At 37.2% G+C, this 108,466-nt stretch overlaps 16 protein-coding genes across 26 annotated transcripts; 11 read left to right on the top strand and 5 right to left on the bottom strand.

The window, feature by feature from the left end:
- The first annotated feature begins 13,229 nt into the window (after positions 1-13,229).
- Positions 13,230-14,394, top strand: LOC110846221 (transcription factor MafAa). Its single transcript, XM_022092894.2, has 5 exons — positions 13,230-13,363; positions 13,454-13,729; positions 13,807-13,842; positions 13,935-14,070; positions 14,147-14,394. Exons 1-5 carry the CDS (start codon positions 13,310-13,312, stop codon positions 14,254-14,256), a joined length of 612 nt encoding a protein of 203 aa, XP_021948586.1. The 5' UTR covers positions 13,230-13,309; the 3' UTR covers positions 14,257-14,394.
- Positions 14,383-15,268, bottom strand: LOC110846220 (DNL-type zinc finger protein). 2 transcript variants are annotated; one of them, XM_022092893.2, is made up of 3 exons: positions 15,093-15,268; positions 14,733-14,840; positions 14,383-14,648 (listed from the first exon to the last, which is right to left on the bottom strand). In XM_022092893.2, exons 1-3 carry the CDS (start codon positions 15,152-15,154, stop codon positions 14,405-14,407), a joined length of 414 nt encoding a protein of 137 aa, XP_021948585.1. In that variant the 5' UTR covers positions 15,155-15,268; the 3' UTR covers positions 14,383-14,404. The 2 variants fall into 2 exon arrangements, with proteins under 2 accessions (XP_021948585.1, XP_021948584.1); XM_022092892.2 differs by having other exon boundaries at positions 14,733-15,266.
- Positions 15,269-15,422: 154 nt separating this feature from the next.
- LOC110845711 (60S ribosomal protein L15) lies at positions 15,423-16,778 on the bottom strand. The gene is made up of 5 exons (XM_022092187.2): positions 16,622-16,778; positions 16,193-16,378; positions 15,978-16,114; positions 15,777-15,887; positions 15,423-15,680 (listed from the first exon to the last, which is right to left on the bottom strand). Exons 2-5 carry the CDS (start codon positions 16,362-16,364, stop codon positions 15,486-15,488), a joined length of 615 nt encoding a protein of 204 aa, XP_021947879.1. The 5' UTR covers positions 16,365-16,378; positions 16,622-16,778; the 3' UTR covers positions 15,423-15,485.
- A 610-nt stretch (positions 16,779-17,388) lies between these two features.
- LOC110847146 lies at positions 17,389-20,356 on the top strand. Its single transcript, XM_022094011.2, has 9 exons — positions 17,389-17,869; positions 18,018-18,210; positions 18,354-18,877; positions 18,955-19,082; positions 19,178-19,335; positions 19,440-19,586; positions 19,685-19,750; positions 19,819-19,989; positions 20,066-20,356. The coding sequence occupies exons 3-9, from the start codon at positions 18,483-18,485 to the stop codon at positions 20,138-20,140; spliced, it is 1,140 nt and encodes a 379-aa protein (XP_021949703.1). The 5' UTR covers positions 17,389-17,869; positions 18,018-18,210; positions 18,354-18,482; the 3' UTR covers positions 20,141-20,356.
- Positions 20,357-24,031: 3,675 nt separating this feature from the next.
- On the top strand, positions 24,032-25,183 carry LOC118435002. Its single transcript, XM_035849964.1, has 6 exons — positions 24,032-24,157; positions 24,234-24,437; positions 24,529-24,564; positions 24,633-24,750; positions 24,810-24,886; positions 24,969-25,183. Exons 1-6 carry the CDS (start codon positions 24,092-24,094, stop codon positions 25,020-25,022), a joined length of 555 nt encoding a protein of 184 aa, XP_035705857.1. The 5' UTR covers positions 24,032-24,091; the 3' UTR covers positions 25,023-25,183.
- Positions 25,184-25,832: 649 nt separating this feature from the next.
- LOC118434916 lies at positions 25,833-26,983 on the top strand. The gene is made up of 6 exons (XM_035849569.1): positions 25,833-25,956; positions 26,024-26,224; positions 26,305-26,340; positions 26,419-26,536; positions 26,615-26,691; positions 26,756-26,983. The coding sequence occupies exons 1-6, from the start codon at positions 25,894-25,896 to the stop codon at positions 26,792-26,794; spliced, it is 534 nt and encodes a 177-aa protein (XP_035705462.1). The 5' UTR covers positions 25,833-25,893; the 3' UTR covers positions 26,795-26,983.
- A 527-nt stretch (positions 26,984-27,510) lies between these two features.
- On the top strand, positions 27,511-28,496 carry LOC110846516. Its single transcript, XM_022093295.2, has 4 exons — positions 27,511-27,638; positions 27,758-27,806; positions 27,888-28,012; positions 28,091-28,496. Exons 1-4 carry the CDS (start codon positions 27,558-27,560, stop codon positions 28,334-28,336), a joined length of 501 nt encoding a protein of 166 aa, XP_021948987.1. The 5' UTR covers positions 27,511-27,557; the 3' UTR covers positions 28,337-28,496.
- A 1,474-nt stretch (positions 28,497-29,970) lies between these two features.
- On the top strand, positions 29,971-32,611 carry LOC110846515 (histone-binding protein RBBP4). Of its 2 annotated transcripts, none has more exons than XM_022093294.2 (10): positions 29,971-30,160; positions 30,284-30,440; positions 30,508-30,611; positions 30,679-30,783; positions 30,867-31,032; positions 31,141-31,360; positions 31,450-31,582; positions 31,682-31,855; positions 31,919-32,061; positions 32,180-32,611. In XM_022093294.2, exons 1-10 carry the CDS (start codon positions 30,151-30,153, stop codon positions 32,300-32,302), a joined length of 1,335 nt encoding a protein of 444 aa, XP_021948986.1. In that variant the 5' UTR covers positions 29,971-30,150; the 3' UTR covers positions 32,303-32,611. The 2 variants fall into 2 exon arrangements, with proteins under 2 accessions (XP_021948986.1, XP_021948985.1); XM_022093293.2 differs by having other exon boundaries at positions 30,272-30,440.
- Positions 32,612-33,081: 470 nt separating this feature from the next.
- Positions 33,082-35,604, bottom strand: LOC118434915. Of its 3 annotated transcripts, none has more exons than XM_035849567.1 (7): positions 35,383-35,604; positions 35,234-35,274; positions 34,515-35,148; positions 34,388-34,451; positions 34,216-34,316; positions 34,066-34,137; positions 33,082-33,362 (listed from the first exon to the last, which is right to left on the bottom strand). In XM_035849567.1, the coding sequence occupies exons 3-7, from the start codon at positions 34,926-34,928 to the stop codon at positions 33,243-33,245; spliced, it is 771 nt and encodes a 256-aa protein (XP_035705460.1). In that variant the 5' UTR covers positions 34,929-35,148; positions 35,234-35,274; positions 35,383-35,604; the 3' UTR covers positions 33,082-33,242. The 3 variants fall into 3 exon arrangements, with proteins under 3 accessions (XP_035705460.1, XP_035705461.1, XP_035705459.1); XM_035849568.1 differs by having other exon boundaries at positions 34,388-34,660; positions 34,730-35,148; XM_035849566.1 differs by having other exon boundaries at positions 34,388-35,148.
- Positions 35,605-36,762: 1,158 nt separating this feature from the next.
- LOC118434842 lies at positions 36,763-42,828 on the top strand. The gene is made up of 5 exons (XM_035849226.1): positions 36,763-37,038; positions 40,469-40,618; positions 40,690-42,170; positions 42,261-42,380; positions 42,467-42,828. The coding sequence occupies exons 3-5, from the start codon at positions 42,077-42,079 to the stop codon at positions 42,826-42,828; spliced, it is 576 nt and encodes a 191-aa protein (XP_035705119.1). The 5' UTR covers positions 36,763-37,038; positions 40,469-40,618; positions 40,690-42,076.
- Positions 42,829-44,517: 1,689 nt separating this feature from the next.
- Positions 44,518-46,346, top strand: LOC118434841 (spindle pole body component 110-like). Its single transcript, XM_035849225.1, has 7 exons — positions 44,518-44,559; positions 44,631-44,826; positions 45,067-45,182; positions 45,268-45,351; positions 45,431-45,529; positions 45,624-45,844; positions 45,932-46,346. Exons 1-7 carry the CDS (start codon positions 44,518-44,520, stop codon positions 46,344-46,346), a joined length of 1,173 nt encoding a protein of 390 aa, XP_035705118.1.
- Positions 46,075-47,896, top strand: LOC118434892. 2 transcript variants are annotated; one of them, XM_035849457.1, is made up of 5 exons: positions 46,075-46,333; positions 46,418-46,754; positions 46,819-46,969; positions 47,055-47,074; positions 47,196-47,896. In XM_035849457.1, the coding sequence occupies exons 2-5, from the start codon at positions 46,516-46,518 to the stop codon at positions 47,617-47,619; spliced, it is 834 nt and encodes a 277-aa protein (XP_035705350.1). In that variant the 5' UTR covers positions 46,075-46,333; positions 46,418-46,515; the 3' UTR covers positions 47,620-47,896. The 2 variants fall into 2 exon arrangements, with proteins under 2 accessions (XP_035705350.1, XP_035705351.1); XM_035849458.1 differs by having other exon boundaries at positions 46,075-46,754.
- On the bottom strand, positions 47,731-53,396 carry LOC110845478 (succinate dehydrogenase [ubiquinone] flavoprotein subunit, mitochondrial). Its single transcript, XM_022091910.2, has 15 exons — positions 53,240-53,396; positions 53,018-53,106; positions 52,840-52,935; positions 52,424-52,742; positions 52,192-52,351; positions 51,964-52,107; positions 51,699-51,835; positions 51,504-51,612; positions 49,375-49,433; positions 49,186-49,243; positions 49,090-49,106; positions 48,832-49,002; positions 48,678-48,749; positions 48,320-48,573; positions 47,731-48,232 (listed from the first exon to the last, which is right to left on the bottom strand). The coding sequence occupies exons 2-15, from the start codon at positions 53,084-53,086 to the stop codon at positions 47,888-47,890; spliced, it is 2,010 nt and encodes a 669-aa protein (XP_021947602.1). The 5' UTR covers positions 53,087-53,106; positions 53,240-53,396; the 3' UTR covers positions 47,731-47,887.
- Positions 49,443-51,515, top strand: LOC110845480. Its single transcript, XM_022091911.2, has 5 exons — positions 49,443-49,613; positions 49,684-49,798; positions 49,878-50,259; positions 50,341-50,670; positions 50,735-51,515. The coding sequence occupies exons 3-5, from the start codon at positions 50,002-50,004 to the stop codon at positions 51,434-51,436; spliced, it is 1,290 nt and encodes a 429-aa protein (XP_021947603.1). The 5' UTR covers positions 49,443-49,613; positions 49,684-49,798; positions 49,878-50,001; the 3' UTR covers positions 51,437-51,515.
- A 4,364-nt stretch (positions 53,397-57,760) lies between the features above and the next one.
- Positions 57,761-93,041, top strand: LOC110847979 (insulin receptor substrate 1). 4 transcript variants are annotated; one of them, XM_022095055.2, is made up of 9 exons: positions 57,761-59,951; positions 67,682-68,051; positions 83,744-84,098; positions 85,024-85,175; positions 89,108-89,161; positions 89,242-89,768; positions 89,857-89,977; positions 90,052-90,155; positions 90,244-93,041. In XM_022095055.2, exons 2-9 carry the CDS (start codon positions 67,705-67,707, stop codon positions 91,821-91,823), a joined length of 3,240 nt encoding a protein of 1,079 aa, XP_021950747.1. In that variant the 5' UTR covers positions 57,761-59,951; positions 67,682-67,704; the 3' UTR covers positions 91,824-93,041. The 4 variants fall into 4 exon arrangements, with proteins under 4 accessions (XP_021950747.1, XP_035706021.1, XP_021950746.1 ...); XM_035850128.1 differs by lacking the exon at positions 57,761-59,951 and adding an exon at positions 61,481-61,541; XM_022095054.2 differs by lacking the exon at positions 57,761-59,951 and adding an exon at positions 64,172-65,138.
- Positions 93,042-93,287: 246 nt separating this feature from the next.
- On the bottom strand, positions 93,288-107,136 carry LOC110846518. 3 transcript variants are annotated; one of them, XM_022093298.2, is made up of 6 exons: positions 106,703-107,136; positions 99,717-100,257; positions 98,898-99,600; positions 96,778-97,665; positions 96,367-96,619; positions 93,288-94,482 (listed from the first exon to the last, which is right to left on the bottom strand). In XM_022093298.2, exons 2-6 carry the CDS (start codon positions 100,191-100,193, stop codon positions 94,095-94,097), a joined length of 2,709 nt encoding a protein of 902 aa, XP_021948990.1. In that variant the 5' UTR covers positions 100,194-100,257; positions 106,703-107,136; the 3' UTR covers positions 93,288-94,094. The 3 variants fall into 3 exon arrangements, with proteins under 3 accessions (XP_021948990.1, XP_035706023.1, XP_021948991.1); XM_035850130.1 differs by having other exon boundaries at positions 99,717-100,254; XM_022093299.2 differs by lacking the exon at positions 106,703-107,136 and adding an exon at positions 103,838-104,691.
- Between the last annotated feature and the right edge of the window lie 1,330 nt (positions 107,137-108,466).

The following is a 108,466-nucleotide window of genomic DNA, read 5'->3' as shown; positions in this document are numbered from 1 at the left end:
AACCATCGACGAATGGACTAACCAATGACCTACAATGCAATGTAAATAAATAATGACAAATTTGTATGTCTAATGTACGCTAATTATTACTACTCATGTTGTATGTGCGCTTCATTATTGTCTCATCATGAATCCATCAACATTGGCAGCTATTTCTCGGAAATCTGAAAGGGAAAGGGGTTTCCTGAGAGCTACACATATACCGTTAGTTATACATACAATGTATGCATAATGTTCAGAGGATGAGTAAACTGCATGACACAACACTGCTAATTAAATTAGCATAAGTAAAAGTGATACCTTCATTCACCAACATTCTCGTGCAAATGCATAGTTCGATGTACGCATATGTAGCTGGAATGACCTGCATCAAAGAGAAAAGCCGGTCTCTAGAATGGTTATGATGATTTGTAAAACCGAAGGGCCACAAAAGACGATTACGTAATGGTCATCTACTAATGAGTTTCAAATCATGTTTTTTATCTAGCATTAATTAAAGTATTCTGCCACAATGCGTATGTAATGCGAGGAGGTGACAGTGGACAGTCGCCACTACCACGATTTGCAACATCCATGTACATACATAAACTGCGTCCACTCATCCACTGCTAAAGTTGTATGCATGTGATGACCACTTGTGACCATTATAGTGACGACTGGTTAATATTCACTTGGCACACTTTTCCTTTTCACATGAATATCTATCAACGTGGCAACTTTTTAAGCGTCCACTAGAGTCGAGTCTAGAATCCGCCTGACTAACTAATTACTGACTAGATAACTGCAACTGCTTAATATATTTACATAATTTCTGTGGGACTTCCTTCACACATTTTCCAACTATCATTACCTTTTTTCTCCTGTCAAGCCAATTTCCAACTGCATCCTACGTACAAACAACACTTTACGTACATGCTGGCAATCATTGTAGGATGTTTTACAATTTTGGCGTCGTCGCATTATTAAAACGACAATCAAAATATGAAACACTGACGAAACCTATCTGTATCTACATATCCACATTAATTGAAAAATTGAAAATGTATGTTTGTATGGGAAATATCTTAAATTATGCATCTGTTGCCACCACCTTTGACAATCAGATCTAATAAGACCAGCATTACGTTATTTAGTAAAGTGGATGTCGTCCTGTGCCCTGTCCATCAGACAGTCTGATGATAATTATTTCTACGCACAACTCCTCAGTCTTGAGGGCAAATGTGAAAAATAGGCATTCAAATACAACTCACTCTGATCACTATGATTGTGAAGACAAATTAATATGATTAATGCGATACAAAAATCCAAATATGTATCAACTGGTAATAAATGATGGCACTAGACGTAGATCAACTTGTTATATAATTGATGTGCTTATATGTGTACACATGTGTATGCATATGATGGGTTGAGAAATGTGCCATGTGTCAGACAGACACCTATTGGCGATTCCCTAGTTTTCTTCAATTTTAACAACTTTGTGATGATCTTATTACGTATGATTGTGGAATTTGATAAGATATGTGAGATATCTGACAATGAAGTTTATTATTTTGTTCAAGTACCCCAAAATCTTGACAATTGATCATTCTTTTGAAGTCCAAAACCTTCAATTACTTGCGTTGCACATGCAGAATTACATACGAGTTGTAAGTACGTACGTATGTATGTCTGCATAGTACTTGTGTGAATATTTATTAATGCATGCTTATCGTAGATGCTCATATTACTTGAAATGGAATATTTTGTTTTTTTGATGTTACAAAACTGTGCCACACCACCAAACGTATACATGCTCGTGACAATTAGAGGCATTTTACTATTTGCATCAAAAATTGCGTCGTTCTCAACTTGATCGATGTCGAAAAACCAATGAGTCGTTCGGCCAGTCATTGTAGGAAATGTAATTAAGAAAATAAAATAAAAGTGTGTACTCTTGATTGTTAGTCGATCATTACTGTTTTCACTCAAAGCAGGTTTGTCAGTGTTATTCGTAGTGCTTGGGTCCAATAAATACGTTAAGATAAACACCAACCACTCGCACACACAAGAGGAACATCACAGAGGAATTACTCAATAATAATAACAACTGGTGCTGTTGGTAAAACAATGTTGACGTCCACTTACGTATTTGAATAAAGTGATTGGAGCTGACTTATTGGCTCAATCAAAATCAAGCTTTGTTGTGTGCATCGTGTAAAAATAAATGCGAGATGAGACAACGTCCAAACTCATTTTCTGTAATTCTATGCAATCTCCCCCTTGCCCCACACATGAATGGATTGTAATAAATTTGACATGTATACCAATTAGTTACTTAATTTTGCATAGTTTGTTTCTTTCAGCACTCTTGACTTTGGGCTGGGACGCAAATACATTACGTAGTTATTAATGCTGCTAATTATTCTCTGATCGTTGGTGTCCATCAACAAGTAATTGCAAACTACAACCTATGTATAACTGAGTACGTGTTAATGCATCTGTGTGTCAGCAGAATTACAATAAAAGATCTCCAAATGTCAAACAGTGGGATATTCCTGTTGAAACTATTATCGGGTTAAATTAGCCGATTACATTGACAATTTGTAAATGGCTTGCGATGATTATTATTAGTAGAGCTATAAAATCCTATATACATTATGTTACCTTGATCAAATATGCCCTTTGCTTTATGATCTTGAGTATATTTTTGTTGTTCATTTTCAACTTTGTACCATTGCGTCTTGCGAAAATTATAAAAAAACCTGTTGTAATATGCAATAATATTAATAATTATCTCTGATAAGTGTCACGTGCACGGAGCGAGAGACAATAATCAGTGTTGAGGTTAGCCCATAAAGTTTACTGCCAAGGAAAGACGCTCGATAGGCACATTTGTTGAAATGCAGACAGGAAATGGAGCCAGGTACAATGAAACCTTTGCGATTATATTGTGGGAAGCACTATAATTTACCTATTTGAGATATTTTTGGTGTTTCAGCAGTGTTTTACGGTGACATCGTCAGGCTTCATAATGCGACTGAAAGGTTTGCTGTAAGGTCGTTTGTAGTGTTTGAACTAGGCAGCCACTAAATTGTTATAAAAAATATGAATGCATCCCTACGACGAACGCGATTTGTTTAATTTTAGTTTTTATACACAGACCCTGCTAATTTTGCGTTCAAAAAGTAAAAGATGCTTGACAAAATCTTGTAAAATCTTGAAAAAAAATCCTGTGACAAATTTCTCATTTTTCTAGACATGTCTTGATAATGAGTTACAGATAGCGTTCGAAATATTAACAAAAGCAAACTTTTCCCTCGTTTTTCCACTAAAACTCCGTAGTTAAATTATTATTATGCTTAACAAGAGGATTAAATGAGCGATTGTACGCGAGTTCGATCAAATACTTGCAATATCTCTTTATCCTCGTGACATCTAAGAAAAAGACTTTTTATTAGGGGCCAAATATTGAAATCCTCGACCAGACTAAAATTGAATATCAAATGAATCACGAACACTTTGTCTAGGCTGATTTAAATAAGAAATTGCTTCAAACAATGCTCTGTCAACGCTGTATGCGCAATGACGATTCGATTGTTTTGCTGATTGAATTTTTGCCATTCGTTTGCTAATCGATGGCTTCATTAATTTTATTATCTTGTTTTGCTATAGGAGAGTCAGATAGAGTCGGCAAAACCATTGGATAAATCAGGATACAGCAACATGACAGCTATTGGCAGTAAATAGCAGTAAATCATCCAATGTCTGTCATCTTCTTGTCATTTCCTGCGTTATTGTCAAAATAAACTTTCATCTGAAACCACACCTCCTAGAAACAACTAGCAAAAACATCATGACATCATAAATACTTCAAATAGTCGTGCATTGTTGCTAAAGTCCCAGTTTCTCTCGTATAATAGCAAATTAAATCCAGACTTGAAATGAGAAAATCGGTAGATTATTCAGAATTATTAGAAACCTTTGTAAATCAGCAAATCTAAGCCATATAAAAGGACACAAATAGTCACATTTCTTAATTGTGAATGTCAAAAAATAAAATAAACTAGCAATCCAAAGTGGCAAATGGTGACAAAGTTTTGTTGATATTATGCTTTATGCATACATACGTAAAGTACATATATAATAAACTTAATGAATGAAGCGTTTCTGATATTATTCTTCCTAATTGTTAAAGAATTATTGTTGTAAATTAATGAGACTTCTATTTTATTTCAATAATGACAGCAGTTGGGCTGATGAACAAGTGCATTTTTCAAATTAATTACTGATTTCTAGCCAGATGGGCACTTTGTCTTACGAATAATATCAGTTTATAGTCCTAGCAATACATAACATACAACAGAGATCACAAAATTAATTTACTGCGTATGTACATATATGTACAATCCCCTAATTTCAAATTGATGTCCAAATTAACGGAGTCGAAATTAATGGAGACGTTTATTGCCACATGAAAGAAATTAGATCAGATTAAATTGACTGTCCCAATAATCAAAGTAATTAGTGTTTTGCCTTCGCTGCTGCAATCTAATAAATGTATAATACACATCTACGCATATGTAGCTTCAGATGAAGTACATATGGCAATTAAAACATGGCGTGACAAAACAAACATTATTGATGACATTTATAAGAAATTGCTTTGCACTTGTAATTACGAGATTCTTTTATTTCTGAAATTATTGCACAAAAAATGTGGTTTAATACTCCCATACAAAAAATAAAATGATGGATTAGCGCACAAAATATTAATAAATAGAGATGCGAGAAAAATTTGCTTCAAATGCATACTTAAATATCTGTATGTCAAATTCACGCACAGTTTGAAGAAACAATAGGAAAGTGGTTGTCGTAAATAAATGTATGCATGCATTATTAAGGGGTGAAAGCCCTTTATAAGATCGTTATGTCCGTCTGTCTGTCCGTCCGTCCGTCCGTCCGTCCGTCTGTCTGTCCGTAGCTCCGATAACTTTTGAACGAAAAGACATAGACACTTGAAATTTTGAACGTAAACTCCTAACGTCAATAGAGAGGACGAGTTCGAAGATGGGCACTGTAGGTCACACCCATCAAGGTCAAAAGGTCATGAAATGTCATTTAAAGGTCAAATTGCATACATGCATCAATTTGAATTGAAATACGGATAACACACTTCTTTCACCCCTTGGTTACATTCGTTGTGACGGTTTATTGGTTATGCATAAACTATTGCACTATTATTTCATATCCGTCTCAATTATTAAGTATTGTTATATTATCATTATTTCACTTCTAATTGTTTTCATTGTCAATTGATTTGACTGAATGTGAGTGAGCAACCCTTTTCATGATGTGTGAAACTGAAATTGGCGATAACGATGATGGGAAGTCGCATTGTGATCTCAATGCTTCTTATATAATTCACAAAATAAAATAGACACCCATGCATTTCATCAATAAGTAAAGTGACTTAATCACTGTTAATTATTTAAAAAGTAATTTCCTATGCGTGTAAAGCATGGTGTGAGAATTCAAAAATATTTAAAACCATAATTAACCAAACTATTAGCCTGGTAGGTACGTAGATATGTAGATAGTCACAGCATAACATAATTGCTTTTTGGCATATGCAGAGTATGATACATGAACGTAAATGAAAATGTGAAACTAAACCTCGGTAGAACAACAGCTAGAAGAAATGGACAGCATATAGTTAGATTTCACGACATTGGGGAATTGGCAATTTATTGTAAATGATGCAAAAAGTGTACGCCTGCCTCAATAATGTGTGTAAAGAAAGGTCGATTTATAACGTGTCAAATGTTTTTGCGTATAAAAGGCAGGCAGCACCTCGTCGCATTCCGTAGACGCACTTAGGAGGGGAGCTTGCGAGGTTGATAATAACATCTCCTGATGTCCTTTGGATATGTGGTAGGGTCCCATGAGTGTACTAAAACCCTGAAGTGGTTTGACTCCATGGCCACATTTGCGCCCGCCACACCCACTCAAAAATGCCCAAAAAACGCTTTCACACCAGTTTTCACTTACTCAAATCCACGCCAAAAATCCAATTTTACTCGGATTTTGAAATTTCTTTCACCATTACACTCCCAGATAGTTGCTTTCTTCAATCCAATATCAAACTCAATATTTTCGAAATTTTTAGTATTTTTAAAATTTAAAATTCTGAATGAGCATTGTTGTAGTAATCAACAACGCAAATTATCCCTGCGAAATAATCATCAGCAAAATTGAGTTTGATATTGGATTGAAGAAAGCAACTATCTGGGAGTGTAATGGTGAAAGAAATTTCAAAATCCGAGTAAAATTGGATTTTTGGCGTGGATTTGAGTAAGTGAAAACTGGTGTGAAAGCGTTTTTTGGGCATTTTTGAGTGGGTGTGGCGGGCGCAAATGTGGCCATGGAGTTAAACCACTTCAGGGTTTTAGTACACTCATAGGACCCTACCACATATCCAAAGGGCATCAGGATCTGTTATTATCAACCTCGCAAGCTCCCCTCCTTAGGATTAGCTTGTTGCATCAATTACAAATAATAAGTTTAGCAAATTGAGAGAAAGTATGCATGCTGATGCCTACGGCTTCTTCAAATGGATGAAACTTAATGGTAAAAAAATACATAACAAAATAGTCCTCGACTTGTGGCATATTTTCCGGTGAGACTCTCTCCCTCTCAAAAAACTACTAAATTAACACGCTGCTTAACAAGAAATAATTAAGTGATATGAATGTATATGAACGTATACGTGCTTATAGGTATGTATTTGTTTTACAGTAGATTTGTGAAAACCTCGAATAGAGCAAAAATGCATAGGAAACACGCTACAGGAATATGTCGATGTGAATTTACAGATACGAGAGATAATTTCGCACGTATCAGATGGTCGGATTGATAACTGACTTATCTCAGCTTCCAAATTAATCCGTCCACAAATTATTTAGGTGTCAGTCTTCAGTCTAGGCATGACGTCATGACTAGATGATATTCATCTAGTGGGCTTATGAGCAAGACCTACCTTATTCAAATTACGTAACGCTATATGCATATTGTTGTACAGTACAGTAAATATATTATACATACTTTATTAACATTGCGACATTGTGTATCAGTTTTTGCAACAATTAGAACCAGACTAAATACATAGATTAGTAATTTGACCTTTCCTACTGCAGCTAACTTTGGACAATATGATGTTGATCAAACTCTAGTTAAAGTCAGATAAATCATTTGAATTTGTTGGCTGGGCCGATCGTACTGCTGCCTTTGCCTTGACATTATTTTCTGCCAGATCGCTTCCATCTCCGTTGTGATCTAAAGTGTTGGGCAAGGTAAATAGGTACATGTCTTAAGCGTGATGCGTGTATACTGGTACTGGTAAAAGGTAGACATGGTTTAATCGTATAGTTAAGAATGTAGGATCTTTCGAATAATCATAAAATTAAAAAAAGCTCCTCAACAGACATTAGAAAGCTTATAATAATTGTCGCCCCAATGCGCAATAATAATTCTTACTGGAAAGTTGGGTTTATTATCTTACACACACGAGAGTTGTGAATCTATGCAAAATATTCACAATTTACACAATGTCTGAGCTCCTTTCGAATTATTTGACAATATTGCTACCGGCATCTCAAGTTATTGAAACTCGTCTTGTATCATGCAATTAACAAAAAAAGGATTGTCATACTATATCAAAAAACATATTCACAGCATGTTCATTTCGATGCATGTGTTACATAACGCATGAACAAATGATGTAAAGATTGAATTCAGTTCTAAGAAAATTTTGCACTCGACAACAAAAATAAAGAACCCCGTGATGCTTAGTTTTCAAAAGTATCTAATTTTCTCCTCGCTTCACGTGTGTAGCTTCGTATTACGGAAGACATTTAGATATATGCAAAAAATGGATAATAAAAGATAACACTTACAATACAGTGAACTGACCACCACTATTTCATGAAATTGACCCAATTCTTTAGTTCGCGACTTACCTCATCTCAACTCAATTGAGTTATTATGACACTTTGAATGGATTTGGAAGCATTGCTATGTGGTTGGTCTGACTTTATTGATTTATTTGGTATTGTTTCCTTCGTATTGACAACAAATCATGTGTGACCACATGTAAATACATTCTCGATCCAATCAATTTTTGTAAATATCAGTCTAAGCGATTTTTGGCTATAAAATGAAAGCGTTCGTCATCCCGGAAATTGAAATATCTTAAAATGGAAACAAACTAATTTCTTTTAATATATGAAAAATTGATTTTTGTAAATCTTTTCAAGATTAAAAATGTTGTACAAACAACCAACCAATAATACTGCAATAAATATACGTGTAGTAAAAGGAGTGTCTGTAGTAAACTGATTCAATGCAAATCTAGAATTATATAGAATACCATCATGAATAAAAACTGTCTGAAAAGAATGCAGTTTATGTAGTGTGATTCATATCATCAAACGTGACAGCACTTCGACACCTTATAAATATTAACTTTAAGCAATTGTTAATTACAATTTCAGAATTGTTTGTCGCAAACTAAAGGATTTATAGAGCTCTGTAATTAAGGACATTTGTCATTAATTAAGATGACGCCTCAGATGTCTGCATCAGTGAAAAGAGTTTAGTGTCGGCAATGAACGTGGTGGTTCAACCAAACAATAAATGATGTTGGCAGACATTGATCCATATAAACAAAGCCTTCAATGCACACAAATTTCATGCTCATTGTAAAGTCCGAAGGGTTGAAAGTGTGTGCAGAATAATCTCTCACAATGTACATAAGTACCGTATTTTTTTAAACGATTCCGATGGAAAAGTCAAACAACGACGGATTTGAAGAATTTATATCATCTCGCTCGATTTGAATGAAATAAAATTTACATTATATATATATATATTTGTAACAATTAAACCACTTTCTCTCTACTTTTTCATATGGTGGTAGAATCAGTTGGGAAGGAATATTGATACAGACTAAAAATTAAACTGACACTAAACTCATCGTTTTGACATGAGATTAACTTCCTCATGCAAGTTCGGCAGCATAAACCCCATAATTTGTGACCTTAGCACTTCCATAAGATTGAAAGAATTACAGTAGTAGTACAATTCTTAATTAGAGGCGGTTTGCTTTCCACCAAATACAGATCAGTAAAAGATTAGAAGGACTAACACTTTTAAACTTACTTATCCAGATTTACCTGCACAGTACGTATTTACCTTGTACATTATAGATGTTAAATTGCAGTTGCGATACTGTGATAATTTCTGTTTCAATCGCTGCATGTCTTGAATACTTGAATGACATGCAAATTTTACTAAATATAGATAATGGTTCCGGTGAACCTTGTAAAGCACAAGGCACACATCGTGATGATGAAAAGTCTTAGGAAATAAAATAAACACAATTGTGAATCTTTTTTTTTTGGCGCTGAGGTACGAAGATCAAAATTGTATCAGCAGCAAGCAGGAGCAGTGGCAGTCAGTGTCAGTAGCGTCTGCCGTCTAGCTGTCCTACTGACCTTCAGAAGTTGATTGAAAGTGACACCACGAATGATCTTCATTTTGTGGAGGATTTAAGTGCAACATCACATGTCTTATTTTGACGATTCTAAAACGTTAATACTGACCGCAGTACCGCACTACCAGATATGTATTGATGAACTGTGCGTTAGTGTAGTACAGCTTAAAAAAATCTCCCGTCATTCACCTGTCATATTTAACACCAGTTATATTATAGGTCGTCTCCTTGCTCCATTAAATCAATTTCATGATTCCTTTGTTATACATAATCACTACTTTTTAAGACATTTTCGGAATAAAGACTATTTGATCTAACGTAAATATCACTAATCTAAATATATATCATCCTTGTTGGAATCTACAATTGTAGACAATAGGGCCATGACATGACACATATGCATGTACACATACGCACATAAATGCAAAATGAAGTGTGGCATTGAACACCTCACGTTTCTTGATTTCCATGTTTGTATAAAGCAAATGCCCTTGATTTCCTGATTAATACCTATTTATCAAATAATTTTAAGATTCTAATGCATGCTTCACCATGTGGTAGTGTAGATACGTGTACGTTTATTGGTACCTACAATTATTACAACAATTAAAAGTAAGGCGTGTCAAAAAGAGTTGACAGAAAAGATCATGGGCAAAGTTCAAGAAAATATCCATCAACAATGTGAGTGATGAGAAAATACTTATTTTATTTTAAATTAGGGAAGATTTTAGACATTTATTTCATTAAAACAAGGCATCGCCATATACAAAAGTTTCATTAAACAAAATTAATGACTAATGTGCAGTATCATCGCCAAACTTTCATCTCGCAATCAATCCAGACAGGCAGACAGGCCAAGACCTTCTATCAGATCATGAATGAAAGTACAAACTAGTCAACTGAACTAATTCGTTCATTCTCATCCAACCTAAATATTTCGCACACAATTTCTAGTAAAAGAGTTCTTATCTCAACTACAAAAAATGATGTAAACCACAGAATATTTCACTGCGGGGACCCCGAGTGTTGTGCAGGGCCAAATATGTGTATTACACAATATTTCAAATAATTTGGCCAACGTTACAGATAAATTTTAATTTTAGTATGTCGACTCCAAGCCAAAGTTCAAAATAATTACAAAATCATGCCACAGAATAAAAGTTATGACCAAAATCCAACCTAAAAAATGATAGATGAGATGAGGCAGGTCGCGCACATCGTGACCACAACTTACATCACATCAATACTATAATTCATTTATTTTATTTTGACTCTCTTGCATGCACCCACCCAACATTATTGAGTGAAAAGTGAAATACGCACAATGCTTCGGTCGACTAAATATGACAATGGTGTGATCAAATCAAACTGAATAAAATATCACTCAAATAGAATTTTACAAAAAATAATTCAAATTCTGTCACGCGTCCAACAACAAAGCAGAACATGCCATTGCTGCCGACAGCATGTCACGATTTTAGGGATATTATAGATGGTTATTAAAACATCTGGGCGAAAATGACGAAATTTGGATGTCTTATGAGACTTATATAGCTATTGTAAATAATAAATATCATATATTGTATGCACGAAATCCTTTACAAGCCAACTTACTGATTACACCTATACAACAGTTCTTTTTAGTTGTGTACATTTTACATCATTTGGTGATAAATAAGACTCTCGAGAGCATTTCCCACTAATACTATATTGAAAGGAAAGGACGTAAATAATGCATACAAAATTCGAATTAGCATGGTCAATCATCACATTAGAAAAGTCGGAAGGAAACACGGTGTCGTTATACGTGCACCCAACACTTACTTAGGCATGTCTGAATGTCTGCCGAGAAACAACAAAAATGCAATTTGTTTGCACTCACTGTATGCAAAGAAACTTCCTCAACAATCGTGCACGCAAATTATATGCTTCTTAAACACGTAATCTAGTTATGTCGGGTTATAACCAGATATATATCTAGATATATCTGGTAATATCTAGTTTCGGATGTCCCAATTTAACTTTTTCAAAAGCGATAAATAAATTTTGAGTCTCATCGTCAGGAGCATCCCTTTGTAATTACCACATACTTATCCGTGACGACTGACTGGGTGCAACTCTTTCCTTTATTAGCCCATGCACACCGCGTCCTTTGCTGCAATTGCATTTTGTATATTGCACTTTGGTTTGCAAGATGATGAGCTATATATTTAAAACGATCGTAAACTCAGGGACTGTGTCAATTAAAAAACCTATCAGTACAGCTTTGCTTAGCCCGAACCAGGATTGATTAATAAACCCATGTTTGTCAGAATGTTGTACTATTTTTCACTAATTCTTGCATTAACTAGCGTAACTTGGTAGTATTGCTTGGCACCAAATACCACGTTCAGTGGAAAATGTTCGTATAAAAATTTCGAAATTCAACCCTCTTAAATTCGAATCTAAGTTATTTTTTGACTCCTCACTAAATTTTAGCTGAATATATAAACTCTTAGAAATCGGTATGGGCACCCCCTTGGTTTTGGTTACTTTTCGTTCATCTTTGACGCCATATAATTTCATGAGAAGCTATTCAGTATCACGATTCCGAATTTCAGCCTTTTGCGACAAGTTATAAAAACCGGTATGGGTCACCCCAACGGATCCCGGCATATGAAAATTTGACCAATTTCGCTTCATATTCTTCCATTAGGTGCCATTAACAACGTCTATACCAAATTTCAGCTCGATTGGATGATTTTGAAAAATCGGTATGGGTCACCCCCTCGGGCACCTCTTCTAGTTAAAAAATTTTTCAATTTCACTTCATATTGTTTCGTTAGGAGCCATTAGCAACCTCTATGCCAAATTTCAGCTTTCTAACACAATTTTGAAATTTTGGTGCATAATACCCTACCCACTCAGATGACCCCCACCGGTCAACCACTGGACCAATTTCTCCCATCTTCGAACTCGTTTCCTAACTTTGTCCAAGACACATATGGTAAAAATTTCAAGTCAATCGGTCAACTTGTTCGAGAGCTATCGAAAGACAGACGGACAGACAGACAGACAGACGGACATGACAATTACATAAGCCCTGATTCGGGCTAAAAAGGAATGACCAAGATTAAGATGATGAGTAAACTGGGGTTGACTGATTCGCAGGTATAACTTCAGCAATTAAGTTGAATTAAGTCCTATTCACGAATATGAATATTACGATACAACAGGTTGAAAATTCCTAAGAATGAATTCAGTACACAGCAGAACCACATTGATTTGACGTAATAAACGTAATAATTCAATTATGGACACACATGCATTAGTTTATCTATTTTTAACTCAATTGTATCTTAATCAAATAGAGGCACGCAGGTTTACAGAATGTATGAAATATGTAAGTACATAAGACATGCAAACTTATGAAACGCTATTATGCCAATTAATGAAAAACTAATATGAAATACAAAAATGTCACCAATAATAATTTAGTTTTTTATGAATGGCGTATGACGTGCACTGCAATACTCCTCCTCCCCTACATATATATCAATCAAGGAGATAAGCATATTATAATATGTATATGTACGATATTTGATTCGTATGTATGTCATGTTCCATGATGAATGAAATTCGTTCAAAAGATTCAAGATCAATGGAATGGTCATTTTTTGTTTAAAAAATTGCCTAGGATGGAATTAAAATTTTTGTATAAAATGAGGTCTAAAAGCTTGGGACATCGACATTAAGTATCAAAGGTTTTTGAAGTACTGTAATAATTTCTTTTTCGACATGAAGGGTTTCCTCATCCTCGCCTTGACGTTAGCCGCAGTGGCCATCATCTCCGTAAGTCAAATGTTTTCATCACTTTGCTATGCAGAAGGTACCTGTGCAATAATCTAAATTTCTCACCGACCTTTTTGTCGAAATTTGTAGGGGTTTGTGCACCACGACCACAGCAAAGGGCATGACCACGAGGTCGACGGGGAGGAGTCGTCAACCTCGTCGTCGGGGGAAAAGCATCATCATCATCACGGGAAGCACCACCATAAGAAGCATCACCACCACCATCACAAGCATCATCATCACTGGAAATGTAATGGAGAAGCCGTAAATTCTAACGCCGAGCTGATCAAGGCGAAAAAGGAATGTCACACGGAATTTAAAGAAGCCAAGGAAAATAATGTTGAAAACAGACAAAAGGGACGAACCGTAAGTTTTGTTTAAATATAATTCTATCATCATCATGATCCTCACGTTGACGGTTGAGTGCAATTATGTATTTCTAGTGCAAGAGCTTATGTGCGGGCAAGAAAATCGGATTCGTAAGTGGCTTAATTTCACTAATAATTATGTGCATAAGATAAGATGAGGTTCAGATTTTGTAAAAAAAAGAGACATTTTATGAACTTTACAGTTTGATGAAGAAGGTCAAGTTGTCCAAACCAAGGTAGATGAGCTTATCGAATCAATGATTGAAAGCACCGAAGCTCAAGCTGACATCAAAGAGAAAGCTGTTGCTTGTGCCACGAATACTACCGAAGTTTTTGCTGGTTAGCTAAACTACCAAATATTTTATCATTATTATTATTACTTATCACTCAAATACTTCATCTCGCTTAATTTCAGATGGACCATCTGACACTAAATGTTCCAATTACAAGCCATACCTTAAGTGTTTATGGATGTCTACAATGGAGGTGTGCGTCAAGAATTTCGACCCTGAAGATTGGGAATAAGTATTCAATTTTGATCTACCGTGCTGCTACTATTTTAATACACATATAATTCTATTTAATATGGAAAATTCATTGGTTTCAATTTGCGTGTACTTTGATTTGGTCAAAAAACTTAATAAAAACATGTTCTTTTTAACGTATAAAGACATTAGCATTTATTTTCCGATGGCAAAATTTCTTGAACACCGTTATCATCGATGCCTACGAACTTGCTGACTTTTTCGCCCTTCTCCGCCAGAATTTCTTCGATATTTGTTCCCCCAGAATTCGGGAACCAGTCCAAGTTGTCTGCAATCAGGTGGCGATTCGAACAGGTGTTGCAGGTCACAATGACCACTCCGCGAGTATATGCCTGTTTGGATATCATGTAGGAATTTGATCCATTGCAAACCCTGCGTGCACACGGACAATTTTTTATGCAAATACAACTGTCATTGACGTTTCTAGTCTAAACTTTGATAACCTTTAATACTTACGTGCATGTAAAACTAAGGAATAACTTTGCAGGAGACTTTTCATAATCAGACTTGACCTCTGAATCAGTGGAATGCGCATTGATATTCGCCAAAGGTACACTACTGCCACTACAATTAACAGAATCGTTCTTATTTAGTTTGCAGGACTGGGTTGAAAATCTATTGAAATTGTGCGTCTGTCGACTCCACGACTGATAGCAGTAACGTCCAATAGTACATTGTGGCGTTCTTTGCTGAATCACAGGTAATAGTGACGATGCAATTGAGTAATTAGAAATAGATCTCTTAATATCAAAATTGAAACTGGTAGATATTTGAATAAACCTATTTGAAATGCAAGGTGGATTGCTAATACCATACTGGCGATTTTTATTGTTCAACAGCAACCGACTAATTGATCTTAACGAGTTTCTTTGCAACATTTTTCAACTATACAATTATTGTTTTTTTTAATATAGTACAGACTGAGACTTTGACTAAAAACATGTGCTTGCATCAGACAGAAGCACGTGTGTTGTGTTGAGTGAAATGAGACTCACTTTTGCAGTTTCCACCACCACTGGAGGAAGTAAAAGTGGGATGAAATATGATGAGAAGGAGAAAGTCACGACAAAATGTATGCATTTCAAATGAATTATTAAGTATGATTATTCACGTGATGAATTATAAAGCCCAAAAGTAACACGATAGTAGTTTCGTAACAAATATTATTGTATTGACATCCGATTTAAAAGTACAATACAAATTAGAAAATTAACGCTTTCTGCGGAGTTCCAAGGTGTTACGGCGGCGCCATGCAGCACGACGACTTCCCCCAACAGTTTGGGAGTATCTGTGTCCTTTGCCAAGACCACGGGATTTTCGGTTAGCAGAAGTCTTTCCTCTCTGTTCACGATGTTTGTGAACAGAATTACAAATCCAGTTGATCTTGGGGTCTCTTCGGATTGCCTGATGAAAAAAGAAATACCATTCATAATTTTACGTGAACAATGGCCAACAACATATTTGATTGATTTGCTGAATAGAGGTATTAAAACAACGTACCTTGTGGGCAATGTCCACAAAAATTACTTCATAATATTTGTAAGATGAATCCTGAGCCACCCAGTACGAGTTCAATACTCTCATACCACCCAATCTCTTTCCAGCTCGAGACTACAAAATGAAAAACCTCGAATTTTATAACTGTCAACAACATGAATAACCACACAAACTAGTCTATTCTCTATTAAAACTTGTACACACCTCAGCAATTGCTTGAATGTTTCGAACGGGCTTGAGTTGGTTAATCCCGTGACCGGCTGGTTTACCGTAGGTGGCTCCCTTTGGAACTGGACGTTTACGACCACCTCGGCGGATACGAATCCGATAAATTACGAAACCTACGTACATACACATAATTAAATTATAAATTACCACCATCAGTACAAATCAGCATTACTGAATATATATGAACCCACCTTGCTTAGCCCGATAACCCAATCTCCTGGCCTTGTCCGGTCGCGATGAGTGGGGGCATCGAACCAATTTGTTAAGTTGACGATATTGCCAACAACGAATACGAAGCAGGTAGCGCATAACATCGCTCTGCTTTTTCCGGTACAACTCCTGGATATACTTGTACGCACCCATGGCGTGTCAGTTCTCTGAGGGAATAGAAATTAAACTTTTAAAATCTAATTAGTAACTGTGTCCGTTCAAGCACAAAGTAAAGTTTGAAGTTATTATCGGTCTTCTCAACGCGAAATTGAAATGTCAAAACAAAATAAGCAACTTCATTGACTCAAAAGCAGTGTAACGTTCGAAAATATGTAACCAAAACCTAACCAGCATAGTATAATTACCAAAAGGTTTTGATATTTGACGAAAATGTTCAGAAATTTACTTACCAGAAGCAACAGTGATGAAGAAGATGGTGAGTACAGGGCCGAGTGAATTCACGGTGAAGGCGTGCACGAGTGGGACCGGAGGCTCAAACTTTGCCGCACTGCTCTCCATCTCCTGCACCACAACCAGATGGCCACACAACCACTTTTCCTAAATCCCATCCTCCTTGTCAAACAAAGTGAGATGGTCAGTTTGGTTTTTGGACTGAAAAATTGAGATATTGGATGCTATTTTTGTATTCATAATTCGAAATGTCTCATGTAATATAGAGCTTGTGAACAGAATGTTTTTGCTGGATGCTTGGCTGATGATAATGACAAATTGATTTTATACAAAAATTTAATGAGTGATTGAGTTTGTATCATTATTTTATTTAATCTTTGCAATTTATTTAGTAACATCAGTCTTTGATTTTAATAATTTAATATTATACGAATAGTTGAGATTTGCCGTCTTAGTTTAATTTGGATGAATTTTGTGTACTACTTACCAATCTTCTAGACATCCTCTTAGTTGTGAATGTGATGGACTTTGAGTTATGCCATATAAAACAGAATTATCTGAAATTTCAAAATCAAATTGTTACTTTTATTAGTGCATACAAGAATTTCCTTGTCTAATTTTCAAATAGATAAACGAATAATGTCAGACATCCAAGGAAGGTTAAAGGTTTCACACGGTTTTTCAAACCTTTCGGGAATTTATCATCACGCCAATTTGATAAACTTTAAACAAGTTTATTCGCAGGGAATTAGAATAAAATTAGCGAGGAGAAGATGCTTACCACAATGTTTGTTGATATCTTTCAAAATAATCGATCCAGAAGAATAAAATAGTCGAAATATTAAAAAAATACTGAGGAAGAAAAACGGAGTGCACGCTTCACCTTCGAAATTCCACACTTCAACTCCTCTTCGTCCAATCCTTATACTGGCGGCACTTTCACCAGCCAGCGTGTCTAAAGTATAGAAAAATAGAGGACGGGGTTGCTGGCAGCTCAAATCAAACGTTCACGTTTTATTCTGTATGCAGGAAAGAACTGAAAAGAGGGCTGATTAGTGTTGATTAGTGCATATAAATAGTATTTATGTACTACTTGATAATATCTGTTAATGAGAGATTCGACAGTTAGTACATTTCTACTGACCAAATTCTCCTAATTTGTTTGTCAGAAAGATTATTTTTCTTCCACGGATCGTCACTGAACCCTATCCATTGTGCTATGATCAGTTGCTGGTAACTTACCAGTGGTAAGTAATGAAAATGAAACAAATATGGGTTGTTGCCATTTGTATGAAAATAGATAAGCAGCAGGATGAATGGGCTGACAATAATCTGTACAAATAGCAAGGCTATAAAATCCGGTTCTAGTTTTTAAATTTATTTTATTTTCGTCAGGCCTCAATGGCATCCGGTTTTGGTGGATAAGAAATAAGTCAAGACTGAAGATTAAGGGAGACGAGCCATTGAGCAAACAGCGACAATTAGAAGTCGAACCCTTTAAGTTGAAGCAACCTTTCAAGGGACTTTTAAGCAACCGAACGCAGCCTTGTTTGATATAGATAGATTCTGGCTGTCTATACTACACAAGGTAAGCTAGTGATGGCAGTTACTGAATGTACATTGTATTTATGCTTAAAATCAAATTGAGGTCCTTTAATCTTCGAATGTTACATCAATCTTTGAATAAAACCCCTATCTACTACTAATCTTCGAATGTTCATATTTTTACAGAGACTGATTGGTTAAAAACGAGGGAGGAGGAGGGAGGGAGGAACCGATACCTGATCTAACCTTATATAAATTGCAATATTTACTTGATTGATTTAGTAAATATTCAGTTTTATTAAATTATTTGTCAGTATGTTTAATGAAATAGACGAGATCACTCACTATCCAGACAGTGTTGTTAGTCTTTTTGCTGGGAAAAGTAAACTGGAAAAAAGGTTATCAGCAATAAGGACTCAGGCAAAACTCAAGAAAGAAATCTCCCAAGTGCTTGAATGTCCTGTCTGTTTAGAGCAGTGCCAAAACTGCTTGCCGTTCATATGCAGAAATGGACATCTAATATGCAGCCAATGCAAAACGAAAGGGAACATCAGCTTGTGCCCTACTTGCCGCAGTCAAAGCCTCAATGAATTTCTCGGTTTTAAAGATCTCGTTCAAAAGTACGACAATCTCCCTTGTCCTCACAGATGTGATCATATATCGGCGGATGATAATGAGCGAAAGGAACATCTCAAAACGTGCTTATCCGAGTTGGTGCAATTATTCATATAAATTAATATTTTGCTAATGATTTCCAAAGTTTGTAACTTACTGCTACATGTTTTAGTTGGAGAAAGTGTCCTCTACCTTTTTGTGACGATAAGAACCCGGGGCTGAACTACAGACAACATTTAATTAGTCAACATCCAGACCTCTGCTACTCGTTTGGGGGCCGAGTGGTAGTGGATCTGGGTGGTAATACTGATTTTACAAAGTTTCATCATACGTATTACGTATAGTTATTCTGGCTTCACACACATAAATATATCAAATATTTTTTATTGTAACAGGTGAAAATCCAAATTTGACGACTGTATTTTTCTTTGGTACCGACGACGACATCGTTATGGTCCATGTAGAGAGTAATTTTCGTTACTCTGCTAGTTATTTGAGTCAGCCAGCCAGTAAAAACTCTTCGTCTGTAAACTTGGTCGTTAAAAATGAAAAGGTATACCTTTCGGTAATTTAATTATGCGTTTACCAAAACTATTAATTTTGGCTCTCTATTAGTATATGCTTATGTCTCATATTAAATAATTAAACTAATTACAGACAGCCAAGCAGAAAACGTTTCAATTGTCCATTTCTAATGATGATGACCACGAAGGCGGATTAAATTTGTCATATCAAGATATAAGGGAATTAAAGCAAATTGGATTAGGAAAATGGACTATTGCTGTTCACATCAGTATCTCATCAGTAATATGTTCCAACAATTTTATTACTTTGCAGTACACTAAAGACGAATTTTATATCAAATATGAAATAATCGTATAATCATGTAAAAATTTCTGCAGGCGGACCTTTTAAAAAGCTTAAAGCATAAATCGTGCAGCCATGGTCGGGGACGATGTTTGCTCGTTGTAATACATTAAAAACTATTATTAACATTGAAATTGACTTTTTACAAAACTGTTTGATTTGATGTAAGTGCCCAGATCTGACCTGCAATAAACCATTTCCTTGCGATGCCTGTCATGATGAATGCAACCTGGATCACAAAATGAGCCTCGAAAGAGTTCGAGAGGTTATTTGTCTGAAATGTTGCTTCGTGCAGACTAAGCAACGAAAATGTGTGTCCTGCCATAGAGCGTTGGTTAAGGTATGACGAAAATATTAGTTAAAAAGTAAAAGGATATCATAGATTAAATTTAAAACAAAAATTTGAAAAAAAACAGACAAGCAAGGATGCTATTGGTGAATTGGGTCAAGAACTCCAGAAATTTCGCATCGGTGACAAACACATGTTATAAGATTTACAGTCCTTTGTATACTTTAATTTTAATACTTTAATTCCATTGATGAGACTGTCGTGTATGTACTCGACGTATCGTTCTAACATATCTATTGCCAAATTGTAACCCAATTCCATAAATTATTATGAAGTAGTATACTCTATGTAACTAAATAGGTCCCGACAAATAAATGTGCGTGAGAGTAACTACCTCACACTTTCTCCAACAAATCAACACGCACTTTATCATTCGCGTTGTTTTTTCTTTTTTGCGTCCTATTACAAGTCCCAACTAGGTCATACATTGATTATTACACAGGTTGTTGTAGTTTAACACGTGCAACCTTATTTCCACGTCTTTGAATGTCGACTGGCCAAACCTTATTTTACTATTTTTTCCCAAGTTCATAGACAAGCACTATTCATGCATCTCCTTCAGCGAGGATATCTAAATTCTGCATAGACGAAAATACAAATCAAGCTTTCTTTTTAAACATATTATCGATATACATATATATTCTGGAGTAATGTATATTATGAAATTTTATTGTTTTAGTCTGTTAATAATTTGTTGTTATCTGAGCAATTTGGCTTCGGGGTCAAATAAGACCACTTTCACTCCTACTCTATTCAACGATAGTTCACCTCAACATAATTTGTATGGGGTACTTTCTCTCGTGCTACTCAGATTACATGAAGTCCACGAGATTGGGACTGTGTTCCTCCCATGTGAGCTCAATTTGGACCAGAATTTGGGCAGAATTTTCTCCCGATGGATTATTCCATGTACTACGTTTTGTGGTGGTAATGCTGTAAATAACTGTTTTGTCAGGAAGATACTTAATTTGCTTGATTCAATAAGATTGCTATTGCAGATGGGAAAATTGGATTTACTCGGAAAGCTGAACGATACAGATTTATATCTTTAAGCGTCCAAATCCATATGCATCAAAGTCCTCGTTTGTTAGAAGGTCCCACATGGTCGATACAAAAATCTAAAGCAACATTTGGGTATGCCTTTTTTTACACATATCCTGGCAATCCTGGTCTGAAACTTAGCGTTGATTCCCATGATACACATACCTTACCAAATAGTCCTCTAAAACCACAACCTTGGTCCATAGACATAATTTTATCCTCTCTCACTGCACTGAATTGCTCATCGCTATATTGGGCCAATAATTCATATCTCCAAAAGTGTGCCTTAGATTGTAAAATTATTGCGAATACCTCTCGTGGAGCCGAAGATTCTGCTTTAAACTCATTAATATTCATTTCAAAGTCATTATCAGAAGAAGAGCAGTTGGAGTTGATTTTAGACCCCTTGACCTTAGCCAGCTGGTTGGGCATAATAACTGCATACCTAATTACTGTCATAATCTTTGGGACAATTAAATCAATTGCAGTAAATAACTTTGATGAGTCATTATATAGTTGTGTGATGCACCAAATGGTCAAACTGCTCTATAAAGGTGATCTAGAAACGGCTTTGTACAAATCTGATACACGAAATAAGTTTGAGCAGCATGACAAAAAGCTCAATAACATGTTATCTAGAACGGATATCGAGTCAGGCAGTAACAAAAATGTTACAGTACTACAATTACTAGTCGAGCAGGAGAACAATGAGCAGAATGACACAAAAGAAGCAGATGACGTTCATCACGGAAGGCCTTCAAAAGCGATTTTACACAGCACTATTCGAATCGTCTCATTTCTATTGATTGTGGCTTATGAGGGAAAATTATATGATGCTGTCACATTTCCGAAATCTGAGATAACCGGAACCGTCCAGGATTTGGTAACCTCTGGAAAATACTCTGTCAAAATGACAAAGGATGTCAAGTCTGGTAATTATTTCAACAAGTCCAATAATACAGCAGCTCTCAATAACTCGTGGGGTCATCAAGACAATGTTATGCATCATGCCTCCAAAGGTACAACAAAAATGGCATTTTGCTCCTATAGTCATAAGTATATAAATATGCATGACAGCGAAGGTAATAAAAATTTCCTTAAAAATTAATTGTCTTCCAGCTACGCCAGTTGAAATGGACATTTCAAATTGCATTGACTGGGTTGAGTCAAGTCCTGCCAAAAAATATGACAACCATGCGTGTGTTGGGTATGAGTTTGAGCTTCGAAGTCTACATAAATCCCATAGATTTGATAAACTGATAACCACAAAAAATCATGGGAATTATCGGATGGAGTTGACTGGCGAAAATCATAAGTTGTCCCGACGAAGGGGTTGGACCAAGCACGACTTGCTTCACAAAGTCTCAAAATCATCAAATAAAAGACTTGTAGCAGGAGCAACGTCTCTTCGAATCTCAAAATTCCCTTTTCGTCTCATGGACACGGGTCTCATGCAGCTAGTCCACACCACTTTCACCGACTCCATTTGGAGTGGGACACAAAGCCCTTCAAAGGTATTCACCATAAAAGACTACTCCGGACTGTTCCTGGTGTTCGTCGTGCTTTTAATAATTTCTAGCTTTTTATTCGTTTGCGAGTTATGTTACAAATGGTTGCAACCAATACTTCGAAGAATCCTCGACAGTTCAAACAGAGGTTTGAAATGCAGAGTAACGAGCCAAATGGCATGGAATTACTACAGTTGTTTGGTTGGAAGAAGGAAATTGTATAAAATCTATCATTATGACGAAGTCCATATAATTTGAATTATTTAGTTTAAATGGAATAAATAACTGTGGCTATGTTCCGGTAATAATAGACACAGATAATAAATATATGTACCTTACACACTTATCTAATCCTAAATATAGCAGAAGTATAAAGTGAAATTACAGTGTTATAATAATTTGTACCCTAATTTGGGGCCGAGACAGGGCTTATGGAAGTCATGTCCGTCCGTACACATGTAAAAATCACTCTCCCTTAGGAGGGGAGCTTGCGAGGTTGATAATAACAGATCTCGATGCCCTTTGGATATGTGATAGGGTCCTATGAGTGTACTAAAACCCTGAAGTGGTTTGACTCCATGGCCACATTTGCGCCCGCCACACCCACTCAAAAATGCCCAAAAAACGCTTCCACTCCAGTTTTCACTCACTCAAATCCACGCCAGAAATCCAATTTTACTCGGATTTTGAAATTTCTTTCACCATTACGCTCCCAGATAGTTGCTTTCTTCAATTCCATATCAAACTCAATTTTGCTGATGATTATTTCGCAGGCGTAATTTGAGTTGTTGATTACTACAACAATCCTCATTCAGAATTTCAAATTTTAAAAATACTAAAAATTTCGAAAAAATTGGGTTTGATATTGGATTGAAGAAAGCAACTATCTGGGAGTGTAATGATGAAAGAAATTTCAAAATCCGAGTAAAATTGGATTTTTGACGTGGATTTGAGTGAGTGAAAACTGGAGTGGAAGCGTTTTTTGGGCATTTTTGAGTGGGTGTGGCGGGCGCAAATGTGGCCATGGAGTCAAACCACTTCAGGGTTTTAGTACACTCATGAGACCCTATCACATATCCAAAGGGCATCAAGATCTGTTATTATCAACCTCGCAAGCTCCCCTCCTTAGTTTAACCAGTTGACTTGAGCTTTTACCTTGGAATAAAATCTAGAGAAGATTATTATCTGACTGCTCAAACGATACAAACAAATCCCAATCTCTGTTCATTGTTTAAGTTCATAATGATTTTCGAAATCCAGAAAAGTGGGAGTGATGAAAAAATAACTAGATCGGGCTATAGTAAGTCTGCACTATGTATTTTTTTACTAAAGTAAAATAAATCTAATTTTCTGTAGTTTGTATTTAAACATTATCATCTTGTATGTAATTCACCATTTCCTGAAATAAATACCTACGCATTCTATTAGCATATAAACTGCAAAATCACTGCTGATGCGTCCATTATCATACATTTATTTAGGTAGACACCAAGTGCAAGTAATAAATATATAAATTTTTGATTTCACTTACAACAAATTTTACCATGTACCACGTTAAATCGATTACTTTTATTTGTCTTGTCTCCCTTGAGATTTTGGTTGTGGTCACTGTAAGTTTTACCCATAAAAATATATTAACCTTTTGAAACGTATCAGCCTTTATATGATTTGGGTTAAATTACAAAGACAACCCCGCATCATCCATACCTCGAAGGGCGTGCTCATGGACCACGTAAATGCAATGGCAAAGAGATTCATATCTCGGAATCATACCCCATAAATGAAACGAAGCAAATCTGCGACGTGAAAGTAGCCACCAACTTAAGTGCAGAATTCAGGAAGAAACTAGACAACAAGCCAGAGAAAGAGGTCTGGAGGGATCATTTTCATGTGAGAACGAAGATTTACCAAATAATTTCGCCGACGCCTTCTTCATGCCATAAAAATCATTAATAAAATTGCATACTTATTTTATTCCCAGTGTATTTTAGTCTGTCAGATGCAAGAACTAGAACTGGTAACGTTACTTAAAATTCCTCAATTGGTCGTATTACTTGAAAATATCTATTGTCCATATATGTCTAGCTTAACGAGAAAGGAGAAATAATTGAAAGTGAAATCGAGGATTTCGTAAAAGACACATTCCCTTCAGAAGAGGCTTCCCTACTGATCCCTAAATTATTGGACTGTGCGAATCAATTTGGTAATGAAATAAATCATGCAAAAGTTTGTCGACCGAAATTGTGAAATTTTTTCGTACAGGGAAGCGAATGGACGTTTCTGGAGACTGTGAGAAAAATCGACTCATTTTTCAATGTGCTCGTTTGGCTGCTAGAGAGGTATTTATTTGTAGTCGTATGTATATAATTTGTCAATTTCATTTTATAATCGTAATTCGTGTGTCCAAATGTATCTACATAGGTGTGCAAACTGGTCGGTAATGAGAATGGGAATGCTACAACTGCTGGGCAGTAACGTTTTTACTTTTTGCTAACGAGATACAACATGCGTCACTTGGAATCTCATTTAGAAGCAAATAATTGTTAATTGATCTGGAACAAGTGTAGTAACTTTGCTTTAAATGTATAGTCAAGTTCATTTAGATAGTTTGAATACCAAATAAAAAATTATAAAAAAGTTTGATGGTAAAATTGCTTTGCCTCCCTCGTTATGTGCAAAATCTACTGCCCGAGCTAGTCATTTTTATCGTCTCTAATTTAATTTTGAAAACTAGTGAAGGTTGCAATGGACCCTTACGAGACCCATGACTAATATTTCACAAAACTGGGATCGTTATTGTGCATACATTTTCTCATATAAATAAAATTTCAAAATTATTAAATTAAATTTTTCCATGCAAAATTCCAAATTTTTCCTGCTAATTCAACAATCAGTGTGGGTTACCCTAATTTTTTCAAAATCGGTTCAGTGGTTCGTGTCCCTTAGTTTGTAACAGACAGACGGATGGGCAAAACAGGTACATAAGCCATTACTCGGCTAAAATTCGATATCATACAATTCATACATATACCCATTCCGACTTAAATGTTACTAAGTAATTATCACTTAATTTAAGGAGTAGTATCCATTGTATTGTTAATTTGACTTTGACTTATGAGATGAAACCGGATGTGATACGCATCATTATCTATTTATGTGTGCATATGTGTCTATCTTTGCATGCACTTTATTGATTAATTTTTAAGTCTCACAATAGCATCACAGATTATAAGAGGAGAATTAATGAACTAGATGAAGTATTTAAAGGAAACTTTTGTCGAATAATCATGTATTTTGTTCACGCCTTTCACACCGATAGCTAGCTACACATACCCCCTCGTCTAAAATGTATAAGCAGTGCAACCTGACCTTGTGCGCAACCCTTGTGATTATTACTGTTGCAGTATTGGTACAATTTCGAATTTATTAGCATATCATTTTTGACCATAAATTACATTGGAAATGTTGGATTACAGGCCGAGACAGAGACAAAAAAGAAAGCAAATGAGAACTCGCGAAATGTGACCTGCAAAGGGAAGCCTATGAACATGGCTCCTCTTATGGTTGGGCACAAGGAATGTCACGAAAAAATCTTTAACAAAGCCCCCTTGAACCCCAGAGAGCTCGACGACGAGGCACGCAAGGAACTGGAGAAACAATGGGCAGAGAACGAAATGGCAAGACTTATGATATATTGTATTATTTATGCAGATAAATAGTAGGAAATACGTCCATGTTGGCTGTTAATCTCTTTCAGTGTTACAATGTGTGCATTTGGAAAAAGCACGAAATTGTAGGTCGACTTCTCAAAGTTAAAAACATTTGTCTCTATCGATGCTTACAATAATGTTAAATACGTATGTATTATTAGATCAATGCTGATGGAAGTTATGACGAGGATGGAACTGATAAACTAGTGAAAGCAGTCTTCTCCATTGAAGTTCAAGCCGATCTGAAGAAATCAATTGATGAATGTGCATCTGAGAACAGTGAGACAATAATTTTAATATTTGCTTGTCATGCGCCTACATGTCGCAATAGGAAATTTTCTTAATTATACATTACAGGCAAGTCGTTCAGCATGGATAATAAATGCGAAGGATATAAAGGCTTCCTTGATTGCAAAATGGCCAACTACTTTCAGGTTAAGCTTCAAACTGCCATGAGAATTTTTACTGATAAATAAATACCTTGTGAAATTCATTTAGATTTGTGAAATTGACCCTAAAGGCCAACCAGGAATGTAACCACGGATCACATTTGACATTGGAATATCATCGTCATCTTTTATATAACATGTAATGCAAAACTGACTGACATTTTTTTTGCGGAAATGAGAAAAATTAATAAATATTCACAATAAATACGTATGTATAGAGAAAATTGTGTTGAACGTACGAGATTTTATATAAATTGAAATTGTGTCTTGTTTTAAACATTCGATAGTAAAATTATGACAATTCTCATACGAACCTTGATCTATTCAAAATTCACCTGCTCATCCAAAAATATTATTACATTATGTAAAAACAATACACTTTACATTTCCTTTATTAAAAATAAATACAGTAGATTCGTAGAATTTTCGGGTGTAATATTGGATTATCCACCGTTGGGCGTAGGTTGTACATACTACATACATACTTGCAGACAATTTTGTTCATGTACACATGTATGTAGCTATGTATATACCGGCATTAAATCTACTTCTCTTTCAGCTCCCAACCGATGTTTAAAATCAACAATTCTAATTGTTTTTTAGAAATGAATGGAGCAAACAAAGTACACTTCCGTTAATAATGTCAACAGATTTCATGCTCCATTAGAAACTTTGTGCTTGTCGTTGCCTAGAACGTTATGCATCTACTGACCCACTCTGAAGGCATTGTTTATCAGAACAATGACACACTTGTAATAAAACAGAAAAGTTGTTACTTTTCTTCGTGTCAATCAATATGTATCCGTACCAGGTCATATTGCTCATGTCAAATGACATGAGCGTTCTGAAGTATGCCTATTCCCAAGATGAGGATCACTTTGCCTTGGCTGCTTCTGGTGACCAACGCCTTATCCGCATATTCCTACTACACCGTGAGTACTCACAATATTTGCACATTTCCAAATATTTTAATATTGCCTACGTGTCCTCAATTACATAAATTAATACAAATTACCTTAAGCTCTGTATATTGATAATTTGTAATTTATAGCACGAATCGCAAAATAGGGAGCCAGCACTTGGCCGATTTGCTCGTGATGGTAATAACAAAACAAGACAAGTCCTACATATAATATTTCTGATATATATTTCTGATATATATTGGCGTCTAAATTTAATAGATGCCCCACCAGCAGCCGATGCTCCACCAGCAGACCCTGCGGCAGGTGGACCCAATTTAGACAGACTCAAAATGCTACAAGAAAAACTCAAGGCTGGAATGGCAGAAAAACAACTGACTGGACAGGTATTACTTCAATCAGAGGCCCATGTTTACCAATTTATTGCCCGTTCTTGTGATTAATATGAAACCCTTCGTCCCCAGACTGACGAAAATTCGAAGGCAGACGCTCTGGTGGCTTCGCTGGCTGCCCCCATCGCGGATGTGGGAGGGAAGAAGGACGACGACGAGGAGGAGAAACCTAAGGCCAAGAAGAAGAAGAAAAAGAAGAAGACGCCGACACCAGATTCGGACGAGGATGAAGCTCCGGCGGCACCGCCACCCCTACCGCCAGCCCATCGCCAAGGGGGAGGGTTGGTGGGAGGCCTGCTGGGCGGACTCTTAGGATGACCATGACTAACTAGCGAATTCTGATATGATTCTTATTCTCCACGTTGTAAATTTCCACACACCGTAGTTGAGTTAGTTTTAATTGGCTATAAATGGATTATTTATGTACATTGATTGCGTTGCGGTGCCTTCACTTTCCACTTCTTTAAAATAAAGGACTTGGAGAAAATTTGTTCTGTGAATTCATCATAATTCGGATTCAACAATAACAAATGATTGCATTCGAGCATATGCACATATAATATTGTTATGTATACATGCAGTTTATCATATCAGCATACAACGAGTCGAAGGAAAGTAAGATTTTCGATAAAATGTTCCTTATAAGTATGAGGCAACTTGAGATTCGTTGTATATTTTGATTAGAACTTGATGCCATGATATTAATGAATAATGTTGAAGACAACTAAAGCGATACAATAGACACTTTTTAAAACAATCAGAACAATTTGAAGATACACAACATCAATGAATGTCGAGAGCGACCTATAATTATGGTAGTACATACGTTAGCTGCACAGAATTCGTAGACTATATATATCTACTTACAACTCTCTCTTACTTATCAATAATAATGGGAAATATCAGTTTTCTTGCTGTGCTCTTAATTGGAGTCGTGCTAGATAAGGTATGTCATTTAAAGGAATCATAGTTTTAAAATCCTTCTGAAAACAACTTTTATTTTTGAGTGAGTCGTGAAGACAAAATGACTGAATAAGTAATTTATGTAGTGAGTGAGATAGCACGGTGAAAGTGCACAAACAAATTATTATAAAAATATTCCCCTGCAATTTATGTTTAGATTGTTCCAACAAAACAATTTCGCCGATTTGCCCGTGATTCAGAGCTATCAGGAAACATCCCTGTACCGGATTTACTATTTTTCAATGGTGAAAGTGAAAGCGATTCTCGCTTTCCTCGAGACGATGAGGAGACGGCGACCACCGCTTTACCACCAACTCCACCCCCTCCTACTGAAGAAGACATAAAAAAGAAGCAGGCACAGGACGAAGCTGATGCGGCGGAAAAGAAACGGCTAGAAATCATAGAAGTACACAAAAATCCAAGCAATTCTTGATTTAACTATGGACTAAATTGTGTACACACTTTTCAAATTGAAAATTTCAATTCACAACTCCTTCATAGGGTTTCCGCAAACAACACGCGGAACAGTTGGCAGCATCAGCAGAAATCCGATTGACGACCACGACACCCACACCCACAACTCCGCCGCCCCCACCTCCACCTCCACCAGCGAAGGCAGAGGAAAGTGAGGAGGACGACGACGACGAGGAGACAGAAAAGCGAAAAAAGGCCAAGAAACATAAAAAGAAGAAGCCGGCTGCTCCTCCCCCTGTCGTCTCCGATGGCTGTCACGGCTTGTTGGGCTGCCTTTTGGGATGACAACATCACCCTACGACAGAAATCCTCATTTATACCCAAATATTTTCAGCATTGTTTAATTGATTTGCATTAACAAGTAGAATAAAAGGCATTTTTGTTGAGAATATTGTTGAGAAATCGAGGCCGGGGCAGAGCGAGTCGGTGAGAGTGTGGACAGCGAGTACCAAACCGCATTCTGGTGGAGGGCAACCCAATTCAACGAAAAGCCCCGCGTCCTCGCACCAATGCCGCCTCTCTTCTCTCTCGGTCTTCGTACTCAGTTGTCATTTCCCTTGTTGTGAGGTCGGATAGGCGCAATTAACTCCTATCCGCCGAATCTCGGTGTTTTTAAACCAAGTTGCTAATTGTAGCAAGGCACTTATCTTAACTTATTCGTTCGAGAAAGAGACGGCTTCAAGCTGGAAGACAAAATGAGTGCGGGTAAGTCTTCTCCAAAGTATTATTCTCTAATAGAAATAATAGCTCTATTCGTTAAGTTAAGTTTGTTTCAAATGTTTTGCAAGTAATTTAATAGCAAATGGTTAATGGAAGGGATTGCTGTAGGTGGGGCTCCGGTCTATGACGAGGCGGTGGAGGAGCGTGTGATAAATGAAGAGTACAAAATCTGGAAGAAGAACACTCCTTTTCTGTACGATTTAGTGATGACCCATGCCCTGGAGTGGCCCTCTCTGACCGCTCAGTGGCTTCCGGACGTTGTGAGGTTGGTAACAACTAAACCTCATTGTTGTTAATATATCTATATAATAATCTATTCGAATATTTGATAGGCCGGAGGGAAAAGACTATTCTATTCACCGATTAATTCTGGGAACTCACACTTCGGACGAACAAAACCATTTGTTGATTGCATCCGTGCAGCTACCCAACGAAGGTACGGTTCTCAGTTTATTGAAGACATGTGGGATTGCTATATTTACATAACATTATTATTAATGAAGATGCAACGTATGATGCTACTCATTATGAAAGTGAAAAGGGTGATTTTGGAGGATTTGGGTCCGTATCTGGGAAGATTGAGATTGAAATTAAAATCAATCATGAAGGTAGAACAATTAAATACGCTTTCATAATAACATTAATTAATTATAACAATATTTACCAAACTGTCTTCATTAATGATGTATAGGAGAGGTAAATAGGGCTCGATACATGCCGCAAAATCCTTGCGTAATTGCAACCAAAACTCCTTCGTCGGATGTATTAGTCTTTGACTATACTAAACACCCTTCAAAACCAGACCCAAGCGGCGAATGTCATCCAGACATTCGACTTCGTGGACATCAAAAGGAAGGGTAAACAAAAACAAAATTAACAATGTATACTTGTGCTTAATTGAGTTGGAGTTACACATTTCTTTAGAGTAAAAAATAATGACTATTATGATTATGATTGATTTATAGATATGGATTATCTTGGAATCCAAATTTGAATGGACATTTATTGTCGGCTTCTGATGACCACACCATTTGCTTATGGGATATTAATATGACTCCAACACAACAAGGGCGGGATCGTATTATTGAGGCAAAGACCATTTTTACTGGTCACACCGCTGTTGTTGAAGATGTAGCTTGGCACTTGCTTCATGAAAGTCTTTTTGGATCTGTTGCTGATGATCAGGTTTGCTAACCTTATTACTTTCTTGTAATATATACAATTGCATAGCAATTAGAATACCTATTTAATGAATATCTACTTTTCATAATCAGAAATTGATGGTGTGGGACACTCGGTCAAATAATACCAGCAAACCAAGTCACACTGTGGACGCACATACAGCTGAAGTCAATTGTCTCTCTTTCAATCCGTATTCTGAGTTCATTTTGGCAACAGGAAGTGCAGGTATCAACCCCAAATTACCAAATAGTTCACCATATCTATTTCACATCATCCACCGTTTGGAAGGAAGCTTGGTCATAATTTATGTGCTATTTTTTTTAGATAAAACTGTAGCTTTGTGGGATCTTCGAAATTTGAAATTAAAATTGCACTCGTTTGAGTCGCACAAAGACGAAATTTTTCAAGTTCAGTGGTCACCTCATAACGAAACTATTTTGGCTTCGTCCGGAACCGATAGGAGACTTCATGTGTGGGATTTGTCTAAAATTGGAGAAGGTAAATGATACCAACCATTAATTATTCCAACTTTAGAATAATTTTTGTTTTTATTACGAAAAGAACAAAGTCCTGAGGATTCTGAAGATGGGCCTCCAGAACTACTTTTCATTCATGGAGGTCACACTGCAAAGATATCTGACTTTTCGTGGAATCCAAATGAACCCTGGGTTATTTGTTCCGTCTCTGAAGACAACATAATGCAGGTGCGTATCTATTATCATCAATGATGATTCATCATTATTGTTTCTTTATGTCGCAGTACTCTGAATTCTCAAAGATCACGTTTGTGCGAGTTATTTATGTATGGTTTATTACTTCTAGGTTTGGCAAATGGCGGAAAACATTTACAACGATGAAGATGCTGACGCACCCGGTGGGGGTGCTGGAGCAAGCACTGGAGGAGCTGGCGCTGCCAGCGCCTCAGCGGAAATGCTTGAAAATTAAAATGATAAATGCAGATTCCAAGATACCAATTACCTTTTGTTGTGCTCGTTTGTATTGTAAATAAGTAAGATAAGATTTTTGCGTAAGAGACTTGTATATATGTGTGAGTGTTGAAAGCTGTGAATGAAATAGCAAATTGACGGTTAAAACTAGCCGCTTAATTCTGTACAACAAACACGGAATATTTAGTGGTTTAGCTTTACAATTGTTGTCACTGCATAATTCTGAAAATGTTTAATGTTAAGTTAATTTTTTGCTATTGTACGCCACACTTTTTGAAACAGTAAAGATAATAATGATTAATATTTATGTGCATATACTTCACTCAGTTAATTAAATCGTTCTATCTTGAATTAGGGCTGGATTCGAAACTCGTTGCAAACATGGAATGCTCCTGTATTAAGGATTTTGCATGCACGCATTGGCAGTGCATACTTAAATATGAAAATAATATGAAAATGTACTCGAGTTCACGTACATGCATCTTGATTTATAAGCAGCATTAAACTTTATTGAAAGATTTTACAAATGATCAATTCTCACTGTACTACATATAATATTAGTTTGTTTAAAATTATGACCTTTATCATCATAAATCGTTCGAAACTCGGTTTAATAGACATCTCAGTTTGACTGATCCTTCAATAGCCCACTTTCAGTTTTGAGAAGAGCTCTTGGGTTTCCTCTACTTGACGAATCAAAATGGACGTGTTGTAGGCACCCACTCGCGGATCGATAGACTTTGTGATTATAAGTGAAGGCGAAAATTGAAGCAGGATTATAAAATATGAGAACACGGTTCCCACAATCTAAATAAGAAAGACATGCGTGCATAAAGATTGAGTTGTAAAATCCAGAGATTTTGATGGTATTTGGACCCGAAGTAGATATACTCACAGTTACTAAAAATCCTTTATCCAGCGAAAAATAGCCTACAATTTTAAAATGATAAAATTATTTGTAAAGTACATAAGTGGCAAAATATTTGTTTTAATTTCATGCCTCCACCACTCAATGCTGTTTCGAAATGACCCGTATAACTTGTGTACATGCTCATTATCTGAAATTATTTACGAACAAAGACATTGCATTTTTCTTGGATGCCCACATGCCTTCTTGGCAAGGAAACATTGAATAAATGTGCATATATCTGCCGAACTCTTATGCCCTGGCTACACTACTGTCGTAATATTCTAGAGTTTACTGGTAATATGGGAAAATGCATAAGGCCAGCTACATGTGTAACTTGCAACCAATTCAGAGTTTACTCTAGAGTTTTACTAGTAAAATTTCACTAGTAAAACTCTAGAGTTCAGAGTTTTACAACGAACTCCAGCTACACCAATGTGCTACTTCAGTGTTAAACATTGAAATTTTATTAGGGATTTCTTATTTACTGACGAGAGTCTACTTATTTTTCTAAACATTAATTCTTCGTCTTCATTTAATTTATGAGAACATTTAAATCAATGGAGTCGCAAATAATTATGGAAGTCGTTGGTAAAAAGGCAAATCATTTTTCGCAAGAAGAGAACCTCGCATTAATACGGATTTGGGGATCGCGAACTTTTATTTTAAACACAATTATTATTTTTTAGATGGTAAATTTTTAAAAGTCCCACCTCTGAGAAATAACTCTGAGATTTGGTACCCTGAAAATTACAACGGTACAAAATGCAATGTAGCTGGAGTTTTTTTTTCAGCGTTAAACTCTAGAGTTAACTCTGAAAAAATTTACGACAGTAGTGTAGCCAGGGCATTACAAAGTATAACTCGTCATCACTCATTGAGCCCATCATTCCTCGTTGTCTCAAAACTGCCAAGCCGTCCATTGCCTTCACATAGATAAGTAATTCCATTAATTACATTACACTCCTCCCTGGTTAAAAAATGTAAATCAATTGCTCATTTACCACTTCTCCCACTTCTGCTGCGGCAAGGGACACAACGACCAAAATGGCAAGAGAATGTATCAAGTACAAAGTAATTATTAATCCGTCCAATCGTCGTGCTCCTGAATATCGACACAACTATGAAAATTTTATATTCGGAGCATAGAAAATTTCAGTATTACTTATTCTTAACCTTGAAATTCTTCTGACCCTTGGCTCCTGTAAAAGTAGTACACCTCGAAGATTATGCTACAAATCTGTCGATAAATCGTGGTAAGGTTCATTTTGTTGTAATGCACGCGATCAGATAATTTTGCTACCTGTGAAGCATAATATGACTCAATAATATTGGCGAAAAGAGCATCAGCCCCTTCCAGAAGATCCAGTATGCAGACGTGATCTTTAAACAAAAGAGAAAATTCGGTTCGGTCCACAATCTTTTCCGAACTTCGAAACTTGTCTTCGCCTTTATGACGAAAAATTAGAGTGAGCGAGAGATACGCAGGATTACAATTTTTAGTTTCGTTCGACCCACCTTTTAGAAGGACTCTTTGCAATCGAGTATTCCATACGGCAAATGAATTTCGCAGAAGGCGACAGATGAGCACAAACAAGAGAATGAAAGTTTTGGAGCAGATTAAAATGTAAAAAAATAGAAATCCTCCAAAACCTCGCAAAACCCAAAAGTTTGAATGGGTGTGAATTCTGGGGTAAAAGCAGCGAACACAAAGCATTCCGAGAATGGCTGGTCCTATACATAAAATCAATTGTAGTTTTTAATACCCTGACCTCTGATCTCCATTCAAGCCTATCTGACCTCCTGACGCCACCGGAGCAAAACCCATGGCGCAGACGACAAAGAAAATTACAAGAAATCCACCATAACAGGAAAGAACAATGGTCATGTAACGCTTCACCCCTTCAGCCACGTCGATGTTAATAATTTCCACAATTCTAGTGTTTCAAAATAATTTTTTACACAATAAATCAAGTTTGAAAATATGTATGCACATAAAAATATTTAAAATTATTAACTTACTCGGTCCAAAATGTGAAATAGCTGGCTGCGAAATGTCGCATCTATGGTTCAGTATTTCTTAATCTTACTTGTTTTATTTAATTTTTTAGTATATATATATATAAATATGGAGGATTGTAATGCAGGATAATGAGTATGCACATAAATACCTTGAAAAACTGCCAGCTTCCAACTGTTGCATGACACAGGGAAGAAATGAGCATTATTAATGGAATTATATTTCTTCGTAAAATGTACAGTTCTTCGAATCTGTAATTTCCAGTTCGGATTATTCTGGATGAGTCGTTGGGTGGATTTGGATGAATTGGAGGATAATCTAAAGCTGAACCAATTGTGTTCATAAAAAATAAGGCGGCAGTTACGGCAACGATTGTGCTGGTAATTATGAAGCCGATGGCAGGAATTGATTTCTTATTGTAATGGAAAATGTATCCTTGTGCCGTTGCTGAGCCCTGGAGGGGAAATCGAAGGAAAGCGTAGCCAAATATTATGTAAGGGGTGAAGCATCGGTAGACTTTCTCCGCCAACAATTTCTTCTCATTTTCATTTGGCTTCATTTTCGGTTCTTCCGCAGTAATTGATGCTACGCCACTTTTTCTCCAAGTAATTTCAGATGCTGTCGCAGTAGTAGCGAATATTGATGGATCTACAGGAGCAGGGTGACCAATAGAAGTTTTGCCCCCTGATTGTTTTCAATTAATCATTATGTTAGATTGCAATGTCAAAATTTTCTGCATAACTGCATACCTTCAGTTGTTTTTAGAGAATCCTTTGCCATTTTAATATCTGGTCACTTAGGATTAGTGCGAGTATCAGATGAGATTTGCATATATAGCAATATTGTTTATTGTTGTGCTTGACGTTTATATCGCACGATTGCTTGACATTTAGTTACTCAGCGTACATAAGTGTAATAGGTGTTTAGTAAGGCACTGCTAATACTAATATTTTAGTAATTGTCAAGCAATCGTGTTTACATCCATTTCGTCAACTGGAACCACTAGTAATTACGTAGTATTTTATTATTTCGTCAAATAATATTGGTGATAAAGTATTACAGTACCGTTGACCATCTTAGCAACGCTTCTTTATCCATCTACATGAATGAACCCTCAAATGAAAGATCAAATATTGAAATATTGGATATGGATAGAAAGATTGAAATCAAACTTTATAAATACTTTGTAAAAGTCAAAGTTCATAAACTCCTTTGACTTAAATTCCCCCATTTCAATTCCGGCTTGGCTACTGTTGACAAATTTATGGTAAAACCAAGGTCCTGAATTTTACTTAGTTACGTGTCTACATAAGGTTAGCTCATTTGATGGTAAATTTTGTGACCGAGAGCTTGGGACGAGTTTGGGATTATTGTGGGGAAAAAATTTGTTGTTACGTGAAGTTAAGGTAATTTTATAAAGTAATGATGATGATTTCTGGTGGTGGTGGTGGGGAAAATTGATGATTTTTTAACACATTTCTTGAGCACGTTGTCGTCTATCGTTTTTAATATAAAAAGACAATGGGGAGAAATTGCGCAATTTCAAGTTGTCCAAACAGAAAAGGAAAGCCTTCTCATAAAGTCCACGCATTTCCCAATGCGAAACATGCTCTCCTCCGGACCACTTGGATTTCCAGAACAATTGGAACATCATCCCTTAAAATTGACAACTTCGGGGTCTGCAGCCGTCATTTCTCTTCAAATGATTATGTAGCAGGTCAGGTCACCGGAATAAAAGCTAAAGGAGGTGCCCCAGTCTTAAAGTCAATTGCAATACCAACTCTGAATCTGTGGAACAGTCCAACTGGTATTATAATTGGATTATTTATGTACTTTATCATAATACATAATTGTAATCCATAATATTAGCATAACTACAATAGATATATAAATGAAATTCTTTATAACATAAATATCTCCTCCAGTTTGTGTCCTTTTGGAAGGGATCCTAAAATGGATGCTACATTCCCTCTTTGAACAGTGATACTCATTCTCTGCAATAAAAAGGATGTCGCCCTCTTCTCTTCTGTGATGTTTGTGATTCTGGACCCGATTTCTTTAATAAATGACAAGCCATCTTTACCCCAAATCCCTGTTGTTTCGATGGCTATTGGGACAAAAAGGAAACTGTCCATAAGTTGTTCATATCTTTTCTTCTTCCGGTCCTCTGCTTTCTCAGCTGCTACTCCTGGGCGAATACTAGTTTGTGGGAGGTACGATGGTGCAAATGTATCGGAACACGTGAAGTCCCACACTACCGATTTTCCTCTTGCCCATGGAATAAGTGTGAGACCATCTGGACGTTTCCCATCTTCACGGGCACACCCGGCTGGTTCTTTAATTATAGAGACTCCTGCAGATCTGAGGGCTCTGGCGATGACATCGTTGGCTGCGGCATGACGGGAGTGACGTCCAGCACTATTTTTGCAACTGAGACCATGATAGCCTTTCGTGGACACTTGTTCACCACAAGAACATTTGTGGGGCTGGCAGATGTCACAGCCTAGTCGAAGAGCGGCGGCGATGCGAAACGTCTCATTAGGAAGATGTGTGCCGAGTTGAGGAGAGGGGATAGCGTTGAGCCACGCTCCAACATTGGGTTGTGACATGGCGTGATAGCGGGCTTTGTCTTCTAATGTAGTCGCATTAGTTGTGAGGTGATTGATTACACCTTCCTGTTGTGGTATTTCCCATATTGCCTGGATACCTCGTATCTCGAGTGGAGGAAGTGGCGATGAACCAAGTGATTTCCAGCGTTCCTCTCCTTCTTGGATGGCGGTATCGATGCCATGTAAATGTGGTGGAAGTAGGCGTTCCGCAAGAGGCAGGGAGCTATAGATAGACGCTAGAAAGCACGGAATCGCCACATCTATAGCGTGTCTGACCCCAAGACCACCTTTGTTGACGGGTAGAGAGGACTGTAACCAGGATTGAGGGGAAAGGGAACAGTTGATGATTCCCTCCATAGCATTTTTTAATTTGGCATCATAAAGAGTAAGGGCGTCAAATCTTCTCCATGTCGGTGCACAGCGGAGAAAGTATATTAGACGAGGTGTTGAGATGGAGGCACGGAGAAGGAAAAAGGCTGAGTGGGAGGAGAGTTTGAGTAGCCGCGTGCTAATTTTTTCCATTTCCTCGGTTTTGGCTCCTAGTATTGTAGGAATGGCTTCATCGGTGAGTGGGACACCTAACAGCATAGCACTTTCAGGAGAGATCTTTTGTATCCCCGGAGCTGTTGAACGAAATAGCTCAAAAATTTCGTCACGAGTTTGGTCGTCGACTACACCCAGAATTCCCACTTCACATTTTGTAGTGTTAAGGTGCAGACCGACTTCTGTCCCCATACGTGTGATGGTTTGCATTGCCATTAAGACTTTCTCCGGCGAATCAGCAATGGTTGAGTCATCTAAGTACCACATATTCAGCTCTGTGTCAATCAAGTACACAATTGGTTGGATCACGAGAGCGTAGAGAGCTGGTCCGAGTGGATCACCTTGTTGAACCCCACAAAGGGAGGAGATGGGTGTTCCCGCGAAGAAAATTTCCGAGGGGGAGGAGTAGGCCTGGCTCACGAAACGGTAGAAATTTGGGAATTTTTCTCGAATGATTTGGAGAAGTGTGTCTCGTCGGATTTCATTGAAAGCATTACGGAAGTCCAATTTTAAAAAAGCCTTGGGGCTATCATGTGAGTAATTCCAGTAAATACGTGCTGCGTGGGCTGCAGCTTCAGCGCCTCCTTTAATCCCCACTCCTAGTTGATGAGGGGAGAAAATCTCGACCAGAGTAGATGACATACGGGCGACGGCAATTTTCGAGATGAGACGACGCTATGTATTGCCGACAGCGACAGAACGAATGCCCCCAGTTTTCTTTCTAAGTGCGGTCATGGAAGCCCCGAAGAAGATTGGGCAAATAGATTTTGGCACGTCTCCCCTGAGAACAAGATCTAAAAATTTTAGCATCGCGTTTAGTAAATTGGTCGCAGGTTCTCCATTCTCTGAGATGACGAGGTCCTTCAAAATCTGAGGGCGAAGAGAGTCAAGTCCTCCTGCCGATCCTGGAGCGAAACTAGAGATTGCGATGAGGACTTCTTTGGGATCAACAGGGGCCAAAACTTCTGCCTTGTCCGGTGCGTTCGGGAAATAAGTTGGCTCTGGATGTGGGGGATGCTTAGTGATGAGGGCATCCAAGGTTTCTTGATTATTTGGGGCAATTGTGTCATCATAGGTCAATAAACGAATTGCACCCCGTACATCGCCGTCTGCCAATTTTGCTTCCACCTTCTTTGCAATAGTTTCTTGAGGACGTGAGGGTTTGGCGAATTGTGGTCGTGGTCTCGAGGGTGTTACAATTTGGGTTATTGACCACTGCAGAACTCTTGATTTCACCCATGTTGTTAAATTTTTAACTTTGTCAGATTTGGTGGGAACAGGGACGACTGCGTATGGAAACGAGAAAAGTTTGAACCATAATTCCTCCGAGTTTGTGGTGGTCACTTCCTCTATTATTTTTGCAAGGGCTTTAGCTACTTCCATCCTTGCACCTTTTGGGACTCTTCTCAGCGTGGGTACTGTATTCTTCAGTTGCGATAACTCAGCACCCCAATTTCTTGGAGCATGTGGGAGTAGTGGTGGTTGATCCTTCCATCTGATTCCAATGTATGCGTTGGCTGCGCCTCGAGTCGGGGGACGAGAAAATTTTGTGCTGGGGAAGAGTTGAAGAATATACTTTCCCACGGTGGCATCGACAACTCTTCCTTCTCCCGATGTTTGAATATGATGGGCGTAACGTGCGACTATTTCGGATTTTGGAATTAGGCCGAGAGGATCTTCAACGAGGTTGGATTTCAGCCAATATTGTGTTGTGGCGATTATGTGCTTTTTCTTGGTGGTAGTCGTTGTGTTGAGGGATGATGGAGTGACTTGAGATTGTGAAGATGTGACGGATATGACGCAAGTTGGACAAAGCCATTCCTCCTCCGGTATGATGACCACGGCGACACATGCTGTGTGATACCATTTCTGGCAGTGGTCGCATAGTATCCATTGGTCTGTGTTGCTAGCTCCTGGGCATGTGGATATCGGGCAATGTTGGTCATCATGGGTGGAGAGATTGGCAGCAGTGGTGGAAGTTGGTGTCATCATTTCATTCTCTATATTTTTGGGCGTTTTATTTTTTTTTTTGAAAAATTTATTATTTATTATAATAAAATTACTTATAATTTCGATGCATTAAAGGTGAGACACAACTGCCTGATACGGATCGTATGCGGATTGACATGGGCGCACCCATATGTATTGAATTGGATCGAATAGAAATGGGTGGCACAGAAATTCAACAAACCGTGGCGAACGTCGCAATAAATAGCGATGTCACCTCAAATAATGGTATTTATTACCACTATAAATTATTTTTCGAACTCTAATTTACATAATACATATTTGATGTTAATTACTAGAACTGCAGCTTCATATTGAAATTGCCAGACTAAAATCGGAGATTCAAGAATGTAAAACGGCCCTTGAGTCCAAAAACAAAACCATACGGAGTTTACGTGTCCAGATACAGAGAATAACAACAGAATAACAGAATAACAAGTGCAACTATCCGTTCCCGTTCATCTCAACATTAAAAAGATGGTTGCAAGAGGTCTCAATTATACCTGGGAAAATTATGACTCCAGTCATGGATGTTATGAGAGCTAAGTTTTTGGAAAAGTCAGAAAGGGAGCGAGTTTGCGTCCTAGCCTTAGATGAAGTGGGCATCAATAAGCGTTTCGTGTATGACAAATCCGCAGACAAAGTGTATGGGGGACGAGACTGTGTTCCAGTTATCACTGCAAGAGGCTTATTTTCTTCCTGGAAGCAGATCCTCTACTACGATTTAGAAAACAAGACGACAGGCCAGCACATAACAGAAGCAATTAAAGCATTGTTTGATATTGGACTGATTATTATTATTATTGTCGCCTTCGTATCAGACTTGGGCACGAAAAATCAAGGACTATGGAAGGAGTTTGGGATAGGAAGAGTAAAAAACGGTGAAATAGGAGCAAATCATTTTCCACATCCGAGCGACCCAACTCGAAATGTGTATGTTTTTGCCGATTTTCCCCATTTAATTAAGCTCTTGAGAAATTTATGAGAAGGCTTTCCTTTTCTGTTTGGACAACTTGAATTTGCGCAATTTCTCCCCATTGTCTTTTTATATTAAAAACGATAGACGACAACGTGCTCAAGAAATGTGTTAAAAAATCATCAATTTTCCCCACCACCACCACCAGAAATCATCATCACTACTTTATAAAATTACCTTAACTTCACGTAACAACAAATTTTTTCCCCACAATAATCCCAAACTCGTCCCAAGCTCTCGGTCACAAAATTTACCATCAATTGAGCTAACCTTATGTAGACACGTAACTAAGTAAAATTCAGGACCTTGGGTAAAACTATTAAGATGGACGAACAACCTCATCCGTCAAAAGTTGACAACACTGATGAGCAGCAGCAACCTAGATCATCCCATGTTTTTAAACCGGATGAGACCGGTACCTCACGCACAGCACAGCACACCCGATTATTTGGGTCCTTTTATCAATTTCTTATTTTGTCTATTCCTCCAGGTCATGACGATGAAAATGTTTCTGAGGGGCGACATCGACCTTCCAGAATGAAAACGCATGAACAGGAGTTGGCAGAAGCCGCAGAACATCGAAAACTTTGGGTAAGTTAAAGTTAAAGTTGGCAATATGTTTGGTTGAAAGTATGACTAATTAGGAGTTTATTTCGTTTCAATTTACGAACATCCCCTTACTCAAAAAATATAATAATTTTTTTCAGGCAATGGCCGCTACGTCGGTTGCTAATTTGATTAAAGAGTTTTCAGATAAACCAATTCCTAATCTAGAAGCTCTCCGGCAATCATTTCAACCATCAAGTACTAGAATTTTTTCCACCCCATTCTCATTCAAGGTCTAAATTGATAAGATATATACTTAAATACTGGAAAATGGGTTTGTATACATAGCACCAGACCAGTGGTTGAAACGAATGGAAGCGAGTAATGAGGATGCCATGGCAGAACAAGATTCTTCCATGGAAGAAACGGACACCGAAGCACCCGTCGAGCTGTTTTACGATATCGATGGTTTGCCTTCATAAGATGGAGAATTTCGATATAACAATTTTACGATGTTATCACAGTATCGTTAAATACGATTTGTTTTATTTTAGCAAACGACGACGATCTGAAAGCTTTCCTGGGAGATAGTGACGAAGAAAGTGTAGTCCAACAACCAAGCGTTTCACAAACGACAGCGATATCCAAGCGAAAAAGCACTATTGCACCAAAGAAGCTTGTAGACAAAGTAATATCAGCCGCAAGGAAGTCATTGGCTCCGATAGCTCAAGCTACACGAGAATCGGAAGATGCAGATCTTGAATCTCCACCAGGATCAAAGACAGTGGTCACAAAACGAGCCAGTTCTACTTCTGCTGTTGACGATGGAAGTCAGCATGGGTCGCAAGTTCGAATTTCTGGGACCGACGGGCGCAGGGGCACAGCAGACTCTGCAAATGAAAAACGGGGTAAGTGAAAGCATTCAACTTTCACTCATTTTGTTTCATAAATGTCGGTTAAATTTTTTACAAGTTTTAAACTTTTTGATACAAAATTTCACAACTTTTTATGACGGCCTTGAATAGAAAGTGATCGACAACGAACCAGCGCTCTTCAACCAGTTGCGAGCTATGAAGACGACTGGGATTTCGATGAAGTGAAGCCCAGTGAAGAGACGATGGTTGAGGATGATGGGGATGCTTTGTTCCAAGTGACAGACGTTGACTATGACATTAATGAACTTGCAAAGGGGCTGGAAAGTCTTCTTGACGAGTGAGTTTCTGATGAATATTAATGAAAATAGTATCAATTCACTCTAACTTAAATAACACACCAACACAGTTTGCAACTGGAGGCTCGAATAACGGAGCGTTACAAATATAAGCTGGTGAACAAATTTAATCTTTTGCTCCACGCTCTTGTCTCCACTCACGACCGAGAATACGAGATAATGCAACACCTCCAAACGAAACGCAAAATATTGAACGTTCTGAACAACTTTGTCAAGACCGAGGTAGAAATGTCCACCAAGGTTGTGATTTCCGAGGAGAAAAGTGAGGAAGATCTTGACCAAGCAATGGTGCTTGACTTTCACAAGGGGGAAAGAAAGTCGGGAGACGACGGGGCGACTGAGGACACAGGAAAGCACGACGAAGGACTTTCCATTGAAGAAATGAATGCAAGCACGATTAGAGACACTTTACTCCGGCAAAAGAACAAGTATGGCGAAAAATAATGACGCTTACTTTACTTATTTATTTTCATGCATTCAAAAGGTGGAAAATTCTGCTTTTGACTAAAATTACCTTATTGTTAGATTGGACGTGCTTGAAGCTATTAAGAAAATTCATGTATTGAAATTGAAACAAAAAGAGTTTGAAAGAACATTGTTGACACTGCATTATAGCAAAATGGTTAAACCCACAGATCTTCACAAGGAAATCAAAGTGTGGAATATTTAATTTATTTAGTTAAGTTGGAGAAATGAATGCAAGTTAATGTGAATATAACTTTGGGCTTTTATAGGAAGCCAGACGACTTGTAAATGACCTGCAATTGGACATTTCGTCATTACATCAAGAAATGGGTCAAATTCAAACGGATGTTCGTATTCAGGAGAAAAGTGTTAACGACGAGGAAAAAATTGTGGAAAAATTGGAACTCGAGGCACTCACGAAGCAGGTACTGTTTACACACAATTTTCGCTTTAAAGAAAAATATAAAAAGACGTTTTCTTATTTCAAACGCATTTTCACAATGTCATTTTCATTACATTTCATTATTATTGCTTTCCCTACAGGGCGAAGTAGCAATTCTTCAGACCAAACCAATCCTAATGCAGAAAGAGGGTGACAGGGAGGGAGCAAAGCTCGAGTATTTACAAGACTTGTATCAAAAGGTATTTGAAGTGAACCTTTATGTACATCGTGACATGCATTGTGTGCATACTTAATTAGTGACTTGAGATATGAAATTCATGATTGGAGTTAAATGCCTGTGCTTTCAGATTTGCCAAAAGCAGCTGGACAACATGGATAGCTTTAGATCATTCACGGGGAAGATTGACAAGCTTGATCATGATTTTAACGCTCTTCTGAGAGAGGAAGTGAAACTGGCCAATCAGAAAAAAAATTCAGTCCGAGAAATCGAACGACTCATGACCCAAATGGAAGCATTAATTACTAGAGAACAAATCATGTTGGATAAGGCAAGTCTATACAGTTCTAAACATAGTATGTGTATTGTATGACGTAATATAAATTGACATACTTTTATTAGGCGGCACAAATGACGGAAAAAATCCAGCAAGCCAACAAGCAGAAAAAAAAGATTCATGACGAACAGCAAAAGATTTTTAATGAGGCGAGCAAAGCTTTGCGAATAACTCAAAGATTGGAAAGATCGATCAAAATGGCGTCAGAAGCTTTCATCAATGCGCGTCTTGCACATGAAAAAATGCGGGCCGCATTCGATGGTACGCACGCATGAATGGTTTACTAGGAGTGAATACAATACTATGCATTTATGACAAGTATATTCAAACGGTTATTTACATCAATTAAAAATGCACTCAAAATTTATGACATTTTAATGGTATCACCAGTCATAAATATTTATGCAAGGAACGATCGTAGAACAACAATCGAAATATACTATAATATAAAATATTTAGAAAAGTAATTACATATATAGTAATTACAACTTTGTCCTTCAGCTGCCAAACCTTCGGAAGAAGACAGCAATTGGCAAAGATTGAGTCACATGCTAGAAAGAGACATTACGAATTTAAAATTAAACTTGGAGAAAAAATTGGAAGAATCTGCAATCAAGGTTAAATATACACATATGCATTGCTGAATTTGGATTATTAGTAACCAATATCTGTACCAATATCATGAATTACACATATTTTCAGGGATCTATGGTGGATCGCCTCAAGTTGAAACTCAACGAACTTTATGATGACCAAGTCTCATCTGGGAAAGAATTGCAGGAATTGGTAACGCATACAACTTACTTATGAATTTCATTAATAATACAATCAGCCAAAAATTTAATGCAATTTGATTTAAAATTAGATACGAACTACGGTCCGCAAGAGGAGAGAGCGAGAAGAGAAATCTGAACAGTGTATCAAGTTGGATTCCCAAATTCAAAGATTTGATCAAGATATAAAGGTTTGAAACCAATTTTCCCGTGGAATATCAAGGCAAAACTTGAATCAATGCAAATACTCAGCAGTTATATATAATATACTTCCCTGCGTTTTAGATGAGGGAGCTCATTATTGAGGATTGTCAACGAAGTTGCAAAGATTTGGCAAAGCTGGTCGAAGTCATGAAGGGTAAAATCGGTATAGTGAAACTGGAGAAATCTGCAGTTCTGAATGACATCACCATCAACAAAGAAAAACTAGTCGAGGCTCGATCAGTTCTGAAATCACTCGAAAATGATATGAAAGTAATTGGACAAAGGCTGCTGGACTTGGAAAAGTAATTGTTTCGCACTTTTCATTGGTGAAAAATTGGTCATATAATGCACATTTCTGTATATTATTCACATCTGATAACGTCGTGCAGAGAGTTGAAGGACCAACATTATCTCATCCTAAACGCGAGACTTGCTCGAGATTCAGTGAGAAATGACACCTTACGAAGTAGGGATAAATTCCGATATCATAGGAATCAGAAAGAGGAACTTCTTCTGGGTAACAAGATGCTTCGAAGGGATCTACAAAGGCAGAAATCTGACATTGCGACGATCAAAAAGGATTTTGAAGAGGCTCTGGCCGAATGTAGCAGCATTGCCATCAACGTTCGAGAGCGTCTGGGAGAAATCTGCACTTTCACCGAGTACATTCGTTCATACGACAAAATTCTCCTCAGAGGCGCAAACGAAATCACTGTTCGTGAACTTGAACGAACTAAATTGCTCAGTTTGGCTGACGAGCTTCGAAAACATGTCCTAATAGTGAAAATCAAGTACTGTAGATAATCATTTCATTAACTACAAGAGAAAACTGGATACGAGTTTATATGATTTAAAGAAATTTAATACATTTTTAGTCAACCTGACGAGTCGGTGTTTTTCAATAAAATTGAAAAGCTACGGAAGGAGTTTTATGAAATAACAGAACAGCGACGAACATTGGAACTGCAGTTAAATGAAGATGACAACCCCCAGAGGCATATACCCACCCCATTTAATTAAATCAGATTTCTCCAATATGCATGCTAATAATTCTAAACAAAAATATAGAGTTCGAGAAATTAATTTTGATCTCATGAAGACACGAGAAAATATTCCAGTACTGGAAAAGAAACTTAACGCAATAGAAGAACTGTTGGCATCAAGGGATGCGATTGGGTTGGAAAGGACGCTCCTTGAAAATCATGTTACCAGGTATTACTAAACAAAGTAATAAACAATGACCTTATTATTTACTAAACAAAGAATTTATTACCAGAATCACGGACGATTCCTTATTCAAAGCACTCAAGTTAAAGCAGAAATTTGGACCTCATGTCAAGGCTCGCGTGACAATAAGAAAGAATTTAAGTCAGGTTTCAAGACAAATTGATGGACTCATTTGTGAGAATTCCATTGCTTCGACTCAGGTAAAATTATACAGAAAATATTGAAGTATATATCCAAATTTTGGCATAAAAATTTCCAATTTTATGATTTAATTCTTTTTTTCAGGCTGACACTGCTGAAACAATGTACATAAATCATTTATTATTGCATTTTCCTGTGTAAAGGAGGATATAAAATTAAATTGGACTGCATGCGTTGGTGTCAAAATTTCTGACAATTTAACGAATCGATTCCTATAATACACAGGTACATTTACTTTCGTAAGGAACTTGCAGAGGCTGAGGAGAACTGTGCAAAAGGATTGCCTCCAAATAAAGCGATTCACGAAGAGTGGAAACGCCTTCAGTGGAAAAAGGAAATGTTACGCAGAGCTTATCAAAAACAAAGTGGATTTTTACGTCCGATTAAACACAAACAGGGCTATCAAGTAAATTCTGAAAAACTACGAAAAACTTGCCGTAGGAAATTGGAAGACCCAACTGACAGCGCATTGGGTTGGTCTTTCAGCGTAGAACAATCAAGAAGTGCGTCTGCCTATCGGCCACCTTTGGAGCTGAAATTTCAAAATTCTGCAATGAACCCACGCCTCTCCTGTACTAAGAGAGGAGTTCTACCTATTTTAGTGTCCACCCCAACTCAGAAGATGCTTAAACCTAAGAAACTAAAGTAGGTGGTGCACAAAGAAATAGCATCCACTTGTATTATATTCCATTGTCATGAAATTAAAGTCAATTAAATTAAAGCAAAATAAGTTGAGTGATAATGTGACGATTATTGGCCGTTATTGTGTCGTCGTTCAGAGCTGTAATTTATTATTCAGCTATTAGGCAGTTCACTACAATAATTACCAATAATAATAAATTCATAAGTATGATTAACATTAATAATTAACAGCCTGACAGCTCCTATTGCTTACATCCACAATACTATAAAGTGACTTAATATGAGCGGACTGCTGGGGGAACGGTGGCGCATTCGGCACTGCTTAAGGTTGTATCGATAACTGGTCTGTACGTCAAAGTTACTTGACCACTATTGGTATTAATCCATGACAGCGTATGTTTACGCCAATGCTGTTCGTATGGACGAGGGGTTTGACCACTGGTGGGTTTTGAAAAGTCAAATTCGTCAATTCGATCTTTAAAGTCTTCTCTAGCGTGAGCTCCGCGTGATTCTTTTCTGGCTTCGGCCCCTGTGATTGTCAAAACTGCGTTGATCATCAAGTTTTGCAGTTCTAGAGCTTCTACCAAGTCTGAATTCCAAACCATTCCTCTATCATATAACTGAAAAGTAAAATAGTCCAACAAATTAATACAGGTAAGCACATATTAACAAGATTATGCCCATTATGTAATAGTGAATATGTGTACCTTGAGATCACTCATTTCTTTGTAGATGTTATTAATCTCCTTAACTCCTTCTTGTAACACTTGTCCAGTCCTAAATACTGCAGCATGGGATTGCATACTTTTCTGCATTTTCAGCCTCAAATCGGCAACTTTAACTTTTCCATCAGCATGACGCAATTTGTCTAAATTGGCAATAGAAAACTCTCCTGCATTGCTGGAAAGTGTACCGATAGTATCGCCAGGTTTGTTTTCTGCAGCAATTGTCTTTGCACATGCTGAAACAAATTAAAATATTATCTTATTACATTCAGCTACTGTATATCATATGTATGTACTTAAATCGACCCTTGAACAAACTGTTAATAAATGTTGTACTTACCACGACCAAATACGACCAAATCGAGTAATGAATTTGCTCCAAGTCGATTAGCTCCATGCACAGAGGCAGACGCTGCAATAACAATAAATTATTAGTAAACCATACATCAACTAACTAGTTAGTAGCATAAATATTCACGTGAACGTTCTCTTACCAGACTCGCCCGCTGCGTACAGCCCAGGTATAATTTTGTCGCCCGACTTGCCATGTGTGAGGGCTTGCCCTTTGTAATTAGTTGGAATACCTCCCATATTGTAGTGGACAGTAGGCAGAACCGGAATTGGTTCTCGAGTAACATCGACCCCAGCGAAAATCATGGCAGTTTCTTAAAGTAAAATCAATTTGTGGTTTTAAATAAAATGCGAATAAAATAATGAAACTGGGCTCTAATTTATGTTATCTATTTTCATACCAGAAATTCCAGGTAGTCTAAATTAAAATATTTTAATACAATACAATAAATCTCATTCATGCATCTAAATGTGCAAATGCTATTATGTTTAAGTACCTGGTCGCCAACTGCTCTGGAGGCAAGTGGTGAAGCTGAAGATAGACGTGATCTTTTTCTGGATAACAAAATAGTCAAATACACATAATTTTAATGATTTGTACTCAAATGTATCTCAGACTGTGTACAGAATCTGTACTACAGATATGAGGGTGAAAGTTTCACCGATAAAAAAAAAATCAAAAATACCTGGTCCACAACCACGACCTTCACGGATTTCAAGTGTCATGGCACGAGATACAACATCGCTGCAAAAGTTGTTAATAATAGTATCATCTTCCCCAACCATTTGACAAGAGAAAGTCAAGCCCAGTTCGTTTGAAGTTTGTCAGTCAGTCGGCCGGTTTCTCTCACCCCAGTGCATAATAATAATATTTTTGTGATAAAAAAAAGACTGAACGATGGATAAGTCTACATATAAGGATCAGGTAAGACTCAATCTGTTTAAATGTTGTTGATGAGCAATAAAACAATACAATAAAATGTATTGTTTTATAGGAAAATCCTGTCCCTGTAAAACGCGTCAGGATATTAGTCGATATTCCCGTGTCAACAGCGCCATTCAATTCAATGACCTGGACCAATTCTCAAGGGGAACAAGTTGAATTAAATGGTAAGTGTAAATTACACTGTGCAATGTGTATAAACAAAGTTATTTAGTAACATAATAATAATAATGTGGTATTTTTTAGTGTTGCAAATGGAGGATGAGTCGTTACCAACTCCATCAACCTCGTCAACTCAAAAGATAAAGTTGGACTCTATCCTCAGAGCCGTGCTACAAGGGATGATGGAAAATAGTGGATATACGGGGGGATGTCAGATTTCTGGGGAAGCGATGAGCAAAAGAATCTCACTAACGGCTGGGCGACCCACGTTAAGAAATCCAAAACAGACACGGAGAAATTCACCCCCATCCAAGTATTTTACAAGGAGATTAAGGTGGCGATGCAAGTTGTAGATGGTCTGTTGCGAGTGGTCAAGATGGAGAAAGTTGGACACGAGTGGAAGTTCAATGGGTGGGCAGGGCGTCAACAGAAATGCAGCATGTCAACATGTACAAGTGCTTGCCACGTAAATGAAAACATGTTTATTAATAAATATAAGCAATGGTATAATTTTCGAAAGGTAATACATGTTTGTATTAATTTGCAGGGTGGAAATTTTTGTGATGCTCATTCCACAAAAGAAGTCCTGTTACTTCAGGACATGAGAGCTACTCCCCCTATCCTGGCATTACTAGCTCCTTCCGCCACAACCACCCCATACACCGAAGGTGAGATTAGGACGAAGTTGGGTGACTGCGGGATTAAGAAAATGAGGGGAGGAAAAGTAGTTGTTGGGGGGTCAGAAGTACGTCATCAAAGCATCCAACTCTATGACTATGTTGTAAAGAAGAGAACCGACAAGGAGGAGACTTTTTTCCGAATAATTGGACGCTGGTCGTATCAGGACGACAACAACAAAGTCCATGATTCAGTATTTGTGAGTATTTTACACATAATTAATAGTCAGTCAGTATTTAGAATTTATACTTATGTAATTACAGTTGGGTGTGTCATTGTTGGTGATGCTAAAGGGAGGTGCTACTTTGCTCAATTCACGAATTCTCTTCCGTTTTGCTGACCTTGTCTGGGTCAAGTCATTTTTAAACGAAAATTGTGTCACATTCAACAAAGGAGAAGAACTTGCCGACGGATCGACTAATCCTCCAGGTGTATCAGGAGAAATCAATCGTTCTCTCCCATATGTCTACATAGGACGTAACGATGAGGCAGAATTTTACGCTGGGGTGGAAACACAAATCGTAATACGTAGCTCTGGGGTGAAAGCTATATACCATGATACCACGGTTGCAGAAACGGGGATGGACCACTTTGAAGAGGATGAAGACCAGCCAATTTTCCAAAGTCACATTCCGACGCTGCTGCAACACGTCAATGGTAGTATCAAGCGGAGTGAATTTAGCCCAGAAGAAGAAGATGAATTTCTCAAAATGGAAAATGCTGCCAATAACTATGAAACACTTGCCCACTCTGCTATAAAGATAGGAGAAATGGTTGGCCAGACCTATAAGGGTGCTCTAGTGAAGGGAACTCATAAACAAATGACTCATATTGATGGTGCTATTAATATTGATGATCTCAAATCTATTTATGCTTTTTTGTTTGAAACCAATCTGGTCATTAGTGAGGGTAGTCAGTTGGAGAAAGGTCAGGATCAGAAAGTTGTTATGAATTTTGTTGTTTAATTATCTTAACGTATGTCATGTACCAATACTTTTTTTATATTAATTAAATAAATGTTGGACCACTTACCGAGACGCTAAATCCTTTGCATTGGGAGCGTATCTTTCCATGAATCGTTCACCTTGACCGTTGATAAGAAACCCCCCTTCACCTCTACATCCCTCAGTAATTAGGCATCCTGCACAATATCATGAATATTATTACACATACTTTCTGAGGGTGAAACCAATAAGCTTGCATACACCTGTCTCCACCTCATCTTACCTGCACCATAAATTCCAGTTGGATGAAATTGGACAAATTCCAAATCTTGGTTGGGAAGACCAGCTCGAGAGACCATAGCAGTACCATCCCCAGTACAAGTGTGAGCGGATGTACAAGAAAAGTATGCCCTTCCGTACCTGATAAACATTATGAAAATTTAAAGTGTGTAGTTGTTTTCATTCATTGTCTTATTTTACATATACAATTATTTATATTAGTTAAGTTTATGTATATAAGAAGGTGTGTTAGTTCCAACTAAATTTACCCTCCAGTAGCCAAGACAGTATTCTTTGCTCGAAATCTATGGATAGTTCCATCCTCGAGACAGAGTGCGATAACACCTCTACATTCGCCTCCTTCCATCAGCAGATCGAGGGCGAAATACTCAACAAAATACTGACAATCATACCTGTGAAAATAACGGTCATTTATTTATTTTGTCCATTGTCTTTATAATATGTACTTCCATCCAAGCTGTTAAACTAAAACTCACTTGAGTGATTGACCATACAATGTATGGAGGAGAGAATGACCAGTTCTATCGGCGACACAACAACAACGATGTGCCTGTCCACCCTTTCCATACTTTAAAGACTGTCCTCCAAACGCTCTCTGATAAATTTTACCATCGTCAGTTCTACTAAACGGCATTCCTATATTGAAAATAAGTATATATTCTAATGCACATAGGTATCACATAGGCTAATTGAAATGACAGGACTCACCGTAGTTTTCTAGCTCGACAACTGCCTTTGGAGCCTCTCTGGTCATGTAATGAATGGCATCTTGATCTCCAAGCCAGTCAGACCCTTTGACTGTATCGTACATGTGCCACTTCCAATTATCTTCCTCCATGTTCCCTAAAGCCGCGTTTATGCCGCCTTGAGCAGCAACGGTGTGAGACCTCGTAGGAAATAGCTTAGTAATCACGGCGGTTTTGAAACCTTCTTCAACCAGTCCAAACGCTGCTCGAAGCCCGGCTCCGCCAGCTCCCACAACAACGGCATCGAAGGTGTGGTCAATCACAGGATATCCCTTTGCCATCTGGGGAGTGAGTAACAAATAAAGTATCTCAGAGAACCGGAAAAATATATATTGTGTTGATCATTCTGCATATAAGTATTTCCTAAAAGATATCTACCGTGGTGGTCGAAGACTTGTCCCTGCTTCCAGAAGACAGGTGATAATTCCTTGGGCATGAAGAAGCCGACCAAATTGGAAGAGTGGAACTGCCGTGCTAAATAATTCATGAACAAACTCAAATGACACATTTCTAGTAGCTTCCGTCGATATTATGCACATATTGTTCAGGAACTTACAGGATTTCCAAACAACACTTTTCTGGATACAGCATTCCCAAAGTGCTGAGCCAGCCTGACAGCAGCCATGTTGAAAGGCTCGAGACCACCTGAAAATGACAAGATTAGAAATTAGAAGTGGTGCAATATAGAAACTCTGATTATGTTATATTTTGTATTTATTTGATTTATCGGTGAATCTATGACCTATTGACCTGAAGACAGGTCGAATTAAAAACGTACCCTTCTTATGTTTTGTTTTGTTGAAGAGGAGGAGGAGGTGGAAACCGCTGTCCCTACCAAAATAATCGTGCTATGGAGAAGTTGTGAATTGAATTGCAAGAGCCCGGATTTGAGTGAGCAGAGTGTCACGTACAGACTTTCTTCGTTTGGGGCAACTTGGACCCAACTCATAATTTTCTCCCACTTTCTCCACGCGAAAAATAACCAAGCAGGCACTTTCTAATTCCAACATGCAGTTTGTACGAGCAATCAAAATTATTACAAATGTGGTTCATGGATTTCTAAATTAAATGTATTGTGGACATTCGTATAAATTTAAAACGATAATTTCATAGAGCGTCCACTTTTCCATCCAAAATTACAACACAACCAAACCCTCAGTGTCGATGTATAGCGTAGAATTCATAATATCCGATAAATTACGTTTTTACAAACCGAGTAAGACCATACAAAGTCCTCTTATTTAGACATTCACATAGGTAAAGTTTACAATATATAATGCGAAGGGAGTAACATGTGCGTCATACAATTTCAAAACGTCAATATTTATAACCTCGTTATTAAAGAAACCATAAAAATAATCAATTTTAAATGTTGAAAATAAATTGAGAAAACACCTTCGTCGCTGCAGAAATATGTCTCAACAAGGACACCAAATTAAAGCATGGATGAATGGCTGTGTATTATGATGCATGATATGATTCGCATTACTCGTTTATTTTTTGGCATGTTTTGTTATGGACTTGAAAAATTCAATAAGCCGCCGAGAGCCTATGAATAAATTGGTGTTTTATAACTGCTAACCCCATTCCATTAATAAGGCAGACAGACAGAGCGTGTATTATAATACGGCATAATAATAATAATGCATAACATGACTGGAGGTGAAGTGGTGGTGGATGCTCTTCATTCATTAATGAGTGTTTGAGTTGAATGTCAAAGTTATTCAGTTGGCATATTATTCATTCTCTTGTAAACTACGCACATATTTTTCCATACCCATTTGCTCGATTCTGTGCAAATAAATAAAATGCCACCCACCATCATCACTCAGTCACAAGACGAAGTCATACCACAGAATAATGTCTCCCATACAAACTAGATACCAAAGGGAGGGCGACCTGGTGGATACGAATTTGACCTTGAATAACCCCGGAACGGTTTGTCGTAGCGGGTCAAAATTTTGAACAGACGAGCATGTTATCCTCAGATAGTTGTGTGCAAAATTTCAGCCCTCTACTTTGAAAAATGCCTGCCCCACAGCCCCCAGAAGCTGAGACAGTCATTTCAACTTGTTCCAGAAAAAATCTCGCCCGTGTTTACAAAAAATTTTATTTGAATTTTCTGTTGAGGAATATGAGTGAGCTATTGGTGACAATTGACGAAGAACTATTTTCCCTACAAGTTACTAATTGGGTTCGAAGAGCTTGCTACACGACAAATGCCGAAAAAAAATTCAAGAAATTTGGTGCTTTTCAGTGAGGAGAACTTTTTTAAACAGTTGATGGTCGTGGGTGCAATGTCCTGTCGTGGTGTCCTCCCACTTATCAAAGTCCCCCAAAAAGTGAAGGAATCTTCGAAGTATTATGTGGACCTTGTACTGAAACCACTTTTAGAATACAATTTTCCTAATTTGCACGGTAAAATAATAATTAAGGTGATTTTTCATCATGACGGAGCGTCCTCCCAGACGGCAAAGTTGACCCAAGATTATGCAAATGACCTTGAACCTAGATTGGGGATAAAAATCATTTCGAATAGTGAAATACCTATACAATCCCCTGATATAAGTCAAATCGACTTGTTTGAGTTCGGATAGATGAAAAGAAAATCTTTCTGTGGGGACCGAATTTTTTAGACGGAGTTTGGAAAAAGTTGAAATGACTGTCTCAGCTTCTGGGGGCTGTGGGGCAGGCATTTTTCAAAGTAGAGGGCTGAAATTTTGCACACAACTATCTGAGGATAACATGCTCTTCTGTTCAAAATTTTGACCCGCTACGACAAACCGTTCCGGGGTTATTCAAGGCCAAATTCGTATCCACCAGGCTGCCCTCCCTTTGGTATATGGATGGATTGGATAACATTGGACGTCTGACGCTGCATGAGACAGAGCAAATAATTCGGTCGGACTGTGCAAAATGAGCAGCAGCTGGATTTGCTAGCTGATGCCGTGTTGTTGGACGAGGACGATAATACGTTGATGTGGAATGAAACAATTAAACGAGTAGCGAACTTTTTAAATCAAGGTCCTCGTCTAACCCTGCCATTTGCGGTCTCTCTGCCCAGAGTGCGCGCAGAGTTTTTCTGCAAACAAAGTAAACTGGCTTCTCTCTCGGCAATGGCATTGAAATTTTTGGGAAGGCGATGCGAATTGTCTATTTAGGTTTGGCTAGCTACATAGCTTGATGGATGCTGTCTCATCATCATCCGGCCCGTTCTCCAAAATAGCTCACCAAACAACAAATCCTCGGAAAGGGCAGACATACGCAATGCTGTGAATCAGAAGCATCCGTATTCCGTACGTTGTGCAGTGGTAAGGAAGGAGGAAGGAAGGAAATAAAAGGCCTTTTTGTGCCAACAAAGTAAATGATCGAAAGCTAAAAGGGCTATGCACAAAAGTCAGACGGCGTTTTAGCAAATTGGAGCAACTTGCTACGCAGTTTATCGATCCGTGGAGTTCTATAGCGAACTTGTAGTGAGCAATTCTACGTACACAAAGATGATACTGCGTCGTAGTAGCTTTCAATTTGTTCTAAACTGGGTGAAAGTAAACCATCCGTCCAACCTAAATATACGTATAATATTGCCTAGTCGCTTTCTTTTTTCCCCTCTCGGAACATTTTAATGGTAAGAATAAAACGCAGTTAGTTTGTGTTGAAGTCCTTCCTGTACACGTCTGCATCTACGTATCAGAAAACACGACGCAGGAGACTGTTTTCCACGCCAGTGAGGCACGAGGATACCAATTTTGACTTTGAGAAATTGGAGAAAGCTGTTTACTTTGAGAGTAAAAAAAAACTGCGACGTTTTTTGCACGTTTCTTTGGGCTATGATATTCCTCTACTTTTATCCATTCCACGCTATTCGCAGTCATTATGCATTAACGTGGGCGCATCTGCACGGTTTGTATGGACGAGGACTGGGTTTGCAAATTTCTTTCTCTGTCTTAACAATTGGTGGCATCTGGTAATTTTTGTGTCGTTATGTAAGAGGGAGCCAGACACTGCGTAGGTTGTGAACAGTCCTTGTGGGTCGTCGGGGGTGGTTGGTGGGTGGCAACTTCGGCGTAAGTGGAGAGAGAAAGCGAAACTTGTTTTTCATATGCTCTGGGAAATAGTGGGCATGAATGAAATAGGAGAAAACCGGGGGTCGGCTCCGTTTCCCATTTACTACGAAACTCGACTTATTGCCATTACTACTACTACGCTTACTACTACCAGCCAAAGTTGTTGGTTGGTTTATTGGCTATGTTAGTGAACTCTTCTGTAAAAAAAAAGCCTCATCATCAGGACACGCAAACCTTCCCAGGATCAAGAAGCTTCGAAAAAAGCTACAACAATGCTACATTTGACTTTTTTATGCTATGCCTACTCTCAAAATTGACGGCTATGTGCATGACGGCATCTTCGGCAGAGTGCGTGCATTGAGTGTGTTGTAGTTTTTAAATGTTTCGCTCTTGTGCAGCTTGAATAGCCAAATGCTTTCTCCTGCTTTCTCCTTATCAGAAAGTGGTAAATTCATCCACCAGTCACATTGTGTACAAAAAAAACATTTTTTAATAGGACGGCGTGTGAGAGTAAATTGTAATCCACCACACGTGTAGTAAGACATACGCCATTTAGTGATGGTACCCCTTCGTCGTAGCAAACAAAACACGGCATTGCTTTTAACACCATCTGCGTTGTTATATGCGTTGTTTTGTACTCCAATCCAATGACTGGTTTACGTACGGCGTAAGCGTAACACCACAACGTCTGGCGTATGTATGTGTGCCTTCTTGCCTTTGCTATTGCCGAAGAATTACGTTAGATTTTGCCGTGTTTCTTAAAGAAGGATATCTATCTGGCTTTATATTTAGAGAAGCTTGTCTCGTTTTTGTGCACTAGTCTGCCAGCGTAAAGTAAGGCTGGTCTTGGCTTGGTGTATTTCTTCAAGTAACTCGCTTCCACCATCAAAAATGCCTCTTCTTAATAGAAAGGGAATTCTTCACTCACTGGCTTTTGCTCGCCTTCTCGACTGGTTTAGACATGTAGATGGTTCAGTATAAAATATATCAAGTCTTGTCTGGTGGTTTCATACAAACACAAATAAATACAATGGGATGGATGCCATGCGATGCAATGCTAAGGTTTGATGCTATGCCTTTATATAATATCAAGACGGACAGACATGAGAATAAGTTGAGTAAACTCCGCCGATCCACCAACTCTCTGCAATAATAATATCAACATAACACAATATTCTGCTACTTACAACTGCTTCGCCACTTTATGATCACACAGACACAAGACCAGTTTAGCTGTTGATAGTTTAGTAGCGAGTGATCTTGAAAGAAAGAACGACGCAAAAGACTCATTTCAACAATCTAACAAAAATTCCTTCACATGCATATTTTGGTGAAAGAGAGAGAGAGATCAAACAATACATCGTTTACTGTTATACATTGGCAATTCCGCCAACTACTTTGCCTCTTGCACAAAAAATTGCTACATTCCTCACCTCATTTTTTAAGAGATCTACAGGAAAAGGATCTTGGAAAGTGGAAAAGCAGTAGTACTTATCTAGTGAGTGATAAACATATTTACAAAAGATACATCCGACGATCCACGACGCGACTACAGTGTATGTTTACTACAAAACTATTTTTGGTCGAGTGTAACAACTTGGCATAATATTGTCGCGTATACAAACAAACACAACGCAAATCTCGTTAATAGAAGAACAAAAAAAAATATTCCAATAACGGAACTGTTTTTTCTCTCTCTTCTTCTCACAGTTCGTTCTTCGTTCGTGTGCACAAGTATTTAGTACCAAAATAGACGAGACAAAACAAAAAGTTCATTTGAACGGGAGATAAAAAGCATATACAAAATATTTCGTAAACACTTTAGAGCCACATGCATCATAGGATTGTGCATTTCCCGTCGTCGTCGTACACATGATAATATCTTTTAGCACAGTTTTGAAAGAGCCATGTACATATTACTATGTGCTACTATTCTGGGCTCGAGTTTGGTGAATCTCTCTTCCCGGAAGGAAGCAATGAATGGGGGCCGCATTTGAGCAGATCAGAGTGTAGTCTGAGAGGCATAGGGGGCTTATACCGGACCAGGGTGACTCTATAGTCCACTACCGTTAACGCCAGAATTGTGCGTTTGTTGTCAAATTCTGGGATCAGACGACGTACTACGAATGAGTGTTGTGACTAGAGAGCGAGTAATATTATCGATTCAGACGAGGAAGCAAAAGCAGCAAAAGTAGAAAAGATTATTGCAGACGTTGACGTCGAAGAAAGCAGCGTGGTTGCAGAATATTCAATAATTCGTTCCTCGTCCAGTTGATTACATATTATTACTTTTGATGGACAGCAATCCAAGCCCTGACATAAATTCAAGGACTTTATTGTGGTCTGTTTGTGTTCTCTCCTCTCCACGTGTGTTTCAAATTGCAAACAAAACTTGACTCATGTTCCAAGGAATCAAAACACATTACTGACAAAACAAGAATAATCCATAGCCTACGGTGACTATAATTGGTGGTTTGGCCAATTTTAGATAAAACAAAGTTTTATATTTAGTCTCTGAAAACTGAAACAGGAGTGGTGTCACTACCTCCGAATCGGACGCCCTCGATACATTATAGGACAGTACAATAAGCTATAGGAATAATAAATAAGGTTGTTGTTTTTATTTAGTTTGTTCGTAAACTTGCAAAAACGACCCGCATTAAATATTAGTCTCAATGTTTCAAATTGTTTTCTTTGTCGGGACAATTCATTCATTCAGCTCATTATGAAGTCATGAAATGAATATTTAATAATAAGGAATAAGGAAGACGGACGGAATGAGACAACCCGAAATTCAATAAGTTCCCTAACGGATGAATACTTAATAATAAATCCAGTAAAACTGTCAGACAGAACGTCACACCAATAAAAAATAACAAATCGAAACAATAACAATAAATAATTTCACTAGTTCAGAATCAATGTCTACCCACGTGCTACATTCAAACAATAAAAATATTACACTTCGCAATACAGAATTGTTGGGACTGAAATTGCAACTTATGCACAAAAGACCCCAAGAAGTGGATGTACAATTTAATTTAGGTGTGGACCCATACTTTCGCTGTTCATTATGTGGGAGAAATTATAAAGAAAGACTAAAGTGTTAGACAAATAATTGAAGTAATAAATCTACCCCAATTTAACTTTTATTTTGATATTACATACTCTAAGAATATGCGATGATAAACATTTATGTATCATTCGTGTAAGTGGAAGAAAAGTGAAGTTATACTGACCTGAAGTATTCGAATTAGTTTTAATCCGAGCATAAAGTTTAATTTGTGCTTGGATTACAAGAGTATGTGTGACGCGATTGAGAAATATTGAAAAGTGAGATTGTTATTCGAAGAGCAATAAAAGCGAGTCTGACCTTTTCTTCGACAAGATTGTCATTCCTGCCCCGTCTCTTGGAATTTGCAAAAGGTGAGCAGCAAGAATTCACTTTCATAATAGTTTATCTATTAAGAATAGAGACTATTCTACACATTATTCAAATCATAATGATCTGCTTATACTAAACAAACGGCAGTATGTGTTATGCTATTGAATAGTGCAATTCTTAAGTAAGATACATAAGTATGATGACATGGCGAGGCAGCATAAATATTATGTGAAAGCATGGTGAAAGCGCTTTCTCGGGTCAGGAATCCTAAGTTAGGATGTATATTGACCCAACCCACAAATGCAGACAAAGTTCAGTACAGTGACCCATAAAGGTAATGAAGTTTGATATTGTGCAAGAACCAAGTACTTAAATACTATGATCGAATAACATGAAAATCAATTTATTTAGAACTGATCATAAAAACTTAATTCATATTTGTTTCAAAAAAAGATGAATAGAGAAGGTGTCGTTTTTATACGTGTTGCTCTTTGAAATTTGACTCTCGATCCATCAAAGTAATTTAATAATCGTTGTTATTTTCCTTAATATCTTTCTCTCTCCCTTCCTTCCTTGGGCCAGTGTCGAGCGTAGTAACCACAACACGTGTGGGCGTCAAATGTGGAGTTATTATTGCATTACATAAGAATAACCTCCTCATAACAGTATCTGGCGTACTTTATTTAGCACAATGTTAAAACAATTTAATAATGGGGTTCGTATACAGAATTCTATAAGGGATAGCCATCTAAAAAGGAAAACAAGCGTGCATGCAAAACAACCCAGTTTTGATAAACTAGTAAACATGAGATTCTCATTAAAGACCTACTAACTATTAATTTTTGAGTTTATATATATATAAACATGTAAATATGTATATATAAACCATTTTAACACCTCAATATGGCCACTCGTAATATGATTGACATGCTTTGATTTGGCGAGATCAGATTCCTTGAATAATTTCAAATTGAAAGTGTGGTGGTGTGGTATGGCATATTGAAGCGGTGCGTGCGTACAACTATGCTACTAGTGAGTACTATTTAGTGAGTGGGTGACTGGTAATAATAGGCAAGGATGACCCTTGGTGACCTTACGCGAACCAAGCTGTCTGGCCATGCGTTCCCTCCAAAAATGCGACTTAGGACAGTAGATCTCAGGAACTCAGAGAACTACGCAGTTTCACTCTCTGTGACTACACGACCGTCTCACTGGCGGTTAGTTGGTGCTCGTTTTTGGAGGGATGCTGTTTATGCTATTTTATTTATTTTTTAATTCCGAGAACCTCACTCGTCAGATTTTGTAGTTAAATTACTTTTGTTTGATTAGATGAGAGGGTGGTTTTAAACCCATTTTTCCCGTTCGGTGTGTTCATTGTTCATTCCTACCTAGTAAATACAATCTCAAACACTATTTGAAGAATAATAATAGCGAGCAAATTGAAACAATTAAAAAACCTACCGAATAATTCCAATACTGTTTAAATTACAAGTTAAAAATGTGGACAACGAGTAGAAAACGGCGTTTTGACAGATTTATTCGTTTCCGGATGCTGACAGACAGGAGAAGAACGGAGATTAGACGAATGGCTCCTTCCATTTCTAGATTACTGCGTGATCGTGATCGTGACGGTAACTTGGAATATTTCATAATAATAAATAATACATGTATGGACTAGTTTCAACCATCCTGCAAAGGTAGATGCATGAGGAATGTGGATAGTTTTATTAATTTATTACTTGGAATGTATCATATACAGCGATTTGGGTATCAAATATACGAACTCACATGAACGGCATTCGGCATTCACAAATATATACAGCTCATTAACGATGAATACAAACTAGATTTTATTGATTGTCTAATTTACGTGGCTCTATCTCTTTTTATTTTTATTTTGCAAGATAAGTTATTTTAAATAACTGGATAATGTTGATATACGAATTCTGAGTTATGGAACCCAAAAAAACCAATAACCATTCTTGCTTGATTTATTTGGTTTTGGGTATTTATTTATTTTGGATATTTTGGATGGAATATGTGTATAAACGGTATATTCAGGTCTAATAAACAGACCAATTATTTTGTGAGCACTTAATTTGTGTTTTAATTCCCATATTATGTCTAAAATGTAATGTGTTTCTGGGTCGAAAACAAAATTACATGCGTATTATGTTATGCAATTTATTTGCCATCAACTTATCCTTAGATTACCTGAACAAAAGCTTCACGGAGGTTTGAGTTTGATCGTGTAAATAAATAAATGGGTTATTTGGCATTGAATATGCTTTGCCATTCATTGCCATATTACAAACCGTAAGGTATATCTGACCAGCAGTTGTATACATATTGTCAGTCTGACAATGTCAGACACAGGCTATGAGGGAAGTAAATAAACACGTTTTTGAGACATAAGATAATAAGACATCAGAAAGGATGAAGCGGATGGATAAGCGCATCGTCAATGGTATATCGAGACCAGTTATTGGATGGGAAATTCCCATTGGGAATGGAAATTGGGAACTTATGACGATTAAAGCGATCTATTATTTGTAGTGGCCTGCTGCATGAAGTTCGTTAAAACTCTTTCATTTCTCGTATGAATTGCTATTGGCTGGATATACGACTGGATGAAATTAGTTGGAGAGATTGGCTTGAAGCAAGTATAAATAAATAAACGAAGAATGATCGAGTTGAGTAGTCCGATAATTAAAAAGGTGTTCATCACACAGTCCAATCAAACACACTTATCAAAATGAGAGCAAAATTGATAGTCAGTTTCATTGTCAGTTAGTTGCATGGATCTGCATAACGGCCCATCCATACACACACGAGGGGTGTAACCATTTGGTAGAGATTGTGATTTTTATTAAAAATTGCATTACTCGTTTTGTCCTTTGAATACCTATGAAGTAGGAAAGCTTTGATAATTGTTTGAGCCTTCTTTTCATTTTGAAACTTGGCACCACGGATATGCCAAATAAATGACTTCATTCATTTGCTGTTGACGTGACTTGTGATGTGGCGTGGCATATTTACTACGTAGTATTCTGTTAGTTTTGCGACTCGTCCGTGATTTTTACCTTTGTTTGTGAACGAACAATGAAGAAGGCACTCACAATCACAATCATTATTTAAGCACATATATTCCGGTCTATCGTCAGTTGACAACGACGCTGTATTTTGTTTATCTGAGCTCAGCATCATCATAAGAATTATGGATTTTTAAATCACGCCATTGCACTTTGCTACTGCATTGTGTCACTTTGGATTTAAGTAATACTCAGTTTGTTCTCAAAATGAATGAGTGGAACCTGCCGTAAAAACGCAGCCAGGCAAATAACAACTAAATAATATTGGCACGGGTATAATTTTAGAACTATTGCAATGATTAAATACATATAAGATTAGTAGTATGAAACTACCAGTACCAAACCAAGTAATATAAAAGTTGACATTTTACCAAGACAGAGTTTGTTTGTTGTTTATCTTTATGCATGCTTCTATTTCTTTCCAAAATGTTTTTACGAGCCTTGAAGATATTAACCCATTTTAAGCCACTGTGTTATGCAACTCTGTAAGTAATTGAAACTCAACTAATATTTGTTTTCGGTTTAACAAATCTTACTATATTCATTTTTTTAGCCATTATATAACGTATGCCAATAGATAAATGACGACTGGCTGTTAGCTATAGATAGATTACCAAAATAAGTAGTGTCTCTCGTTCCTATCATCTTCTTATCTTTTGCTTCAGTTGTCAGTGGCAAAGTCGATTGGATAAGGAATACTAAGATTTTGTGTCAGCATTTAGTTTTAAAAATTCAAGTGCACTACAGTCAGTCAATGAATATAATAGGCATCATTATCAATTGTGCACTTTTATGCATGTAATATGATTTAACGCAACACAAATCATTCAGTTTTCAATTCCACCCTAAATCAATGGATATTTGATAAAATTGAGGAAGAACCAGGGTTCAAGTCAATATAACTTATGCTTCTCGTCCACGACTAACTAACTAAACGCACATAATAACAATCATCATAATATCCGAGTCAGTTAACAGTTAAATCTCATTGAAACTTATATTATTGACTGGCAAGCAAGCAAGCTGGGATTCGGTTGGGTAGCTTGCAACATTCGACGATATTCTGCTATGCTGGATCGAGGATAAAATTGTATTGGATTTTCTGTTATGTATGTATAATGCTCGCTCAATTCTGTCCTTCAGTGAGTGCGACTGGTTCGCTTTTTCCAGAGCAGGCAGATCATTTCTTGCTGTTCGAGAAGCAAGACGTGTATATTCTTCCTCCTACCGTCTTATCCAACATTAGCGTTTATCCAGAGTACGCTAAAATAGTAGCTGATCAATCAAGTACTCCACGTATTTATAAGACGAGTTACAATAAGCTAAATCTGAATTATTGACGTGTTATTCATTTTATGGTCCGTGTGCTGAATTAAACCAAATCTGTTCAATTCAAAATCACAAAGGCAGAAATAAAATAAAACTCGTTAATACTTCTTGTTTGTGTCGATGTTGTAAGAGTTTTGTGACAAATTGTTACTGAAAAATTGTCATTAGGCTTGAAACCGGACGGCAAAAAAACTACACCGAATTATTGTATTTAAATTGTTCTTTGATCTGTGTTTATGCCACTATTTCCGCACCAGAAAAGAACGAATACATATTTATATGGCTTGCGGGTTGGATGAAAGTTTTGTGAATTTAGTGATCATTTTCCAAGCTTCATGAATAAAATATCAATGAAACTATCAATCCAGTAAAGTTAGAAGTGGAAAAAATCCAAGCTCTGCAGACGTATTTCTTTATATCACATATGTATGCATGGATGTGAAGTGGATTTATTCCAAGATACCAGAAATATCTAAATCTCGAGGAAGAATCTGCGACGACGAGGTGTATCGAGCTTGGAAGTAGGTAGGAACTACATACATACATATATTCCAAACACTGTGCAATATATGGTCGTCGTCGTATTTTGTGGGAACTGGAAAGTGCTCGTTAACGTTAAATAATAATAATACCTCTTTAAGCAACTTACAAGAAAGGGAATCGGACCAACTAACAACCAACCACGATTGACGACGACAATGTCAAGTCGAGGTTGAGCTTATAACCTCAACCTCAAGTTTTAACATATCAAAAAGTCGGAGAGACTCATCTGCCTTCGCAGTGATATTATGTGTAAAGCCGTTCTCTGTAAGTTTCGACATTGAATTTTATTAAATTGTTATTTTTCGATAAACAAGTATCTCTACCAACTTTGTAGCTAACCTATTTCATTGAGAAAGAGGAGAGTTTTTCTTTCGCTCGCTACGTGGTTAAGGCCGCGTGTTACTGGGCCAAATGTCAAGCCAAAAATTGTGGGACGTATAATATGTACTCTGCGTATTATTTTATATGAAAACCTGCTAATTTAGATTTATTTTTGGCATGCAAGCTATTATAACAATTGAGCAACGAATGAAAACAAATCATTATGTTGTTGACTATTATTATATATAACTTTTTATCATAAAACAATAAAGTTTGGATGTGCTATCGTAGCGTAGCTTGTGCTTTCACTTTGCTCGGGGAACGCATATCAACCGACTCTTTGACAACTAATGTCTAATCGTACATTGTGTACGGTACACTTGTGCTGATACTGCTTATTTTTATTACGAATTATATTTACAATCCTCCTGACTAACTATAGAATTTCAACTTAAAAAATTATTTTAGTGAATTTTATTACCATTTTCATAAACAATTTTATTTCCAAATCCAAATTACACCACATATCGTAGGCAATGTTGTTACAATTTTTGATTTTGTTACTAGCTCATTATTATGAGAAAAATATCTCTTGATTTTCACATCTTCTTAGATATTCCCCTATTTAAACTGGCATGCAAAATGTTGCATTATTAGCACTAATTGACACAATTGATAATATTTAGTGGTGTGGTGGGTGATGGTGAGAAAGTAAATAAGTTTAGTCGTAAACATGTCATCCTCACGAGATGTGTAATGTAGGTAGAGAGGTACCAGATTCTGGGAATGAAATGGATGAAAAACAGAAGAGATGTGAAAAACAGGATGATGATGATAATAATATGCATGCATGGAAGGGAGGATATTATTGTATCGCATAAGTTTAGTTAGCTTTAACAGTTGGCACCACCAACAAATAACACATCGGTATTGAATGTAAAAGGTCCTCCTTGCTCGCACTGCATATTATTATTATTTGCATACTACTACTACTACTTAATAACTGCCACGGAAAACCAAGTACGAAATTCAACCATGTCGACGACGCTAACTGCTAAGCTAAACTTCGCTTATGTATTAGCGACTCTTGGATAAGAATCGTGCTGCTCCTTTTGCCGAGGATTGGCTCAAGTAGAAGTAGAACGATACATACGGCAATAGTACATAAAGTATAAGAAGGAGAGAGGTGATGGCAAACATAAGAGGTACTGAAGCTGCTGTCGTGGTATTTATCCTCGCTACAAAAAAACACTAAATGGTAGAAATGCAGGAATCGTGAAAAACAAGCTCAAGAGCAACGTACGTAAACAAGTTATTTGTTTTCGCTGAAAACAAGCCAATCATTTCCATTCCACTGACTAACACACAGATATGTGCACATCCTTCAACAACTGTACTGTAGCCACTTTAAGGAGGAGAGTTGATGCAATTGTGTGTTAGTTAATACCATGAAAGTTTAGTCACTCGCTCATTACTTTGTCTCCATTCCTCTGACAAACATTGCGCGTATAGCGTCTCCCTTCAGACCATTACTCACTCGCGACGAGATATTTGTTTACCATCGTCTGGCTTCCCAAATTGAAACGCTGGATTAAAACCATACTTGTATTTCACTCAGCGAGAGCCAACATCGCATAATTGCTTCTCATCCAAGAACTAAGAATACATATTTATTATGAGAAACTAGTGGGAGAAGAGGACACACGGTGGGTGACATTAGATTGCTAAATCTCTTTTGTCAATTACAACTCAGGAGTAAATTTGCCTATTTTTGGTGGTGAACTTGATATGTGTACTCTGGATACTGCATATCCTGGAACCCAACTTAACTGCACATTGTTTGAAGCAAACAATTTTTGGAGAAAGTACAAAAGGAAGTGTGACACACGTGTGAAATAAAACGTGAACGAAAACATTAAAAGTTGGAAAATATAGCCTCGTTTGTGGTTCACTCACACAATCAGATCGGTATATAATAAAAGTGTCCTCCATGTACAGTAGTACAACATCTTCCCATACAAAGCGGTGGTGTATTAAGTACCGTGTTTTACTTTCATACTTGGAAAAAATGGGTACCTGCTCTTAATTGATTAAAATAATTATTCTAATATTTATTTACAATAACGACTTTGTATATCGTCAATAATACATAGTAACAAATAGCTCATTATGTATTGTGAATATGTAGCAGCGTAGTAAGTAGTAGTAGTAAAGTTTTCGGCCTATCGTCTATTTATCGATCGAATTGTTGACTCCTAATGTTATTATTTATTGTGGTCATTCCGCTTCGCCCGCTTATAGACGTCCAGCTTGTTATTATTATTATTGTGGTATGCACTCTGTTGTGGCTAGGTTAATGTAATCATAAATATCTCGTTCCAGAGTAATTCACGGTACGGCGTGAGGAAATAAACCAACGGAAAAAGATGGTTTTGTGGGAAGAACTGTATGAAATTAACATTTTGGTTTGGTTGTTGTTTTTACAGGGCCGTCTCCAAACCACAGCAAGATGAGTGTAACCAACGAAGACGTTAGTGGTGGTGCCCACAATATGACTGGAGAAGGTGGTACAACGCCTACTGCTCCTATACCGCGACAAACAGTCACATCCTCCGCCTCCTCCTCCACCTTGGGGTCAACGACGTCTCCTGGGGTGACCTCGGTGGTGGCGACGCCGACCAGCCTCAATAATGGAATGTCATCCGGAGACGATGTAGCCAAAAGCGGCTACCTTCGAAAGCTGAAGGGGAAAAAGAAGTTCTTCGTCCTTCGCAAGGAGACTGATGCGGACAAACCTGCAAGACTTGAATACTATGCAAAAGAAAAGAATTTCCGCATGGGACATCCTCCGAGAAAGTATGTATTACATTTCACTCACTATTTACATAACTCACTCTCTCGCTTATTCATTCATTCTCCATTCATTCTCCATTCATTCATTCAGTCTGCGAAGCACAGTACTTGTGTATTTCAAGTTCTTTGACTCGTATAATTCCTCACTTCATTCAGTCAATTTCAATCATGCTTACAAAATGTTTAACAAGGTGAGATACGTATTTACAAGGAATCATAGGCTGATAGTCAAGTTATTCCTTGAACTTTGCTGTAAAATTTAAATTGAATTCAAATCTTGCCTACATTATGAAATTGTAATTGGGTCCAAGGTCCCTTTCGACATTAGCATAATTCAATTTATAAATAGATAATTTCATAATCAGGAAGATCCAGAAACTTTGGCAGACTAAAGTTGTAATAACGTCATCTCAGAATCTAATAAGTTATAAATTCCCTCAGCAGCACTGACAATGGAAGGTGTTGCTCAATAATTCACTTGCAAAGCTAAAATGTAGGAGGTGATGGAATATTTCGCCCAATTTAGGTTAATAAGATTTTCTTCAAAAATATTCAGGATAAATGAATAATATTATTAGCTGTAAAAAACTGTAAAAAAAAACAGACCGACATCCATCGTGTAGCAGGTGTTGGAAATCATTAGGTGAAAAAGCAATATAAGCGTAAAAAATGTGGTCGTAACGTTTTCGTGTAAACTGTTCCGTTCATGATTCCCGTTGTTTTATTATTAATCTTTCATACTCGTATTGTACTTATTTAAAAGAAGCTTCTGAATAAATTTCACGAGGTTTGTTCATGACTAGGTTGCATGCATTTCGGCGTAGTGTGTGATTCGAGTTGTTGTTTACTCGAGATTTATATTTATGTAAAAGATTTAAAAAAGCCATCATCGCCTCCGCCTTCCTTTTCTCTCTCAATTTTCGCCCAGCGTGCGTCCTTTGGGTTAATAGAATAATGTAATAAAAAGTTGCAAATGGGATCACTGCGCGTGTCAGTATTACCGTTTAATTACGTCAATATGAAAATTACACCATATTGCTTCGCTCTAATTTTGTGACCATCTTTGGGAAATACAAAATTAATTATCAGAGCAAAATGATTGATTGGTGTAAAAAGCTGTTCATTTATTTGCTTGTTTGTTAGTGGTTCAGTTTTACTCTGCATTTGCAGTTCCGTTGCGGTCACAATTCATAGGAATACATTTTCTGGTACATATATTAGATAATATTAGGTTTGAGAAACCATTCATAGAAAAAACATGTATTATTTTATTGCATCCAGTTGCCAAAAATAGCCCAACTTTGATGACTTTCCTTGTTCTGAATCTAAATTGAAGTAAAAATAAGTGATGGCGGTGGTGCATCTTATTAGTTCACCTGCTTTCATCCGTTTTCATTAATTCAAAAACTATTGAAATTAGTATTTATACCTTATTTACGTGCGCCAGTAAGTTAAATACGCAGCACCTGAACACTTGCATGAGTGAAAAAATATATCGCAAGTCATAAAAATCATAACGTGTGGATCGGAACCGCATAATAATAACATGCTGAATGGCGGTGGTTCACATTCCATTTTTATTGCGTAGTAAAAATTGGACAAACCGCATAAAATAATTGACCAGTGGAGCTCTTTCTGATGTTAGTAGTTAGTCCTTCTCGTTAGTATTTACTATTGACGAACTCCTTGGCGTAATAATAAGTAGAGTTTCATTACGTGTTGTGCAGTTATTGAAAATGCGTATTTTTTTCTTTCTATTTTGTTTCCTCATTATTCCAGTAAATAAAATACTTGTCGTTATTCCAAACTACAGACCTTATGCTACGAAAGTAATGAATACGAGGGCGCCTCAATAAATGATGCAAATCAGTTTATATTTTCAGAACCAGAAGAACTTGTCCAAATTCATTCCATAAATTTTCAACGTAGTATTCACCTAGTTAATTGCCATTCTTCACGTCGAGTCTCGATAGCCTAAGTTATCTAATACTGCTTCCATATAATGCTGGGAGTGCATTGTGCATCAATTTGGAAAATAGTGTTCCTGCACAACCCCATTAGATAGTAATATAGATTCGCATTACTTATTGAGGATCCCTCGTGTTCGGATCATCTGAAATTCAGTCATTTGACATTCCCCGCAGCATGGAATGTTGCCAGAATGTATTAAGCGCTATAATGTTTCCTGTGTGAATAGGGAACGAGTTCAATGGTAGAAATTTGTTTATATTATTTTGGTGGCTCCTCCTTTTCGCGGAAATTGTTCGAATCATATTAATATTATTATTTATTGTAGTGCGTCTTAAGCGTTCTCTGAAAAGACCACATGACACGACGACACGACGCAGATTCTCTTGTAACGGAGTAAGTCCAACCACGAAAAACCATGACATGTATCAAATCCTATCCGAACAAAGTCTTACATCCTTGTAGCACTTGCATATGACGTGGGTTAGTGTTGGATTGAACAGTTGGGTTGAACATATAAACTAAAATACTGTAGGGAGGGATGTCGTCTGCATATTATTATTATGCCTATGACATCTTCATGACGAGATGATATTGACAAATTACTTGATTTGTGACCCCCAGACCTGTTGCCTGCGTGCTCTCCACTCGCATAGTATATTTAGTTTCTGAGAAAGAGTATCATTAACCCTTCATTTCCTATTATTAACCCAATATCTTAATGATGGGACGATGGATAATTAGCCAGTAATCAATCCAACAATCACTCAACCTAAGCCTTAACGGAAAATTCCACACATAGTTGTCAACGTTCATTAGTCGAGATATTGGCAAGCTGTCTCTATTCTTACATATTTATGTTTGTTTGAATTTTTTATTGTAAAAATCGGCAACTCGTCATATTAACCCCTTCGCTTAGCTAGTTGTTTTCCTTACCAGATTCTCAATCGTTGTGGGTGACTAACCAGTTCTTCTTTTGCAATAATATGTATGCTTCTTCTTGTTAAAGCTGAAGGTTTGCATAACATCATAAAAGGGAAATAGATGGGGGAATATTTCAGCAGTCAATAATTACTACAACGTCCATCGTCCGTTGCGATGATGATGGGGTTGTTTACCAAGACTACAGAGTAACGTTTTAACCTGAATCCTTGATGGAAATCATATGTACATATGCCCCTCGTCATCTTCATGACTTGTTAGAAATTGGAATTTGGAAATGAATGACACGACACACCACCAGAGAACACAAAAACAAATGAGTAATCCAAATCCAAGAATTAGGTACGACGACAACCACGACGACGACTCCCTTGCGCCTATACAAATAATATGATGATAATACTAATGTCATTTATTGCGACTAAATACATACATCGCATAAGCGCTACTTACTTGTTAATCTCTGTTGTAGAAACTGTTTGGTTCATTATTATAGAAGTAGAAGTATGTGCTCCACTCACAATTATTTATTACAAAGTAATCATTCATAACATTATTACATTTGTGTGATGATCACATCATGTGATGTTATTTAGTCATGATCCTTTGCAACGCAGTTTGTCTTTAGTTATAAACGTGTGGAATTTAATACAATTGCACGTTTTCCCCATCGTTTCGAAGACATAATTCGTCATTTGGTTTGTTTACGTTGTGGGCGCTCCGTTTCACTCGTACCTCTTTTAAATGCTAGCGTTTCGGTTGTTGTTCGTTGATTATTTCATAAGAAACATAAATAGTAGTTTGCAAAAACATTGCCAATTTCTTTGCAGAGTTCAGCCTTGGGGTGGTACAAAATTAAAGGTAAATATTTTCTGGAGGTCGAGATGAAACAATTAAGGAGGAACTTGACAAGGTGCGGTTTCATCATAATCCTAGCGTCGACGTCTAATAATAACGTAATAACATGTCCATAACTTTCGCATTTTTGCTATAAATGGCGTATTCGTTATTTTTGTTATGAGATATCCACTCAGCTGTGCTACACGCGTTGTTCTCTTGCGTCAAGCCTGAGGTATAATTGGACATTGCCAATAGACCGTGAGAACTGGAAAATCCATTCACATTTTTTCAAGCACCTGTTTGGATTTTGAGAAGTACTGCATAAATAAAATGGCACTTCAACCCGACATATTCGGCATGCAGTACTTCATTCACAATGCACAGAGTGAGGAGAATAATTATAGATATTAGATAACGCTTTGATGTTTTTATAATCAAATTTGCCCAATTTAAAATGATTAAAAAATACGATGAAGAAATTAAGAATGGTTGTTCATAACATTTAATTAAGGATTATTTGTGGTATTTCCTGAGTGGGTTATTTCTGGTTATAGGGACCGGTTATATACATAATCTCACACTGGTGCGCATGCGAATAGTCCAATTTATATGTTTTTTCAAATTTCAAATTCTTCCCATTCCTGAGATGTGATTTGATTCCATAACCTCATTATTTCAGTAACAAACAGTGCAGTGCCCTTAATAATAACGCTGCAATTTTCATGAAACCAACTAATAGTTAAACCTGATCATAATCGTCGTGAGCGTTAGCAATACGGAGTTATTCGTGAGATTGGTCTCTTGTACGAGGCGACATTTCAAAGAATTTCGTCATATGACGAGAAAATTTGTTGTTGATTATTAAACTGTTTTCGTGTTTTCATCTGTTTTACATTTGCACATACAAATAATCAACTTTCAAGTTGTATTGTTTGTTTCATTCTACATATTTTCCATGTACCTTAGCATGTACATAAGTACGTTTGAGGTTGTTGTTGTTGTTTGAATCTCTGCAATAATGTTTTCCGCTTGTGTGGCTGAATAATTAATTATTCATGCACTGTGATTTTGCTGGGTGAGCTCAAATCAAGCTGTAAATTGTATCTCTGCAGCCAAGTCAGTGCATAAGGCATACATATACTAGGAATTTTTACATTCAAATATCAAAATTCAATACCGAAATTTTGTGTCTGAAAATAGTGCTTTGCGAGAATGCTTTTGGTAAATTGAGAGTGTTGAATTAAATGTTATGCTAAATTGTTATAATAAAGCAGAACAAACATTACTTTTAAGTGAAATGGATCCATATTTTCTGTTTATGAGATACTTTTTCTCATGAACCCGAACCATTCATTTATCAAATCAACTTTAAAAAATAGTCGACATTTAATAATGGTTCTTCTTTCTGCGTCATCAAGACCATTCAATTGAGGTTTATTTTTGTTATTCTTCCAAATACAGTAACCTATGTATGCATCTAGTTTTACAGGACGGAAATAAAATCCTATCTTATCCAATTGCAAAAACAATGTGTCCAAGTCAGTGGAATATTAAACAAGTCTTGCACAATTTACTAGTCAATTACATATTTATATTACGCTTAACAGAAAAAAGTAGTTTAAATTCTACTCCTTCGCATTACAATGAGCGTACTCACGTCAACCTTCGCATATCTCGCATATCTCGCAAATTGAGCATAGCAACATAACTTGCGAAGTTTTGCGAGATATGCGAAATTTCGCAAAAAATTTGCTGGAAAACCATGGGATTTTTTTCGCAAATTTACCCAGCAATTGAGCATGTCCTTATTTCGCAAAATTATTTCGCAAAGTAATTCTGCAAGAGAAATTACAGAAATCTATGGAAACAATACCAAAATAGGTGTTTTTCTGTAGATTTGCGAGATAAGGGAATTTTGCGAAGTCATATTCTGCGAATCCCCTCACGACAGAAATATTTTGATCTTCGCAAGTTTGCTAAATGAGTTACGATGCGAAATAAGAAGTTGTCGTGAGTACGCCCAATATTAGTTTAGTAAACTTGGGTTTCAATATGACGTTTTGGATTGGACTATTTTCCCATCTGTATTGGGTATTTTATTTGGCTTTAAATTACTGTCTTTTATTCACCTCACCTCTTCCATCTGCTTCCAGCCGAATTTACGAGATCAAAATGTATGTATTGTCATAGTCCGTATTACGATCCGTTTCCTCACTCTTACGTTTAAATACCATTGAGTTTCGATTTAGATTATTGCGATATTTCTTACTCTCCTAATGGGCTTTCATTGTCGTCAATCATGAATGACAAGGATGCAATGGCTCCTATTTCTATTTCATAAGGAATGAAATGAAGGAAGGAAAGGAAGTGGGAAAAGTCGGGTCTACATTGAATGCAACGCTGAGCTACTTTATTTCGAATGATTGAATGCATGTGGACGATCGTCATCAAAGAAATCCGACCACGCCGTGTGCGTGATCTCGGGGTCCCTCGCAGCGAGCAGAAGAACATCGTACATTATATTGCGCACGTAGCAGATATGTGTAATTCAGAGAATGAGGGGACCTGAATCAATTCTCATATTTAGTATTATTGTTGCCGAAGATTGAATGAAATTCAAGGAATAAATCTTTTCTTGACGCGTACGTGTAGAATGAAAAAGGTAGATTGTTGCCGGTGGTGTCTGTCACGGACTGTTAGGTAGGAAAGTGCATTCATTCGTTAACATTGCACATGGAATAGAATCATGAAAGAATCCCAGCCAGTTGAATGTAGAGCAGAAAGAAATGGACCTTTTTTTATGGAATCTTCATCATCTCGAAAATGTTTATTTGGTCACAGTCTTATCTTATTATTAGGATGTAAGAAGAGACCTTTTTAGTTGCTGCTGCAATTCCCTCCCTGGCTACGCGTTTAATTCATGAAAGGATCGCTGCTCCAAACTTATGAGTTGTTGTGGACTAAGGTCCCGAGGTTCCATTTTCCTGGCAGTTCCATGAACAAAAAGGTGAAAAAGATCTTTGAGCAGAGTCTGGTTGCTGTTTCAACATACACAACCTTTCACATGTTAGGTTTTTAGAAAATGTTTTTCTTTATCGCGATTGAACAGTTTACTTACAAAATGTTGTTTCCTTCCACGAAAAGAATGTTCCAGACTTGTGTTTACAATTATAATCTTGTCATATTTGAAGGAATGCAATTTACTGTCCATTTGCTTTGCAATACGCTGTTTCATACATTATTTTAATTAATTAATAAGCATATGCAACAACACTTGCATAAATATACACCTGAGAGGTCAGTTTATTACTAATTTATTTGTATGTAGTAAATGACACATAAACCAAGTTGTGAATGTTAGTTCAATGACAATTTGTTTACTGGTAGCAATTTAGTTCATTTTAATCATCATCGGATGATGGTCATCCCTTTTTAGGACCCCCATGAAATACAATTTTTTGAATTTATTTGCGACAATTTACTGTGAGTTCTGTGTGCTTAACATATGTTCATCATATCAATGTATCTTCTGTGCCATTCCATTTGTTATTATTACATATTTTGAGTCTTGGGTACTAACATTAATACGGAATGCATAAAATAAAATTACCCATCAGTCTTTCAGTGATAGAGAATGCAATAAATTTCAAAGTGTCAGACAGAGTTTGAACAACACTCCTTTGCAAACATGATCAGGGACGAAAGAGTTGTAATTTCCTGACCCTTGTGGCATTGATAAGGATTGATAGACCATGTTGTAAATTAACATTTATCTTTTATCCGTGGAATTGATAAGGAATAATATGAAAATGGTGTTGCCTTCAATACACTGTCAACTGTGAAAGAAATTAGAACTTATTTGTATACATATTTGGAATGGATACCTAGATTACTAAATGATTGCAAACATATGTAGTATTGAATATTCTAGCAAAATTTGCTATAAACTGAAGTTTCTTGATTATCTGCAATGTCTCGCCACTCACTCGTATACCAAGCTTGGAGAGACTTTCAGTCAATGAATTCTATTGTTTGAAAGAACTTGCATTGAATTTTAAGCCACTTATGTATTGTTTTGGGGTAGGCAATTAATGTGCTGAACGTATAATATGCAGATATCTACTTATAATAGACACAGATTTTCTCCAAGTATCTAAAGTTATGGTCTTGCCAACTTTGTGAGATGGCACATAAAAGAATGTGTGGTAGATCAGCCATGATGATGAGCCACATGGTACTTTTTAGAGGAGGGGGCTAGACTAGTACTAAATACTTGCGGATCATACGGGACGACTGAACCTGCGCTAACGATGTACTAACAAACTCTTCAGGACAACATCCTTAGCCACAAAACAATTTTACTCCTAAATTTGTGTCAACCAAACAAAACCAGCCAATGAACAACATGATCGACTTTTATGGCTTCTTATCTCACTGATGCGAAACACTTTTTGATCGACCAAATAAAATTGGAGATGTGCATTGGAAACGTATTCTATAAATATCTCGATCGCGTAAGTAAATTTTGGCATTGCACTGCCAATTCGTGCCCCAGTGCAGGAAATATCAATACAAATCATTTCTTGCGGTTTATCACTAAACCGGCATGGGCGGAATAGCCAGGATAAACCAACCCGCTTATCTAGCCCCAAATTCTAAAACATTTGTAGGTGTGTCCATTTTGACGTTTGATTGTTTAATTAAAGTTTAATTATTGTTCCTATAATAAGAACTTATTCACGACCGCTATATAAAATTGCAGCTTGATGGAGCTATTTTGAGAAACCAGTATGAGTCGCCCTTGTGAGTATGATATAGTAATTTGACATCATCTAAGAGTGGGATGTATGTCAGACTTATGATAGTTGGTAACACCGGCTTGTTGCCTTCCAGCCAAAGTTTTCGTAATTTGACTTTAGCGTGGAAACTATAAGGAGACGTAGCAAATTTCTACGACGATTTCGAAGCATCACTGACCTTCTGTGGCAAATGGAATGTCTGTCGATTGGTCCAGTTTGAGGAGTTGTTACGATCAGACAGACATTCATGTTGGTTCCATTAGCCTTGGCTCGAAACTCGCAGTAAGTTTAAATTAATCACACGCACGCATCAAATTTCTCCTGTTTTTATAAATAATTTCAATGGAGAAAGCTCAACCAGAACTTCAAGCAATGTGCTCATGTTTTGCATACATACTAGTACGTAATGTGTATGCATTTGGTTGCATAAGGGTCAATGTGAGATTGAGGGCATTTTTCATCGATCTGTTTTCCCATCAGGCATGATGTTTTGAAGCGTTCTTGTTAGAGGTGACCATCATGATTTTGACAACCCCAACTGCCAATCAAGTTTCTGCTGTTGATTTGGATGTAGTTTTTTATAACAAACATTAAATCATCCCGTATGATACTGAATTTAATAAAAATCCTGTATAAGAATTATTCTAAATGATTGCGCTGGCAAAAGTTAAGTAGCATCAAGTAGTGATTTAACTTATTGTAATTATTGTTTATTATTGGTCATACGGTGATCAAAAATAGACCATCAATAAATTTATTGACTGTAAACCCCATTGTCCAGCGTTGGACCCAGATCGTACCATAATATGAGATAAATATATGCACGTATTAAAATAGATATCTACTGTATCCCGTCTGTGAGTGCTTTCTATCTCTCACCGATTGTCACAACAAAATTTCCAAACTTGTCATTGGCAAATTCTGGAATTAGTGGGTTGCAAAAATACTACGTACGTGCATAGTCATTTATTTTTATATACAACCGAATTAGTTAAGTTTTCGGGTACGCCGTCTCTTGTCCAGGTCATTCCACACCATTCTCAACATGGCATACATAGTGTGAGTTGAGTGAGGATTAGTTGTTATCATAAGAGACAATAGCCAGGAGCAGCACCATCGGAGGGGATGCACAATGATATGATATACGATAAGGAGTATAACGGGGAATTCCTATGATATTGTTTGGTTGAGTTATTACTTTGTTTTTTATTCCGACCCAAATGTTGTGCAGAAATGTGACATCATATTTTTATACTAGCGAGCATTTACACAGTGATGATGGATTGGCTGTAATCGAACATGAAGGCAGATCTGGTTTCTAAAGCAAAGTATTGAATGATTTAAGGGAAACTCTGGAAATACCAGATACGAGAGTGGTAAGAAATATGCAACCTAGATAATTGCGTGTTGAAAGTATGCCAGTGTTATACACGTAGTTTACTGTTTCTGGAAGATCCGCCCTTTCTGCACCATACGACACCTTTCCTTTGTTTCAAAGTCAAATAGTGCGTGGGCGATGAAAAGAGATGGCTGGAGAAAGCAGAAGTGGAGAAAACAGAATAACGGGGAGTATTCCCAACGGGGAAGAGCCAACCTCCTCCTCACTATTTTCTTTACCTTTTGATTCACTTGCTAAGCACTTTGTGATGGAGTAACATATTTAACATGCATTCGTGAAGAATGGTTTATTAAGTAGCGTCAGCTACTTATTGTGATCACTTTGTCCGTCTGTCTGTCCGTCCGTCCGTCCGTCCGTCCGTCCGTAAGCAGGATATCTCGAGAACGAGTCAACATAATCAAACCCCGTTTTAGCCATTGTACTTCTAATTTTTAGTTCTCGGCCGAGTTCGAAAATGGGGTCAATTGGACCACCCCCCACAGCGCCAGGGGGTGTGGTCCAAAATTAAATTCACGTTAATTTTCATATGGGGTGTCATTTTAAAGGAAATTTGACCGCGATTTCAATGACGTTAATATTTTTGACCTCATGACCTTGTGGACGAGGTCACAGGTCAAAAAGAGACTTAATTGTCATATGGGGTGTCATTTTAAAGGAAATTTGACCGCGATTTCAATGACGTTAATATTTTTGACCTCATGACCATGACGACGAGGTCAGGGGTCAAAAATATACAATTGTCAGATACAACGTCATTTTTAAGTAAATTTCGATCGTTCTGACGCTACTTTTTTATATTCGTTTGTAAGGGTTTATTTAAAGATTGTATGGTGAAAATCAAAGTAATAGGTTCGATGCCGCAGAATACTTGCGTGATTACATACCTACGTACACACATATCAGTGTGCAGCTAAACAGAATGGCTACACTCTGATGTGACTTTAATAATCTACAAAGTTTCTGGTCTGGCCCATAAGTATGTGAAATCAAATCACTATCTGATTACATTGCAGCCTCGAATCCGCAGCAGTAGTATTTACTTAAATACTTTTGGCACGGGCCAAGTAAACACCGGAAGTTGTCAGAAAATCTTTGTCGTTAATTAACAATGAGAGGAAACGTTGCCTGCTCCTTTTATTCAAGGCGACTATTTTATTCGACGAGCGCAATGCGAGTTCATACATACATTCCGTAGTTTCGTTGTTGTTTCTGGTGTTGGACAATTAAAATATGTATGCAATGGCTCGCCTGCTGCTGCCGTAGTTTATCTAAGCAACGTCTGAGAGGTTTGTTTACAGATTAGTTGGTGAGTATGCATGGTTTGTACGTATCACATACAGGTTCAGGGTCACTTCATCGCCAGTTCAACCACTTGAACACAAATACATACATTGAATTGAGTCGGCTTTGCAATAAAATAAATCTGGGAATTTGTGAACCAGTGGCACCAGCGCCAGGCAATAAGCATGTGGAATACTAGTAAAGCATCCATAAAAAGATCCACTTGTGCATGGCGTAGCCTGGTGTAAGCTCTTTGTGCATTATGTGGGAGGTCTCATGATGAGCTTGAAATTTGTTATTGTACTGGAGCAGGATTGTCTTTATCATCGTCACACAACAGAGTTCAGCCGCAACGGATATTCAGAGAGCACTATTTTCTTGGAAATTGTTTAAGCTGTCAGTACCACAACCAACCACTTTATAATATCTCAACTATTCGATAGTCAAATCAATGCGCTATTATTAAAATTAAGGTATGCTCATCATCTTCCCAATTCTGTTAATTTTATGCCGTCGCAGTGATGATGGTATGCAGGTCCGGAGTCGAAATCTCAAGTGTTTGTTTGTCAATCTGCATAACTCCAGTTGCCGTTGCTTTTTCGTTTACGTCAAACAATGTTTCATGTGATATGTAACCACCACCACCACCACCATTCATTCGTCGTAGTAGTATTTAGTTCCATCATAATAGTTAACCACCAATCATCTACAGCATCACTTGCGTCATGGGTGACGACCATGTTTGCCGGTACCGCATATCCTCATTTATATAAGTGTTCCGAGTATATTACAATTCTCACCGACTACAATTCACGTAACAAAGATAACTATATAAATTCGCCAAAATAATTCAACCCAAAAGTAAGCATGCTACATGTGTTTAATTCTATGAGGACGTTTTCATTTTAAAGTCCCAAAGATGTTATGAGCATATTCTTCCGGGGGATGAATGTACAGATGTACGTATTTTTTTTAATATTCATACATATGTGACATTGAAGTGTTTGCATTCCGAATGAGCAGAAAATGCATAAGATGACAATACCCTTAATAAAGGATTAGTATACCTAATTAATTTACTCCTTGATATATAATGCTCAATATATAATGCTATTATGTGCATATATAAGATTACTAAGTATATGGTGAGTTGTACGTAACACATTTTTATGCGCGAGCATGCGGATTTAGTTCAAATATTGTAATTGGGTGGAACCCTGAAGTGGTGTAAAGGTGTTTGGAATGGAATTTCAAGATGCATTCTTATCGATACCTGCATGTGCTGACTTCTTTTGTATTTCACGAAGATCAGTTATTACGTACGGCGACTCATTAATGCCAACTTGTATTCTGCGCAATAGACACTGGCTGAGATTGGATCAATCTTGTTACAATAAATTTCATTCAACAATAACAGCATCATGCGCATAGAAAACTGGGTGTAGGCTACCCCATCAACGTTGCACTTATTTTGGTAGAGAAGCTTTTTCAAATAATCGAATCCCATCGTCTGTGCAGTGCCACAATGAAAATGAAGCGATTAAAAGAATCTTTACGCCATTTAATGGAATTGACATCCAAGTAAAATGTTAGTGAGGAGTTGGCAATTTTATTTATTTAGCAGACTGTTACGATACGAAGGCAAACAAAAACGTAATAAATGGCTTGTAAAGTCTACTGAAACTTGGCTACGATACCACGAACAAAAAGTCTTCTGTCGCCTCACTGTCGCATATGTATGAATCCGAAAAGACAACCTTTTTGCAAACTCAATTTGTCTATAAGTAAATGTTGCTGTTGTCTCAAATTTGCTACGGAAATGATTTCATATGTCTGAGTGTGAATACTTCTTGGCTAAAAAAAGAGAATACTTTAGGCGTGGTATTTATATGCACATTTTTATTTATTTCATAAAGCACTATTTATTTTTATTACAACTGATAACATATTTTTTGCACAATGAATCTCTTCCAATTCGCGTTCAAGGGTTCCTAAATAAGTTTGTGTTTAGCTGTGTTTCCTCTGTGTACTGTCATTCTCTGACGACGTAGTCTGTTCTCCTCCGTGATAGTGCATGGTGACATTGCTTAGCTTTTCAATTCCGTTTTTATGTTGGCATTATAATGGTGAATAAATCAGGAGATGATCAAATTTAAGATTTTTGCAAACGAAGAATCTATCGTTTGAGTTTGGTAACAGAGTCACTGGTGTTTATGTTCCTTCTCAGCCTGCCGCCGCCGCTTGATTTTTCACAATACTCAATCGAAGGTGCATTAGTTATCATTATTATTACTACCTGTAATATCTGAGGTGCGATTGAATTTTCCATTGGTAGGTTGGTTTGCGTATGTAACAGCTTTGCAACCACATTTTTGCACAATGTAAACAAGTAGTTGAAAATTCACTGCTGCGAACAAAAAGTTATTTGCGCGTCATTTATTTTCAAGCACTTTCATCGCAACTCAGCTCTCCTTTTATCATAACGTTGATTTTCTGTTCACTACATTGTTCGAATACAAATTGTGAACAAGGATGTTATTAGCCAAGTTAGATTTAGACTGTGTAAACTGAAAACAGGTCTGTTGGTTTGTGGTAGTGCCACAAATAGCAGAAGAGAACATGTAAGTGCCATCAAAATGATAACAAGATTGAAAATTAAAATGGGTTATTATTGGATTTATTGGAAAGATTGTCTTCTGAGGCTTTTGTGATAGGACGAGAATTATTGGTTTTGTCTGATGCGTACACATGTATGCTTGAACAAATTATTGTAGTGGCAAACAATGAAAGAAAACAATTTGACCTCATTCGCCTTCAGTTGCTCACCTTTAAATAAATGATAATGAAAGGCAAATATAAAATGCGGATTGCATTACCGCTGCATGATGCTTGCAGTATTGTACGCTCATAAACACATTTACGATCATAAACAATCCGTTTCCGCATCAGACTCAATGAAGCAAGTTAGCAAATCCAACACGTAACATCATCATAGTTATGTCCGAAAGTTGGCATTTAAAAAAGTGAATGTCGCCGAATCAAGTTTTCAATGAACTTTCAATGAATTGCGCTATTTATAAGGTTTATATAGCAGCAGAATATATGTGGTTCTTCCACATACATACATATGTTCATTGTTGTAATAAATTGATGTTATTATTATTATGATTTTGTATTCATGATCACCGAGTGATTGACAGGTTGGGTTTTGTAAGAACTCGTCCTTGAGATGCTCGTATGTATGTACATATAGTCGTGATGATATTTGTGATCATCATCATGCTGTTTTAATCTCTTCGTCGCAATTCCTCCATCATCATCCACATCAGTGCTCTGCCGAGTGTGTTGTGAAATTGTCCAACCTACTATTCACAGCAAATAATTAATAGCAGAGGAAAATATTGACTTTTTACATTCATCACCACAAAACTCACAATAATATCGAGCTTCTCGTCTTATGTACTAAAGCAACGCCTTAATATTTCTCAATTACGATAACACATGAAGTCCATGTTGGTCGACCATAGACAGATATCCATCCATCTATCTGCACATCCAATGATAATGGTTTTTAACAGGAGGAGGAGTTCCAGTTTTTATGAGTTTGCATGAAAACAACAGCAACCTTAATTCATTCGTGGAAAAATTACTGCGAAGAAATGTTTAAACGAAATGCGATGTCCTTCAACTTGGCTAACGGGATAAAAATGAGCGGATAACTTATTTTATGGGTTTACAGGCAACCTATACGGACGTATCTACCATGTAGTACGAAATTAATTGACATCAAGGAAAATAGAATTCTATGTAAAAACTACTTTTTTGCATATTATCATCCCAATAAAAAATACGTATGCGTAAATTGCCACGTGCTTTGGCTCCTTCAACCTTTCAATTCTATCCGTGGATGTATTTAAATTGGCATAGTGTTCTAAGTTGATACCTGTCCCACCAGAACATTTTTAGTACGCACATTCGGAAAAAGTAATTCATAGTGGAAAATGTAATTTCATGCGCAGAATACTGCAATCGGTTCAGTTTGAGTATGTATATGATTAATTTTAGCGGAATAGCTCAAGTATGAATTGAGTTTTCTGCACAAGGTGGAAGTTCAGGGTCATTTCTGGCCGAGGGTAATGAATCCAATAAAGATGAGAGATTATTTCCACAACTTGTCTTGTGCGGCGTAATTGTATATACGTAAATATGTATATCCGGTGATGATAACTGTGCACATATCGAAAATTAGTATTCATCATGAAGGACATTATTATGAAAGAGAAATACATATAGTTTAATGATCCTCATTTTGCTGCTCATGTACAAGTTTTAAGTGTCTCAGATTTGTCCAGAGATAAGATTGAAATTTCACTGAATTGATTTCTGTCAATGTCAGCACGTCAACTAATTAACAAAAAGGTTCAAAATTATTAACAAACGATGTAAATAAATATGTTTTTTTACAGGAGCATCGGGTTGAAGGCTTGCTTCAACATAATTGGACCCGAGTCAAACCTCAAATCCAAGTACTCGGTGTCTCTCCACACCTACAACGACTGTGTTCGAATCTCCATGATTAGTGAGGAGGAGGCCAACGAGTGGCTGAGGGCCATGAAGTCCTTGGCTGGAGAGGAAGAAGATGACCAGGTCGTCGAGGGGAAACCACATTTTGAGCATATTTGGATGGTCCAAGTCCTCAATAAGGGGCTGGGCAGCAAGGAGAATATCATCGGACCTTACCGACTCTGTCTCACCTCCAAAGAGCTGACTTTGCTTAAAGTTGGAGAACATGATGGACGCAATGGTCAAGTCAGATTTCCTGTAAGTCCGTACTTATTTTTTTGTCATGGTTAATTTACTAAATAACCACTCCACCAACTTTTGTACACATAAAGACATATTCACTCACTCCGCAGTTGTCGCTCTGCGCGATTCCCAAAGTCCATTCATGTTTACTACTTACTTATTTATATAGGGGAATTAAGTAATGGGAAAATGAATGGAAGGAGCGAGCTTCCTTTTTTAATTAAGCATGAATCAATTGGCTGACTCTAAAATTCGTATCCGAATTGACTTCCATTCATAAAAAGCACAGAGTTTGTTGGTTGACTGAATCTCAAGCTGACAGAGACTGATTATAATATTAACTAAATTTACATATGCACATACATTGCACTGTCAATTGAATAATCAATTCCCCCACTGCACTAACTGTTCAATTATCTCTGTGTTGTTTGGGTCAGCATTTCATTAATTTGAAATTAATGAACCTTTCAAAAATCAAGTCTATGAATGGATAGAACTCTGGAAAAAATACGGTGTGTAATGGTGGGATTTATTTTCAGGTATAATACAGAATAGGGATAATTTTTGTTTCTACATAGGTCTGTAAATACCACTATTCTCTGGTTTCTTAAAAAATTGTGTCAGAACAACACTTGAACAGAAAGGTCCATTTCATTACATAGAAACAGCATTTCAAAATTCAATCACAACTTTCCGACAATTTGAATTTGAGAGTGACAATAGCACATACATAAATGGTCAATGTGCACACATACCTGTCAAAAACCGTATACAAACCAGTTTGTGTTGTAAAAGTGGTATGTTTGTGTACAAAATCATAAATGTCACGCTGTCCCATATCATTATTAAAATCCGTGAATGTCTTCAAGTTGGTGAGTTATGTGGTGCGCATAATTTATGATCGTTCTTTACCAATTCTTTTGTTTTTAATTGTTTGCAGCTCAATGTCATCCGCAATGTGTCTCACGATGCCACTCTCGGATGTTTCTTCCATATAGAACTTGGTCGACTAGCATGTATCGGTCCAGGACAACTGAGTCTCAAAACGGATGACAACAACATCACTCAAAATATGCATCTAGTTATTCTCAAGTAAGAAACACTTTTCCAGCATCATCATGTTATGATAAGTTATAATATTTCAAAAAATCTACCTTGAACCCCTGGTAAAATATTCAATGGAATTTCCACGGATTTGCTCTGCATGAAACGACGAGGATAATAATGAAGCTGTCATTAGTATCCTATCATCACAAGCCATAAAATTGGCTTATTTAAATACCTATACGTGCTTGTTTTTTGTATCACTTGCAAAACAGCACCGTCAAACTCAAACAAAGTTTCCGGGAAACTATTACTTTTTAATAATAGCGCATAAGCACAACACATATGTATGTATATTGATGCATATATAGTTTTATTACCTCTGCTTGCAAAGCGCAGGTTTGTTTAGCTAATGAAATTGATATGACAAATGCATATTTTAATACACTGGAGACTGGAGTTAGTTCTGGGGAAACTGGGGTGAATGCCCACGTAGGCGACATGTAAATTACAAAAATTATGAATATTGTTGACATATTAGTGGATGAATGAATCCTGACACATTATGCTCAATGCTGAATTAGTTAAGTAGGCAGAAAATAGTTCCGTTTAATAATAAAATAAGCAGTTCTTGTATTTCTCTCTGTAATTTTCCAATCCTCCCCAAACACTAAAGAAGATGATTCAAGTTGGGATAAACTATAATTATCTGATTAAGCTCATCCATGTTTATTTTTCCTTGAACAAATTTATTTTCAAACATATGAGCTTACGAATCAAGGCTCTCTCGTCGAGTTTTATATAAGAATATCGCCGTATACAGTACAGAGCCAGTAAGTTATGAGTTGCATACATCATCTGCTAAACGTTGGACAGGTTTAGAAAGACATTAATTACTGCAAATATACATCATGTAGAATAAATTGACAAAACCGGAAAAAGACAAACCGTCTATCATTTTCTGTCCAGCATTTTCAATTTGTTACATGAACTAAAAGCGGGGACCCATTTAAGCATACGATTCAACGTTTCCGTTTTTCTTAAATTGGTGTGGGTGGTGGGCATCGTTTTGGAGTTGAAACATCTCTGTGGGCATAATAAATAAATCATGGATTTTGCTCAATTTTGGATACCGAATCGTGTCACATTACTTGGCTGAATGAAGCACATCATTTTGTATGTAGGCTATATTTGGTAGGATGGAGAATGTCCGCTAAAAATAATATATACATTTGTGCTGTTGTAACAGTACATGTGAGACGTTGGCTTTAGCATTTGGTTGGATTATTCCAATTAGATTGTTTTTCTCTCTGCTGGCTGGGCTGTGTTGTGTAAGTAGTAGTGTCGTAGTAAGTATGTGAGTAGTGTATAAGCGAACGAGGGAGTTGGTGAACACTTTATTGCGTTGTTTTGCAACCCAATGTCATGCGAGATGACGTCAATGTTTATTTGACTCTCTTTCGCTCTTTGATTCGCTTTACCCTCAAAACTCTGCAGAAGCGAAGGATGAGTTTGACTTGGCCAACTTGGACGAGCTGGTTGGCTCATCCCCAGTGGAGAAGAGTGGGATGAAATGAAAATGCAAAAGGTGAAGTGGAATAACAAAAGTGATGAGATCACATAACATTCAGAAACACTAACTCTGATAAAAGAGAACGAAAACAAAAGAGACATTTAGTTGTGCCCTAGTTGTCTTTTTTCTTGTGGTGATGATGAGAAGTCATCGGTAAATGAGCTACTACAAAGCTGGTAAACATTGGACCCTAAAGTATTTGGCTGGAATCGAGGTTATTAGGCTTGTACATAGATCTTAGATATTTTGTGCGTTATTTATACTTCATGTATGTAAACGGGCTGCTCGACAGAAAACGGATGAAAAATGTTGAATGCCAAATGTGCGTAGGTTGTTTAAGGCCTGAGGTATATGGCCGTGAAAGTTTGCTGTTGTTATTATTTTATAAGGAACATAATTTATAAGGACACGCTGTTCCTCTCACCAAAGAGTTAGCTAAGGTTGAGATATATCCATCAAATTTATTGTCATTTATGATTTATAATTGTCAGCCAACTAGTCGTACTACCCCAACAACAGCGCAGACAGTGTATAACCCTTGACATTTATCGATCTGTGTTCCCCATCCCTGTCTCTTCCACGGTGGAGCTTGTATTCGTGCAAATGTAAGCTAGTTACCTAACGTTTCTGGAATTGGAGGAATTATTTATTCCGCCTTCTCAAACGTAGTTGGGGCGTGGATTCACGGAATTTGGACATGCAGAAAGAAATGAGAATATTTATATGCATTGTCTCGTCGAGAGAAAATAAAGTTATTTCTGCCCACTCGGGCCTCTTGCTTTCTTCGCCTTCTGCTGCTCCGTACTTGCTCTGCTTTCTTTTCCCAACTTCAAAACAGCAGCAGAATCGAGCAGCCAGCTCAACTTCGAAACATGTGTTGTCATGATTGATGACAAATTGATTGATGTCTGGGCACAAAGTCACATTTGTTTGCAAATTCAGTTAGTTCGTTGAGCTGCGAGGAAAGTGGGCCATGTTGAGGTAAAGCACGATCAGCTCTGGAGAAAGTCTTCTGGCAATTGGATTTCTGGGTCCAATTTTGCCAGGACGGAATGCGAATAATATGCTCGATGGATTAATTTGTTTGAAGTTTGAGTGGGATGCAATGGAATTCGTTGGGTTGAATGTGTACATGTATTCAGTCTGTTCCAGTCAAGTGGGTGGGAAGTTGGGAATATGAGGGGGCGTTGAAGGGGTTGCAATTGCACAATTTCTTCCGAGTTTGCTCCCTGGTTCTATGTAAGTAGCTGCACGTAGGGGTAAAATATACAGTTCTGCAGGTTTGTCATTTTTTAACATTGCATAAACTATTCGTTTTTTTTACCCGAAAGTATGACTGAAAACACAGATTGATGGAAGTATTATTTTACATAAACTTTCGAGAGTTAGAAATCCATAGTTGGTAGCTCTATCCAGTCTTAAATAAGTCTTTGGCATACACATCGAGATGAGAGCAGGGTCAGCAATTTGCAGAGAGGAAATGTGATACATAGTATTTATGCATATTAAGTGAGGTTGACCTCTCCACCGAAGGGGATTCTTATGGTAATGATTATATTTCATGCTTGCATAATGTGCATATCGTTCCAATACTGGACCTACAGAAGCGGAGGTAAAAAGATCCACTTGGCTGGGATGCAAAACACATTTAGGATTGCATGTGTCTGATCATGTTTTAGCACTATTATTGTTATTGTGTTGAAGTACAAAGTTGTCGGAAAGGGTAATAAACTCTGTGGAATTGGGTTTCATTCGCGTTCATTAAATCCACCCACTAACGAAAAGTAATTGCAAATGAATCGTTATACGCATGCACGAAAAAATAAAGAGCCCATAACATCAGAAATAATTGAGAATCTTTAAAAATAAAGTGACATACTTAATTATTGTAATGCATTAAACTTTATGATTTCGTATTTGCTAAATTAAGCTTGGCTTAATACAACAAGATGATCTTGGAAATTCCAACTAAACTGATACGATAAGGATAAACTCTGCATTTGACAACTGATCATGGATACAGCTACGACTACTAATTTCTATGCTAACTGCTGTCATGTTAATGTGATGTTAATGACCCGTCTTGATTTTCGGTGCCACTGAATTGATAACCTTGAAATCATCAAAAGAAAGCTGGCTCCTTTTCATCGTCTATTTTCAGGCGCCGTGTGCTTCATATTCGTGATGTGTTAAACTCGTAATTAATAACTTATCTATCCTTTTGCTGGATGTTTAAAAAAATGTCTTCCCAGTTGCAATATTGATAATGTAGCAATATCGTAAATGTGTTATGAATATACCCTTAAAAAGATAGGTCATGGTTGTCAATAACATGTTATTGCAAAATGAACTAATGTTTATAGTACATACATATTCACTTAATCTAAATTTTATTTCACTATTTCAGAGCAATGCAAAACTACTCGAAGGACGATATAATTCCTCCGCGTGAACGTGCCAGGTAAGCAAGTAGTTTCAAAAGAAAGACATTTGTAATGGAAATGAATACAATTTAAGCTAAATATTGGGCTTGTGTTCTAGGACTTACACTTGGACAAATGATGCTACCATGCGGTCATCCCATAGCACCACCCCTGCCATGAGCAGTTCCATCGATGAGCCCAGAACCAGAACAGACTCCATGCCCTCGTCGGCAGGAAGAGTTTTGGGGATAGGAATGTCGCAAATGTCGCCCCCGGTCCCAATCCACACCTCCACGCCATCTATACTCTTCAACAGCCCAAATATGTACTCCACTGGCGACTCCGCCTCTAGTTCCTACTCGATTGATTACGACAACAATAACCACAGTCATGGAGGGAGCATATTGGTGGGCGATAAAAGCAATGATGAGGAAGAGTATGTTCCCTTCAACCCAACGGAAGATCAGCACCTCATTATTAGTCCGAAAAATTTAATGAACATGAAGCTTCCCTTGATTCCTGATATTTCCGACTATGTTGAATCAGGCAAAGATTCTGCAAGCTCCAATGCCCAAACTCCATCCAGCTATATGGAGATGCAAAGTCCAATGTCACCATTTGACAACTATATTCCCATGAGCCCAGGTGAGCGATTGATTGAGGAGCATATAAAAAAATTCCTTAAAAGTTGCCAATTGTAATTGACATATAATATATTTTAATCTTTCACCAGCATGTACAATCCCCAACGGCCTCAAGTCGAACGGAAAAATTTCAGTTTCTCACAGCAGAAATTCTAGTCTAATCGAAGACAATGATGGATATGTACCAATGATCCCTGGTGGTGTTCATAGGTAAAAACTAACTACTTTGGCATACACTGTACAGTTGATTTTGTTTTAATTATTGCAAAATTATGTTATTATAGCCGAAGTGAATCTGGGGCTGGATCAACGGCTGGGTCTGCAACAGGACTTGACGACGCATATTTAGACATGGATTTTACCAGAAAAATTAATTTGAGCAATGAAGGTACGCCTTTCTTATGAGAATATAAAAATTTATCTTGCATTGATGGATGCGAATTATGTTATAAATATTTGATTTTTTTCTTCTTCAGATGTTAGAAGGGTTTCACCTGCCAGCAGTGAATCATTACAAAGCAACACCCCATCATCGGACTTTCCATTAGAAAAAGTCACATCTTATTTAACAGATGACTTTGAGGACTCCATGCGCCCTATCCGAGCCTATTCTGTTGGTTCAAGATCTGATACGTCAGCTCTTGGGAAAATCCGGTCGGGGAAGAACCGTTTGGAGGCCGTTCAAGAGACTTTCCGATGTAGAGCAATGTCCGTTGGATCCAAGAATCCAAGAAAACCACCAATCCTGCCAAATACCTCATCAAACGCGGGATTAATTCCTGCTGTGGGGAGCAATAAAGCGGCTGTCTCTGGAGTTGGTCCCCTTAGTAGCTCGTGGAGCGGATCAACAGGACGGTGGCCTATGACAAAATTTGTCAATAACCATCATTATTCCCCAAATCAACCACCTACGCAATATGCATTCTCCCAAGGCACGAGTGAATCTAATGATTCGGATTTAATGGAGCTGGATTTCTCCAAGAATAAGAAAATCAGGAAACGCTCACATCCTGGCCCTCCTCCTAGCCTCAATTCGACACCTAGCTCCACTGGCTCATCCAGTTTACAAAAAATTAGTCCCGTCCCAAAAGGGGTCATCTCCAACAACAGTGGTGCAGTTGAAGGTTCCGAGTCTTCGGAACTTCTCAAGTCGTCATCATCTCAACAAAATTCTGGTGGTAGTGCCGAATACTCTACGAAGGGTCGCAATTACGCTATTTCAGCTCCCATATCTATTAAAGCCCCGAGTACGAGTCGTAATACTACTACTGACCCTAACTACGCATACCACGATGCCAGCAGTTCCCAAGCATCGGTTTCAATTCTCTCTCGACTTACCGGCACTGATCTCAAGAAATTGAAAGAATTGGATGATGAAGGGGCTTATCTGAACATGGACTTTTCCAAGCCTCCCGTCGCCTCAAAGAATGATGGCCCGGCAAATAACTTTATAACAAAAAACAAAATTCCCAGCACTACGGCAATTCGATCTGACGAGTGTGTTTCAAATGCAATATCACCTTCATCCACAAAATTCTGTTTAAATCTCACCTCCCCGTCAATGACGTCTTTAAATTTAACCAAACCTGAAGCTGGAACGGGGACTTTTAAGTCGAATTTCTGTAATGGAGATTTGCATACGTCTTCTTCCAAAAACCCACATCCGAATAATGATAAAAACCATCCACCTGTCACAAAAAGTTCGCCATGTTCTGGTTGCTCAGATCATTTAGTCATATCTTTGCCGACTTGCGGCCTAACCAGAATGATGGTAATCGAAGAGTCTCCCGAAAAGCAGGAACATAGCAAACCATCCAGCGGTTCAATTACTCCACAGTCCCCCTCAAGATGTGCTCCCTTGGCAAAGCCGGAAGATGATAATCAAATCACTTACGCCTCCATTGAACATCTTCCGCCACCTCCATCATCTTGCTTACCCACGGGTCTTGCAACAGTTTCATGTGCAACTGCTGTTGCAACATCCAATAAAGTAACTGGGGTAGCTTACGCTCAAATTGACTTCAAGAGCACCGAGTCGGTTAAACCAAACTCTTAAATTACAGAAACTCTTATGTAAATCAAACCTTTTCTTCGTTATTTTGATTAAAACGTTTATGTTTGGTTGATATTATTAAGTTGTCTCTTGTTAGTATGTAAGTAGTGGTATCTCATGATTAAGACATGGTATGATTCTGTACTGTATCGTCTAGGACATGTACTAGCTCTATTTTATGTTGATTATTACGGAATGAAATGTATTGTACAGAGAGACAAGGAGCTTTGAATATTTTTTACAATTATCATAGCTCATAATTCTAAAATTATTTATATCTTGCTTCCCTTGTAATAAAGATAGTAAGAATAATAATAATAACAATAATAATAATAATAATAGTAATAATTCACTAGCTCGAAGAAAAATTTTATATCGGGCAGCGCAGTCAATTTTTTCAATCTCAATTTTTAAATACTACTTTAAATAGTTATAATTAAACCTCTTTTTGTTGTTCAATAATGACAATTAATGATGTCTACCTCAGCGATTCTTCTTACCTTCGTCTACTTCTTCAAAAACAGGGAAGTTTATTACTGCCAAATGAAAAGAAAATAGTTCACACTATTTCTTCTCTTCTACAAAAAAACATTCGTTATTATTGACCTTTGAAAATAAACCGAAACCGGTAAAATGAAGTATATCATACACAACAAAAATACCCAGTGTGTGCATACCCACAAGCTTTAACTATCCAGAAATAACATAATGTAGCTAAACTGCAATTACATAATTTAAAAAACAACAACAATTAATATTACATGTTAGCCACATCAGCAATGTACCTTGTGCAACGTTCAGCTCAGAGATTTTAAAGTTGTTAGAAATAATACAAGTATGTTAGCTAGTTCTAATAATAATATTATAATTGATTCACTTTGATTTCGAAAATGCACGACGTTGTACAAAGGGCAAGCCAGATCCTAACAACAGCCTGGCATTTTTTTCTGCATAATCTGGGATGTACCCTCATTCATTCTTATGGAAGTATGGAATCCTAAAAAAGTTTGGTGCTCGTAGTCTTTTCTTGTTCTAGGAAATAAAAATACAATTCCTATCCCGAAAAAATTAGTGTGGTTTTGTTTTGAGACGAAAAACAAACAAATTATTATTTTTAACTTACAACAATGTTCGAAAATCTCCCCTCTTGTTATTATATGTATGAAGGTATTAATTGCCAACGCAGAATAGCTCAATAAACCAAAGATTAATTTTCAATAACCTGTTGTGATTTGGGTCCTGCAATTTCATTATCATGTTATTTGTGTTAAATATTTTTCCACTTTCACTCCTGCACTTCATGCATCCTTTCATTATTTTTGTAATTTCCTGAAAGTATATAGAATACTAAAAATGCATATGTAACATGTCAAAGTCATGACACTATTTCGCTTGTTTTATCCTTGGATTAGGAATGGATTAAGATCAGCAACGTCGGGTGCCACGAATAAAATTATCTGAATCCAATTTACGTCGATGATGGTTATTTATTGATTAGAAATACTAGAATATTACATGCATTTCACATTTTATTCTACATTATATTCTACTACAGCACGAAACATGTTGAACATGTCTTGTCATTCTGACAGTAATTTTATCTGTATCGTCTTCAAACTAACATTTAGTCAGTTGATGACGCAAACAATCTCAATTTCGGTCTCAGACATTTTAGCAAACCATAATCTAAAATATTCTCCTTTGTGACAACTCTAAATAGTGTTGTTTACAAGCTCTGGGAAAATCAACGGAAAACTAAATATTTCTCGAGATACAATTATTACGTGTACAATATTAGCATCTTATCATAAGATTCTTATGTTAGCCAGTTTTATAGTTTAAAAGTTATCATTGGAATATGTATTATTAATTGACAATCAGTTGAAATTACTTATTTATACACAGGAATTGATATACATACGTAAACATGTATGTACATTACCTATTGAAAAAGGCAAATTTAAAGAAAGTAGAAAGGACATCACTGTTAATGGACCAGAATTCGGTAAAATCATCAGATTACTATTAAACTAGCTGCACCCAATTTATGTATGTACTATCAACGAAATCCACGTTTATTATACCTAACAATATTTATGTACTATTAATCATGAAATTACAAGTCAATTATTTTTTTGAAATACACAAAATTTCTTGAACGTCAGAGGTAACATGTTATTTGAAAATATGTGGACAACGAAAATTATCTTTAGTCGTTTATAGTAATAAATTTTATATTAATTTGGTGTTATCAGGATCTTTGTGTCGCGATACTCAAAACTTGAAAACTCTTCTTTCTCCACATTCCGGGCAAAATTTCGCAATGCTGGACGGGTAGGAATTTCCACACTCGTGGCAAAACCTGGCTCCACTTCCCGGCCCGGGCGAGAAGACGTCCGAGGAGGAGGATTCGTTTCGCGTGGGGACGGAGGGTGTCAGGGGCGCGGGTGAAATCTGCATCGGACTCTCCGGCTCTTTGCCCTGATTTTGGGTAAACGTAGTCCTTCGAACGAAGGGCGTTCTGTTTGAGAGGAGGAGAGAGTGGGTGGACGAGAGGGGGTTTCGACCACTTTCATGGCTGTGACCACCTCTTCTCATGGCTGACTCTTCTCCAACCATGGACTCCAGGGCCTCAAACTCCGGATCTGTCACCCCTCCAGATCTATATGTACATGCAAAATACACATTTTTAGATTGGCAATACAATATTTTATTCACTTTTGTGTACTTAGGTGAATGGAGAAGGGGAAGTGTACAAAGGGTTTCAAGCTCTAAATTTCTACCTTTTGTAAAATTCATTGGTTTTGACAATAGTTTGTGTATTTATCTAGTTAGTTCACAAAATAGATCATAAAATAAAATATCTATATAAGCAGCAAGAGCCCAGTTGTATTGTTCCAAGAGTAAATATACTTGAACTGAATGAAGAGCATAATGTACATTTAGTTCAGCTAAACAAAGCACTTCTTGCAAAGAAACAGATTAAAATAAGCGTTCGTTTTTAAAAGGTTCAACTCAAAACAACACCATTTGTGTCCACACGTGCTCGTTTGTTTTTCTAAGTGTAAGTATTCATTCCAAAAGTTGAAAGAAACTTATTGTTCTCTTGAGAAACAAGTGCAAGCATTTTCCCTTGTGGAAGGAAGGAAGTGGCAGAAATAATACTTTGCGTTCTGCCTATTGCTATTAAATATTTTCCTAAATGGAGGAATTAAGTAGTGAACCACTTATAACGTTCAAGTATGCTTGAGGAGTATTATTTGAAGTAAATAGGCGAAATGTTTTAACAACATGCAACATTACTTGACAGAACACACATTTTTAAAACTACGTTACGTATAATAAAATAGACCAAGCTATCATGAACTACGCAGGTGAATCTCTGTATGTACGTATGAACACTATGAATTTCCTCGTATATATAAATTCATCATGAAAAGTTTCTATAAAATTAGATACCGATAAGTATTTCGTTAGGAATGGAACTTGCATGTTTCTGACTGTATGTAGAAGGAAAGCAAAATTCCATTCCAGTTAGAGCCATACAAGACAACATTACGGCATGGTTAGGAACCTTCCCAAAGTTGGATGGAGGAAGTTTTTTTACAATATTCTTGTAAAAGAACCAAAGTCAACAACAACGTTGTAAAATTCTTTCTACTTTTGTAAACTGTCACTAATCTAGGAAAGCATTTTCTCGGTTTCCAAATTACATTTTGGTTACCTCAATTACTACAGTGGAATTCCATCTTTTCTGTTACAGACAGGAAAGGAAAACATAAAAAATGCAATAAAAAGTACGGTTATTAGCTTCTACGAGTCTTGAAACTTATTGGGACTGACGATAAGACATTTTTTATAAGAACAAAATCGCTGCACAGCGAAATAATACAAAGATAGGAAGATGAAAGGAAGCTATGTATGCATATGTAGATATACTGATACAAAGAGTAAAAGCCAGAAATATCAAGAGTTTTGCATCCTTACTACAGCAATGTATGTATTTATATATCTCGTTGCAAAGTTGCATATAATACGCTTTTGACGAGACGAGGAATTCCATATTAAATATTCAATTTCTGACAGATTTCTGGAAAATCCGCATGACTCTGCATTAAGTAAAGGGTAGGATCGTAAAAAGTAAAGGACGGTTAAGAAGTGAAAAGTCCGTGTTGTTTAAATCACAAGTGGCACGTTTGCAAGAATTTACTATGATTGTGATGAGGGCAGGCATATGCTGCTGGGTCCATAAATCCTTTTCATCCGAACACAAAATGTGAAATCCGGATAACGGAAATGAAGTAAATAAGTTCTTTTTTTGTGGCCGAAATGTTGAAATGAAGTAGGAATGACATTGCCTCATGGCAAAGAAAATTTATTGCAAAATGGTTCACTTCTTGGAGCGAGTTGGTCTGCGTCAACGTGACAAATCATGCTCGTTTCATGTTCTCGTGAGAAGGTTTATGGTTGGAGTAGGTTGAGGGCAATTGGAATTGAGAAATTATGTGAATCAAAACGACTGAGATAATGCAATTCTTTTGCTTACCGACTGAAGCCAGAATCAGCGCTGGAGATTTGCGATAAAGCTCTAGATTTGTTAACGTCTCCAAAACTGCTGTTGTCAGATTGTTGTGACTTGGTCTCAGAAGAGGTTGACATAGACATCTGACTATTTTCGGGCTGTCTATCCCTTCCACCAACTTCGCTGGAGGAAGCGTTTCTGCTTTTTTTAAGAATCTCATCCCAGTAGCTGTCATCCATTTTCCCACTCGGAAGGTCGAAAACAAATTGATCATTGTCTAGTCCACAGAAAATGACAACATTATTTCTAAATTCCCTATTTACGACTACGCGTGTACATACAAAAGGCATGTACTGTATTGAGGATTACAAACTGTGGCCATATGACTTATGTACTTACATAAGTACTCCATAAAACTGAAGCTATATAACCTACCTTTCCTCTCAGCAACATTGGGGTCTCCACCACCACCCAGCATATCATGTCGACTCGGCATGTTGGTGTGAAAACTGTCCGAGTGAACCACGCCAACGCTTTCGAATGCTTTCTCCAACCCCAATTTCCTCGCTGTCTTTTTATTGACATTTTTATTGATGGGTTGAGATTTTAAAAGCTCTTCTAATTGCTTCTCTGCCATTTCATAGGGATCATAGCTTGGGTCTTGAGTCAACAAAGTTGTCCCTTTTGGTCGGAACAACTCTTGGTGGTGATTGGTCTTGTTTGCTTTGGTGTAAAAAGTCATGGGAGTTATAATTAAGGGAGAGGAACAGCCGGATGAAGATGACTTGCCACCACCAACCTCACCACCACCACCGCCAGAATTTGTCATCATCATATTCGATCCCGTATTCTCAGTTCCTTCCGGCTCTACCCGCTTAGACCGGAAGAAGTTTTTGTGTAAACTGGATCGACTTCTTGAGTTTCGGTTAAAGCTATTACTGGCCTGTTGTGGAACTTGCTGTTGTGGTTGCCCGTAACCGGAAGAAGAAACATGTCCGTATGGAATTCCTGTGTTGTTCATCATCATTGCCAAGTTGTCACTCGACTTTGCCAACTTTGGAATATTGCTGCTCGTATTGATCTTCATTGGATGGACTGGACCGGAAGAGTTGTTGTTGGCAGCGAGGTAGTTATTATTACTGCTGTTTTGCTGATAGTGGAATGTTTTACTGAGCAAATTATTAATCTTGTTCGTGACACTCATGGCATTGCCTCCTCTTTTTGAGGGTGATGGAGAAGGTCTCCGCATTCCTCTCGTGAAATCTCCATAACAGGAATTTGTTAAAGACTCGTTACTGTCCGAGTGAAGGACACCAACGCTTTCTGAAAACAGATAACAGATTAATTGGAATATTGACCAAAGATATCAATGTAAACTTACTAATTAACTTTAATGAGTTCATTTTTGAACATGGGATTTGTTATGTTGAATAAGACTATCTTTGGTTTGGAAAGGCCTGTGACAAATAGGACATTCCACACCCTCTTGGTGCATGTTCATATGATTCTCTAATTCTTCTACAATATGTGTTGCCTTATCACACTTTACACACTTCAATTTAGGAACTAGTTTATGGTGGTTGTTGAAATGATGAGTCACGGCGGATGTTTTGATAGTTTCACCACAAATTCTACAATTGAACTTTCCTATTCCTGATAACAAGCCTCTGTTCGATTGGGCTGGAGAATTGATGATTGACTCATCTGAATTTAGTTTTTGAAGAGATTCGTAGGTAAACTTTATGTTATAAAACTTAATTTGTTTGCAACCCAAATTTTGAAACATCGGATGTAGATCACTACTTAGTTTTATATCCAATAAATCAGTGTTTTTAAATTTAATTAACAATTCAACTAATTTCTCCTCATTTTTCCAATGCTTTGCGTGAGCTGAAGCATCAGTGTTTTTTCCTGACAGAGGTAAACGAAGCAAAGGAAACTTTAGATGTTGGAATTTTATCACTCTTGATAACAAATATGAATATGCTTCTGCAGCATCACATGCCGAACTCACTGATTTTGAATTTTCACTAATGATTAGATCAGATAATAATATGAATCTAAACTTGGAGTCATTGTCATATTGGTATGTATACACATTGGAATACAGTTGTTTATATGTTATGCAAACGATATGTTTTCTTCCACTTAAAGTTGATACACGAAGGGACAACTTGTCTTTATCTGTAGCGTTAAGCCATAACATAACCCGATAATGGTTATTTACTGTCCTTAAATTCTCGTCTTCCTTTACAATCTGTAAAGCTAATTTTTTGTCTTCACTTTCGTCGTCTATTTTTATCACTTTAGGAAGAGTTTTGGACGCTGGTCCTGGTCTTTTATGACTAGTATTTGTAATAGTAGATAGCGTTCTACTACTCTGACTCATTTTTAATTAACTAAAATTGATTAGATTGAATTAGAGTGAGTTGGATAGTATACATCATATAATTCCATGGAATTGACTAGGCTACTGAATGTAATACCAATGTTCTTCATGTTCACCGATTCCCGGTGTAATCCCAATGACTCAATATACCCCTTACATTCTTTACCTTTTGACTTTTTGAAATTGGTTAATTGATTGTTGTACAAATTGCTGGCTCCGTCCGTTCTTCGAAGGCCAAATAGTTTGTAAGCCATGCTGGCAAAGTCTTTGCCTGGTGACACAGATCTCAAGCTGGTACACGAACTTGAGCCTTTGATAGGTCGGTATTTCGTACGAATTTCCTGTCTTTCCATCGCTTCGATTTTTTCCTTTGGTGTTGGTTGCACCTCATATTGACGTTGGACGTACTTTTCTTTGCAATATTCGACATGTCTGTCAAAGGCTTTGAAACCAAAGCACCGGTTGCAGAAAGGACACTCGTCTGTGGGAACGAGTGGCTTGGCATATGAAGGGAGAGATGGATCCATGGTACCATGAGACTCTTCTGAGTTGGACCCGAATTCGGAGTGATTGTCGTCATTGAACAAATACTCTGATGGAGGTTTGCTATGTCCTCGTTCTCCTCTTGTTTGGCTCATGCTTCGTTGTCTTCTCAATGGTGAGGTTGCTCCTGCAAGACGACTGCTTGGATTCTGACCAAGTGACGAAGGCTGTTGGTGTAGACTAAGAAGCGCTTCCGAACTTAATGTGCTTCGGGTTGTGCAGCTTGTGCCACGGAGACTGCTTCTATTCTTGGATCCTCTCGAAAACCCTGAGGAAGAGGCTGATAACCGAGTGTCACCAGTAGTATCCGGTGGTGGTATAAAATACTGTGGGACATGGAATAAAACAAAAGAAAGTAAGTATGTGTACACTTATGTAAGTATGAGTCGTGTCATAATAAAGTTAGCGTCTGTTAGCTCTTTGTTGTTTGATTTTCTATTACCTCTACTTTTGTCCCCTTTTTTCTCTGCTCAGTCGAGTCAAACTTTCCTCGGTCTGGTTTGTATGGCGTTTTCACATTAACTTTTGTACACACTTTGGAATGCCGTTCCAGAGCATCAGGGGAAAATGTGCGGTTGCAAATGATGCATGGAAGAAGGATTTGAATGAGTGAAGCCTCCTCCGTGTCACCCACCCCCTTGCTATTCAGGACATTTGCTGGTGTCACTGACTCAGGGTCGGACGAGCTGGAGGTGCTGTGATCTCGTTCACCACCACTTCCGAGCCCACTTTCGCTCGACGGCCTTTCTTCCGAGGTGGAAATGACGGAGGAAAACGATTTCGAAATTGGAACTTTCCACGCTGGAATGTAATCAGTCCTTCCTCTTGCAGATGACGAGTATGGGTTTGTAGACATGTCCATCATTGAGCTCCCACTTGTTACGGGTGGGGTTCGACTCTCCAGCCATGTGGAATCCATGGTTTGAATTAATATGTTTTACTATGTCCAGTGAAAAGTGTAGATTTTCAGAATCGCCAAACTACTGCAAAGCATAAAATTAAGAGCAAAAACATTAAAATAAATTGCTCTTGGTACATTTGAATGTGAAAAAGAAATTAACTGAATCAATGTAAAAGTACATTTACTTTCAAGGATTGCAAGGATTCTTGGTTCGCTTTTAACATTTTCAGGCTTTGAAAAGATGCATGCTAATGGAATGATTATGTCTGTCATGTCACCCTTTTCCTGCCTGCAGACGTTCCGTGTGTGAATGAACACTGTATAGTGCTGTCTCTCGTCTTTCTGCAGTATTGCTTTGGAATCTCAATAACCTTTAAATTGCAAAAGTAGCGTTCAGAAACCACGAAACATAAATAATTCCAAGGACTTTGGTTTTATTTCACTTGTTAGCAAGTTCTGTCATCAATGGCAATGTTGTCAGCTAAGTATTACTTTCTACTATTTGGTTAAGGCGAATAAGAAGAGATGATTCGCTTGGCTCGGCGTAATATAAGATGGAATAGAATCGAGTGAGAATGGATGGAAAGCTACATCATTATGAATTTAGAATTGAGGAAAGTTTTGCAAGTTGAAGTTCAGTCATCAGTGAAAAAGATAAAAAAGTCCGGAAGATGAGTTCTCGTAGTTATTTGTGCAAAGAAGTTATAACAAGGAAAAATAATTGGATATGGTTGGTTTTGGTTAACCAAATTCTAGATTTCAAACCAAAATGAGTTTTGCAGTTTTTGAGTTCATGTTGCTCAATTCTAGTCAGGAGCTTCGGAACATGACGGCATCTTGGGGACATTAGTTCTCCATTCGTGTTAATGGCGTCTATGCTGCAATATAAATGCCGGTGGCGTCTTGTTCCGCAGCCCCTGCTCGTAGTTCCATTTCTACCGTGCTCAATCAAAATTTATTGTACTTATTCTTCGCCCTAATCGCTTTGGACAATAAACGAGGAATTGAGCAGGTGCACAATTATGATCGATCTCGTCCCTCTCAATTCTGCATCGTCATACAAGAAGTGAAAACCGTATTCTTATTAGCAAAGTGTCCAAATTCATAAACTACAAATACCTGGCTGGAAATACAATGTAAGTATGCATTCAATTTGCAAACTACTTGTTTCTGCTTGAAAAGCCTACATATATTTCGCAAGAAAGAAGTAATAATCTTGGCATCACAAAATTGTTTTAGTTATTGATATGCACATTATATAAAATGCTTCAACTGCACTTTGCATATTCGTGTGGTGGAAAGAGAGAGAGAGAGAGAAGAATTGTAAATGGAAGTAAGAAAAGTTCGTGGGAAGTGTACTTTACAAATATGTAAATCTCAAGGCCACGTTTCTCATTTTGCCTGCCTTTACTTAAGAATTTGCCACCTCAAACTGAAGCAACAACAACCACCGCATAATAACTCCCATTAATACCACAAGACGAGATTGAAATTGCAATATTGTATTCGCATTACGTTGTAATGGGTGACCCACCACCGCTGCAAAATCACAATCCTTTTCCCTTCTCTTTAAATGCCCACACAGGTGGACGTTTAAACTGCTGTTGACTAATTTTGGCTTTGGAACGATGTGTAGGCTGAGATGAATAAACAACAGGGAATATAGAGATGGCTCCTACCTTCATGACAGTGATGCATAGACGATGATGACTGCAAATGCCTCATGTCTTCAAAGAATGTATGAACAGCGTACTGGTGCTGCCTATTACTTCATAAAACGATAACGAAATTGAAGGGTTGGGATGGAACAACGTGGATGACAGGACAAGAGCTTCCCACAAACACCAATTGTTGACTAGCATTAAAATACAAAATAGGGAAATCAAGGATGTGATTTGTACAGAGTCTCAAGCACGCGGTCGGAATATATGTATGTATCCATCCACTGCTAATATTCGTCATGTATGTATCCCACCAGTCATTTCATTCAGAAAGGTGTCCATAACATAAAATTAATCTATAACCTCCAAGATTGAGAGTGAGCGATCTTGTTTTTTAGAAATAATTTACAATCAGGATTGAGCCGTATAGTTATTTCGATTAGCAATTCCTTCATTTATACTTGCGATCTAGATCAATTTATGCGTGATCACGAGCGTTTAAGCTACATCTTGCTAATGGGTGATCGATACTCTGAATACGGCCTGCGGATTACGGTTCACGGGTGACGTCTGTTGTTTTTCGGTAAATGCATAACGAAGAATGGTTCTAGAAATATTATTTTGCCATTGTCCCATCACAACATATTCTCAAGGAGAAATTATCTATATTGCTCTGAGGAGCTCGTCTTGTGACGTACGATTTATGCCGTGACTATTGGTGCTCGGTGATATCATATCATATATTTTATCCACAATGTTAGTAATAGAAATTAATTCATTGAACGGGTTAAATATTTAATTATGAACAACCTCGATTAATAAGGAGTCCTTCAACACATATTTCTGCATATCTGAAACTACAGTCAACAGTACGATTCGTTTCGGGTTTTGACTGTGCACAAACAGATTCACTTTTCACTAGCTGTTTGTAATACATGTAATAGTTTTTTTGTCAGTTGAATATCCAATACAATAAAATATACATGAACCCAGCTTATATCTCGGAATTCTGGGTAGCAGAAAGCAAACAAATTAAAATTGCCTCGCTAATTTTCTTTTTTAACAACCCGTCTCCATCTCGTTTTTTATGTCCTTTCAGATGACAATGCCATGAAATGAAATCCAGCCGCTGAGAAAGGAAGAAGTTCATTATTATTATTACACTCAGTGATCAGTGCTAAATTAATGGTCCTTGTAACAATGCCATTCATTCACGCTTCACATTCCCAACTCCGCCGTATACCTAATATTTACATACATGCACGAGTATACGATGTACAATAAGGAACAAATTCAAGTCGGTAAAAAATACAATTTTGTAACATGCACGGGCACCCAACCATCTTGACTTACAACAAGTGATACCTCAAGTTTCGATTGGACAATTTCTAACGTGTTGTCGAGCCGAACTCTGTCTGACTATAAATGACAAGTTTTTCTTGAGGCAGCTTAAGACTAACATTTTTTAAAATAAAGTTTTCTTCATTTGTGCATATGTAACCCTTACTGGTTTTAATCATTTTTAGCACTTGAACTGCATTAATACGAATAAAATAAATAAATGTTTCTAATAAATGAAATTGCTCTGCAACTGTTGCGACTTGCGAAATCCCTGCACGATAAAAACACATCGAGGTGCATAAAAAAGCTGTCCTGTCAAAATATTCACATGCCTTCGATTATACGGTCTCTAAAAACGTAAGCATTGTTTGAACACAATTTTGGAATAAAAACGACAAGTTTCGTGCATATATTCATTTTTTGTCTTGCGCTGATTTGAGCAAATAAATGAATTCTTATAAACACTTAAAAACATGCATGCATACATATACAAACACTAAAATTCATTGTTTTTATGTGAAGCACAGTTTTATGCATGAAATCCATAAAATTAAATTAAGATCACGCACACGACTTTTAAACTTTAGGTGGGTGGGTGGATGTCGTTGACTGTGCCTGCCTTAAAAATAAAGATCGACTGACTTGTCAACAAAACTTAACTGTAATTGTCTCCAGCAGAGAAGATGAGTGCACTAAGCTGCGTTTACATTAAGGAATTTTTGGAATACATGTATAACTTTGCGAGTTCAGTTGGGTGTCTATTCCTCAAATGCACACTTCACAGTGAACTTTTTATCTTCACAGAAATGTGAGGAAATTGAACAATTTTACGGGAAACGGTCCAGTGACTCCTCTATTCTCTGCGAAGCTAGTATTCTGAATTATGTAGGTTGTACTCTGTCGGTGGCCGTGGGAGGGGATTCAAATTTCTTCAGTTCATTCTTGAAATATTATCTGATCCACTTTTTTGTGCAATGTTAAAAAAGTTCCATCCCAGTCAAACAAACGAAAAATAGTCTACATAGAATACAAAATGTTTTAAAACTGTGTGGAATGATTTATGGAGTTACTCTAATTCACTCGTCACACGAACAAGGACCGTGTAAAATGTTTGAAAACGAACTTTAAAATATTATGTACACTCCAAATTGCACTTTCCCGACTTTGAAATAAAAATTTGATGTGGAGATTTAAATACGTTTCTTGCTCAATCTGAGAGTAATAATAATAATGTGCATGTAGTGCTGGACTTGGTGATAATATCCTTCATTCATGATCAGCAAACCACAAAGATGAAGATTGCATTTTATGGGCAAACTGGATTATACCCTTTTCTTCTTGAAGATGAAACCACAAAGCAGATTTTGAGTTGCTCCCGTCGTAGTTTTAAACTTTTTATACTTTATATCACTTCACCTCTGTTTGGAAGTTTTATTTTTAATATTAAAGAGGCTGCTAACCAAAGAAGAGAATGATTCATCCAACACTGTTTGTGCTGGTGCTGTAATCTTGTTCATGTTATTTTGCACGGGAATAAATAGTACATGATGGCTGAAGGATTCTGGAATAAAATATCCAGCCTCTTTTTAAGTCTTTTTAGTGATAATGATCCAGAAGAGAATTTTATCAACTTCACTGGGTGTTGATTTTATTTGGACATGAGTGCAGCCAGAAGGGCTTAATTAATCAGTCACATTTGAAATGCTATCAGTGCTGCTGATTTGATTGCAATATCTGGGAGCCATTGTACAACTACTGCGTTCAATTATAATATGATTCCATTATTATTTACAATTGTTGGATAGGCACGGAAAATAGTATTGCCAAATACTGGCAAGCGTAAGAATTCTCAAAAGGGCTGGAACAAGTGCAAAGATAAAAATACAATATTAAATCGTTGACAATACGGTAAAGTTGATATTGAGTTAATCATGTACTTTAACATCAGGAGTTCAAGATCGATATGCCAATAAACAATTCTTACAGGATCGACAGGAACATTTGATTTTTGCAATCAACAAATTTGGCGATAAAATTATTACCTTTTCAAGGCTTTCTGTAGGAAAATGAATAGGTATTTATTTATATGACATATTTGCCAATGCATACAAACATGGCAATAAAATACTTAATGGGATTATTAAAACCAAAATATTTTTATTGAAAATACAAATGCAAATCAGAGAGTAATTCTATTCCACTGATTTTGATTATAATTTTAATTGGCGTTTTATTTGCCTACAATTTCAAATGACAATTGCCACTCCGGTCTATTTAATTAGCTAATGTGTCTTGTGATAGATTTCACCATTGAACAACATGCATGCATACATATTTCCAAAATTTCATTGGGGTTAGCGTTTGACGTTTTCAATTGTTCTACACAACCGTCGTGAAAATACAAGACAAACTATTAGACCGATTATTTTAAATACATCTCACCCGAACGTCGTGTAAGCGTGAAGGACTTTTTTTGCGTAAGTGATTTCCCTCAACAAGACAAATATTTTTAAGAGGATGATTCTCTGCAATATGGATTCTTAATGTACTTGAGGACAGACATAAGCCTTCATTTTTAGATTCAATAGCCGGATTGAACACTCATGAAATGTGTCTACTCACAAATTGACTACCAATATTTACTCGATTTATGAAGTATTGACAAAGACTTACGGGCTTGTTAGAAAGAATGGACCCTAATGTGGGAAAAACTCGGGTCATTTGAAAGTTAAGTTTAAACACGACAGAATCGTATGTGCATGTATTTGGTCGGCGTGTCCATTTAAATAGCGTATCCCTCACACCTTACATTTTATGTTGTTTAACTATAGATGTGTGGGAACTGGAGAGATAAACAACGCAGAAAAGTGATAGAACTGGTATGTGTATGTGTACACTTGTGATTATTGTGTTTACTCAAGTCTTGAATGCGAAAAGTATATATGTACATAAGTCACAGGTAAAATGAAGTGCGCCGAAATTTACTAACATGGTAATGGTCTGGAATAATTATTACCACAATGAGAACTAGATGAAGAAGGAAACATAAAAATATTATTAGGCTACTAAGTATTCGGTTCCAATTCTTATCAATATTACTCAGAATATTAACATATTACCCAATTATGTTACCTGATTCACTTTATTTTCGTTTCCCATAATGTGTAATGTTATAATCAGACTTGATAATAATTCAAACTTGTATTTATTAAGTATATTTGTTAGGAAACACAATTTTCGGGAATGATGCTTCAACTTTACAAGATTTACACTATGTATGTGCTTACTTTGAAGCATAGTGATAAATCGGCCTCTACTGTAGAGAAAGATATGTAGGTGCATATGCAGTCCAAAAATAATACCGCAATTTTACACGGAAAGAAAGTTCACTATATGAAGAAATGTTTGTTCTGGGTGAATCAATGCGAGGGAGCGAACGATCTAACCGACAAGATTTCGATCCAACATTTGAAAATTTTCATGAACTTATCCCCAAATTTCCCACTCGTTAGACAAGGAACTCACCTGTCATGCTAGAATTAGAGCCAAGTCGATCCAATCCTAATCACAATCTTATTCCTTCTTCTAACCAGAGCACTTTTCTTCTTGATTTGTATAAATTTCGTTCAATAAAGCTCAAAATCTCAGGAATGAATCAAGGGAAACTTATGCAGATCAATCTCCTTGAATTTTATACACTCGTTACTGTACGCAAAGTACATAAATGTGTCACTGTATCACTTTTCCAAGCCAATAATATGTATTGCACACACACCTCACAAACATTGACCGCACTGTAAAACACAGGCAGCAATCCACTCAACTGGAAACTATGTAACGTAAGATCCAAAATCGACGCTTATTACACTTCCGTAAAATGAAGCAATCGCTTAACTGAATATGCGTCCAAGAGGACGAGTCGAAACCAACTAACAAAAAAGTCACTAGGTAACTCGCCAACTCAGATTTTCAAGCCATTCCTGAGTCAAACCATGTTACTTACGAACGAATGTGTAGTAAATGTAGTTGGGTCGTTGCAGAATACGCATACTTTATATGCTTTTGGTAACTTTAACTGCACTCCACAGACTTGGCAAGAAACAAGAAACTAGTCGCCACGATCCCGGCAGCGTTGCACTGCGTTGGCTGTGTGCAATCCACATGCATCCATCCCTGAACAAGCTATACGTAATACAATGCATTGGATTGCACTTGCGAAACTGTTGGGTTCTGAGGAACACGGCGTTATTCAATTCCTGATTAATCTCAGAGTTTATAATGGTAAAAAGTTGTAAACACGTAAATAGCAGTCAATCTACGTACAGACGAGTAACCGAGTAGACAGGTCATTCTCATTTTTGAGTCGTCAAAGCCCTTGTCGAGATATGCATTTTTAGACCAAGTTGGTCTAAATCGGTGCAGTTCCGCTAACGTTGGGCGGACGGATGGACATGACGATTTAATGAACCTGTTGGCTCGGGTTAAATAGTATCAGCACGTTATGTATGTATAAGATAGTGATTCATCATATCCAATTCGTCACTGTTTTAAAATTTGCATAAAATGTAACGATTGCAAAGCCAAATCAGGGATAAGAAACCCCGATCCCAAATATGGGTTTTGTGGTGCAGGAACAGGTACTTTTTTCAATAACAATTTTGTTGTACAGGTTTAGTCAGACTTTGAAAACATCGTGCATATCAATGTTGAGAGAGACAGTCGGACATGATAACAACTGGGACTCATATTTCCAATTAAATGTATCGCTTACAGTTTGGTAAAACGTTAGCATTACTCCACTGCTCAAACCTCAACTATGGTATAACTTCATTCGAGCGTTTTAGTTAAATATTAAATTGTACATATGGTATGATACCAACTAAATTTTTCTGTGCACCAATAAGAGATTGTAAACGAGAAATGTGTATTTCGTAATTGTTATAAAATGAGTATTATGTATTAAAATATGCATGTGTAATGTTAAGAAGATGAACATGCAGTGATTGAGAAGAAGAGTGTTATACAATATTTATTTTCATTCATATTTGTAAGGAGGCTGGTTCTCTTTGTCGTTGCAACAACTAAAGCTCAGAGTATGCAATCTAGAAGCAGTTTGTGTGCTACGCTTGGAAAAACTAAAATGGGTCTCCTCTGCTTTATTTTACGTAAATAACATGTAGTACGAAACTAATGCAAACCCAACAAGCAGGAGTTGCAAAACGTGCATAAGAAACCCTACAACTTGCAGCGCATATGGCTGTTAAAGGGCCGATATCTCGGTTCATGGTT

The sequence above is a fragment of the Folsomia candida genome, unplaced genomic scaffold (genome assembly GCF_002217175.1).
Source record: "Folsomia candida strain VU population unplaced genomic scaffold, ASM221717v1 Fcan01_Sc003, whole genome shotgun sequence".
NCBI lineage: Eukaryota > Metazoa > Arthropoda > Collembola > Entomobryomorpha > Isotomidae > Folsomia > Folsomia candida.
This window is presented reverse-complemented; position numbering and strand designations above follow the sequence as displayed.

Coding starts and splice junctions, on each gene's coding strand:
- LOC110846221 (XM_022092894.2), top strand. CDS start 13,310: ATGAAGGGTTTCCTCATCCTCGCCTTGACGTTAGCCGCAGTGGCCATC. Junction 13,364..13,453: donor CCGCAGTGGCCATCATCTCC/GTAAGTCAAATG, acceptor CGAAATTTGTAG/GGGTTTGTGCACCACGACCA. Junction 14,071..14,146: donor TACTACCGAAGTTTTTGCTG/GTTAGCTAAACT, acceptor GCTTAATTTCAG/ATGGACCATCTGACACTAAA.
- LOC110846220 (XM_022092892.2), bottom strand. CDS start 15,154: ATGTTGCAAAGAAACTCGTTAAGATCAATTAGTCGGTTGCTGTTGAAC. Junction 14,649..14,732: donor TTCCTTAGTTTTACATGCAC/GTAAGTATTAAA, acceptor GTGTGCACGCAG/GGTTTGCAATGGATCAAATT.
- LOC110845711 (XM_022092187.2), bottom strand. CDS start 16,364: ATGGGTGCGTACAAGTATATCCAGGAGTTGTACCGGAAAAAGCAGAGC. Junction 15,888..15,977: donor ACATTCAAGCAATTGCTGAG/GTGTGTACAAGT, acceptor TTCATTTTGTAG/TCTCGAGCTGGAAAGAGATT. Junction 15,681..15,776: donor TTGTGGACATTGCCCACAAG/GTACGTTGTTTT, acceptor TTTTTTCATCAG/GCAATCCGAAGAGACCCCAA.
- LOC110847146 (XM_022094011.2), top strand. CDS start 18,483: ATGTTTAATGAAATAGACGAGATCACTCACTATCCAGACAGTGTTGTT. Junction 19,083..19,177: donor AGTGGTAGTGGATCTGGGTG/GTAATACTGATT, acceptor TTATTGTAACAG/GTGAAAATCCAAATTTGACG. Junction 19,990..20,065: donor GCCATAGAGCGTTGGTTAAG/GTATGACGAAAA, acceptor GAAAAAAAACAG/ACAAGCAAGGATGCTATTGG.
- LOC118435002 (XM_035849964.1), top strand. CDS start 24,092: ATGTACCACGTTAAATCGATTACTTTTATTTGTCTTGTCTCCCTTGAG. Junction 24,158..24,233: donor AGATTTTGGTTGTGGTCACT/GTAAGTTTTACC, acceptor TAAATTACAAAG/ACAACCCCGCATCATCCATA. Junction 24,438..24,528: donor TCTGGAGGGATCATTTTCAT/GTGAGAACGAAG, acceptor TTTTATTCCCAG/TGTATTTTAGTCTGTCAGAT.
- LOC118434916 (XM_035849569.1), top strand. CDS start 25,894: ATGTATAAGCAGTGCAACCTGACCTTGTGCGCAACCCTTGTGATTATT. Junction 25,957..26,023: donor TTATTACTGTTGCAGTATTG/GTACAATTTCGA, acceptor GTTGGATTACAG/GCCGAGACAGAGACAAAAAA. Junction 26,537..26,614: donor TGAATGTGCATCTGAGAACA/GTGAGACAATAA, acceptor TATACATTACAG/GCAAGTCGTTCAGCATGGAT.
- LOC110846516 (XM_022093295.2), top strand. CDS start 27,558: ATGCCTATTCCCAAGATGAGGATCACTTTGCCTTGGCTGCTTCTGGTG. Junction 27,807..27,887: donor TGGCCGATTTGCTCGTGATG/GTAATAACAAAA, acceptor TAAATTTAATAG/ATGCCCCACCAGCAGCCGAT. Junction 28,013..28,090: donor AAAAACAACTGACTGGACAG/GTATTACTTCAA, acceptor CTTCGTCCCCAG/ACTGACGAAAATTCGAAGGC.
- LOC110846515 (XM_022093293.2), top strand. Junction 30,612..30,678: donor CGTGCAGCTACCCAACGAAG/GTACGGTTCTCA, acceptor TTATTAATGAAG/ATGCAACGTATGATGCTACT. Junction 30,784..30,866: donor AATTAAAATCAATCATGAAG/GTAGAACAATTA, acceptor AATGATGTATAG/GAGAGGTAAATAGGGCTCGA.
- LOC118434915 (XM_035849566.1), bottom strand. CDS start 34,928: ATGCTTTGTGTTCGCTGCTTTTACCCCAGAATTCACACCCATTCAAAC. Junction 34,317..34,387: donor AGGGTCAGAAGAATTTCAAG/GTTAAGAATAAG, acceptor GTCGATATTCAG/GAGCACGACGATTGGACGGA. Junction 34,138..34,215: donor CAGCAGAAGTGGGAGAAGTG/GTAAATGAGCAA, acceptor ATCTATGTGAAG/GCAATGGACGGCTTGGCAGT.
- LOC118434842 (XM_035849226.1), top strand. CDS start 42,077: ATGGCCGCTACGTCGGTTGCTAATTTGATTAAAGAGTTTTCAGATAAA. Junction 42,171..42,260: donor GCAATCATTTCAACCATCAA/GTACTAGAATTT, acceptor TTGTATACATAG/CACCAGACCAGTGGTTGAAA. Junction 42,381..42,466: donor GCTGTTTTACGATATCGATG/GTTTGCCTTCAT, acceptor GTTTTATTTTAG/CAAACGACGACGATCTGAAA.
- LOC118434841 (XM_035849225.1), top strand. CDS start 44,518: ATGGAAGCATTAATTACTAGAGAACAAATCATGTTGGATAAG. Junction 44,827..45,066: donor AATGCGGGCCGCATTCGATG/GTACGCACGCAT, acceptor TTTGTCCTTCAG/CTGCCAAACCTTCGGAAGAA. Junction 45,183..45,267: donor TGGAAGAATCTGCAATCAAG/GTTAAATATACA, acceptor ACATATTTTCAG/GGATCTATGGTGGATCGCCT.
- LOC118434892 (XM_035849457.1), top strand. CDS start 46,516: ATGAAGATGACAACCCCCAGAGGCATATACCCACCCCATTTAATTAAA. Junction 46,970..47,054: donor ATTCCATTGCTTCGACTCAG/GTAAAATTATAC, acceptor TCTTTTTTTCAG/GCTGACACTGCTGAAACAAT. Junction 47,075..47,195: donor GCTGACACTGCTGAAACAAT/GTACATAAATCA, acceptor TATAATACACAG/GTACATTTACTTTCGTAAGG.
- LOC110845480 (XM_022091911.2), top strand. CDS start 50,002: ATGTCAGATTTCTGGGGAAGCGATGAGCAAAAGAATCTCACTAACGGC. Junction 50,260..50,340: donor CATGTACAAGTGCTTGCCAC/GTAAATGAAAAC, acceptor ATTAATTTGCAG/GGTGGAAATTTTTGTGATGC. Junction 50,671..50,734: donor AAGTCCATGATTCAGTATTT/GTGAGTATTTTA, acceptor ATGTAATTACAG/TTGGGTGTGTCATTGTTGGT.
- LOC110845478 (XM_022091910.2), bottom strand. CDS start 53,086: ATGGCTGCTGTCAGGCTGGCTCAGCACTTTGGGAATGCTGTATCCAGA. Junction 48,574..48,677: donor TTTGGTCGTATTTGGTCGTG/GTAAGTACAACA, acceptor AATTTGTTTCAG/CATGTGCAAAGACAATTGCT. Junction 48,233..48,319: donor AAGAAATGAGTGATCTCAAG/GTACACATATTC, acceptor TTTACTTTTCAG/TTATATGATAGAGGAATGGT.
- LOC110847979 (XM_022095052.2), top strand. CDS start 67,186: ATGTACAGTAGTACAACATCTTCCCATACAAAGCGGTGGTGTATTAAG. Junction 67,268..67,681: donor TTCATACTTGGAAAAAATGG/GTACCTGCTCTT, acceptor TTGTTTTTACAG/GGCCGTCTCCAAACCACAGC. Junction 68,052..83,743: donor ATGGGACATCCTCCGAGAAA/GTATGTATTACA, acceptor GTTTTTTTACAG/GAGCATCGGGTTGAAGGCTT.
- LOC110846518 (XM_022093298.2), bottom strand. CDS start 100,193: ATGGATTCCACATGGCTGGAGAGTCGAACCCCACCCGTAACAAGTGGG. Junction 99,601..99,716: donor AAAAGGGGACAAAAGTAGAG/GTAATAGAAAAT, acceptor CATGTCCCACAG/TATTTTATACCACCACCGGA. Junction 96,620..96,777: donor CAATGTTGCTGAGAGGAAAG/GTAGGTTATATA, acceptor TCTGTGGACTAG/ACAATGATCAATTTGTTTTC.